This window comes from Neofelis nebulosa, chromosome 14 (genome assembly GCF_028018385.1).
Source record: "Neofelis nebulosa isolate mNeoNeb1 chromosome 14, mNeoNeb1.pri, whole genome shotgun sequence".
NCBI lineage: Eukaryota > Metazoa > Chordata > Mammalia > Carnivora > Felidae > Neofelis > Neofelis nebulosa.
The window spans coordinates 66854413-66990098 of record NC_080795.1 but is presented as its reverse complement, the minus strand read 5'-3'; the positions used below and the strand labels follow the sequence as shown (position 1 = coordinate 66990098).

The 135686-nt window shown below is 43.8% G+C and overlaps 2 protein-coding genes, 3 long non-coding RNA genes and 1 pseudogene across 8 annotated transcripts; 3 read left to right on the top strand and 3 right to left on the bottom strand.

The window, feature by feature from the left end:
- The first annotated feature begins 6804 nt into the window (after positions 1-6804).
- Positions 6805-7721, top strand: LOC131495047 (tetraspanin-3-like; annotated as a pseudogene).
- A 12976-nt stretch (positions 7722-20697) lies between these two features.
- ANXA13 (annexin A13) lies at positions 20698-72098 on the top strand. 3 transcript variants are annotated; one of them, XM_058698999.1, is made up of 12 exons: positions 20698-20798; positions 22179-22301; positions 44329-44404; positions 52490-52584; positions 56340-56510; positions 58828-58861; positions 58967-59046; positions 59649-59717; positions 60371-60472; positions 65150-65225; positions 68563-68675; positions 71512-72098. In XM_058698999.1, exons 1-12 carry the CDS (start codon positions 20784-20786, stop codon positions 71629-71631), a joined length of 1074 nt encoding a protein of 357 aa, XP_058554982.1. In that variant the 5' UTR covers positions 20698-20783; the 3' UTR covers positions 71632-72098. The 3 variants fall into 3 exon arrangements, with proteins under 3 accessions (XP_058554982.1, XP_058554983.1, XP_058554984.1); XM_058699000.1 differs by lacking the exon at positions 22179-22301 and having other exon boundaries at positions 20757-20798; XM_058699001.1 differs by lacking the exon at positions 20698-20798 and having other exon boundaries at positions 22259-22331.
- LOC131494579 (uncharacterized) lies at positions 22295-44392 on the bottom strand. Its single transcript, XR_009253463.1, has 3 exons — positions 44308-44392; positions 24840-24929; positions 22295-23758 (listed from the first exon to the last, which is right to left on the bottom strand). It is a non-coding gene; the product is annotated as an uncharacterized LOC131494579 (long non-coding RNA).
- LOC131494578 (uncharacterized) lies at positions 44651-48167 on the bottom strand. Of its 2 annotated transcripts, XR_009253462.1 has the most exons (4): positions 47638-48167; positions 46290-46470; positions 45676-45820; positions 44651-44779 (listed from the first exon to the last, which is right to left on the bottom strand). It is a non-coding gene; the product is annotated as an uncharacterized LOC131494578 (long non-coding RNA). The 2 variants fall into 2 exon arrangements; XR_009253461.1 differs by lacking the exon at positions 45676-45820 and having other exon boundaries at positions 47638-48159.
- On the bottom strand, positions 53421-73380 carry LOC131494580 (uncharacterized). The gene is made up of 2 exons (XR_009253464.1): positions 72351-73380; positions 53421-54509 (listed from the first exon to the last, which is right to left on the bottom strand). It is a non-coding gene; the product is annotated as an uncharacterized LOC131494580 (long non-coding RNA).
- Positions 73381-93775: 20395 nt separating this feature from the next.
- KLHL38 (kelch like family member 38) lies at positions 93776-102000 on the top strand. The gene is made up of 4 exons (XM_058698998.1): positions 93776-94056; positions 94471-96062; positions 99913-100018; positions 100902-102000. Exons 2-4 carry the CDS (start codon positions 94674-94676, stop codon positions 101189-101191), a joined length of 1785 nt encoding a protein of 594 aa, XP_058554981.1. The 5' UTR covers positions 93776-94056; positions 94471-94673; the 3' UTR covers positions 101192-102000.
- The last annotated feature ends 33686 nt before the right edge of the window (positions 102001-135686 follow it).

Sequence of the window (135686 nt, the reverse complement as noted above, 5' to 3'; positions counted from 1 at the left end):
AACCCCTCTCTTGTGTGCTTCCCCCTACTTTATTTACATTGAAAACTTCTCATCCTGACACTGTGAACAGAGTACTAAAGAATCAAGAGGCAAGGTTGGAGAAGCAGGAAGGGGCAAGAAAAATGTGGGACCATTTTTCTCTACGTTAGGGAGTTTCTAGGATTTTTCCTCTGCAAATGTTGGACAGCAACTGAGAGTTACAAGTCTGTTTTAGAGAGAGGCAGAGTCATAGAGCCTGTGAACGATTTATATTCTATATTTATCTATAATATCGGAAATGACACATTTCTGCCATCTGAAGTCAGTCTGCGTTTAGAACATGTCTGGTGTGGAAATGAACATTCCACACAATTAAAACGCTGAACTATTGTAATAGTTAAAGTGCCCACTAGGGGCTGATCTCACACAACATTTCTATACCTAAAACCTGCAAATTCTTCACTTCCTTTTTTATTGACTTTTACCCAAACCAATCTCTCAGGCCTGAAAGTCCTTTAAGTTTTTCATTTACTGGAGCTTTTCTCCCATATCTGATAGCACCAAATGTTGTCAGTTCTTCCTTGGAAATTGATGCAGTGAGGACTGTGGGGCAGTGGTCCAACTGAGGTTTGCACAATCTCAAGGGCACCCCTGAGCCTCAAGTTTTCTGCTTCTTGGTAGGCCAGGGAGACAAGAAAATCCATCAGCTACAAAGCATGGTTTATCCTTAATTGAAAGTATTTTCATGGTATCCATGATGAGGAGTAAAATTACATTTTGAGTGAATAGGATTTGTGAATTGGTATTAAATTATTTTATTTATTTATTTATTTATTTATTTATCATCTATTTTTGAGAGAAAGTACAAGCGCTTGTAAGCTTGGGGAGGGGGGGGGGCGGTCAGAGGAAGAGGGAGAGAGAGAATCCCAAGCAGGCTCCACGCTGTCAGCGCAGAGCCCAATGCAGGCGCAAACTCACAAACTGTGAGATCATGAGCCGAAATCAAGAGTCTGAGGCTTAACTGACTGAGCCACCCAGATGCCCCTCAACTGTACCTTTTTAAAAAGGTGGCACTTGCTGGAAAAATAAAGAGGTCAAAGGGAGGAAGTCATGAAAGCCTATGAAAGTGAGAAGCCATCTGGAGAGCTCTTCTCATTTTTTGTCCCCTTTACTTCATCAAATAAGTTCATTTACATATGTGGGTAAGATACGGAATGAAAGTTTTTAAATGCCAGATTTTGTGTTTTTTCAATGAAGGGAAGGGAGTAGTCTTAGGAGCATGAGCATGACCTGAGAAGTGTTTAAAATTACCAATGTCCGGGCCTCACACCAGATCAATCCTATCGGAATTCCTCAGTTGGAGCCCAAATGATTCAACGGACAGCAAAGGTTGGTAACCACTTATCAGGGCTTTTCGGGCTTCAGGTAATCAATAAGCAATTTGTTGAATTTATAAAATAAGGAGAAGAACAAAGATGACATATAACACACATTCTAACTCTACAACACAATAATTCCATGACCAGCCAAAATAATTTACTTTGCATATGCAAAAAAATTCTCCCAGTCTGCCCCAGGCTTTTTTGTAAACAAATACACACAAGCATCTGTTCCACATTCATATAGACTAAGGACGTAATTTCTCTCGATAATGTTGGGAGAGCCCTGAGAGAAATAAAGAATTACACACTCTTGGACTAATGGAAATTATCTGAGTTTGTGTTACACCCGGGTCCATCTCAGATAGTTTTAGTTTATTTGGGTGTATTGTCATAGTGGCTTAGAACTTGGCTGAAATGAAGTATTTTTTGTTTCCTTTTACATTAGGTCATCCAAATTTTATACCTTTAGCCACATGTAATCTCTTGACTGTCTAACAATAAAGAAGAGTTTATGCACTAGTGTAAACTGTGATCAGGGATTAAATTCACATATGGTGGAACTGCTTCATGACCCCTATTAGTGAGATTTGAGTGAGAGATAGATACCTTCCTGGGTACATCTCCAACTGATCCCAGAACAATGTAAATCATCTATTTCTTGGCCCAGGTCTTTGTAAACATTTGTTCTCTCACTTTGCAGAAATGTGGAATTCTCTTTTCTTTTAGAATTCGTGAAGATATAGTTAAATGTAGTTAGTGACATGTCTTCTTAGACTTGGTATAGATTTAATGCATAGTGATTTTCTTTTTCTTTCTTTCTTCTTTTTTTTTTTTTAATAGGAAGCCAACTGAACCATGTACCCGGTAAAAGGTAAAAGGTAGGCCCAAGAAAGCAAGCGTCAGGGGAAAAAAATCAATTAAAAGGCCAACATCATCCATTTGCCTTTGAGAAGATAAGGATTACTACAAAGAAGGGGAAAGAGTCAAGGTTCACCATTGGAAATAAAAAGTCGGGTTTTTGAGTGAGCAAGACAGTAGTAGTCTTGGAAGCTAGGCTTGGTTGAGAAAGGTTTTTTAAATTATTTTAGTTCCCACTGGCATATCTTGAGGAAAAACAGAAGGGGAAGATGAACTCTTCAAGGTAGAGTATTTCCGGAATAGTCACCCCACCCCCTCCCCCTCCCACCCCAGGGAGATGACTGGACTTAAACAGAAAGAGGTTGATTTAAGAGCATCTTAATTAGTAGATTTAAGGCCCCACTCCCCACCCCTAACACTACCCAGTGGGGTGAGGATGTGAAGATAATAAAATCCATCTTCAAAAATAAAACAGCTACATTTTTGTTGTCTGTAAAGTCACGTGTGAACATTTTCACCTCCCAAACACCTGCCAGCTTTAATCCGAGCCATGATTTACTTTCTGCACATGGAGGATAAGAAGGAGCAAGACTGAGCTGGAGGGACTGTCCCTCACTATCTGCCTTCCAAGATAGTATCAGTAGCCACATATTAGGATCCCAGGTAGTAAACAACAGCAGGGTTTGTCAAGAGGGGAAGCATGGCAGGTTCCATGGGCCACTGAGAAAGTGGGATGGCTAAGAAGGCCCAAACTGTGACTTACCAAGGGCCTGTATCTAAGGGAACTATGAGAGTCCTTTGAGGGATTAAGTTCCTGTGGCAGACAGGTTGTCTAGGCAGACAACCCTGACCGGGGCTAAAAGAGTATAGAGGGCAAGATTGCTTCATGGATTCGATCAATGAAATTAACATGAAAGACTGCAATTAATTCCCGAGTGTCAAAGAAACACAGAGCAAACAACAACTGGGACTAAAGAAAATCCCAGAGGAAAATCTCTCACTCTGTACATCAGGGAGAAAGATGGGAAGATTCTCCGCCTGGATCTCACCACCCTCCTGATTCTTGCAGCCCAACAACAGAAATAGAGTTAGTAATTGATTTTTGTCCCACTGCCAAATATTGCTTTCCGATTCTGGAGAAATATTAATTTAACAAAAGGATACATTCTTTCAAGAAAAATTTGCCAAGTGCTTTCTATGTGCGAAGAACTATGGTAACTATTTGGGAATAGAGATGAATAAAGCATGATCCTCTCCCTTAAGTGATTTACAGTTTTGTAGGGTTGAGAATCCAGGTTCTTAATTTGATGAAACCAAAGTAGAATACAATGATGACTATAAGACAATAAAGGGTCTAGTGGAAGAAAGTGGCTCTTCTGATTAAGGATTCTGGAGGCAATCACAGAGGAGGTAGTGTTTTTGCCTGAATAGATCCTAAGGGATTGGAGGGGAAGGTGTTTGGGCTGGCAAGAAATGGTATGGAAGATGCCATGGAGGCCAGAACACGCTAAAATAAAAAGGATTGAGTGATGCTCTTGTTAGACCCTGGTGACCAGAAAACCTCACTTGAGGGAAGAGCTGTCTTTCTTTAGCTCTTCAGTGTTTTATGCTATATTAATATATCACGATCGTAATACTGATCTTTGTATTGAAAATACTAGTAAACAAAAAAACCACAAAAACTCAATAAATAAATAAAATACTAATAAACAAATGGACCTAGTTTATAATCTGTCCTATTTTTACAGAGAACCCCCCTCAAAGAATTTCTAACACCCAGTCAAAGAAAGAAATGTGTAAAGAGATTGAGATCACTTGTAGTTTCCTGCCAAGTATAATGCCACTGGATTCTAGAAAAATAAGAAGCTGGGGCGCCTGGGTGGCTCGGTCGGTTAAGCGTCCGACTTCGGCTCGGGTCATGATCTCGCGGTCTGTGAGTTCGAGCCCCGCGTGGGGCTCTGTGCTGACAGCTCGGAGCCTGGAGCCTGTTTCAGATTCTGTGTCTCCCTCTCTCTCTGCTCCTCACCTGTTCATGCTCTGTCTCTCTCTGTCTCAAAAATAAATAAACGTTAAAAAAATTAAAAAAAAAAAGAAAGAAAAAGAAGAAGCTGGCTGTTCATTTTGTAAGTAAAACACACAGGTTTATCACATACGGCATTAAAAGGACGATAACTGGTACAAGCTGGTACTGCATATTTCTGATATGAGAAGGTAGACACACCTGCAAATAACAAATAATGACACGATATGGTGCAACAACACCCAGGAGAACATACCAGAACTGCTTAGTCACCTCATTTCATCCTGTGGGTATTATCTCCTCACTGGGATACTTCAGAATTCTCAAGACCAGAAGTTCTCACCCAGGGGACCATTTGTGCCCCCAGGGAAGATCTGGCAATTTCTGGTTGTCACAACTGGAGATGATGCTACTGACCTTTGGTGGGTAGAGGCCTGGAGTGCTTTCCTAAAATCCATAGGTGAGCCCCTCCCCCATACACACACAGAAAGAATTATCTGGGGGCGCCTGGGTGGCGCAGTCGGTTAAGCGTCCGACTTCAGCCAGGTCACGATCTCGCGGTCCGTGAGTTCGAGCCCCGCGTCAGGCTCTGGGCTGATGGCTCGGAGCCTGGAGCCTGTTTCCGATTCTGTGTCTCCCTCTCTCTCTGCCCCTCCCCCGTTCATGCTCTGTCTCTCTCTGTCCCAAAAATAAATTAAAAACGTTGAAAAAAAAATTTAAGAAAGAATTATCTGGCCCAAAATGTCAATAATGTCAACATTGAGAACTGTCCCCTAGACTACAAACCACTTGGAACAAAAACGAGTACTCTAGGGGCACCTGGGTGGCAACGTTTTTTTGTGTTCCACATAAGATCATCTTGTGTGCTCCACTGGGAGACGTTCCATTCTTCGAGAGCCAACCCCTCTCTAGTAGACTTTTATCATTCATTTGACTGTTGAATGTCTAAACATTACGGATCTTACTTAGAGGCAGAGCCCGCCTCCCATCAGAGGAGCTATAAATGCCAAATATTCTCCTTCTCAGCTGCCTTTGCAGCTAAGGTGTGAGCATGAGCCTTCAGCTTCAACATTCAGACGTGCTCCTGTCTGGGTCTGAATCAGCAGCTGGTGACCAAAAGAAGAAGGCATGGGGTCCATGGGCTCAGTCTCAACAACATGAGCTCTCATGGCTCCAGGTGCATCCAGCCCTGGGAGGTTAAGGTGGCAGAAATGTTCTCACTACTTCAAGTGACCCAGTAGCAAGTGAATGCCCAGAATTGCAGACTTAAATGCTAGAAGAACTTCAAGACGAATGTGGAAGAGAAACGTAAGCCCAGTCAGGGGGTAGTGAGGACCCTGTCAGCCTGAACATCTGCACTTCACCTAACAAAGGCACCTGCTGATCAGATCCATGTGGGGATACAAACCCTGTGCTATCTGGTCTGATTTTTCAAGGGAAACAGGAATTCAGAGTTTTGTGTGAATCTGATGGGCAACCCATTCAAATTAGACAATAACCCATGGTGTGGGCAACACTGATGGGGACATGCCTATCAGTCAGCTTCATTTGTCAGGCCACCGTATGCAAACTCCAGGGTATTCCTAAATGCTCTCACCTCTTACTGTGTCCTCGGTGGAAGATTTAACTGAGAGAGCAGTTAAAGCAGCCTGTCTACTCCTGCAAAATCAGTAATAATACTATTAATTATAAACATTATTAAGTAGCAGTAACAATAATAAATAATCAATATTAGTAAGACTTCAGAACTTCCAGATTTTTTTGCTAGCCTTCCAAGGAGAAACTTTAGTCCCTGAATATAACACAATTCCATGTCTCTGTACTTTTGCTCGCGTTGTTTCATCCTCCTTTATTAACCCCACTTTGCCCAATGATACCCTACTTTTCCTTCTAAACTCTGTTCAAGGGTTACCTCCTTCTGGAGGCCTTCCCTGATTTCCTCTCCCTTTCCTTCCTCCCCTACTCACTCACCTTAGGTTAGGTCCCCCCATAGCACCAAGGGATAGGATAATATTCCAGACCTTTAAAAGACAATGTCTTAGCCCCAATTCTATAGCAAACAGGTGAATACAGTGCATGCTAACACTTTATTGGGAGTACAATCCCAGGGCACTGAGAGTACAAGAGAAACAACATAAGGCAGGAAAGGCCAGAAAGCAAATATAAGGAACTGTGTTCCTTCAACAGGCCCACAGCTTCTCAAGGAAACACAGTGAGTTGCTTAGTCCTGTGTGATGCCTCTCAAGAAGCAATATGAAACGACTGTACCTCAAAACAGTTACTGTGGGGCAGAGCGGTGAAGAATCTGTTAGCTCCTTCCTGTCTTCAGCCTCCCATTGGTCGAAAGCGGAACCAGGAAATAGTGACTCTCCCAAGCCAGGAGTGTTGGAGCTTGCTGGAGCTGGGGCTGGGGCTGGGGCTGGGGCGGGGCGAGTGGGGGGCGGGGCTGGGGCTGGGGCGGGGAGGGTGGGGGCGGGGCGGGGCTGGGGCTGGGCCCGCCCAAGGGCACTGGGGCTGCAGTGAGTGCCATGTATGCTGTCCACTTCCTAGCAGGCTGCAGGCACCATGGGCCAGCACAACATCACCTCCTCCAAGACCATGCTGGTGTTTCTCAACCTCATCTTCTGGGGGGGGGGGGGGGGTGGCGGGGGGGGGCAGCTGGCATTTTATGCTACACGGGAGGCTGTGTCTTTATCACCTCCAAGGACTACAACCGGACCGTTTCTTTGAAGATGTGAACTCTCTCATCCCCGCCGTAGTGATCATAGCTGTAGGAGCCCTGCTCGTCATTATTGGGTTCATTGGCTCGCGGGTCACGATCCGAGAAAGCCATGCGGACTCGCCACGTTTGTCATCAACCTACTCTTGGTTTTGTCACAGAAGTTGTTGTAGTGGTTTGGGGATACGTTTACAGAGCAAAGGTGAAAAATGAGGTTGACTGCAGCCTTCATAAGGCCTACAGTGGAACCAACCCCAGTGACACTAGCCCGGCTGCTGATCACGTACAGAGATAGCTGCACTCTTGTGGAATTCACAACTATTCAGACTGCGACAATCCAGACCGGTTCAAGGAAACCAAAAACCAGAGTGTCCCTCTTAGCTGTGCAGAGAGACCACCAGCAGCTCCAACGGTCTGGCCCACCGCTCCGACCTCTACGCCGAGGGATGTGAGGCTCTAGTTGTGAAGGAGCTACGAGAAATCATGATGCGTATCATCTGGGTCGTGCGGGCATTTGCAGCTATTCAGCTGCTGGGCGTGCTGTGTGCATGCATCAGATTGTGCAGGACGAGTAGAGATCCTGCTTCTGAGCTCCCCATCACCGGCGAAACCTCTGCCTGGTGCAAAGTGCAAGCCTGAGCTTTTAAGTCTTGTTGTTCTGATTTGGAAGGTGAATTGAGCAGGTCTACTGCTGTTGGCCTCCTGAGTTCATTTAGTTAAAGCTCACGCACACAGGTGTTGGACAGATCAGCATGGCTCTACATGTGCCCACCTACACCCCCCCCACCACCTATGACTTTCTTTCCCCCTATTCTAGCTGACTCTCCATGTCCCTAAGTTTTTTTTGTTTTTTTTGTTTTTTTGTTTTTTCAACCTGAATTTTTTTTTATTATGTGAAATTTATTGTCAAATTAGTTTCCATACAACACCCAGTGCTCATCCCAAAAGATGCCTTCTTCAATGCCCATCACCTCCCCTCCCCTCCTTCCCACCCCCCATCAACCCTCAGTTTTTTCTCAGTTTTGAAGAGTCTCTTATGGTTTGGCTCCCTCCCTCTCTAACCTTTTCTTTTTCCTTCCCCTCCCCCACGGTCTTCTGTTAAGTTTCTCAGGATCCACATAAGAGTGAAAACATGTGGTATCCGTCTTTCTCTGTATGGCTTATTTCACTTAGCATCACACTCTCCAGTTCCATCCACGTTGCTACAAAGGACCACATTTCATTCTTTCTCATTGCCACGTAGTACTCCATTGTGTATATAAACCACAATTTCTTTATGCATTCATCAGTTGATGGTCCATGTCCCAAAGTTTTTAAGTATGGTGGTATATGTTCCAATTTCAGAACCATGTGCAGTGTGGGAGAATCAAAGGAGGGCCCGAGCCTGCTTCTGTTACCACCATGCTACCAGAGTATCACTGGGCCCTTTCAGTCTTCACGACGACGGAGAACTCTTGGCCGAAGATTTTTGTGGAGAGGGGGCCCAAGCTGTGGTTGAAGTTAACACTGGATGGTGCCCCTAGTCTGTGTCCTTTTAAAAAAACATATACTGTAGTCCAAAAAGATAGCAACTGGACAAAATGGCTGAAATAGATTTTAGAATCATACAATGTGTATCTTGGTTCATCTTCAAAACCAGACTAATCTTTGAAACTAGAGGTTTTTCATCAAAGCTGGCCTTACAGGAGTATGTAATGTATGTACTACTGTTTTAAGATAATTAGTGAGTGAGTGTGTGTTTTTGTATGATTGAGCCCATTCATAGTAAGTCTAAACTCATTAGGATTAACGTACCCATGTAGACAAGCATGTAGATATTAGCTCAGTTGTGAATAGAAAATTCTAATTTGGGGCACTTGGGTGGCTCAGTCGGTTGAACGTCCGGACAACTTTTGATTTCAGATCAGGTCGTGATCCTAGGTTGCACGATTGAGCCCCATGTCTGTCTCTGTGCTGAGTGTGGAACCTGCTTAAGATTCTCTTTCTCTTTCCTTCTGCCCCTCTCTCCCACTCGTGCTCTCTCTTTCTCTCTCTCTCAAATAAAAAAAAAAAGATTAAAACAAAGAAACATCTAATTCAATAAACTCGGTGTCACCCCTCAAAAAAAACAAAACAAGAATAATGTCCAGATGTACACAGGCCTCACAGCAGGACAGCCTCCACGTAGCACTTTCCACATCGTGTAAAATGATGCTTACGTGTCTCTTCAGCAATTGTGCAGTGACACCAGTAACGTCTTTATCACTTATATCTTTAGCATTTGCACAGTGCTCAGCATATAGTAGGGAGAGAGTTGGGTTTGCTTGGGTTTGGCAGACATTTATAAAACATCTTGTGTTGTCAAGTGGAATGAAGCCTAGGGGTGGGTGATAATACCTCTAATTACCAAAACCATGAGTCAACTCAGTTCTGTGTGCTTTAACAAAACTCTCTGTAAGAGTTCTCCAGAAACCAAAACTTTTATTGAGAGTTCTCCAGAAAAACAGGATCAATAGAAAATATACATATCACTGACCTATACACACATACACACATATTATATTATATTATATTATATTATATTATATTATATTATATTAATTGGTTTACACAGTTATGGAGCCCAACATGTCCCACAAGTTGCCCTCTGCAAGCGAAGACTTAGGAAGCCAGTGGTGTAATTCAGGGCAAATCCAAAGGCCTGAGAACGGGGAGCACCACTGTCCAAGGGTGGAAGATGGACATCCCAGCTCAAGAAAAAAGAGCAGAAATCGGCCCTTCCTTTGCTTTTTCTATGTGGTTGGGAGGGAGGAGGGGGAGCACTCAACTGATGGGATGATGCTGGTACTCACCTCAATGAGGGCAGATCTTTACTCAAGTCTACGGAGTCAAATGCTAATCTCTTCGGGAAACACCCTTCCAGACCCACCCAGAAATAATGTTTTGCTAGCCATCTGGGCTTCCCTTAGCCCAGTCAAGTTAAAACATAAATTTAAGCAGCATACTTTCCAACCCAAAGTACACTGACTTCTGGCCTTCCTCTCCATTCCAGTCCTCTCTGGCCTCGCAGGCACCTAGATTCTCTTCAGCTACCACAGTATAATCTTACCTGGGGTGGTTGCTGTGGACAAAATTCTACCAAATTAAAAAAAAAATCTGCAACATATACAATATCTATAATTAGCCACCTGGGGTTTCACTATTGTTGACCTTGAGTGATGTCCACATGTCTATACAATGCAGCTGAGTTTTCTTTTTTTTTTTTAATTTTTTTTCAACGTTTTTTTAAATTTATTTCTGGGACAGAGAGAGACAGAGCATGAATGGGGGAGGGGCAGAGAGAGAGGGAGACACAGAATCGGAAACAGGCTCCAGGCTCCGAGCCATCGGCCCAGAGCCTGACGCGGGGCTCGGGGGGCTCGGGGCTCGAACTCACGGACCGCGAGATCGTGACCTGGCTGAAGTCGGACGCTCAACCGACTGCGCCACCCAGGCGCCCCCGCAGCTGAGTTTTCTACAAGGTTTTTGTGTATCTTTTCAGCCAAATAAAAATGTTCCTTTTAATAGTCTTTATTGTGGTAAGTAGTTTTAAACACTTGCTTCAGTAGGGCTCCCTCCAACCACCAGAATTCTCCTGATGACACTGAATCAACAACAAATGAATATTATTACATAGAAAAGGATTAGAAAAAATCCGTATGGGATTTTTATATTTGCTAGCAGGGCGCGGGGGTGGGGTGGGGGGGGGGGTGGGGGCGGGTGCGGGGAGTGTCTTTTTCAATTCTTACCACCATTCATTTTGTGCATCTACTTAGCACATAATCACTTTGTCCATGTGTTGGTTTTCTCAGCTAGCTCTTAAACATCTCTGGGTGATTAGCATCTGGCTAGGTATCTTCCCTCACTGCTAATTTAAAAGGTTTCATGTTTTCTAGCCACTTACCATGCACCCCAGAAATGAAACACAAAATTTCAACTTGCTCTTCTCGGGGCGGGGTGGAGTGGGGGGTGGGGTGGCTGATAAATGTGAGTGGAATGAAAAGGGGAATTTTAAAAATGAAATTGTGGAAAATAAAATACATCGTTGTACCTAATTACTAATTAAATTCCCCGTAACACTTGATTCCGTTGTTACTCTGAGAATTCCATCTCTGTAAGTAGTCTTGACTCTAAGGAAAGGTTAGAAAGACTTAGTTATCTATTAAAAAGTGATGTGTAACCTTTATCACTTCACCCTTGGCAACTATGTTTTCTATGGCATATTGGTCAGCAGGTGATTTATTAGCTTCCTGTTCTATTAATTATTTATCCGCTATTGTTATGCATAACTAATACCACAATGTTCTATAGCATTTATTTAAAGATAGATCTGGAATATTCGAGAGATCTGAAATGCAGGCTGAAAACAATTTTTATGGCACCGCAGTAGTCTACCTTTGGCCGTGTGTACATCATCAAATAAAGTTTACAAAGCTCCTGAGGGGAGCCCACACATGTTGTGGTCCTTGAAAGAGCAAAGGGCCTCGGAACAAATAACTTTCAATATGTACCTTCTTTATAAAAAGTTCAGGTCTTGAAGTCAGCCAGGAAAACAGAGCCAAAATGTGGGTGGGTGGGGGGAGCAAAGACATCTTATCTCAGGTATCTTAGTCACTGTGTACCTTATAAAGCACAATTTGATTTCTAACATGGAACAGGCTTTAAGATGGCATGAAAGTAATAGGAGTCTGCTCCTAAATAGGCCACTGCTTGGCCCAGAATCACGAAATGAAAAGTCAGAAATAAAAATATTCTTTTGCACATTAACGCAGGCAATGCTAACAGATTAGCAAATCTTTGGAACAACACCAACAAAAGTTTTTTCATTGATGCTAGTACATTTCGGTAAGAAAGGACTAAATAAATTGTCCTACCTGAAATCTTATAATCAAAGTAGTCTTTGATTATAAGATAGAAGGAACCTTACAAGGTACTGGTCTAACCCCCTTGCTTTACAGTGATAAACACAAAAGGCCATAAAGACAAAAGTTTATTCCAGAGAAGCAACATGGTGCAGAGTGCCTTGAGGGTGAGGTGGCCGGGGACAACTATATGTCCTTCCATGATCTTGTGAGACATTATCTGCTCTACTTGAACCCAGTTAGACCGACTCGGACTGTAATCAAATCTCTTTACACAAGTTAAAATACATTTACTAATCTTTAAAAATTAAATTAATTCAATAAGAATCTATTTATTATTAACTAGTCATTAAAAACTAAAACTGAGGAAAGATGGCTTCCAGTCAGGTGACAGGCATATTCCTGAAAACCCGTAAGGTGAATTTGTACAATTAAAACGTATTTTAGACACTGGTTTGCTTCATATTTCTCTCAGGTGCGTTTAGCATCGTTAACTACTTTCCCTCTTGAAACATTCTTGCCTTTTGAGACATCACAGTCTTCCAACTTTGCTCTGCTCTTAGTCTCTGCTCCTTCTGTCTCTGTTCCTCTGATGAACCTTCTGGCGTCTTCTCACCACCCTCCAAATGTGCCTCCCAAGTCCTGACCTCAGCTTTCTATTCTCTTTCTGCTTCCTTTGCCCACACACATCTCAAGACACCACCATCGCTCTGTGTGGATGGATCAAACAGCTCCATCCCTGACTTCTCAGCCAAATCCAGCGCTCTTCCTCCTCCTGCCCTCGAAACTCTTCTCTCTGCAGGCTGTCTGGTACCTGAGTGCCCACATTGCCTCCTAGAGCAGCTCCATCCTACACAGTTCCATAACTAAAGTGGCAGCACTGAACACCGGCAACTCGCACTTGAAATCTTGGATCTTCTTCCATAGCTTCCCCTTTGCAAGGAATTCAAGGGCAGGCATTCCCATCTAGATTAACTTCCCAGGCTCCTCAGCTTGCCCTTGCCCCTCAACACAGCCTACTCTGGCCACCTCCTGCTCATTCCCTACTCATTCACCACTTCCAATGCCATCCCCTCCATGCCCTTCCCCTCAAGGCCCTTCCAGCCCTGGCCACTCCACATTCCCAGAGTGAGGCCCATGACCCCATGAAAGCCTCCCTCATTCCTTTGGGTTGCCATTTCTTCTTCCCCAACTCCTGTAACCTACTAGTTACAGAATAGCCTGTATTAGTCTGTATTCGTCTATAAGAGTCTATAATATAGTCTGTAGTAGTCATTTCGTACATCAATTACATCCTGGTTTCCTACTATTTTTTTTATATCTTATTCCCTACAGAAAGGTAATGTTAAGTTTTTGGAGGGAAAGCACCTTGTTTTCTACCTTCCTTTCTTCTGCCCCATGGAGCTTAGCACAGCGTTATAATACTCCCAATGTAGCAAATGATACATGTGCTAATGAATGAAAGTGGAGTTCTGAAATTCTGCAGTGTAGGCCAAACGTGGTGGCTCATCTTCACGGAATGACGGACAGTGGAGCCCTGTCTATCAGCCAGCACTGAAGCAAAGCTCACAGGACAAAATCCACAGGAAGGATGGAGCCATTAGAGAGGGGGCATCGCACGGGTGCATGGGCAGCTGTTGAGCATGTCCCTAGCAGTGGCCAACCACAGGCAGGCTGCCCAAGAGGATGCATAAAAAGTTGTACCAGAAGTGACAGCTCCAAGGGAAGGGCACTTTGTTCCTCTTTTGGAGGCTCCGGTGTCGCATCTCAGCCTCTCACTGGGTTCAAAATACTCTGGGCTACTGTTTCCACCTCTCTTCCCATCCTCAGGATCTCTCCCGTTTCCCTTTCATTGTCTCCTCTTGCTTCCCTGATGCTGCTCTGTTGGCCCTCTGCAATGGGCATCTCTTGCTTTGAGCAGTCTACCATACATTCACCCTTCTTTCATTAAGAGCACACAAGTTTTCTCTGGGTGCCCACCCCTTCTTCCACTCTCAGACCACAAGGTTTGGGTGGGGTTGACTCCTCTCTCAGCTCTAGAGGTGACGTGAAATCCAGTCCTCACTACGTCCCCCCCAGCTACGGTGGCCAGCTCAGAGAGAGTATGAGTACTAATTGGCACCAGGGATTCAGATCAGGGTGTGTATTTGAATTTGGAGGAAAGGAAAGTTCTCATTTTCTTTTCACTGGATTTGGAATTGTGAGGAAGAAAATGTGGACCCACCGACGGCCATCTTGCCCTTGAGAAGGAGGATCCCTCTGAGAGGGAAGCAAGCAGAACTGAGAAGTGAAGAGAGACCATAGATCCTGGGGATATATATATATTGAGTAGCTGGATCCTGCTACACCTGAAGCTAACTAACTTTTCCAGTTGTGCGAGCCAATAAATTCCTTGTTTGTTAAGTTATTATGAGCCAAGTTTTGAGTCACTTGTAACCCAAAGAGTCCCAATAGGTCTTCCTAATTGTTCGTAGTATTTTAGGTCTGGAAGTAAATGTAGAGATGAGTTCAATTCTTACATTTATATAACAGTAACCGAAGAACCAGAGAGAGCGTGACTCTAATATGAGCACACTCCTAAGTTGTAACCGAGACCACCCTAGACCCAGGTCTTTGCTCTCCCAGTGCCATGGTGCTTCTGCCACAAAATGCTCTATCAAATCGAGGCATTTTTTCTTCCATGGATGTTTTATTTCCCCTACTAGAACATAAGACCTATGTCCTACATTGTCCACATGTCCTTAGCTTAGCACAGTATCCTGCCTGTGGCAAATGCACAAGTACAGGTTAACCAGTCACTGAGTTAAGAAGACCTTTTTATACCTTGAGATGTTTGTTTTTATGCTTGCCAGACAATGTGTTACTTTTAGGGTCTTTTTTTTTTTTAAGTTTTTTTTTTTAACATTTATTTATTTTTTGAGAGACAGAGAGAGAGCATGAGTAGGGGAGGGACAGAGAGAGAGAGAGGGAGGCACAGAATCCCAAGCAGGCTCCAGGCTCTGAGCTGTCAGCACAGAGCCCCATGTGGGGCTCAAACTCACCAACTGTGAGATCATGACCTGAGCCGAAGTCAGATACTTAACCGATGGAGCCACCCAGGCGCCCTGCAGGGTCTTTAATACTAGAAAAGTAGAAGAGTGTGGAAATACAGCTGTTGTCAGCAGCTGTAATCACTGCCTGCAGATGCCAGTGTTTTTGTCTCAGTCAAGTAGCCGTTCTACACGGACAATGCAAAGACTCGCCAAGCAACAGGCCTGCCTCTGCACTTGAAAATGTATGAACTAATGTGGAGGGAAAAACAACTACAGACAAACACGCCAAAAAGACAACCACTTTTTGCCTTTTTTATGTAGAGGAAAATATCAGTCCAAAAATCAACAATAATGTTTGGGTTCTCTCTAAGTGACCAGACGTCCATAAAATACTGCTAATTATCCCTGTAAAAATGTGCGACTTGACTGCTATCTTTAGAAAAGTAGCATCTATGTGCTTTTGTTATTTTAATGAGCACGGTAAGCCTACGAAATAATCTGAAATACTTACGGTCCTTTGATTACATAATATGAAATTCTCCCAAAGTCTCTCTAAACGGAAATTTTATTAAATACAAATTCTACAGCACAACGTGTTGCGGTAGTCGCAGCAGCTGGTGAGTTTGGGTTTTGTTCTTGTTCTTTTAGAGGTTTTATTAGTTTCCCAAGTCTACTATAACGAAGTACCACAAATCGGGTGGCTTAAGATAACAGAAACTTACTGTCTCACAGTTCTGGAGGTTAGAAGTCCAAAATCAAGGGGCTGGTAGGGCCGTGCTCCCTCTGAAACCTGTAGAGAAGAATACTTCCCTGCCTCTTCCTGGCTCCTGATGGTGGCTGGCCGTCCTTGGCGTCCCTCACCTTACACCCTAAATCCCGCCAACCTCTGCCTCCATCATCACGTGGCCTTCTCCCTGTGTGTCTGTGTCTTCACGTGGTGTGTTCCTCTTCTTTTTTTTTATTTTTTTATTTTTAACATTTATTTATTGAGAGACAGAAAGACACAGAGCATGAGCAGGGGAGGGGTAGAGAGAGGGGAGGGTAGAGAGAGGACACAGAATCTGCAGTAGGCCCCAGGCTCTGAGCTGTCAGCACAGAGCCCAACGCAGGGCTCAAACTCACAAACTGTGAGATCATGCCCTGAGCCGAAGTCGGTCGTTTAACCAAGTGAGCCACCCAGGCGCCCCCATGTGTTCCTCTTCTTATAAGGATGCCAGTTATAATGGGTTCAGGCCCACCCTAAAGGGTTCATCTTAACTTGCTTACATCAGCCAAGACTCTATTTCCAAATAAAGTTATAGGTACTGAGGATTAGGATCTCAACTTGCCTTTTGGGGGATACAATTTAAACCATGACAAATATATAAATGACATTTTTTAAAAAGTGTTTATTTATTTTTGAGATAGAGAAAGAGACAGAGCGTGAGCAGGGGAGGGGCAGAGAGAGAGGGAGCACAGAATTGGAAGCAGGCTCCAGGCTCTGAGCTGTCAGCACAGAGCCCCACACAGGGCTTGAACCCACAAACTGTGAGATCATGACCTGAGCTGAAGTCAGATGCTTAAACGACAGAGCCACCCAGGTGCCCCTATAAATGACCTTTTTTAAAAAAAATGTTCATTTATTTATTTTGAGGGGGGAGGGCAGAGAGAGAGGGAGAGAGAGAAAATCCCAAACAGGCTCCGTCCATGCTGTCAGCATGGAGCCTCACGCGGGGCTCGATCTCATGAACTGTGAGATCACGACCTGAGCTGAAATCACGAGTCAGACACTCAACCAACTGAACCAGCCAGGTGTCCCATAAATGACATTGTTAAGAAGTGTTAGAAGCTTAACCTTGGTGGGTGATACAGAAGGAGAGACTTTCTTTGACAAGACTGATCTATGACTTGCTATGGAGACCCATAAGGTTAGAAGGAGATTAGAACTTTGGCTGACATCACCACTTTGAAAACCACCAAAGTTCGGGGCGCCTGGGTGGCTCAGTGGGTTAAGCGTCCGACTTCGGCTCAAGTCATGATCTCACAGTTCGTGAGTTCAAGCCCTGCGTCGGGCTCTGTGCTGACAGCTCAGAGCCTGGAGCCTGCTTCACATTCTGTGTCTCCCTCTCTCTCTGCCCCTTCCCTGCTCATGCTGTGTCTCTCTCTGTCTCAAAAATAAATAAACATTAAAAAAAAAAAAAAGAAAACCACCAAAGTTCAAGAGATGTAAATGAACAGACCTAGTAGAGGTCTAGTAGAGAAAAATATGAGGCACCTGAAATAATTTGGAATCACTAAATCTGTAAGATGATAGTAAAACAAACAAACAAACAAAAACCCTTCCCTCACTGTTCTGTGCCCTCTCTCCTAAAATGTCTGCTTACTCTTCTTTCCCATCTTTCCCAGGCAGATCCTCTCCTTTCCCGCTGGGCCCCCAACCATGACAACCTCCAAGAAATGACCTGGGGTCACAGGGAATTCCCTTTCCTTCCTCCTGCTGCTCTTGCTGGGAATTATTCCAGCCACCTTCCTGTGGGCCCATCCAGCTGGGGAAGCAGAAAGAAGATTACACTAGAACAGCTCTGTTCCAGTCAGATCCAAACTTGAGCATGGGCAAAGTGAAATTATCAAGAGGTGGCTATAGTGGTGGCATTCTAGAAAAATAAAAGGGTCTGTCAACTTCTCACTTGGCTTCTAAGCTTTCTATCTCACCTCCCTGGGGCCATAAACTATATCTCTACTGTACCAGTTCCTGTGAGCCCTAAACAGAACTTATCTCCACTTCGATCATTGCACACGAAATTGCCCTGTTCCTCCTGAACTTTGAGCTTTGACAGCCTGGGGTAAGGGAGGAAGGGAGGGAGGGAGACTGCACTGATCAAGCACTCTAGGAAGGGTTAGTGACGCAGAGGGTGGTTCCAAACCAGCAGAGAGACATGGAGCAAGACAACTTGTCCCTGAAAAGTCTGGGGCTGGGAGTCCCAATTTGGGCTACAGAGCCCAAATTAGACACTTCAAGGCCAAAATCATAGAGAATGGTCAAAGTCTAACTTGTTAATTCATGTCTTCTTGTCATTCCCCTCCCCCCACATTCACTGCAAATTCCTGGAGGAGGGTTTTGTCTTGTTTGTCTCCTGCACCTGTCCCCCCACCTGGCGCATTGTAGAATCCAGCCTCACTCACCATCTTTCTTTTCCTGCAATTAGCAAAGCTCTTTCTTATTTCTGATCCTCAGCGTAAACTACCAGCATCTGATTTAGAACACTCTCTTTTCAAATGATGGGTTCCTTCTCATCCTTTTGTTCACAGCTTAAATGTTATCTCCTTGAAGAGCCTTACCTCTTTTTAAAGTAAATTACACACACACACACACACACACCACACACACACACACACACACACACACACACACACACACACACACACTATCCTCTATCATAGCATCCTGTTGATTTTCTTCACAGGCTGTACAATATGTTGTAATGGTTTGTTTTTTGAATAGCTCCTCCATTGGACTATATTCTAGGAAGAGAAAATTCAAACCTATCTTGCTCCCTGTTATAGTCCTACCAATTAGCACATCCAAGGCACTCAATAGATAAAGGTGAAAGAACAAAAGTATAAATATATACAATCAGAATTTAATAAACCTACCAGAATTTTTAACACTATATTATATGGGAATTTAGCATAAAAAAATGGAATCTTGAAAAAAATAAATAAAGATGGAATCTTGGGCTAGATGAGGAACGATGAATTATTTAATAACTATCTAGGCTTTATTGAATAACCAAAACTAAATCTGAATCCATTCTTTCCTTATTCTACATCAAGTCAATTACAATGGATCAAAGATGTAAGCCTTTAAAAAAGAAGCCATTAAAAAACTTGAAGAAAATGAACAAGAAGTTTTGATCATCTCAATGTAGAGATGTTTTTCTAAGCAAGTCAATACATCCATAAAAACTAACGCTTTTTGCACTCGCACATATATGCACAAAACACACTCAAACAGAAACAAAAGACGAACAACAAATTGGGGGGAAATAATTGTTACATTTGACAAAGGCCTAGATCTTATTATAAAATGTTGTTATAAATAAATAACGAAAAGACTTATAACTCAAAATAAAAATAAAGGACATAAGCAGACCACAGAAAAATTCATGCAAATGACTTTTAAGGGAAGTGATATATAATATCAAGAATATCAAAAGAATGTAAGTGATCAATGACTAAATTCTGCTCCTGAAAACAGTATTACACTCTATGCTAGCTAACTAGAATTTAAGTAAAAATTTACAGAAAAAAAAATTAAAATGATGCTATATAGAAACAAAAAGAATATCAAAAGAAAGGAATGTACATTAAACACTGAGATAACCATTTTTCATCTTTGAAATTGGAAGAAATGAAAAACTCTAATAATATTTAGTGTGGCCAGTATATAGAAAAATATGGACACTGGCATATTATTTTAGGGGGATATACATTTTGTCTTTAGAAAGTCAGTCTCTGGGGTGCCTGGGTGGCTCAGTCTGTTGAACGTCTGACTTCGGTTCAGGTCATGATCTCACAGCTGGTGAGTTCGAGCCCCACGTTGGGCTCTGTGCTGACAGCTCGGAGCCTGGAGCCTGCTTCGGGTTCTGTGTCTCCCTCTCTCCTCTGCCCCTAACCCATTCGCATTCTGTGTCTGTCTCTCTCAAAAATAAATAACCATTTTTAAAAAATAAAAATAAAAAAGTCAGTCTCACAAAATAATTCAATTAATTAATTTTAAAAAATGAAGTCAGGCTCATGGGTTAGCTGGACTTTGAGAGTAGTTCAATGTTTCAATACCTGTGCAGAGGACAGCTGGGCAAGATCCGTCAGAATTGTAAATGCATTTACTCTTTGTCTAGCAATTACATCTTTAGATTTTATTCTATAGATAAACACGCACACACAGGCAAAGATGTATAAATGAAAATACTCACACAAAAAAACCCAAAATGACCTTGAATAGTGGACTGATGATGTAAGGTTTGGTTCAATATTCATAGTAAACTACTATGTGGTCACTGAAAAAGAAATGTGTCCGTGTCATATTATGTCTTTAGTATATGAAGCATACAAGGCATGGAAAAGAATGCATTGTATAAACCCCTGTGTTGACAGCAAAGCAAAACAAAACCAAACAAAAAAACACAGTCCAGAGAAAGAAAGAAAGAAAGAAAGAAAGAAAGAAAGAAAGAAAGAAAGAAAGAAAGAAAGAAAGAAAGAAAGATAAATAGACAGGCAGACAGGGCTGTGTATGCAAACAATTTCCGGAAGGACTCCCAAGAAGCCACCAGGAGGAGGGCCTGGGAAGTCAGTAGGTTTACTTTTCACAGCAACCTTTTCACACTATTAGAAAAAAAACTACCATCTGCACATATTACTTTTTAATTCAAAAACCAGCTAGATTATAAAGGTGATGTTAACATAACTCAATGTTGCCCTCAAAAAGATGCTGTGTAATAATAATGGTGATCTTAGTAAAGCGGTAAGATTTTTCAGTCTTGTTTGGTTAATGCTATTATTACTACAAGCTATAAAATTTTAAATAAACACCCAAAATAAACAAATTATGACCCTTTCAATAATCCAGAAGTGAGACAGGTTTAGCCCTTTAGTCGAAAAGCAGCTCTCTATTCAACTTAAAAAGCCCATACGTGATGTATTAATAAATATTTTATTTTAAAAAGATGGTCTACAAAGTAGCTTGGGAAGCTTAAGCTCATTTGTAGCTATCACCACTCCCTACCCATCCCCAATAACGTATTCAAATTCAATGCCAAAAGTTACTTATTAAACACAAGAGATATTACGCCCTGGGAAAACTATTATAAACTTGGCCTGAAGGAGACCTGATCTCTTAATGAAATACAGAACAACTATCTTAGAAAAACGAAAATGGGCAATCGTCATGTAAGTATTTATTGCCTTTGGGAATCAAACAAAGTTTTCATTTTAGTTAGCATGTGGAGAAATTTCAACTATGAAATCGTGATTAATAATTTTGCACTATACCATTGTAATTACTCCTCACTGTTGGTTTTCACAACAGCATACCATGCTTTTAAAATGCATTTGGAATATATTTTTTTCTCCATTGGTCAAAAATCTCTCAGGAGAGGCTAAAGAGAAGTATTTAAAACAAGATAGTAAACAGTGCCCCGCAGAGAGCAAATGGTTAATACGTGTTTGTGGAATGTATGATTAAAGCTGTTAGTTGTAGCAAAGTTGCACAAAATCTGGTAGGCTCTGCCCATAAGGGTTTTGTGGGGAAGACAGGTTCATGTTACAAATATCCGTAAACCAAGGTAAAAGTACTCCTATGAGGCCAAGGCCATAGAACTTGGACTGAAAAGTGAAAATATTATTTCTAAGCAGTATTAGTTCTAAGCAGCATCAAATATTCAGATATTTGCAGATATCCAAGGAATGGACTTAACATTTAGGTTTTTATTCTGAAATGTCTACGCTCATGTGAATACTGTGTCTATAAACTATTAATGACTAAAAATTGACTAAAATACTACCATTTGAAACCAACGACACACAAGGCAGGTCTGAGTTAAATTGTGATTTTTTTTTACATTGAAAAGTGTATATCTAAAACTGTTGCAATAAAAATTTTAATAAGGTTTTACTGCACCAACTGTAGCTTCCCCTGGCAAGAAATGACTTATTGTATGTAAACTAGAAGCAAAGACAAAAAAATTCAAAAATGTTCTGTAAACTATCGCTTTGTTTATGAAGGTTTTTTTCCGTTTGCTATAAACTAAATTTGCACTCAATGGTTGCAAGCCTACAAATATCTTCTTTGGGGAGGTGTTATATTTAAAATCTTCTGTAGATAACATTTTCTTGCTAGTCAAGATTACGAGCCTTACATTCAGTATATCTTTCAGAGAAACTGAAGCCTACTTTTTTTTAAGTTTATTTATTTATTTTGAGAGAGGCAAAGACAGCGTGAGTGGGAGAAAGGCAGAGAGAGGGAGACAGAATCCCAAGCAGGCTCTGCACTGTCAGCAGGAGCCCAATGCAGGGCTCGAACTCATGAAACCGTGAGATCGTGACCTAAGCTGAAACTGAGAGTCGGTCGCTTGACCAACTGAGCTACCCAGCTGCCCCTGAAGCCTACTTTTAAGATATTGCTGATAGCCACAGAGGGCCTCAGGAATAAGTGGTCCCTGCCATAGCAGTTCAGGAGGACATTTTCATCTTTTGAATGTCAACCCCACGGGGCCTCTGGCTTGTGTGAGTGGTCTAGCATTTTTATGTATCTCTTTTTTGAATCTTCAGAGCCAGTCTTACTCCCTCTCAGAAGGTAGTCAACATTTGCCCAAAGGGGACATCCAACCCTCGGCAGCCGTGAAGCCTCTCAGCCACGCACCAGGGAATGGAGAGCCAGAGGCCCAACAGCCTGTAAGCACTGATTTTCCCTCCAAATCATAGGTATGACTGGGCTCTCTCGTGGGCCCAGTATTATTCACCAATGACTTGTCACAGTGGATCCTCCACAATCCTCTGGCCTGAAAATGTCATCATCGGGCATTACTTCCAAGCAAAGAAATCTTTCCCCACACAAACAAATGTCTGTTTCAACGTTTGTAGCTAATGTAAAAATGTAATCTAGGAGCTCAGTTTCCATTCCCATCGGTGTCCCCTTAATAGTGCCTTACAATGGAGAGCTTGGTGCTATAGTATGGCCAGTAGGACATTTTAGAAAATACTAATGGAATTTAACATTGCACAAGGAATGAATATGTTCTAAGACTGTGTTTCAAAATAAGTAAATGCAAAACCTTTTTGGACAGAAAACTGTCCTGGTAATGACTTGAATTACTCGTATTAGAAAGTTACTTGAACATGTACAAGCTTCAAACTATAATGCTGGTAGTTTTGAAGCAGTTACATAACCAAAACAAATATATAAAATTAAATACTAGTAAAATACAAGTTGCTAATGTGCAAATAAATGCATGTTATTGATTTAGCATAATAGACCATGTTATTTTGCCGGGATTAAATGACTACACTCAATGTTAAAACGGTCCTGATGGCTATAATGTGGTTTCTTCTGTGTTGCAGCGTGTCTAAAATATGATGTGGTGCATGATTTCTTAGTTCTACTGTTATGTTTCTCTATCCAAAACTGAGAAACTTTTGTTTGTAAGACTCCCTATAAAACAATCGGGGCTTCTCTTGGCTAAAATGTGTGATTTTTGTATTAAACCTCCCTCTGTTCTCTGTTCTTTTATCATTCGCTTGCAACAATTAAAATATGGCTATTCGGCATATACACATTCATAAATAGAAACACAAATGCAGGCGTTGAAATCATGTGCTAGCCTTGGTCATCCTAATGACTCAATATGCTTTATATTTAGTTTTTAAGTTATTACCAGCAGTAAATACATATTTTAAAAGCCTACTAGGAAAGTTACAAAGTCCCAAGGATATGTCCACAGACCAGGATGCACAGACAGATGCTTGACAAACAATACTCCAAAGCCAGTAGGATACTGGCCAGGAAATTACATTTTCCAAGGTGCTGTGATACAGAGGGCTTCCTAGCCAATTCTGAGAATTGAAAATTACCTTTTTTGTTTTGCGCTTTCCCCCAATCCCTTTGCCATCATTAATGATTCTTTTCAACTGAAGATATCGTGTTTGTGACTAACCTATTTGGAGCAGTAATAATCGCGATTACTATCATTTGCTAATCAAGCAATATTCAGAGTTTGCTTAGCCCAGAGGACATGAACTTGTGCTCAGTGAGCTTTGTGCATAGACAGAAAAATAAGATCCACAGGAGAATCTGCTCAGATTTAGCTAGATGACTCTTCTCTTGTGTGGGTTGTTTTCAGAAGAATCGCTATCTGGAGGAAAATAGAAAATTGAAATCAATAGTGAAATCCCTTCACCATTGGAGTGTGGCTGTGGCGTATGGGCAGAGCAATAGGGAGGGAGCCATGGACAAACTCAAGAGGACACACGATTTCTGGAAAATTATTTTCAAGGCACTAGGCACGACTTGCCTTGCTACTCCAAGTGTGGTCTCTGGACTAGGAGTAGCATCTACATGGCCTGGGTGCTTGTTAGAAATGCAGAACCCAAAGCTCCTGAAGACCCACCGAATCAGATCTGCATTTTAGCAAGATTGTCAAGTGATTCTTAGGCACAGTACAGTCTGAGAAGCACTAAACTGGGGAATGAGTGCTCACAGTTGGCCGCACATTGGAATCACCGGGGGAGTTTTAAAAAACACTGAAGCCTGAGTTCTACCCCCAGAGAGTTTGAATTACTTGGTCTGGTGGCTGGTCTGGGCACTGGGATTTGCAAATGCTCCCCAGGTGGTTCCAAATGTGCAGCTGTGTTTGAGAAACGCGGAACTGGAGCATAACACTATTCTTACAAGAACAGAGCAGCATACCGCCAATGAAAGCAGGTGTCATTATAAATGTCCATAAGTGAAAACCGACTGGTAAATGTTAGAACATCTGCTCAGCGATCTGCCACGGTGTTTGTGAGCATGCCACATTTTATGACTTGCTTGTGCCAATATTTAGCCAATGTAAATATTGTCTAAAATGGAAAACAGTTTGGGACTTGGAGCAGATGAACAGGCAAGCTCCGAGGCAGGTGGATTAGGAACACCAAGGAGCCACACACGAGGTGGGAATAGGTCCAGATGCCTGGGAAAAGAAGGTAGGCTCTGGAGGGAAGTAAAAATGTGACTGGGAGTTTGGGATAAAGTAAGTATGGCTTTAACCAAGAGTGTGCATTGAAGTGTGATTCTCAAACCCTAAAGAAACCACGAAAGAAACTAAGACCACATAGTCCTACCTCTCCTATCAGGAAATCATTTATCCCCCCAAATTAGTCCTGAACACCACCGTGGGTATAGAAGGAAACAAAAAGGGCCTCTGATGTCAAAGCAGGGCATGCACTAAAGCATACCTTCTTCCTTTAAAAACAAGCCTCCCACTCAAAGTTGGCTGCATTTGAGACACAATCACACACAATGTTGGCTTTAGGGGTTTCTTGTCTCTGGAAGACAAAAAGTAGTCATTTGAAAGTCATTTAAAATTTTTTTAACGTTTATTTATTTTTGAGACAGAGAGAGAGCATGAATGGGGGAGGGGCAGAGAGAGAGGGAGACACAGAATCTGGGACAGGCTCCAGGCTCCGAGCGGTCAGCACAGAGCCCAACGCGGGGCTTGAACTCACGGTCTGTGAGATCATGACCTGAGCCGAAGTCGGACGCTCAACCGACTGAGCCACCCAGGCGCCCACATTTTAAAGTCATTTAAAGGTGGGGGGAAAGTTTGCCAAGGACAAATATACCAATGGAAGGAAGAACTTGCAAAATGAAAAACTGACACAAGAGCTTTAACGCTGTAGGAGCCTGGGCGGGGCGGTTGGCCACTTGGTGGAGGGGATGGAATCTAGCAGATGCTTGCCCTGCTGTACAGCAGCCAGAACTCAAATTCCCAGTGATGGCGGGCATAACTGGAGGCTTCAAGGGGGCCTTCTGGAAGGATGATGAGGATAACTGACATTTCTCAAGTGCTTGCTAGACTGTGAGCTGCTCTGGGAGCCCGGGCTGTGTGCATGAACTCTGAGCCCTTGACTCTACCAAGTCCCCCATGTACACGTGTCCTTTTGGTCCTTTGGTCCACACAACTCTGTGAGGGAGACAGGATTATTATCCCCTTTGCAATCTGGGGAAAGTGAAGCATGGAGAGATGAGGTAATTTGACCAAGGAGAGGTGAAGCATGGATTTGGATTTAGGTAGAAATTCTTCACATTATACCAACTAGATGCTAACCTACTGCGATTTCTAAATCTGTTGAAGTGGACCATTATCTCCTCTTTACCCCCGATCCTGAGCTTCCTCCTCTTCCCCTAGATCTGATGTTCCTCTTTAGTGTTTCCATGCTACTCTGTGTACAATGTCATCACTCCCCTCCCACAGGATTTTAGAACTAGCTGCTCACACATCTTCCCCAGACTGGACTGATGGCTCACTGGGGCTAGGACAGTGTCTTGTTCATCTCTGTATCCCCATTACTGACACAAACCCTGGCACATAGCAAATGCTCAATAAACGTGTGATCAACTCATCAGTTCATTATGTTTTATGGGAAAGGCTTACTCAAGCCAATGTTTTACTCATTTGGAGTCCAAATCCCTATGACCAGTTACACCCCCCGCCCCGACCAATGTGTGAGTAAGGTTCTCCTGTATCTGTACTTTTTAAAAACTCCACAACTAATTTCTAATGTACCCAAAGTTGAGAACCATGGGTCTTATGTCATGTGTTCCTCTAGTGCAAGGATGTGCCCAAATGTGGCCCCCAGGCCATCACTGGAATAACCTAGGATCTGTTAGGAATGCAAATTATCAGGCCCCACTCCAGATCTATGGAATCAGAACCTCTGGGGCAAAGGCCCAGCAACTGCACCTGAACAAGCCTTCCGGGTGATTCTGATGTACACTCAAGTTTGAAAATCAGTGTTGAGGGGCACCTGGGTGGCTCAATCAGTTAAGCATCTGACTCTTGATTTTGGCTCAGGTCATATCTCACAGCTCATGAGATCGAGCCCCACATTGGGCTCTGTGCTGATAGTGTGGGGCCTGCTTGGGAATCTCTCTCTCTCTCTCTCTCTCTCTCTCTCTCTGCCCCTCCCCTGCTCCTCGCTCCTTCTCAAAATAAATACATAAACTTTGGGGGGGAAAAGAAAGAAATAAAATCAACTTTGAAGCAAAAGTCTCTCACAGGCGTAGGCTGGAGCTGTGCCCCAGCTTTGACTGAACCATTCCCATCACTCAGCCTGCAGAGATGCCCGGATGATGGCTTTTAAAGCCTACTTAGTCCCACACCCTCCTCCAGGGCCTTTGACACCAAAAGCAGTCCAGGGAACTGCCCCATTCTGCCCCTTCCACTGACCCCAGGCTGCAGTCTCTCCCACAACTCATCCTAGCGCTGCATGGAGAAAAGTAAGCTCGAGTCCCTCTGCCAACAGAGGAAGGAAACCACTCTTCATCCTCGCTATCAGTTCAACACATTTTTTTTTAAAGAAACTCCCATGAGCCAGGTGCTGTTTGAGGCACCACTGATAAAAAGAGGAATAAAAGAGCACAGTCCATGCCCTCTGAATGGCTCACAGTCTAGCAAGGGAGGCAAACAAGTAAACAATTACAACGATGTGCAACGAATGCACTAATAGAAACACGTCCAAAACTTAGGGGAGAGAGTGATTCTGTGTGGGAGGAAGGAGTGGGAGAGGCTTCCTAAGGTGCAGAAGGGCAATCTTTACGGTGCCAGAGTACGTGCAGAGAGGTACGAGAAGCCTCTTGCCCTGCAGAGCACTGAATCCGTCAAACATCACCTGCCTGTGCAGCTGCTAGCCCCTCCCCCTGGCCGGGAGCTTCTGCAGGGCCCGCACTGCCACCGCTCATTACGGCTCCATCACTGGGGCTTGACACATAACAGGCACACCACGCATATTTTTGATAGATCACTGATCAGGGAGCAGCGACTCGGATGCACAGGGGTGTCCTAAAGGCCCTTGTTTGCTATGCAAAGTGTATTGGTATCCTAGGGCTAATATGCAAAGGACCACAAACTGGGTGGCTGAAAGCAATGGAAATGTATTCTTTCAACGTTCTGGTGTCTAGGGATTTAAAATCAAGGTGTTAGCAGGGCCACCGTTTCCTCTGAAGACTGTAGGAAAGAATTCTTTCTTGCCTCTTTCAGCCTCTGGTGGCCCCAGGCATTGCAGTCCTTGGCTCAGGGCAGGAGAGTCCCAATCTCATGTTCCCATGTTCCCATGGCCCTCCCCTCTACTTCTCTTCTTCTAAGGACCCCAGTCACTGGATTTAGGACCCATTCTAAATCCAGGATGATCTCACCCATGATTCTTAACTAATTACATCAGCAAAAACTCTATTTCCAAGTAAGGTCACGTTCTGAGGTTCCAAGTAGACACGCATTTGGGGAGCATACTATTCAACCTACTACACCAAGGAAATTGGTTTTTTTTGCTTTAGGCCAGTAGTGTTTTCTAAACGACGTACATCAGATTCCTTTGGAAGGTTTGTTTAAACAGAGAGCTGGGCCCTATCTGCAGAGTGTCTGATTCAGTAGAGCAAGGCCCCAAATTTTACATTTCTCACAAGTTACCTGATGATGCTAATGCTGCTGGTCCAGGGGCTACACTTTGAGAACTAGTATCTTAGGCAATAGAGGAGCCATAACTAATCTCAGACAAGGGAATGACAAGGTCAGAGATGCACTTTGGATGGACCATGCTAGAAGCTAGTAGAGAAAGTTTTGGAGAGATTCCTGACCAAAGGCAAATAAAACACTTAGGAGGCAGTGGCCCTGGAGAAAGATGATGAGCCTGTGTTCCCAACTTAAACAGTGGCAGTGGGATCAGAGAGAAGAGGACTGATGGGAAGGTCAAATAGATGTAACTGGCTAAGTGGACAGGTAGGTGAGGGACAAGGAGGACTACAGAGTGATTCGGGTACCTGGCTTATGTACCCAGATGAATGGGGTGCATCCTGGGGATAGAACAAACTGGAAGTTTGCTCAATGCGAGGATGAATTTGGCTTTGGGATCTGCTGAGTTTGAGATATCCATGGGACACCTGGGTTTAACACCTAGCAGGTAGCTGGATCTGAAACTCAAGAGAGAAGGCTGCACTTGAGGTAATTTGAGGAGTCCAAATTCATAGTTGTTTTGTTTTCAAGTCAGTATGTGAGTACAAGTAGTAGACTACAAGACGAAGAGTGGCTTAAGTAACAAAGACATTTAATTATTAGCCTTCACACGAAGTCTGAGAGGAGAGGATTCCAGTGTTGGTTGAGTGGTTCAGTCACATCATTAAGGACCCATGCCATGTCTACCTTTCCATTCTGCCACCCTTGATGTGTTCGCAGCAGCTCCCCTCATGGGTACAAGATAGTGGTCTGTGTTTAAGTTCATGATCACACGCGATAGGATCACAAGTCAGAGGGAAGGGGACAGAGAAAAAAGTACGTTTCTTCTTACCACTCCCCTAGCACTGAGAATAATCTTTTTGGAAAGCCCCCAAGCAGGCATCACATCCCATCTCATTAGTCAGAGTTGGTCAAAAGCCTGTCCCTAGACCAATCACTGGCCTAGGGGAAGAGGACAGCCATGAATCGTGATTCATCCCTGGGGCTGGAGATATCATCTTGTCAACTAGCACGTTCTTCCTCAATCTCACTCTCTCGCTCTCTCTCCTTCTTTCTACATGTTGGGCTCATTCTCTCCCACTGAAAATGAACCTTTTCTTTTTCCCCAGTGGTGTGGGAGGCAAAAGTTGTTGGTGAGAGGGAGGCATGGCCACAGATAGTTTGGGCACCACAGAGAAGGCCATGGCCTCACGTAGCTCCACGTTAACAACATCAAGGAAAAGAGGGTTTTTCCCCCCCTAAGTTTCTATAACATGTCAGGGAAAAATTCTGATTGACTTGGGTCATGTACCTAATCCTTGAACTGTCACCGTGGCAGAGGTTGGCTTTACCAATCCTTGGGGCTTGGGGATATTGCTTTATCATATTGCTTTCTTATAACTATGATTTTTATTAATATTACTACTGCTGTGTCTGCTGCCGTATTGGATGGACTGAAATAGAAAGGGAATGATGACTCAAAGATAAGATAGAAAGGCAGTCAAATAATTCACCCTTCCTGTAATGGGGGTTTGGATGGTTGTGGTGGAAATGAAAAGGAAGATTAAAATGTTTAAAAGAATTTTAAAGAAGTAATTAATAGGATTGGATCCAATGCATATTTAAACTCTTACCAGGGGAAAGAATAACATTCATTGTTTTGATTCTGTTGGAGACAGAAATTTGCTCAAAGCAAATTTAGCTATTTTACCTTGTTTCCTTTTCAGCAAATCAAAACTTGTCCACATACTGTTGGCTATGCCTTTTACACAGCACCATTCAATGCTGTAATGACCCAGCTCAGCCCCCAGTATTTTCTCTTTCCAATTCCGTCTACCCACTTATCATTGACTCTTGAGGACCCCAGAGTACACTTGCTTCTTTTTTTCCTGCAAGCAATGAATCCCAAGTTTATACTCTCATTGAATTGGCAGAAAAACGGCCTTTGGCAATAGAAGAAGGAAATGGACAGTTCTTTTCTAATGAGAAAAGTGCTTCATTTTTCATAACTCTTGAAGGCATGGTTCCTTTCATGGTTGAGGAATGACCATCATCTTCCCACAATCACCTTATCCTCCAAGTTCACTTTCATTGATGCAATACAGCAGTAATTGGATATCTGGAGGTTTAACACTCTTTAGAGGTCTCTGACTCCCAAAACAATCTGTGGACAACCTCAAAGCAGTCACTTTCCCCCAGGATGCAATCTTGTTTCCATACAGGGCATGTAATTCCACCTCTAGTAGAAACTCTAAGCTGTCCAGCCCACCACAATACTAAAGGGCCCCTAAGAATGAGTCAGCTGAGGCTGCCTGATGAGGCCCCTGCCAGCTGAGGCTGTGAAGCCTACAACTGTGACGCAGACAAAGAACAGAGGATGATGACAGGATGATGACCAACTTTAAGTCAGATTCTTCCTCCTAGTTACCTAGTTACCTTTCAGATTTGTCATCTAGTTTCTTTGAAATAAAATTAAAGGAAGAAAGACATCATGGTCCACTTCTAATCCTTCCTTTTATGTAAGCACAGCAATTCGCTCTTTGTCACTGGGGACCTTGCCTTTGTCAGTACCTATGTGCCATTTGCACCAGAAGCCCAGCCTTCTCAAGACCTTTTAAAGAAACATGTTTATAGCATTGTTGCAGTCATTAGGCCAGGGTGGTAGACACTCATCATGTTAGATCTTGGCACTACTGATATTGGAACCAGAAAATTCTTCTGTGAGGGGATGTTCTGTGCCTTATATGATGGTTTAGAGGAATCACTGATCTCTAGGATTAGAGATCAGTAGCACTCCCTTACTTATGACTACAAAAAATGTCTCTAGATACTGCCAAATGTCCCCAGAGAGACAGAATTGCTTCTGAGACACAGACCTTAGGGAAAGCAAGGCAATAGGGCAGGAGATGACCCCATAATGTCTTTATCTGACTGAACTTCTACCTGCAACCATGTATTCCTGCCCCTCTGGCCTAGATATTCCCTCACACTGATTGCCTTTCTTATCACAGGGTAGAGCCAACCCATCTTCAAGATTGACCCTTGTCCTCCTGATAGTGACAACAGCAGGCGAGGGGCAGCAGTTTCCCCCTAAAAGACTGTTAATCCATAAGTAACTCTGATGGCCAGAGTGAGAAAGGCTTCTCTACAGAAATATCCAGCATTGAGGCCATTGAGCTGAGCAAAGTTTTCCTGCCCAGATGAGCAGTGCTCAATGGAAAGTCACTGACTAAAACAATCATGAGTCCATTTGTTCACCTCTCCTCTGAGTGTAGTCCCTGAAAGGACTGCCCCATATAGTCTCCCTATATCAGAGCTCAGTGCATGGTGGGCCAGTCACATTGTTTGTACTTCTGAATATATTGTCAGTACCTTCAGAAATGATGGTGCCCACCACCTTAGGGCGCTAGATGTTGGAGAGTCTTAAGGTCAGATCTCCTTAAGGTCAGGTCCCCACCTTCTAGTCACCTTTTGATAGGTGACCAACTCAAGGTATCACACCAACTCAATGCATAATGCCAACTCAACTCACACTAACTCAATGTATAACACAGAAAGCATAGCCTGAGAAAGTTTGTCTTTCTGGAAAATGATCTAACAATATCAATCTTCATTAAAAGTGTTCTCAAAATGCCAACATATAGATAATCCCACGTTTAGAAGACAGGTCATTTATTTTAACCTGAAAAGTTTCACTCATTTTTCAAGAATACACAGTCAGCATACATATGTAAATCATATCAAGATCTGATTCAAGTGGATGTTTTTTCTATTTTCAGACTTATTTGCCAAATGATGCAAATATTCCTATCCATTTAGAATGATGGCCAAACACATATTTCATACATGTCACTGTTTTTAAAAATTTTTTTAATGTTTATTTATTTTGAGAGAAAGACAGACAGCATGAACAGAGGAGGGATAGAGAGACACACAAAATCCAAAGCAGGCTCCAAGCGCTGAGCTATCAACACAGCCCTGATGTGGGGCTTGAACCCACAAACTATGAGATTATGACCTGAGTTGAAGTCAGACGCTTAACCGACTGAGCCACCAAGGTGCCCCTTGTATGTGTCACTTTAAAATTGCATCTCTGAAAGGATAGATCAATAGTGTAACAGTTCTATGTGTTCTTATCACCTTTTAAGGTTAGCCTGAACTCTCAGGCTTCCTACACACTGACTGGCTATCCTGTCGACCTCCTTGATTAACAGATCTCTGAAAGGGTCCAAGTGGGCAGACGGTCTAAGAATGGAGGAATCAGCTTTGCTGTGACCATGGAGAATGCTAATAGAACAATAAGTACATGGTGAAATACCAAATACTCTTATACAATTGAAACTGTGTTTAAATAGACCCCACAGAGTACAATGCAATATATATATTTTTTCTAATTAGTGGTCTCCTTTTTGCTCTATAAGCATTTAAGTAGATTTTGTTTTAAAACAACAACAAAAAAGCAAGATTTAAAAGAAAAAGTCAAATGTATTGTTCCAAGGAAACCATGCCTAAGAAACAATCAACTTAATGAAACAATATGCCACTATCACCCAAGATTCATGTTTAAAGATGTGAATGGCCCCTCTGTTGTGTTTCAAATTGCCCATCAATGTCTACTAAACATGCCCGTGGAAATGTTGCCAGAATCTGTTTCTGAATTCATGAATAGTACAACACTTTGCATTCATGCTAATTAGTTTCAAAGTACAAATGAGTAACCAGTGAGAGGTAAAAGAACATTGTCCTGAGAGGGAGGGCTCCAGATTTTTCCATAAGCAAGTAAGTGACCCTGTGCAGATGACTCAACAATTAGGCCTCAGTTTACCTGTAAAATGAGGGGACTGGATACATTCAATGTTTCCCAAACTTCAGATTTAAATATGACTTTCATGAATGTTGCCAAACACATATGCTGTCTATGCTGCTAATAGCTCTATTATCTCTTTTCTTTAAATTCACTCATTTTGTGGCATAAAAAATTAATCTTAAAAAGAAACTTTATGTTAGAATCATAAATGGAAAATCAATTATCAGTTGATATAAATGTGGATAACTAAATGAAGGCAAAAAGACTATATTAAATTCTAACTAAATACTACTGCCAGCTGAAGGCTCAGATTCTGTCATCTGTTTTCTGATTAAAAAAATCTATTTGCATAAAGAAGAGAAGGGGTTGGGAAAATAATTATCTCAGCCTTTGTGTGCCACACAACCTCTGTTACAACTATTCAACTCTGCCACTGAAGTGTGAAAGCAGCCTTTGACTAAATGTATATGAGTAGGTTGGCTATGTTCCAGTAAAACTTTATTTATAAAAACAGATGATGGGCCAGAATTTGACCATAGCCCATAGTTTGCCAATCTCTGGGTTGAAAGAGTGTGAAAGACATACTATCACGAGGCAAAGAATGACTCAATATGATGAACGGAGAGAGAATTTTAAAAAGAATTCCTTTTTCAGTTGAAAGTCCAACAGGCTTTAATACATTCAGTGTTCCATGTCACCCATTTTGAAAACCCTGGGTTGAATTTCTACCCTCAGAATCTATGATAAACCTCTTCCCTTTATCTTTTGCTCCTTTAATAAAGGCTAGGATTTCTTATTTGTGTAAAGCCTCAGCACATTTTTAAGTTGTCTTTCTGATTCATTAGGATGTCAATGGGAAAGTTTCTAATTTCTGTCAGACCAGTGGGTCTTAACCCTGGTTTCACGTTGGAATTATCTAGTAAGTTTTGCAAATACTTACATCAGAGATTCTGATTTAATAGGATCAGGTTGGGACTCAGTCATTTGTCTATTTTAAAAAATCTCAGGGCGCCTGGGTAGTTCAGTCTGTTGAGTGTCTGACTCTTGATTTCAGCTCAGGTTATGATCCTAGGGTCATGGAATTGAACCCCACATCAGGTTCCACACTGAACATGGAACCTGCTTAAGATTCTCTCTCTCTCTCTCTCTCTCTCTCTCTCTCTCTCTCTCTCTCTCTGTCCCCTCCCCTGCTTTCTCTCTCTCTCTCAAATAATTAAAAAAAAAAAAACTATCTCAAATGATTCTGATGTGTATCCAGGGTTGAAAATCTATCCATCTGTGTTCAGGGCATCTTCCTCAGAGTCCACTATTTCCTCCATAGGTCTTAAGTCTAAAAGCATCAAATTCTATTTAGCTCAAACTATTCCAGACCTAAAAGCCTTAGGCATTCACTTTCATTTGTGTTTCTTGTTAAGCCTCCAGGTGAGGTCCAGTTGAGCTCTCCCAGGTGTCCTGGTTAAGTTTACTGTTCCTTTTATCATTCTCTCTGCTTTATTACCCTAGGAGGCTTGACATCATTATCAGTTCAAGATGTCTAACTAGATAACTCCACTCTCCCTCTCTTCTGTCCCCACTCTTGCCACTGACCCCTGACATTGATACAAACTAGAGTGAGGCCAGGATGCAAAGGAAAAGAGATGTGGCATATTCTGTAACATACAAAGGAAGAAGATTCTTCCGCCTCTAGAAGGGAAGAGAAATACCCTATAGCTGCAGAGAATTCAAATGAGCTTCCATCAATATGTAAACATTTACCAAGTGCCTATAATGTGTCAGGCATTATGATAGGTGCTGGATATGACAAGGAATATGACATGGTTCTTGGTTCCAAGAGGTTTACAATCTAGGGAGGGAGATAAATTAGTGAATAAATATAATAATGTATCTTAAGAAGATCTGATAGAAGTCTCTAGAATGGAGTATAAGCACAAAAAAGAAACTGGTGTGCCAGAAAATGTTTCACAACCAGCTCTTGGGGCAGGGGAGGACAAAAACCCAATTTGTGCCATGAGCCAATTTCCATAGTATGAATATGAAATCACAGCTGATTTCAAGTTACCAACATGACCTCACTGAACACAGAGTTGGGAAGAGATGCACACAATTGTCTCTTGAAAGCTTGCAAAGTCAGCTCCAGCTTGGGTGACCAACCATCCTGATTAGCCTGGAACCATCACAGTCTTAGCACTGAAAATCTCACATCCTAGGAAACCCTGAGTCTTGGGCAATCAGTTGGCCACCTTAGGCCCAACTGGCAGAAAGTCCTCAATCTTTCCCAAGAGGGTCATAAGTGGTTTCAGAGAGGAGATATAGCTTCAGCAAATTCCCTTAAGTAGATACATTCTCCACTGTTGCCAGTGGACTCAACAGTGGGCAACCAGGTGTTTAAGAAATGGAGGAGCATGAGGCCCGTCAACCCCCAAACCCCTTGGCCCTCTGAGGACTCGGGAAGTTACAGTGAGGAGCCTGCTTGCAGTACCCCTCCTCTTCTTCCCCCACTGAACATTCATGGACCCTTCCTCATAAGGTAAATCTGCAGTCAGTTTGCCTAGATTCCTGCAGGTAGGGAGAAATGAAATTTTACCTATGAAAACATGTGACAGTTTATCAGGCTGGAAAGCAGTCACCCCTAAGAATAAACATGCTGGAAACCTTGATCATCCTGCTGGCCTCATGCTTTTCTGTCTTCAGACTGCCTCTGCTAAATTTCAACCCCTTGGCACACCACAGTCCCTTAGCTATGATCTCTCTACTACTCAAAGGGCAAGATGTTTTAGTAAACAGGGAACAGGAAGGTTTGAGGTAAGATGGGGAAGGAGGAGGAAAAGGAGGAGGTGTCCTGACAGCCTGCTAGAGAAGGGCAGAAAAGCCAATTTCTCCCCTGCCAGCTCTGGATCATCATAATGAAATCTCCCTGCCCAGAACCCTCACAATATCTTTTCATATGGCTTTGTTGAGATATAATTGACATACAACATCACATAAATATAAGGTAAACAGTGTGTTGATGTGAGACACATATATTGCAAAATGATTACCACTATAACCTTAGCTAACGCCTGCATTATGCATAACTACCATTTCTTTTTGTGGTAAGAACATTTAAGATCTACTCTCTTAGTAATTTTCAAGTATATAGTACAGTATTATTACTATAATCACTATGCTGTACATTAGGCTCCCAGAATGTATTCATTTTACAACTGGAAATTTGTACACTTTGATCAACATCTCCCCTCTCCCCCACCCCCATTCTAGCCTCTGTTTCTGTAAGTTGGCTTGATATTCATTTTGTGTGTAAGTGTGTGTGTGTGTGTGTGTGTGTGTGTGTGTGTGTGCACCACGTCTTCTTTATCCATTCATCTGTTGATGGACACTTAGGTTATTTCCCTGTATTGGCTATTGTGAATAATGCTGTAATGAATCACATTGTCTTATTTCATCTTCCTAAGATTTTGCTACATAGGTATTAGTCTTAGTTTACAGATGAAAAGCAGAACACATGATTCCATTTGACTCAAAAAGATACTGAGAGCAGAATTTGACAACAGTGCCTTTCCTACACATATGCTCTGCTCACAGGGAGAGGCTATCCATTTTGCCTTGCAAATAGTGGTAGCTGGCCTTCATTTTCCACTTCACTTCCTACTGTCTCATCAAGAACATTTCTTGATCTCACAGCTATGCAAGGGGTCCTTGGCTTCCCTGATCAGTGGACAAATCACAGGTCTTAGCTGGTGTATCTATAAAATACTAGCATTCTGAGGGTTGGACTGAGATTTTCTACCATTAAATTTAAAAATAATAATTTTGAAAGAGACAAAAAAATCAGTTAATGAGAAGCCAATGGTGGAATTTCTGGATCCAGATTGTGTAGGTTTGAATTCCATCAGTTAGTAACTGTGTGATTCAGATAACTTATTAACCTTTCTGTTTCTTGGTTTTCTCAACTGCAAAATAGGAGGTAATAATGCTTACCTCATAGGGTTTTTGTGAGGATTAAGTTGTTTGGGCCAGTGCCTGGCACATAGTAAGTGCTTTGTATTTTGCTGTCATTCTCATTTTTAAGTGTTAATCCCTTAAATTCCTCTTCAACGCTTGGCCCAGCTTACTACTTATCTGTTAAGTACAAAATGGTTTCTGATTTAGGACAAAATTATGTAATCAGTTATTTTAAAGGTGCCACACAAAGCAACATGTCAGGGGCTCATTCAACACTCCATAGGAATCAGGTCAAGATGGAAGGAAGTAATAAAAATAACACTGAACACTCACCATGTGCCCAGCTTCCTGCCAAGTATGTTTGATGCATATCCTTGTAACAACCCCCAAGACCTTGTTATCTTTCAGATGGAAAAGAGACGCTTAGAAAGGGTAAGGAGAGAAAAATAGCATCATGCCAGGTTCAAGGGTAGACATCTTTGGGGGGATGGATACCAATGTGACCATGAAGAAGTCTCTTTCCCGAACTGGACCTCAGTTTCCCTAACTCTCTAACGACTAAAATCTATGCAGGTTTAGCCCAAATCACCACCACTGGCTCAAGGTACCATTAACTAGCAGGGGCAACGGTCACTGCTTATGTTGGGCAGAATTCAGGCATGTCAGAGGCTCTCCCCGGCACAACCCTTGCCTGCCTCCACCTTGCTCCTGTTTAAAATGCCCAGGCCACCACCTGGTTCTAATCCTGGCTCTCATTTTTAATCTCCTCAGCCTCCTCCTGGTTTCATGTTGGCTCCAAAAGCAACACCATTGAGATCAGTGTAACAATGAGCCCTCTGCTCTCCAGCGCTTCCTGAGAGTCCTCCTGTCTCAGAGCCTGGATACCAAGCAACCACTTTCAAATATTTACCGAGCAAATTGCAGCAAGCCAGGGCTTCTGGGGAACTGCACTGGAAAGAGCAAACAAAATGCCACTCCCGTTACATTTTGATAATACTTCAGGGCTTACAAATGACCCCTACATCCTTATGTCACTGAGCACCTCCTACGTGCCACCAACCAAGTGCTCACTGTAACCTGGCACTACATCCCCAACACGACTGCATCCAAACCTCACGCTGCCCATGCACAGGTGCACCTCGACTTTAAACCTGAGACAACAAAGGCTCAGAGAGATGGGTCAGCTTGCCTGGGGTGGGGGTCGTACAACCAGTAAGGAGCAAAGCATAACTGAATGCTGTAGGTCCCACTCCCAAGTCCACATTACATCATTGTGTATTGTTTAGATCAATCATGTCCGTTCTGCAGTAGTTCAGTGGCAGGTCACCCCTCCTTATTTGTGTACGTATATATGTATGTACGTATATATGTGTGTATGTACATACGTATGTATTATGCTTGCCTAACTCATATTTCATGAACGAGCACAAATGTCAACTTCTCCCTAAAAATTCCCCTTCTTCCTTTCAGCGATTTGTACCCAACATGCATGCCCCATTATAAACGGAATTGTCATTGATCTGCTTGCATGTTTACTTCCCTGGGGACAAGACCTGCACTTCATTGATCAAGTCCCCCTCACCAGGGCAGTGCTGGCTCCACAGCAGACCCTCACTACTTGTCTGTTGAAGGAAGGGGAGGGAGGAAAAAAAGAGGCGGAAAGAAGAAGGAAGTGGGCAGAGAAGAGGAACCATTCAGAGGAGATTCTAATTTGCCTGTGGCATATTGCTTTTTAATTAATTCCCTTGTCTCTCGTGAGAAGTATATTCTTATTTCCCAGTCTTGATGCTCTTCAAATACATCAGGTCACCAGGACTGATGAGTGGGAGTGGCCTTAAATAGGAGTGCGCTTAAGGCTGGGTCCTGGAACATCATGGTTACCACATAATACATAGCAACAGTCTGCCAATCATATCCCTCAGCTAAATTTTCACAAACTCCATCCCCAGAGTTTGCTGCAAGCTGGAGGAAGATTTTCTTAAAATGTTCCCTTTGATCCCAAGAGTTAAGCTTTCCTTGACCTGGACCAGGAGAGAAGCCTTTGGTTGGCTGTCTGTGTCACCACTCTGGCCCTTGTGGCTGGTGGGGCAGGGTAGGGGATGTGGTATCTGAATTGGTACAACAGCCAACCTCCCTCCTAGGCACTCGATGTGCTGAAGTTGGCCTGTCTCTGAGTCATTTCACAGAGTGGGTGTTTTCGGCATTCATTCTGCCTCCAGGCTCATAGCATCTCAGTTCATTTTGTATAACTCCTCCTTCCAGAAAAATGGATCATTCATTTCCTTGTTTAAGATGCAGAAACATGGATGGGGTGCCTGGGTGGCTCAGTCGGTTAAGCGGCCGACTTCGGCTCAGGTCATGATCTCGCGGTCTGTGAGTTCAAGCCCCGTGTCAGGCTCTGTGCTGACAGCTCAGAGCCTGGAGCCTGTTTCGGATTCTGTGTCTCCCTCTCTCTGACCCTCCCCCGTTCATGCTTTGTCTCTCTCTGTCTCAAAAATAAATAAACGTTAAAAAAAAAATTTTTTTTTAAATAAAAAAAAACAGATGCAGGAACATGGAGACACAGAGAAGTGACAGGTAGACATGCTGGAAGGAAGGAAGGAAGCAAAAACAAGACTGAAAGTTCCCAGCTCATTTTTGCACCAGGCAGTGCCTCTTGTAGAGTTCATGGTATTCACTCCCATTGTGAGCCTGACTGGTACATTGGCAAGTGACCCACCCGGGCTGTATCTCAGTGAGATCCTCACACTCCATGAGGTGCCAATTATCACACTAATCAAATGAGGCAGTTAACAAAATGTGGTGTTGGGTGTCATCCCAGGTCACCTGACTCCGTGCAGCCTGAATTGTGAACGACTTCACTGCCTGGTGTGAAATATGTGTCTGGAGCTTTAGATCCAAACTGCAGGTGATCAATGAAAAACCAGTCCTTAGAGTGCCATTTACAAGGTAGAAACCCTGTGAGCAGGAGACGGTTTCAAATATTCTAGAAGGTTCTTTGCTGATCTGCCTTCCATTATTAATCCTTTACATTTTTTTAAGCACATGCTCTCTGCTACGCTTCATTTAGATGTTTGGTATGAATGACTTCATTTAAATTCTCGTAAGAGACCTATGAGTGGACACTTTTGTTGGCCACATTTTGCCATGACAAAACCACAGCACAGAGGGGCTCCCAAACTTGCCGAAGGTCACATGAGTAATAGCAATTATTTCTGGGATTCAAATACAGTTTGGAGCACTGGAGATAGATCTACATCTTACAATTTCAAGTTTGGAAGACATCTCTCAGATATAGATAGATAGATAGATAGATAGATAGATAGATAGATAGATAGACGTAAATCTTTCAAACTTGTCAAGTGGAAATATGCAGAATTGAAAACCTAACCTCACTGTAAGGCAAAAAAAACAAGAGATGGCCCAAAGAAGCAGAGGGAAAAATTAGCAGTTCTGTGGCTCCTTATCTATCTGGCCTTTGAAATGTTATCTCGCACAAGCCTCAAATCTTACAAGGCAGACATTGCCCCCATTTCACAGGTGAAGAAATGATCACTTAGAGGTTATTGGCCCAAGTTCACATGGCTGCTAAGGGATAGAACCACATTCAAACTTGGATTCATGTGGGCTCAAAGCCCAGACTTCTATAATCATTTTTATTAACATCTGACATCTTGTCTTTTTAATGTGTCCCTTGAGTGTCAGTGTAAATGCTGTTAAACAACAAATCAAAAGAAAACAAAAAAGGAATGTTGTTCTGCCTCTATTTTGCCTAAAGTTGAAAGCAAGTGGAACATTGTGTATTTGCTCAAATCATCACAGTCCTATCTGTCCTCATACTGGAGTCCCCTGTACCCCCATTTTGTGCCTGACTCGTATTCCTGCAGACCTGCTTTATGTGGAAGTTCTGCTCCATGGCCTCAGGTTTCAAAAATGAAATCTGATGGGCAAATGGGCCTGAGGTCCCAAAGTCAGCTGCCTGGATCACTAACAATGAACAATGAACGGTGGAATGTCCGCTCCGTATACATTCCAGAGAAGATGGTTACCCAGCTCATTAGAACAAGCCAAGGACACCTCTTGCATCAACACTGGGTGGCACTGATGAATAATATGTCCTTTGTGGAGGCAGTCCCAGCCACGCAGAGGGGGAAATTCCTAACAGCCTATTTTCTCGCCTCCCTCCCTGCCTTTAAATAAGTCCCATCATGTGATCTCTTTATTCTGACATCAAATAGCCTGCTGTTATGAGGAACAAGACTCTTTGGATTAGGAAAGATAACCAACATGGCTAAGAATGGTCCTTAGAAGGAACCTGGGAACTCCTAACTTCCACCTGCCTTGATGGCAGATTGAAGTGTGTCGGATGTAGACTTGTACACTAATTTTTTAAAGATGACATAAACGTATTGCCTTATAGTTCTATAGGTTGGAAGTCCAACAGGGTCTCACTAGCTCAATGCTGCATGTTCAGTTAAGCAAAAAAGAAAAAGTTGTCTCCACGTCATCTTTGCTCCTAACGTGTAGTTCAACATTCTTCCACTGCCCTCCCCACCCCCACCCCCCCAATATCACTGTTATTTGAGGACTAAATGACACTTCATCTTTTGGCCTTGGATAAACTAGGTATGTTCAGAGGGTCCCCCCCCCTTTATTTTTGGCTCCTTTAACTCTATTTTTGTATCAAGGACCCACCTCACTAAAACAGTAAGGGGACGAAGGACGGAAGTGTCTCTTCATACTTGACAGAACGAGTCTACCCCTGGCTCCCCCGCAGCCATCACCTGGCCAGGGGATCTTAAGCAAGTCTCCACAGGGCTTCTGCAAGTCCTGGCTGCATCTCTGTGCAACTGAGGAAAAAATGTGTCTCTCTGGGGGAGAAGCAGCCCTGCTGGCTTAGCAAATGTAATCCCAGCTGGACTCCAGCCCCCCTGCCCCTCAGCCAGGGCACAACCTCCCTAGCTATTCACAGAGCCCTGTGCCTCTGTTTCAATTTACGTGAGGTGGGGCAAATATAAGTGTCCCACCAGATTCTTTGCCCTGATGAGGCTCAAATGACATCAGAATGGTTTATGAACAGCTTATTAAGAGGAGATGTGTGCTGCTCTGGTTCAATGGCACCTCACTCCCCGAACCTTCCACAAAATCCTTCTAATGAAAAGCAAAGACACCATTCACTCTTCTGAGATTGCCATTTGCCACTCTCCCACACTCAGAGAACTTGATCAACAGGCAGTACGGGCTCCATAGTGTCAGCCTGTGCAGGTGCACAGACCCAGCACTCAGAAAGGCCTCACGCTTGCTTTAACGCTCTGATGTCACCATCTTGAAGTTCTAAATCCATTTGGAACAAGGACCCTACATTTTTATTTTGCATTGAGCCCTGAAAATTCTGTCGATGGTCCTGCCAGCAAGCCTTCAGCGGCACCAGATAGCTTTCTTACACCACACAAGAGATTTGGAAAGAAGAAAATGCTGAACATAAAGGCCCCCATCCTACTTAGAACACGAGGCAGGATGGTGCATGGGACTGAGAGCATGGGCTTTAGGAGGCAAACCATGCTGGGCTTGCCTATATCCCGCAAGTGTTCAGACACCTTCCTTACTTAACCTGCCTGATGTCCTTCTCTGTAAGTTTAGACTCCTCATGGCTACTCTTCTGGGTTAATAATGAAGAAAGGTCTGTAAACGAAGAAATTGTCTGGCATGTGGCAGGTGCTCAAGAGATGTAAGCCCCCTTCCCAGCATGCTTCAGAAAGAGATACTTCAAGATGGGCTGTGCAATGGAGGGATCCCATAAGGCAGAGAGATGACTGGCGGCCCTAGAAGATCCCTTTGGCTCTAAGATTACATGAATCTCTATTAAGAAAGGCCTAGAAGTCAGCCCTCTTCTATTCTGTGGATATTACTCAGAACACTTTTGGTTGCAAGGGCAGAAACCCAACTTACTAACTTCGAGAAAGTCGTAGTTTATTAATGAAAATGGGAAGAGCTAGGAAACAGGCATTGCTGCGTCCGAGGATTTATACAGTGGTATTCACTATCTCTTTCTCTCTCCATATTTCCACTCTTTTTGTCTCTGCCTTGCTTCACTCTGAACTCATGTCCCTTCGTGCAGAGGATAAAATGGCAACCAGCAGGCCTAGACTCACTCTTTCAGCTGAACAAGCCCAGTCAGAAGACATCTCTTTCTCTATCTCAGTATCAACCAAAGAAAAGACTCTGCTACTGCTTGGATTATACTCCTACTCCTGAACCAGTCACAGTTGCCAGAGTGGCAGGGTTTGTGCCCACCCAAGGGCGGGACAAGGAGGCTCAAGCCTCATGACTGACAGCCCCCGTGAAAACACATAAAATGGGGGAAAGGGAAGCCCCCCACCAAAGGAATAGCAATGCCAGACAAATAAGTACAATATGTCTACTGTGCTTTATGTGGTTTATTATGCCTTCCCAATGGGGGCCAAGGAAAACGAAAGGCGGGAGAGGGGAATTGGGTAGGTGGTGTAGACAGTAGCATGATCACTCCTTCATTGAAGGGTGGGAAATAAGTGACACGTGTCATCAAAGATAATCTCTGTGAGGAAAGGGAAAGAATTGCAAAAACACAGGGTAGGTTCAAAGCTAATAGTTGTGTCACTGCAATTAACCTCACATCTTTAAATTTTTAATAGTGATGCATTTATTTTTATGTTGCTTTTGTTTAGGCAACCAATATTGTTTTTCCATTTTAGTGCTAATAGAAAATTTCCTTTTAAAAATAACTTTAAGTAAAACCCAGCTAAGTCAGCTGAAAGAAAAATTGTAAGCAGATAATAATAACATAGACTTAGGTAGCTGTGGACAAATTAGTGCATCTATTATACCAATGACTGAAGTAAAAGGAGAAACCCTAACTTAGTATACGAACAGAACTTTCTCTCCCTGAGGAACAGTAAAAACCAGTAACTCTGCTATTTCTGGTCGGTAGGTGTCTCTGGCAAACTAAATGTTATGTCTCTCGTTGTGTGGATGGCAAAGCTTTAGCCCAGGTCACCAAATGGATGGATCTGTCATAAAATCTTAGAACCCTCAGCTTCTGCCTGGCAACACTTACTCCCTAGACACACTTGTGCCTCATGACAAGAGGGTAGAACCAGCATTCCAGGACATTGGCCCACTGTATTATTCTCTGTTTCAGAGGCAGTCACACAAAGGTAGGCTTGATGTCAAAATGTCTCAACCCAGAGATGGCCAGGCTGATTGTCCTTATGAACAGAGAGGCCCATTCTCAGTGGTCATCCAAGGCCAGCTGGCTCCAAGGAGTACCGGTCGTCTCTCTGGGGCCAGAGTTTCCCAAGCTGATTTCCGCATGTACCTATGTATAAAGTGGCAGCTGGTCCCTCATTTGGATGACTTCTTCATCTTCTAAATAGCTGCCAACATCAGCCAGAGATAATTCAAGAATGCCCATATTGTCCAGTCCACTCACCTTTTCAATTATTTTCTCCAGGCCAAAGCGAGAAGTCATCAAGGTTTTGATGTGGATCAGGATGCCAAAATGCTGAACAAAGCCTGCAAAGGAATGGGTATGGAATCTATTTTGTTTTTAAATTTACTTTTGAAGTTGATTATATTTGATCTCTTGTCCAACTTTCCCATGATCTTAGGAAGATGACCTCCCACTGATCTTGTACATTCCGAACTAACCCAAGTTAATTACCTCTAGGGTTCTCTTTGTAAAAGATACCCAAACTATAATCAGATCCTAATGCTTTTCAAGGTCCAATAGGATAGTTAAAAACTGGATACTATGACATTGACTCTGACCTTAAGGTGAAAGAAACTTCATGAGAAGTGTAGTTATGCAATCCTAATGTCATCCAAGTCTCTCTGGTCCCTCTCATGAGAGGTGGTCGGGAATTAGGTCCGATGAAAGCTGGATTAGGGATCTGGAATGGCATCTAGAAGTAGATCGAGTAAACATAAAACAGTGGCCGAGGTCAAGAATCAAGGGTCAAGGCCAGGGAAACTATTTACATCAATGCCTCAGGTAAGTGCATAGCCAAGAATAGGAGACTGAGAAAGAGATCAGGAATAAGGTAACCCCAGTAACAAGGTAAGATGAAGGGAAGAGCATCTAGGAATAAGACCATGAAGAGAGGCTCTGAGACTCAAGGAGATCACTGATGAAAAATTTCCTAGTCCCAGAAATCTGGGCCTTAGTATATGCACAGGATCGATAACAATCATTATTAATTCCAGAACATTTTCACTGCCCCCAAACGAAACCCTATTTCTATTAGCATCCACTCCCCCACTCCCCCCTCCCTTCAGGCCCAGGCAATCATAATCTACTTTCTGTCTCTATGGATTTGCCTATTCTGGACATTTCATCTAAAGGGAATCATGCAGTGTGTGACCTTTTGTGTCTGGCTTCTTTCACTTGGCATATTGTTTTGCAAAAACAAGTGCTAGATTTTTACTTAGAAGTAAATCAGTGAAGATTTACTTTCCTAGGAATGGGTACTTGTGGTAGAACAAATATGACCGTAAATTCTTTGAGACTCCACAGAAAGAACTAAGTTCTAAGAAGACATATTTCGCTTCAACATAAGGAACTATCTGAATATAGAATAGTCTGTCTTGCCCAAGAAATGTTGGAGAAGTCCCAAGGGAGCTGGGGCTGGAGAAGACCCTGGAGGAGAGTGGTAAAAGGGATTTCTATATAGTAAGTGTTTTGGAATAAATCAGAGGGAGAGGGAGCTGGAAATGAAGGATGACAACTAGCTTGCTTGGTTTGGGGGGGCATCAGAGAAAAGCTCAGCAGAGAGAAGCTGTTTCTTGCTCATATCCTGACCTGGCTCATGTTGTATTTGGACAACAGCTGCCGGGAGCCATGTTTGCCTGGAAGTGGCAGGATGTTTATAGTTCTGAGTTTTACTGAGTGGCTGAGCCAGCCTCACAGGTGCTTCCCTGCTGCCTCTCAAGTGAGGTCCTGACACCTGGATGTGGGTTGGAGACAGGAGCAAAGTGGGTGTGGGAATAACTCAGCTGCAGTTAATGATACATCCCTGTGCTTTCAGCCACTCAGTGCATTCAACATAGAGTACCTACTGAATGCCAAAGCCACCCAGTGTTTTCTTCTCCCTTTTGGATGTGGCTTGAAGGTGGGACCACTGTTGTGCCGATTACTGCTGTAGAGCACCTTCTATGTGCCAAGTGCTAAGCTGGTCACTGCATACATATCACCTCGTGTAACCCTTTCAACAACCCTATAAAGTTGTATTATAACAACTTAACAGAGAGAATGCTGAAGCTCAGAGGTTATTCTCTGAAGAGAATGCCTTAAACCTGACAGCGTATGGACCCAACACCCATTATCCTTTCTGAAATGTAAAAGGATGCTTGTCATTCTCCCTCAAAGAAACACAGAAACAGTCTCTCTGAAGGAAAAGTTGCCATGAAGATTACCTTCGTTCTAGTTCATGACTTCCTAAAATGTAACGTGCTTTTGAGTCGCCAGGATGTTAACACGCAGATTCTGACTGGTAGCTCCGAGTGGTTTGTGAGATCCTACATTTCCAGTAAGCTCCCAGGTGATGCTGATGCCGTAGATCCTGAGACCACGCTTTGGGAGCAAGGTCTAGTCCATCTGAGAGCCACAGAGGTTAACGCTTCTCAAGACACACCGGAGTGGAAGCAGACCTAGAACTGGGATCTGGTAACCCTGAGCCCAGTTCCCTTTCCCCTCACCAGGCATGGGAGTGAACTTCGGACCTGGGTTTGAGCCCCTGCTTTGCTACCTACTGTGCCCCATTTCAACTGCAGAATGGGCTAATAATGCCTCCTTGCAGACAGGTGCTGAGGCAGAAGGCAGCACAGTCTCAGCCCGACTCTGGCCCTCATTACGTGCTAATCTGCTCCTTTTAAAGGATAAGCTCAGATCCAAAATCCCCACAAAGCCAATTAGATCAGTATGGGCAGCAAGGAGCACCCCCACCCCCGGAGTGGCCTTTGCTCTTTATTACTGAGAGTGTACCAGGGTGAATGGTGCTCCCCCCAAAGATATATCCACCCAGAACCTGTGAATGTGACCTTAACTGAGAAAAGGATCGTGGCAGAAGTAATTAAGTTAAGGACTTGAGAAAGGATGAAGCTGGATTACCTGGGTGGGCCCTAAATCCATTGACTAATGTCCGTAAAGGAGACAGGAGAGGGGAACCTGGCTGGCTCAGTCAGTGGAGCACGAGACTCTTGATCTCGGGGTTCTGAGTTCAAGCCCCACACAGGGTACAGAGATTACTTAAATAAATAAATAAAAATTTTAAAAGGAGAGAGAGCAAGAGAGGCAGAAGCAAACACTCAGGAAGAGGCCACGTGACGCAGAAGCAGAGAGTGGAGCAATGTTCCAGATGCCGAGTGAAGGACTGTCCGCAGCCTCCGGATGTTAGAACAGGCAAGGCACAGATTTGACCCCGGAGCCTCTGGTGGGAGTGTGGCCAACATGATTTCACACGTTTGGCCTCCGAATTGTGAGGGAGTATATTGCTGTTTTAAGTCACAGGGTTTGTGGTAATTATTATAGGAGCCTCAGGAAACACAGTAGACAAGTACCCTCCTTGCCACGCAAGATTCTCCCCCACTCGTTGCTTCCCCTGCCTTCCCTGCACTCCCATTTTCAAAGGAGACACTGAGGGACTGGGAAGCCCACAGCCTGCCCCCCCTCCGCAGCTCAGCCAGGCCCCTGGGGCTGGCATGAGGGGCCTGTGGGGAAAGCGGAGACCCCCACCGCCGCCCGCACACCACTCAGATCACTCACGTGGCACATGGGCCCCCGGTGTGAAGCGGAGGGCGTTTCACACCCAGAGGCCTCCATCCTGCTGAAACTCAGCTCTGTCTCCTCCCAGAAAATTGCTGGGAGTGCAAAAGCGAGGAGGCCCTCTGGCACCCCCAAGGCTAATTATCACCCTGGGCCTGACCTCTACTGTATAATTACTCTGCAGTGTCCAATGTACAGTTGGGGCAGAGGTTCCTTCTTGTTTTCTAAAAAGTCTTTCCCAGAACTACTGGGGACTGGCCCCAGTGCCTCAAACCATTGTAAATGTTTACAGGAAACCGTTCAGCAGCACAGACTGCTTATATGACACACATATTGTGAAATGTAAAATGAGGTCATTGTTCAGTAAATCGCTTCTTGGTCGGGTAGTGGGAAAGGCCTCCCAGCATAAACCTGAGACCAGATTCAAAGAGCTTGAGGGAAATCTAGTCATTTCCAGGCTCTCCCCACAACCTCCAGGGTGATGCTAAGCCATCCCAGGACGGCGTTGGTCTCCGGTCTCACTTTCTAATGCATTCCAGGAAGGAAAATCTAAAAAACATTACTTTTAAAATTTTAATTCAATTTTCCTGAATTATCCTGCTATGGGTTGACTCTGGCATCAGAGTAGATTTCCTATTGGTCCAAGCAGCAAGCGCAGCTTACATGAATGCAGAGACAAGGTTCCGTCATGATGCTATGCAAACGTCTCCACTCATTCAATCATTCACATTTATATGCATGAATTTAAATATCCATTCATTCAACAAGTCATCTGATGAATTTTGAGAGGCTTCTATGTGGATACAGCAGTGAGCAAGTCCCTCCTCTGTCCCATGGGACTTGCAGTGTGGCATGGCAGAAATGGGACGGAGAACAGACCATGTGAGGGACATAGAAGGTGGAGTGACTCCTCCGTTCCAGAAAAGTCCAGGGAGTTGAGTCCTGAACGAGGAATGGAGTGAAGGTGAGGATCAAAGATAAAGGTGTTCCAGGTAGAAGGAAGAGCCAGAGGTGAGAAAGAAAAGTGTTGCCTGTTCTAGGAGCTGCACGTGCTTTATGGAGAACCCAAAAGAGCATGAGTGGGAGGGACATGACTTTGAGAGGCAAGTAGGAGCTACTCTAAAAGGCCTCATACGCCCCACTGAAGAGTTGAGACTCTATTCTGGGTTTGTAGGGCCCTTTATTACAAGCTTTGATACAGGTGAGCTGCCCATAAGCAAGCACATTCTAGGGACAGTGCATGCCGGCTGGAAAGGTGTGTATAATGCAGGAACCCCATTTGGATATCAGTAGTTCTGCTGAGCAATGTGACAGAGGTGAGGGTGGGGAGAAAAGGGTGGATCTGAGAGATATCAAGGAAGTAGAATAGTGAGGTCTTGGTGGTAACTAATTGGAGTGGGGTGAGGGGAAAGAGCGAGCCAGGGATGAGCCCCAGATTCTGGCTGGCACAATATAGCGAATGGGCCACCTGGGAAGCAGGAAGGCTCCTTTTAGGGATGACACCTGTAAGAATCCAGACCTGAGATGCAGAGGCCCTGGACCTGGGCAGGAGCAGCCCTCACAGAAAGAAAGGGACCGATTCAAGAGATTTTTACCAGAAAAAGAAACCCCTTCTGAGGTGAGATTTCTGGCACTCAAAAGTTAAAAAAAAAATGTCACAGAGGAAGTAATTGGATACCCCTTGTAAAGCTGAAACAGCAGGAAAAAATTAAGAGGAACAACATAAATAACAGAGCTGGAAATGAACCAGAACGAGGCAGGCAATTAATCACTGCTGTTCTTATAGGTGAGCTCATCCTAGAATTTTCTATTTCTCCATTTGGAATCAAACAGCTAGGTCCTCCCAGAATTATAAAGGTGGAACTAATCCCTGAAACTAAGTGAATAGTCTGAGGACACAAAGTTCATGGCTGTGCCAGGACAAGCACGCAGCTCTCTTATCCCTGTCTCCCCAAATACTGCCGTGAGGACTGATACCAGGGTCGAGGCAGGGGTAGAACACCTCAAGCCTTCACCAGCAAAGAAATAAGGGGAGTCTCTTTGTTCCCATCCCTCTGTCTGTGGCTATGTCCCCCTTCCACAGTTTCCCCACACCCATGACCCAGATTTTTCTTCCTCCCAACTCTTCTATGAAATGCATCTACCATCTCTTGTTTCTTGGGGATTCTGAGCTCTCAGCTGGGTAGGAGCGATCACGCAAGTTCAACTAAGTCAGTTCCAATCAAAAATGACCAAGCACATGCTAGTTAGTCACAGGGAGCGGCCATTAGGAGTAGGGCTGGGAAAAGGCCAATGCGGGATTCTCCAGACTCTGGCTGTGAAGACCTTCTTGAAGTCTTGAGACACTGCTGAGGATAATGGGTACATTAGTTTCCTAGGGCTGCCATAATGAAGTACCACATACCAGGTGGCTAAAAACAGCAGAAATTTATTGTCTCCCAGTTCCGAAAGCCAGAGTCTCAAGTCAAGAAGTCAGTAGGCTACACTCCCCCCTGAAGGCACTAGGAAGGACCTGTTCCAGGCTTCTACCCTGCTTCTGGTGGCCTCAGGAGTTCCTTGGTTTATGGATGCATCTCTCCAGTTCTCCGTCCTCACATGGCCCTCTCCCTGTGCCTTTGTTGCCAAAGGTCTACATTCTGTAGCAGGCTTTCAAACCCCAATCATTCAGCTACCACCTTCCATGATTTTTGTCAACCTGAGCACTACTGAGTTAATCTACTCATTCAACCCCTGTCCTTTACAAAATATCAGCAAAATCATGGGTTTAATGACTCAGTGATATCTATATATAGTTGACCTTTGAACAAAACAGGTTTGACCCTTGAACAACACAGGTCCACTTATATGCAGAATTTTACAGTACAGTACTGTAAATGTATTTTCCTTATGATTTTCTCAGTAACATTTGCTTTTCTCTAGTTGACTATAATAATATATGATACACAAAACATACAAAGATGTGTTAATTGACTTTATGTTATCACTAAGGCTTCTGGTTAATAGTAGACTATTACTTGAGTACTAAAGTTCTGGGGGACTCAAAAGTTATACATGAATATTGTACTTCGAGGAGACTTGGCACCCCAATCCTTGTATTATTCAAGGGTCAATGGTATATACAGTCAATGCCATATAGTCCATAAGGGTAGAAGAATTACTTGAATCCAGGCTGAAGAATCTAATTCAGGGCTTGCTGGCTAAATAGACTTTCTCATTCCCACACCTGCAATCCCTGGATCAGCTTTCCAATCCTGTCTCCATGTTCTTAAAAAGGATATTCTCCCCTTATTTCTTATTCATTATAGTTTTTGATACTGATCAAATTGCCTACAATGAGCATGTGGTACTTTTGGAACATCAGAGGAAAAAACTTTTTAGAAAGAGTGTAATCTGAAAATGTAAGAGTCAGGGAGCACCTGGGTGGCTCAGTTGGTTGAGTGTCTGACTTCGGCTCAGGTCATGATCTTGTGGTTCATGGGTTTGAGTCTTACATGGGGCTCTGTGCTGATGGCGTGGAGTCTGCTTCAGATTCTCTCTCTCTCTCTCTCTCTCTCTCTCTCTCTCTCTCTCTCCCTCCCTCCCCACCCCTGTTCATGCTCTCTCAAAAATAAATAAATATAAAAAAAAAATTTAATGTAACAGGAGCTTAAAGAGACAATTACCCATCATGGTCCCAATTTGGACTTCTCTCTTGACATTGACAAGTTTAAGGGTGGGCTTCATATTGTAGCAATGTGGGCCTATATTTTATTCTCTTCTACTGAGTTTTAAGTACCTGGAGGCCAAGGAACAGACCATACTTTTTTTTTTTCAGATTTTTCAGTTTTATTGAGGTGTAAATTCACATCCCAAACAATTCACCCATTTAAAATGTACAATTCAATGGTTTTTTTTTTTTTGTTTTTGTTTTTTTAATTTTTTTTTTCAACGTTTTTTATTTGTTTTTGGGACAGAGAGAGACAGAGCATGAACGGGGGAGGGGCAGAGAGAGAGGGAGACACAGAATCCGAAACAGGCTCCACGCTCCGAGCCATCAGCCCAGAGCCTGACGCGGGGCTCGAACTCACGGGCCGCGAGATCGTGACCTGGCTGAAGTCGGATGCTTAACCGACTGCACCACCCAGGTGCCCCAATTCAATGGTTTTTAATATACTCACAGATATGTGAAATCATCATTGCAGTCAACTTTGAACATTTTCATCACCTCAAAAAAGAAACCTCCTACTCTTTAGCTGTCACCTCCCTACCCAGCCCATCCCCAGACACTAATCTCCTTTTTATCTTTATAGATTTCCCTATTCTTGACTTTCATATGAATGGAATAATATATATATGTGTTCTTCTGTGACTGGATTCTTTCACTTAGCATAATATTTCAAGGTTCATTCAAACTGTAGCATGTATCAGGACTTCATTCATTTTTCTGGCCAAGTAATATTCCATTGTATGGATATACCACATTTGTTTATCTGTTTGTTCACTGATGGACATTCAGGTTGTTAGAAACCTTTCAGCTATTATGAATGATGAAGCAACAAACATTTGTGTGCAAGTTTTGTGTGGCCATTTGTTTTCATTTCTCTTGAATACTGGGAGTGAAATTAAGGCCATACTCGTTTCTCTTTCCACTGCAATGTCTAGCACTGTGCTTCATGCCATGTGAGGCCTCCATGGATATTTGTCAAGTGAGTGAAAAGAACACACTTCTCCACGAGATATTAAAGCTAAGGGATGCATCTAGGCTCCACTGAAGCCTCTAACCAATGCCCCAGCTTCCTTGGAATTGAGTAAAATCAACCTCCATCTTCTTTCTTGTTCACTCTTGGCCTTGTCTCTTTCTCCTGCACTTTAGGAACCGATGAAGCAGCCATCATTGAAATCTTATCAAGCAGGACATCGGATGAGAGGCAACAAATAAAGCAAAAGTACAAGGCAACGTATGGCAAGGTGATTCCAAGCGTCCCTGAAAACGGGCACACAGCCTTGGCCTTGGAGGTCTCTGCTTTCTCTACCTTCCCAAGGCAGCAGAGAATATCTTTAAAGCTTTAATCAGTTAGCTCAAGAGCAAACAAAAGTAAACTACTCTTTACAATTTTAATTGATTTCAGAAAAACTGAAATTGCCTTGTTAACTTCATAGCCTATATAATCAATATTCTTTAACTCCTTTTGAAAACTGACTTCCTTTTCCTAGTAATCCCTCTGTCATTTTCCCATTGATAATTCTACATACTAACTTACAGATAGGCCAATAACTTGAAAATCAGTTTTCACAGGTGGGTCTTTATACAAGAATTCTTCATTTATCCATCTGTCTTCAAGAATGATATGTTCTTCATAAGTGATTGTTATAGAACACTGAAAAAAACCTCCATTTCGTCAAGCATGACCACTTTTTTCTTTCTTTATGTGTCTTTTCTTTCATTTGTTTTGTTGTTGTTGATGTTATGTATCGATTTTTTTAAGTATGCAGTAGGCTTTCTATTTTCTTTATTAATATAAGATGAACACAATTTAACCTTTTCTTTTTTTTAGGTTTTTTTTTTTTTTGAGACACAGAGAGAGGGAGAGAGAGCAGGGGCGGGGGCAGAAAGAGAGGGAGAGAGAGATCCCAAGCAGGCTCCGCACTGTCAGCACAGAGCCTGATGGGAGGCTTGAACTCATGAACCATGAGATCATGACCTGAGCTGAAATCAAGAGTCGGATGCTTAACCGACTGAGCCACCCAGGTGCCCCTACAATTTAACCACTTTTTACTGTCATTAGAATTATCAGCGTGCAAAATGAATATTAATTATCATGCTATATTCTAATACATGTTTATAAAACCTTTACAGTTTCAATCCCTCCATGTATAAATAGATATAGAGATGGGTTTTCTTACTTATTTGACATTGGGCAGACAATAATCTCTTTAGGCCTTGGTGTCCTCACATACAGAATGAAATGTAATTCTCAGGTTGCTGAGAGAATCGAACAGGCTAATGGCAGCACATATCAGTAAAGGGAAGCTATCCTAGGTACGATTGTTTCCATTTTATAGAGAAGAAACCTGGAGCTCCTCTGTTTCCATGACTCAAGCAAAATCACACACTTAGTAAGAAAAAGAACTGACACTCCCATCCCAGTCTTCTGACTCCAGGGCCAATGTCCACTCCTGAAGAACTCATTGCCACGAGAGGAGCTATTTATTTCTACACTAAATGGCCCACATGGCTGCACTTTTATAGTTTTTCTGCTTCTCTCTTCAGAATCAGGCTTGTCAGTGTCATTCCTTGATGACATTGATGAAAGTCTGTGAATCTTCAGCTCAGCTGCATGGAATTGAATTGAATGACGTTGAACTTTTATGCTTGTCGGCACGCCTAACTGTAGCAGCCTCTCAAGTGCTATGTGTACCCCCACCCTACTGACATGGAAAGTCAGATACAGGCTTCTTAAACTTGAGTGGAAAGCAGAGTAAATGAGTTCGAGGTGAGGACTTAGGCGCTCTGCTAAAGATAAAGTAGGCATGCTCTAGCACCAAACTTTGCAATACCAACACGTGCCAATCTTTGCTTACTTTCCAGTTCGTGGCTGTTTCAGACAGTTGAGACTGCCAAGGAGGGGGTCTAGAATCACATCTGAAGCTCAAAGATGTTAGAAACAGGCAAATCAAAGTCCCCATGGCAACCGAGTTCCAAAGAGAACTCTCATCCCAAGGTGACACCGCTAGTGAGCCAGAAAACCGGGATTAGAGCTGAGATATCCTGAGCCGGCTTCTGTGTCCAAACAGAATGTAAACACACAAGGATCTGTTTTCATGCTTGTGGCTTGTAAGAGTAGGCAGCTGGGGTTTCTCTTCTCTGAAGTTCTACGCAATGCCCATCTGACCTGAAAAAAAAAACATTTCCAGTCTTTGGATGGATCCACACTGTAGAGTACTGACCAAAGGCCTGCCTTTAGAGGATGCAGCGTTAGATGGAGCAGCTGCCTGAAGACAGAGGCAGTGATACCACGGCCCCCACATAAGACTGCAAACCTCACTCATTAGGCAAAATCTTCCGGGTTTTTTTCCCAGGCTCAGAGCTCAGAGGTTCATAAAAGAAACAGTTGATTAGCCTTCTCTTAGAAAGTTCCTTTCAGGGTGGAATAATAGTAATACCCACTTACTGAACATTTAAAGTGTTCCAGGCTTGGGCTTTGTCTCAGTTAATTCTCCCAACAACCCTGAGTTGAGTCTATTGGGGTGCCTGGGCTCAGTCGGTTGAGCGTTGGACTTCCCCTCAGGTCATGATCTCATGGTTTGTCAGTTGAAGCCCAGAGTTGGGCTCTGTGCTGACAGCTCAGAGCCTGGAGCCTGCTTTGGATTCTGTGTCTCTGTCCCTCTCTGCCCCTCTCCTGCTCGTGCTCTGTCTTTCTCTCTCTCTCTCTCAAAAAATAAACATTAAAAAAAAAGAGGTGAGTCTCATCAGACCCCCATTTTTCAGAGAAGGAAACTGACAATTGGTTAAAGTACATTTCCAAGGTCACACGGCTGCTGTGATCATGTCATTAGCCATCATGCCACATTGCTGAGTGGCCACACCTACTCTGTGATGTAATTTGAGTTCCTAAGCTGCTAACTGCTCCGTGAGTCCCCAGTCTGACCCACATCTGGACACGAGGTTCCCTCTTCAAGGTCCTTCACTAAAGTTGGGACATTGGTGACACTAGTTAGACTGAACACCAATTTTTGTCCCTTTTGTCACTAACCCATCATGTCAGAGATACACAGGTAGGAGCAGGCAGTTCACCTATAAGACTGCACCTCCCAAAAAACATCCTTGAAGATGGACACTTGCTAAAAACAGACGCCAGTGGGCATTTCATATACTTCATTTCTTCCTTAATGTATTTTCATTTCTTCTCCCTACCTGAGTGCTTTCCCACGTGTGTCCCTGTCCAGATTTAACAAGTTAACCAAAGTGACTACACATCTGGTTTGCCCAGGGTGGCCCTCGTTTATTCGTGTTATGCCACTGTAATTACTGCTAGTTTATTATTTCCCCCATTCACTCTCAAAACCACCTCAGGGGGGGCCTGGGTGGCTCAGTCAGTTGAGCGTCTCACTCTTGATTTTGGCTCAGGTCATGATCCCAGGGTGTGGGATCAAGCCCTATGTTGGGCTCCATGCTGAGCATGAAGCCTGCTTGAGATTCTCCTTCTGCCCCTCTCCTCCACTCACTCTCTCTCTAAAACAAAACAAGAACCATTTAAATTTGGATGACAAATGATCTGATCCCCCAGAGACAACAAACTCATGTTTCAGGCCTTTCTAGTCACGCAAGTGTTTGGGGGGGAGTCCTTCATTTTTTTGAGGGCAGTAAATAGAAATGATGCCAATACCTCTCCCCTCTCCTGCCAGGGCTATTCTGGAGTTCAGCGAGAAGGCTCTCTGAACCCTAAACTATCCAGCAAATGCTGTTTGTTATTGTGATTCATCTTTGGGGTCTCCAGCCCTGAGCAAGGGATCTTCTCTGCCTCTCTGCCAGTCCCAGAGGAAGTCACAGTGACGACTGTCCTCCAGAGCAGGTCACTCATGTCACTAGAGCTCTGCCCAGCTCACTCCCCTTCCCCATGTGTCCTTGGCAATCTTCATGTTGACCCTAAGGCCATGCAGCGGGAAGCCTGTCCTCTGCTTTGGGCCATTCCCCAGTCAGGGCTCCCGCTATCTTCCTCCAGGACCTGGAGGAGGTGTTCAAGAGCGAACTGAGTGGAAGCTTTGAGAAGACAGCCTTGGCCCTCCTGGACCGCCCCAGCGAGTACGATGCCCGCCAGCTGCAAAAGGCCATGAAGGGTCTGGGCACAGATGAGGCAGTGATCATCGAGGTCCTGTGCACAAGAACCAATAAGGTGAGTGCCAGCCAGCCAAGCCCTCAGCCCCAGCCCCTGAAGGAACATCCAGATGCCCATCAGAGAGGGTTGCAGCAGGCAGAAGGAAAACTACACCTCACATTCCATTCGTGAGGTGAGCAAGTGTCTGGACAGAAACATGTCTGTTTGGCACGTGCAGGAGAGATCTTCCAATCTTCCAGCTGTCAGTCTTCGTGTTTCCACCTCTGGCTTGACAGAATAGATCCTTCCAGAATAGCTGTGTCAACGCAGATTTTGTATTTCTGAAAGGAATGCATAGTTTTATATGCAGGAGGCAAGATTCTGCTTTCCTCCACCCAGCCTGACTTTGCAGGTCTTCGGCACAAATAATGCAATAAATGGGCTAAGCGTGTTTGTGCAGCTGCCTTGTCCATGGCTGTCATCTAGCATAGAGTACAAAAAGGACCATAAAGAGGCAGGGAAGCAGTTGGTGCAGAGGGGATCCCCGTGAACACCTCTCGTGGCTGCCAGCACCTTCCTGGAGGTTTCCATCTACTTCTATCAGCAGACCTCTCCCCCTGTCCCTGGGCACATGCTGCCATTTCAGGAGCTGAAAAGAGCCTTTGTTAAGGCTTTAGTCAAAGCTCATTCATCTTTGGTTCCAGAAGCCACGAGGGCCAAGGAATTCACCACGAGTAGAGAGGGTCCACAAATCATTATTTGGAGACCCCCACTCTCTGCTGCAACCACTCATCATGTAGAATGGGGGAAGTCCAGCAAGGAAAAAGCCAGAAAGTCCCCAACATCCTTGAGGCCTCCAGGTAGGAAACAGAAGCAGTGTTTGGAGCCAACAGCAAGGAAGAACTTCAACAGATCTCTGATGCTAGAACAATACTTTAAAAGCCTTGCATGTAGATGACCTTGGGTTGGTTCCTTCTGCTCAGTCTGTGGGGTCCAGCACATTTCTCCAAACCCCTGAACCCCTTTCCTCAGCATCCCTGGACTTCTTTTCTTTCCACAAGATAATAAAAACCCTCCATTTCAAGGAGTTTTTGTTCAGGAAGGGTCAGCGAAGGAGGATGGTATCAGTCCGGTCCTGCAGTTATACGGTGTTCCCAGTCGAGGTCCCCCACCTTCCAGAAGCTCCACAGTCCCAGCCAGGAGGCGTCCAATATTAGGGTAATCGGCAGGCTGCCTTGGCAAGAAGGTTCTGATCATTATTTTTCTAATCTCACTTGACCACATGTGGTTCCCCCTCAGCCTAGTTTCTTTCAAGCCCTGCTCTCAAACAACAAACAAGCTCTTTTTCTCCCCCACAATCAAATCGATCTGACAATAAAAAGAACAGTAGGGAGAGAGCAGGCCTTGGGTTCAGGCACATCCTGGAAGTGGGTTAGAAGGAGAACAGAAAGAGTTTCATGGACACAAGTGGTCAGCCCCCACCAATTCCCACATCCTCCGGCCCCCCAGGCTCCCCCCGTCCCATTGTCCCTACTGCCTTTTCCCTGGCCTGCTGCTAACTCTTAAACAGTTTGCCAGTGAACATCTGGGGAACGCCTGCTCCTAGACACTGCTGGCCTAAATGTAAACTGAGGCAGCTCCTGACGGGGCCACTTAGCCTGAGTCATTGAAACACAAAGCACATCTTCCCAGTACACACCCCAGAGAGAAACTTGCAGCCCTGCACGCAGCACATTGTTTACTGCATGAAGCCTTGTGTCAAGTAGGGAAAAAATTGGAAGCAACCTGAATGTACATCCATCCGAGGCTCGCTAAATAAACCATGGCTTGCTGTAGGCCAGGACGTTTTGTATCCACCTAAAAAATACTAGGTGACTATGGATAAGCATAGCTGGATCCCCAAGACACATTACTGAGTGAAAAAATAAGTCCAAGAACAACACATACAGTATTCCACTTTGGAAACACATACACAAAATAATTCTATATGTTTTCAGTAGCACACCTATCTGTATACAAATGCAAGGAGAAATGCTTGGGAAGATACCCACTGTGTGACACCAGCCACCTGAGTAGAGATGGGAGCGTGAGACAGAGTGAGGAGGCAGCAAAGTAAGACATTAGCTTAGCTGTGGTAGTTTTGCTTTTAACTAAGGAGAATGTATGCGTGTGTTTGGTGTGTGGTTTGAGATGTTTGCACCCGGGGGCTTCTTCACACCTCCAGGGACCCGCCCCAGGCCTAGGCCCTGAGCCATAGGATGGCTCTCTTTGGAGGAAGTCACGGAGGCATGATGTGTCTGGAGACAGGTTCTGGCCACTTCCCTGTGTATCTCTGTGTCTCCTACTGTTCAACCCCACCTTGGAGTATTGATTTTTGTTTTATTACCCTTCCTAGGAGATCATGGCCATTAAAGAAGCCTACCAAAGGTGTAAGTGACCTTTTGTTCTGACTTTGGATAAAGAATGTTCCTTTCAAAATACCTCCGGGAAATGAAATCATCTGCTTTCTCTCCTCCCTTTTCCTTCTTCGAAAGTGTTTGACAGGAGCCTTGAATCAGATGTCAAAGCTGATACAAGTGGAACCCTAAAGAAAATTCTGGTGTCCCTGCTACAGGTAAGATCAGGCCCACCAAGGGGAATATCTCCTTTGATCAACACAACTAGTTACAGACCTTAATTGCACCTGTAAAATCTCCTTTTTATATTAACATAACCTAACATCGTGGGAGTGACAGCTTATATTCACAGGCCGCACTCAAGGGAAGGGGGTCATATAAGGGTTGGACCACTCAGGATTCCGCTGGCCACACAGGGCTCAGGTTAGAATTCAGAACCTTCCATGACCAAGTTTCAGGGTTCTTCAGCACTGGGAACCCCCGAGAGGTGAAATAAGATATTTTGAAAGGATCACTATTAGCTTTCCAATGGAGTCACTCCAGGGAACATCACGAGGTTGCTTTCAGCCTGCTTAGAGGTCAGTGGGGTTTGTGAGCCACCCTGGTTTCTACGAGAAAAACTCAAGTGTTGTTTCAGAAGCTACCCTGTTTATCAGTTGTGCCTAAAGATGGCAGCAAAGAGCAACACTGCCACTTTGCCAGGTTCCATCTCCTCCAGACCACCCTTCTGAAATCACCCCCAGCTTTCCAGGACTTTCTCTTTTTGTTTTCTGTGGTCAAGTGGGAACTCAAGTTAATAACAACGTGTCAATTTTTCTAGGCTAATCGTGATGAAGGAGATGAGGTGGACAGAGATCTAGCTGGTCGGGATGCCAAGGATCTGTATGATGTAAGTGTGCAGATGCACCAGTCCCCGCCAATTCTTTGTCCTTTTTAAAGTTTCTTAGCACTATTTTCAACAAATATTCCTCTGTTTCATGCAAATGGGAGTTTCTTGAGAAATAAGCATGATCTTTAAAGTATTTTCAATATATACAGTCTTTGTGAACCTGTAAGAATTGTTCCTATTCTTGGGGCGCCTTGGTGGCTCAGTTGGTTAAGTGTCCGACTTGGGCTCAGGTCATGATCTCATGGTTTGTGGGTTCGAGCCCCACGTCGGGCTCTGTGCTGACAGCTCAGAGCCTGGAGCCTGCTCTGGGTTCTGTCTCCCTCTCTCTCTCTGCCCCTCCCTGGCTCACAGTCTGTCTCTCTCTCTCCCTCTCTCTCTCTCAAAAATAAAGAAAAATTAAAGAAAAGAAAAAGAATTGTTCCTATTCTTGCATTTCAGAGTTTACTGCTTCAGGTCCATTTTGGAACAATGAAGGTATAAATATTATAAATAGATGTGTGAAGTAAACTCTCAGGTATAGTGCTTAGTTGATCAATTTGACTTCTATTCAGTGCATATTTTATAACTGCCTGTAAGCAAGGCCTGGTCATAGAACAGTATATTCAGTCTTTTACGCAAAAGGCTTTTCCAAAATGTTTGCATTTGTCCTGCAGGCAGGGGAGGACCGCTGGGGCACTGATGAGCTTGCCTTCAATGAAGTCTTGGCCAAGAGGAGCCACAAGCAATTACAGGCCACCTTTCAAGCCTACCAGATTGTAAGTAAACAAGCACCAGGGCAATGGAGTTCACACCAAAACTACTATTTCCAAAAGAAGTCCAGATCAGGGATAAGGAACTGTGGGGGTGTTTTACAACAGCAGCTCTTAATCAGAGATGATTTTGCTTCTTCCCCACCTCAAGGAATAATTGGTAATGTCTGGAAACATTTGGGTTGTCACCTTGGGTGTTGGGGAGGCAACGCTAAGAGCATCTAGTAGGTCAAGGCTATTATACATCCTACAATGCACAGGACAGCCCCGCAACAAAGGCTTATCCAGCCCCAAATGTAGTGCCAAGGTTGGGAACCCCTGCTTAACAGCAGAGGCTAGGAAAACAGAGGAGTGTCAAGCTGAAGAGCAAAGCCCTAGAGTCAACATCCAGGTTCAAATCCATGTCCTATCACTGGCAGACTCTCTGTCCTCATTTGTAAAATGGGACAATAATCTTCATCGTCACACCCTCTTGGGCTTCTTTCAAGAGTTAAATAATATAGAGGAGCCCCAATGGCTCAGTCGGTTAAGCGTCTGACTTCAGCTCAGGTCATGATTTCACTGTTCATGATGAGTTCGGGGCCCCGCGTCGGGCTCTGTGCTGACAGCTCGGAGACTGGAGCCTGCTTAGGATTCTGTGTCTCCCTCTCTCTCCGCCCCTCCCCTACTCATGCTCTGTCTCTCTCTGTCTTTCTCTCAAAAATAAACATTAAAAAAAAAGTTAAATAATAAATGTTAAAGGCTCAGAATAGTACCTGGCATGTGGTAAGCACACAAATGTTCTCTCTTACTATTATTCCAGTTCACAGTTGGGTTAACAGAGTGCCTACCACTCCCAAGACAGATGAGATATACCTCAGAGATACTCCTGAAAAGATGTGTATAAATTGCTGTTTACAATTATTTTTTATCTGATGATAATCTTAAGCCAACAAGATGAGTTAGTTACTTCAAAGCATTTAGTGGTGAGTCCTTCCTTGAAAATCAGTCTTTCATTGCAAGAAGCCTTTTGTGGAGTATCAGATTTTTTTGGTCTCCTATTTTATATTTGTAGAGTGCTTTTAACTATTCAAAGCACTTCTGTGCCCTGTATCTCATTCCAATTTCACAGCAATCCTGTAACGGTAATGTCGGCTAAGCAGCCATTGTTACCTACAACTGCTGGACAAGGAAAGTCTGTTATGAGTAAGGCGCCATCTGTAACTTATCAGGACCACACAGCAAGCCGGTAGCAGAAAGTGGATGAGAACAGCAAGATTCCCCAGCCCGAGCTTCTACCTCGGCGGGAGCTGGCCACTCCTCACTCGAAATAGCATTTCCTATGTGTTGCCAGCAGATGAAAAGACAATAAAGCTTGGGAATTTTATCATTACTGTATATAAGCCTGGAGGGCCTTTTGCTTTCAAATCATGCCCAGAGTCATGATCAAAGCCAGCTGACCCTGCGTTCCTCTGGCCTCTGCTCCTGGAACGGGGTAGACTCTGAGCTGGAAGACTTCTCCATGACCTACACCCTCTTCCCACGTGGCTGGAGCCATGGATGGAGTTTCTGGGGATGGCTGCCATTGGTGATCACTGTGGAAACACACATACATGTTAGCGCGCATGTGTGTGTGTGTGTGCGTGTGTGTGTGTGTGTGTGTGTGTGTGTGTGTGTGTGTATACACGAACTGCTAACGACCTACAAGGATATTCTCCAGGCCAATTGTTCTCAAAATTAATCCCCAAATAGCAGCATCAGTATCACTTGCGAACATGTTAAAAATGAGAATTCTCTTATTTAAAGAGAGAGAGAGAGAGAGAGAGAAAGAGAGAGAGAGAGACCTGGGTGGTTCAGTTGGTTAAGAGTCCAACTCTTGATTTCGGCTCAGGTCATGATGTCACGGTTGGTAGGTTCGACCCCCGCATTAGGCTCCATGCTAACAGTGCAGAGTCTGTTTGGGATTCTCTCTTTCAGCCTCTCACTCTGCCCCTCCCCTGCTGTCTCTCCCTCAAAATAAATAAACTTAAAAAAAAAAGAGAGAGGGAATTCTCAGCCCCACCCCTGGACCTACTGAATCAGATGGAGTCCTATAGTGTATGTTTCAACAAGTCTTTCCGGTGATTCTGGTGCCTGTTAAAATTGCAAAGGTCTGCTCTAGACCCCTAGCTCTATGAGCCAGAGCAAGTCATTAAGGATTCCGGACCTCAGTTTCCCCAACTGTAAAACAGGGATAACGATGGTACTTACTTCATAGGGTTAGTAAAGATTAATGAATTAATAGAAATAAAGTGCTAAAAATAAAGTGCTGGCATGCCATAGGTGTTCAGTAAACACCAGCAACTGTTAGTTGTCTCCTTATGTGAACCAATAAAGCCCAAATGGACAATAAAATAATTTTTTGATTTAGCGATTCTTTACATGAAACTAGCTCTAAAATACTACCTGTTCCTCTATTCCCAAAACTTCCCCAGAACATCATCTGTTTTGATTCTTATCACTGATTTTTGTGAGTTCACCCTGATCTCATGACCCTAGTTCATAAGTTTTCACAAGGGTCTCTGGCTAAAAGCAATAAACCGCTAGCATGAGATCATGGGAGTCTATTACGTTGCATAGCTTGCCCTGGCATAGAGATGAATTTTTATTTTTGGCATGAAAACTTTAGGGTTTTGCCCTCTAAGCTTGAGTCTTAACTACTGACGCTCCCAGAAATCCTCACCAAGAAACTGCGTTTGCGGCCCTGCTACACCAGGCAGGAATATCACCGTCCCGAAGGTGACCAAACATGAAAGGCTTGTGCAGCTATAAAGCTGAAGGAAGTTCCCTACGCAGGGCTTAGTATGAATTGTAGATACACATACCCACAGCGCGGGCACACTGCGTCCCCACCGCATCAGTCACCACTTCTCTCCTGTCCTCTCCTGTCCTGAGCTTGTTCCAGAGCCTCCAGTCCTGTACCTTCTGTGGCCAAACCCAGAGGGCATAGGATTCTGCTATGAGAATGCTGTCACTATGGGTGAATAGGTTTTGAAAGAAAGAAATGTCTCCCCTATTCTTCTAGTAATCTCCCTACGGTCAACGCTACCTGGTAACGAGAGGCCTTTGAGGCTTGTGTGGAATCTACCCCAGTGATGTTTTTTGTACTAAGATCAGAAAACCTGATCTGTCTAAAGAGCCCCCTAAGAATTAAGTGTTCCGGGAACTGAAGTGAAAAGCCTGCCATTGGCAAAGGAGATTCACTTGGGCCAGTCGATTGTTTTCCATTTGTGTTCTCTGGAGCCCCTGGAGGTGCCTTGGTAGCTACCAGGAGGGGAATGTGGGCAGGAGGTTGATAGAGAAGAGGGGGCAATGTGAACAGTGCCCCCTGGAGTTGTGTGGCAAAAAGACTGAGAAAGCAGAAACCTGGCAATGCTGTCCCAGCACTAACAATAGAAACAGAAAGCGGTTTAAAGTGAGGATTATTTTTTTAGTAAACGCAGACCCGTGTGAACAAGATGTCCTCTTGAAATGCAATCTCAGCCTACAGAACAAGAACGCTGTTCATGGGAAAGTGGTACCAGTCCCTTCTGAAACACCAGCTCCCACATCAAACCCAAGAGAGGCCAGGAGCAACTAAGGAAGGGACAGAAATGAAAGCCCCCAGCCAATCCCCACCGTCTATGTCCCTTACCCACACCAGACCTCTAGGTGTCAAACCACGACAAGGAGACTGAGAAACCTCATTACATCTCGACCTCTCTCCCCCCCACATCAATTGTGCTTGCATCACAAAGGATATTTTGTTTACTAGTGTTTTCAGAATAAACTACGTACACTCTGACTGGTGTGTCCTCAAAGGCCCCAACTATTTATGGAACTACCGTTGTGTCATAGCCTCAAAAAATAACTTCTAAGAAAGAAGTTTCTGTATTCTTAATGCTTAACTGCACTTCCCCAAACCCAACAAAGAGTTCTCCTTTCTTTTATTTGCCTGCCCTGAGTTTGGCCCAGGTGGTACTTGCATTAAGCATTGTCACAATACACTCTGAACTTCAGCTTCTGTAAATATTTGGAAAGAAACCCAGCGTGTAATGCTGTGCAGAGTGATATGTGAGCCGGTGGTGAATATAGGATCATTTAGAATCACCCCCAGAGTGAAGGAAAGTGACGTTTTGACATGGTCAGCCCCCTGGCTTCCAGCCCACGCAGCCCCATTCTATCAAAAACGTTGGACCAAGTCCTTACCGTGAACTTCACAGCCTGTACTACTTATGTCACCCAAACTGTGGGTGGCTGAGTCCCCAGTCCCAGGACATGGGAGATGAGAAAAGTGTGGGTAAGATGATTAATAACCACAACCTCCTAGAGAATTGGAAATGAAAAGAATTGTAAGAACATATTGGAAACTAAACTATTACAGAGATGTAAAGAATTATTTTACAATATATATTCATTGTTCTTCCACTCCCAATTTTACAGGTGAGGAAACTGAGGCCAAGGGAATTGTCCTGATCCAAGGAAGGGATCAAATCCATTAGGGGTCAAAAGTCATCAGCCATAAGAGCCCCCACTCAAATGTAAGGCATGGAGCAGGATAGGTTCCTTAAAGTCACGTGACCAAATCTGGAAGAGTTTAGTGCTTTTTGTAGAGAAGTGACCCCAGGAGTGCCAAAGCCCAGAGCAAGACCTGTGATAATGGCTGGCCTTTGATTGTCCTTCCAGCTCATCAACAAAGACATCGAAGAGGCCATTGAAGCAGAAACGTCGGGAGACGTGCAGAAGGCCTACTTAACTCTTGGTAAAGTAAACCTAGCAGAGTCCCTGACTTAGGGTGGGCTCCCTGGAATCAGGCTTGGAGTCGGAGGTTTGCATGTGGGAAGACTTTAGGGAATAGTTCGGGAACAACACACCTCAGCAGCATTGGGTAAGGGAGAGAGTAAGCATGACGCAGCTGTAACGGGGGGCGGGGGCTTTGCTGGTCCCCCATGGAGCCCTGGAGCCAGGAGGCAAGGGGGCAAGGTGTTTAAACCACACACCAAGCAACCGGTGGATGCTGGCCGCAACCCCGGAGCATTTGCCATGGTGGGTAAGGCAGGGCCTTGGAGGGCCATTTCTGGGGGGGAGGGACTCAGCTGTGAGCAGCCAGTAGGCCGCAGATGGAATGAGTGCTTTGGTCCCAAAGAGGGCCTCTGGGCGATGCATCATGGCATCCACTACAGTCTCATTAAGATCGTGGGTCAACGAGAAGAGCATCTGTCAACAGGCTACAGCATTGTCTAGTCTCAGGGAGCCATATGTGGTTCAGCCAGGTTTCCAACCTATGAACAAGTTTTTGCATATGCCTGATGGCTCGAGGGTGTTCTTTTCCACTTGATTCCCTTCAACATTTAGAATGAATGAGGTCTCTTGAGAAAGAGTGGGGAGGGAGACCAGATCTTTATTGTGCCAAGCAAGCACACCAGCACCTTCTCTCCAGGTGTTGCCCATAGGCAGGAAAGAGCAGAGAGACGGGCATGGGGCTGTGTCTGGCAGGCTCCTTTCTTCCTTTCTGCAAGCCCCGGAATGAAGCCATTGTCCATTGTCCATACTCTCCTTTGGTGAGGAGTCGAGGGCACCATCTCAAATAGCACAAGAAACGGAAAGACGGATCCCCGGAAGAGGAAGAATTGAAAAAGTAGTCCTGGAAGTTAAAAAATGTGCTCTACCTGCCAAACTTTTTGTTTTGCTTTTTGTGGGGGCTTTAAAAAATTTTTTTAAACAATGTTAGCAATTGATTTTTTTTAGTCCGTCCTCATTTTGCATTCAAATTAGCAGGGCCTCTACTAATTTGACCTCTACCATGATATACAGAGGCCTAAACATCCCTAGTGTCACTCCTGACCCCAACTGGACATACATGGACGACTGTCCTTGGGGCTTAAAAGATGAGTCTCTTAAGTAAATGGAGGGATCCCCTAACAGCCTGACTCAAAGGCTCCAAATTCTTCCTTTCTGTGCTGGCAGTGCAAAGAATCAGGAAAATACCAGAGTTCAGTCAGAAGATTATACCAATGATGATAATCCACTATCAATATTATTAACAGTAACAAAACCATTCAATTGTTTAACATTTAGTTAGCATCTACTGGGGCTGGGGGTTGCGCTTGGTGAAGGGATCAGAGGTAAATAGGTCCAGTTCTTGCTCTTAGGAAGTTTCAAGTCCATGGTGGAAACAAACAAATCAGCAGATTAGGTTACAGTAAAGATAAAAACAAAAACAACCGGAGTGAGGAGGGTACAGAGGAAGGAAGGGCCACATCCCTGGAGACGGGGAACATAAAATGCAGGACTTAGGTATGCTCCGGTGGTAGGAAACTTCAAAGTGATTAGAAACGACCTTAAGTATAAACCACACAAGCTGTAGAGCATGACTTTACAGTTGTATTTTCGAGACACTTCCCACCCCCACTCATACCTGACTCATAAAGATGCCGGTTTATGGTTAAATTTGAGACCAAATGAGTCCTACCACTGGCATGCTCTGAGGCAGCACTTTTCCAGTGGGCTCCAGGGCCCACCTGCACCAGAATCACCTATAGAGAGGTGTGTGAAAATACAGATTCCTGGGCCCCATCTCAGGCTCCCTATTAGAATCTCCAAGAATGGAGCCCAGAAGCCACACTTTTACAAGCTCCCCAAGGGATTGTCTTCTCCTCATGATGGCTGGCTATCCTGCCTTCCAGATACCACAGGGTATATGCCCACATTTTCCCTGGCTAGCCCTATCCAGACTCTTGAGGGATTCTTTTGGCAGCTAACAACAGACGTTATTCACCAGGCATAGATTGCATACAATAGAAAAGCTGAGAATTCTCTTCCCAGAACATCAGGAAGAAGGAATGTCAGGGGAGAAGACACCTATGAAGGGTTGGAACACACGGACATTAGGCATTTCAGCATCAATGTGTCCTGCCTGGGAGGGGGTCTTAAGTGAGTCTCAAGTATGCCACTCCCCAAATTGACAGGCTCCCCCCACCAACCACCACCAATCCAGCAGCTTTTTGGATTGTTCTCAGGATAAAGAGGTCAGACACCTGGGGCTGGGCTTTTCTGTTCTCCTGAAACTCTGGTGGCTTCCACATGGCCTATAAAAGAGACAGACCCCCAACCTAGACGCTACTTCCCTAATCCTGTTCCCTTCTAATTCTCGGAAGCATCAATCATATAGGCAATTACATAGAAAACAAGAGTTCCCATCCCAGGACATATCAAGGATGCACATCCCACACTTACGCTCAATGTATTACTTGCTATCAATCACTAACATCAAAAATGTTAAGTGTTCTACGTAAATGCCAACACCTAAAGAGTAAATGGTTCGTTTCCCCAAAGTGTTTGTCCTGATGGGCCCCCCAAGCATGGGAGGAGGGGAGAGGAACAATGATTTCTCCCCAGGAGTAGAGAGGCACTGTGCTTCACTAATCTGTGGATTAGATCAAAGCTGGCAGGCAAGGGGAGGACCAGAAAAGAGCAGCTAGCAAGAACACAGGAAGGTGGTCTGTAGACAGCATCAAACATTTCATGAGGCCGCATCCCAGATGGAGAGCTCAGACTGTGGGGCACTTGGAAAAGATTCCAAGATGAAACTCACCGAGCAAACCCAGTGAGGAAAAACAAAGGGCGGGAAAGATGTTTAGCACATCCTGGCGGCAGTCCAGCTGAGTGAGTCTTCGAGATTCTGAAGTTTTATTACAGCAGAGTCCCCAGCCAATCTGTATTTCCCCTCTGAACCCAACGCCAGCATCAGAGATTTCATTCAGATAAGAAAAGTTACTCCTGCTGGTAAGAACCATGAACTTGGCAGGGAAAGCCTAAGGGTGGCCGCAGCGTTCCTCCTCCCCTGAAGGGTCTTCAGGGACCAGCAGAGGGGTTTTGACTCAGTTCTTGGTTGAAGAGCCCAGGTGCCCTGACCCGGGGGAATCTTCCAGATCCCACTAGAGTGTGAAGTCTGCTCCTTTCAAACACCTGTCTCACAACTGAGTCAGCTCCGAGGACAGCCAGGTGATACGGGGGCCAGCTCTGTTCCTTCGGAGGGTCTCCATGTTCTTCAACAACATGTAAAAGCCTCACCTTCTCTTGTCCCTCGTCCTGCCCAGTGAGGTGTGCCCGGGACCAGGAGGGCTATTTTGCTGACCGTCTGTACAAGTCCATGAAGGGTGCAGGCACCGATGAGGAGACACTAATTCACATCATCGTGACCAGGGCTGAGGTAAGACACACTCCACTCCCAGCATGTGGGCCACCACTTCTCTTTTGGCCACCGCTGATGTCATCAACAAAGTTTTTCTCAAGGGTTTATTTACAGAAAAAGTGAAACAGAGACAGCCCTCATCTTCCCAGACTTTGTGGAAGACCTTGTGCCATGCTTCAATCTGTTTCTTTTTATAAAAACACAATAATGATAGTTGCTTCTATTTTTTCCATGTGTGGCTCCAGAGAGCTCGGGGCCTGTGCAGGGGGACCTGGGGGAGTGCAGCCCACGCTCGGCTCCACTGTAAGGAAGACGGACCAGAGACACTGAAAGGATGGGGACGGACGAGGTCACCCAGCAGCAGAGACAATGAGCAAATGACTGCCTCACTCCCCAGCCAGGCCTTTAATTAAACACACCACAGAAGCACAGCTTTGCACAAAAGACACATCAGTACAAGACAGTATTTCTCAACCTTTTAAAAAAATTTTTTTAATGTTTATTTACTTTTGAGAGAGAGAGACAAAGCACGAGCAGGGGATGGGGCAGAGAGAGAGAGAGAGAGAGAGAGAGAGACAGATCCTGAAACAGGCCTCAGGTTCTGAGCTGTCAGCACAGAGCCCGATGCGGGGCTCAAACTCACGAATCGCCACATCACGACCTGAGCGGAAGTCTGACGCTTAACCGACTGAGCCACCCAGGCGTCCCTCAACCTTTTTTAAAATTATTAGTAGTAATCGTCCCACTAAGGAGCCTTTGGGGGCCCAGTTTTTTCCTAATTGCCACTCCCCCAAAACATGAACACCACAGAGGGACTTTGTATCTGTTTATGTTCCGTTTACACATATTCTGTCATATTCTGTATGTATATATTGTGTTCTGTAAATACATCTATAGATTCTGTTCTGTATGTATGTGCGCGCGCGCGCGTGTGTGTGTGTGTGTGCACGCGCGAGCTTTGACATAAAAAGATTAAGGTTCTTTTCACCCTCTAAGAATGCATTTTTGCCCTGTTGGGAGCAATATCGCCCACCTTTGGGAAAGCATGACTGTAAGAAAGAGGGAGATGAGCACCCACGGCCTGTGAGCAGCTGTTGAGATTCAGCACTGATGCTCTGGCACACGGGTCACAGAGGGAAGGAGGGACAAGTGAAGGGGAAACGGCATCTCGACCACAGTGGGAGAAGCCTTGGAGAATGAAGTGTAACTGAGCACTTGAAAAACCACAGACATCTTCCCTCAAAAAAAAAATTGTTAAATGAAGGGGGACATATCCCAACCCAAATCCTGGCCCATGGCTTTGACAAATAATACTTAACATCTGACACCATTTTTAAATATAACTTAGCAACAAGACCGTTCTTTCGTTTTTATTTCTATTCCAGGAATTTCTCCTCCCCCTCCACTGTTCATAGTTTTCTTGTGGCTTACTGTCTGTTTCTCTTGCTCTCCCTTCCTTCCCTTCCCCATCTCTCTGCCACTATCCTGAGTTCTCCCCTCCACTGTCTCTCCAGATCTCCACGGTCTCTGTCTGTCTCTTAGCAAACCATCCCCATCCCCCCATGCTCCTGCCAAAGTCTCAAGAGATTCTGAGGCTCATAGAAGCATGTGCAACATGGAGCAGGGTGGGGATTCTGAAAGACCCCAGAGGGTTGGAACATTCTGGAGGGCCCACCAGAGCTCTGTCCCATCTTAGTATTGGCCACATGTCCTGGGATAGTTTAGGAGACTAAGCATCTCCTTGGAATGCTTCAGGCCCAGCCAGATATATTGGCTATACCTAATCTCCCCCAAAGCCTCATAATACTAGAACAGAACCCCGGTGTGCCCCATCCCACCCCCGCACTGACCCACACCATCCTGCCCCCTCCCCCAGCCAAGTAGCGGACAAGTCGGGGGACGGGGAGGGGGCACAGGCAACATCCTGCCGAGTCTCCCTCCTGCTCAGCATCCGCTTGGCACAATCCTTCATTCCCCTGCCTTCTGCTCTCATCTTCTTTCTTAGTTCATGCCTCCAACTGGGGCAGGAGGAAAAAGAACCAGAAGGCTGAATGATGGGTTGTGGATCTGTCTGGAATGCACGATAGAGTCTAAAGTTTTAAAAATTATAAAAAGAACACAACTCCTGGTTAAAGAGAGCTCTCTGCTTCCTTTACGAGACACACTGTGTTCTCTCTGTACTTACATCTTTTCTGTTGCCAGTATTGTCTCCCTCACTAGGTTCTAAGAATATCTGGAGTGGAACAATCTTTTTATTTGTTTTTCTTCTGAGTCCTCTGCCCATTTCCAGCACCCAGGTTTTTCAAGCTTTCAATGAATTAGGTCGAAAATAAGTCCTACAAATTGGTATTGATTTGAATTTTATTGATTGGCATTAATGGTCTTGCTGATCAGGGTACAAGAAGGAAACAAAAGCTTCATTTCAAATCTCTGTGTTGATAATTTTCTTAACCCTATACCAAGAGTCAGCAAATTGTGACCTGCAGGTGGGCCTGTTTTTATATAGGCTTGCTACCTAAGAATGATTCGTTTTTAAATGACTGTAAAAAACTCAAGGGAAAAATATTTTGTAATACATAAAAATCATATGAAACTCAAGTTTTTGTGTCCATAAATAAATTTATACTGGGATATATATATATATATTCGCCTCTGTAACCGGAGCTGGACTCGGCTTTCCTTTTCCCATCCATAAAATAATAGTAATAATAGTGATAGCCCCTACCTCCAAGGGTTGTGTTGAGGCATACATGAGCAAATGAGTGTAATGTATTCAGAACAGTGCCCACCTGCATTCATAGTGAACACCCTATAGATGTTCTTGTCCTCACTGCTGTCGTCATTTCTCCTACAGGTGGACCTTCAGGGGATAAAGGCAAAGTTCCAAGAGAAGTATCAGAAGTCTCTGTCTGACATGGTTTGCTCAGACACGTCTGGGGACTTCCAGAAACTGCTGGTGGCCCTCTTGCACTGAAGCAAGCCAGAGCAGTGGAAGGACAGAGAGGAGCCACCTTTGTCAAGAGCCCATTTCAAACCAGATTTGCAAATGTGACTCCAGCACAAAAAGTACTGAAGAGTTCTGGCTTATTTTCTTGCCAGCTTGAATACTGTAGCCAGGCCAAGCTGTTTAGGTGAAGGGCAGCAGCCTCAAGACACTTGTGCAGGTCACCCTGAGTGCTGGCTTAGCAAGTATCTGAGCTGCCTTTCAGCTTTCCTTTAGCGTGGCAACCTGAATGCTTTCTGAGCACAAATGAAATTCGCAGTTGATGAAAACACTATACTTGTAATAAAACATTCAGAAGAATATGTATCAAATAGAGGCGGGTAAAGACTGAATGGTTAAGGTACAGGGAAAACAAAATTAACCAATTCATCAGTGTTCCTTCTTTGCGTTCAATCTCAAATGCTCAATGTTAATTAAAGTGGATTATGCCCCCATCAGCTGCTTTTCCAAAGACTGGGTTGATTCGTTTTGGCTCTTGTCCTGGAAGTATATGACTTGTGAAATTCAAACATATGTGAGAAATGCATATAACAACTTTAATTAATAACCACCAAAGATAACAATCAAGGCTAGCAGTAAGGAAACAATTGAGGTGCCCATGTGGAATGTAACTAGGGGTAAGATTCACGGCTACCTTGTATAAATGGTTCTTCTTATTTCTCTAGACATTTGACCCACTTGAGCCTTACCTCTGATCTTCAAATACAATTAGGCTGGGCATGGTGCCAACAGGATCAAGGTCAATGGTCTGACTCTCAAACGGATTGGTTCCACACCAATAGAATCTCTGTTCAAGATGTTTGTCTCACAGCCATGAGTTACTAGACGTAGAGGGGTCTGTCAAGAGAACATGGACACTTTGATCCAATAATTACAGTTATCATTCATTGGGCGATTATTTGTGTCTGGCACTGCTCAGTAGCACACTTTCATGTCTAATCCTCTCAACAGCCCTATAAGGTTACTATTACTCCCATGTATCAGTTGAAGAAACTGGAGAGTTCATTCCCAGGCCAGTAATGTAGACCGATGCCTCTGTATTCAACAGAATGTTGCAAGTAAGTTAATATAGGCAGGTAAAACTCTCTTCCCATTAGCAAAAAGACGGTACACACAGGTCTGCCTGAAGGAATTGGGGAATAATTCACAGAGATGTATTAATGCTGGATGTTGAAGAATGTGGAAGAATGTTCTCCAGAGAAACAAAATAAGAAGGGTAAAAGCAGAGGCTCAGAAGCATGAGGGAGCAGGATATGTTCAGGAAGTGGTGAAATCCATTCTCCTGGGCATAGATGCGGTGAAAGGAGGGAGAGGGTTGGGGAGGCAGGCCATGAAGCTGCTGAAAAGTTTGTTTGGATCACATTAGCAATGGTTTTGCCTGCCAAGCGTGGGCCCGGTCCTTTGGGCAATGGTGGGGGCGGGGGTCACTGGAGATGTTTAAGGAGTGAGAAACATGATCAGTTTGGGGCTTTAGCCATTGACTTGGTGGTGCAATCAACATACAGCAAATAGCCCAAACTCTCAGTATAAAAGTATATATCATGGTGTGCCTTTCTAGTGGCTATAAAATGGTGACTGACACATTAAGAAGTTATGATAACATCTGTGTCCTCCACATGCTGCTTTATCAGTCTAGCAGTCATTGTTGTCATTATGAGCTTTAATACATAAAAAGGTTTTCTAGAGCCAAGCTCAGTGATAGAACATACTCATGTTTACTTATTTGTTGCCAAAGCTGCTTTTAAAAACAGAAACAAGACAACCAGTTCTTGGGTTCTGAACTCACGGTAAGGATAGAAAAACAAACCAACAGAGTGAAAGGAGATCTATTAAAAACAGCCACTGTTGGAGATTGTTGAAGGCCATCACTCACACACAGAGGAGAGGAAGATATTTCACAGGCGAGGAAACAGGCTGAGCAAGGCTGAGGGGAAATGTCATTTACTTGCTTAAGTTCTCACACAGGAAATGCCGGAATTCAAACCTGCGTTCTTCTGACTCTAATGCCTGAGCCCTTTGCCACACTAGCTCAGGTCCACAAGTGCTCTCTCCAAAATTTTGCTGAGCAAGGCACTGGGTACCTCCTTCTGTAGCTGCTGAAAGCTGTTCACTGTTCACAGCAGAAGACCATTTCTGTGTGCTTGGCTGGGGGCTGCCTCAGGAGAAGTCTGAGCTGGTCTGTCCCAGGAATGCCCCACCCCATGGCAGACCAGGAATTTCCTGCTTCTCCTCTCCACACACCCTTGCCCTGCGCAAGTCCCACCTCACCGTTACCTAAGACCCCTGTTCCCAGAGCTGTCAAAAGGCAGGGCTTGCCTGTGGAGGGGGTTCCGGGGAGAAAGAAAGGACCAAGTTAGAAGAGAGAGAGGGTGAGAGCAACATTACCTTGTCACCCTCCCACTGAGTGACACTGTCCCCCACCCCTCACCCTTCTCCTGAGCCACAGCTCCTCCCCAGATATTTGGATAGATGGGGAGGAGTCTGAACACCACCTGTGGAGCTGCATCAGAAGGGAGCAGGTCCCATGGGTTCATGTGGTAACCTGCCAAACTTTTCCCCATGAAATTCTGTTCCAGTCCCCATTGGGCTCCATAACACTGCTCACCCAGCCTGAGTCACCCGGACATGGTAACATAGACCTTGGGGGCGCTTGCTTGAGTGAACCACTGCAGAAGCTGATGTTCCTTTGAGGAGCAAAGGAAGTCCCTGACCAACCAACATGGGAGATCCAGCCTCCCAGTTCCTCTCAGGATCTCTGGGAGTCCCAAGTGGTTCTCGTCCTGTAGGCCCACCCCTAACATTTGTGGGTCCCAGCCCATCTCCCTGCTTTTCCCTTTTCTGGGGGAGTGGGAGCTGATTTATAGCATTTGCTTATTTCTGTGGCCACCACGGTCAATTTCAAGCTACTGACATGATGTCACTGAACAGAGTCAGGAGACGAGCGGTAGCACACCAGTATGTACGATGTCCACCATACAGATACGATAGATGTCAACAACTGCAACAGCATAGATGATAGTAAAATAGAGCAAATAATTAGGAAGTAATAAATTTTGGGTTTTCACTACATTTGTATCAATATAATTTAATTGTAAGTTTGTATACTTTAATTTTTAATAATCACTAGGCTTAATAACTAACTCATAAAACTCCTGAAAAGTTAATAATTAAACCTCATGAACCAATAGGAGCCAAGTCCAGCACTCCACTTGGGATGGGTCTTAACCCCTTTCTTCCAGAGGACTCCCAAGACAATCTGAACCCTGATTCCAGGTACTCACATAAGAGGTGGTTATCCTGAACACTCTTCCCTGCAATGGATTATTACCTACCATACATTCAGGGTCATAATGAATAGTTGTTTATGTTGTCTACTGCACAAGGCTGACTGGCTGAGGAGACATTTGGGACCTGAAATCCAGTCCTAATTTCCCCATCAGATTTTGCCTGCAGGGCTGAAACTAGAGAGGTAGCTAGCTGCTGCCTAGAGAGGGTACTTCCTGCTAATTTGCACAGAGCTACCATATGGAGTGGTCCTGGAACGGTAAGTAACCCCTTTTACCTAAGAGGGGACATTCAAGAGATCTTCCCTAGACAGAATGCCTTGTTAGCAGCTTCTAATTCTAAACACTTTAAGTTCTGCCCCTCTTGGTACCTTATACAGCCATATAATCAATCCTCGCAAATCTATTCTTTTTCTTAAATATTTTTTAAACATTTTTTTATGTTTATTTTTGAGAGAGAGGGAGACAGAGTGTGAGCAGGCGAGGGGCAGAGAGAGAGGGAGACACAGAATCAAAGCAGGCTCCAGGCTCTGCGCTGTCAGCACAGAGCCCGACGCGGGGCTCGAACCCACGAACTGTGAGATCACGACCTGAGCTGGACACCCAACCGACTGAGTCACCCAGGTGCCCCGTCGCAAATCTATTCTTAGGAGAACACTTGAAAGCAAAGATTAAGAGGAAAAAGGAGATGGGAATAATGCTCCAGAAGATGAAACAGAGGTTTTATCACATTCAAGGAGATAGATGTTGAAGAAGCACAAGGAAGCAGAAGAGGGCTACCCAGGCTGCCTTCAGGAAGATGTCAGCGTCATCAGAATTAGATGTGACAGCCCTGGAAGATTCTGCCATCCTCACGTGGAGGGCAATGTGTCCTTGACCTAGGAATGCAGTCTGTCTCCTCCAGCAGCAAGAGACAATGCACAAGTCTCCACTAAGCTGCAAACAAACTATTTCTCAGACATATCATAGCCAATAAAAATGCCTCAGATAAGCCCCGAGAGACTAGATAAGCCAAGAAACAAGGGTGCTGGAAAACCAGAAGTGGTATTCGACTCTTCATGCCGAGAAGCAAGAGCTACCACATTGAATTCAGAGAGATGTGAAGGCTGCCTGTTAGTGTCACTGCAATTTATTGCATGACCAGGGCACAGGATGCAGACTAATATGTTGGGAAACACAGGGTCAGGAGAAAGAAAAGAAGTGGCAACAGGGGTTGGGGCAATTTCTCAAAATAAACTTTTTATTTTATTTTTATTTCTGTACATTTTAGACTTACGGAAAAAGGTGTGAGTATACTACAGAGTTCCCATATACCCCACTCCCAGTGTCTCATAGTGCTAACATTAATATGGAACATTTGTCATGACTGATGAACTAACATGGATACATTATAACTGAATAAAGCTTTATTCACATTTCTGTAGTTTTTACCTAATGTCATTTTTCTGTACTAGATTGCCATGAGACTATCACATTACATTTAGTCTTCATGCCCCTTAAGGTCCTCTAGACTGCGACAGTTCCCCAGACTTCCCTTGTTTTTGTTGAGCTTGACAGTTTAGGGGGAGTACTGGACAGGCAGAATGTTCCTCAGTTTCGGTTTGTCTGATTTTTTTTTCTCATGAATAGACTGGGAATTTGGGGAGGAAGATCACAGAGGGAAAGTGCCATTCCTACCACATCATATCAAAGGTACATGCTATCAACATGACTTATCACCGTTGACGTTGACGTTGACGTTGACCATCTGGCTCAGGCAGTTTGTCAGGTATCTCCACTGTGCTCATTAAAAGAAAGTCACTGTGATGGCCCACACTTAAGGGGCAGAAAATTATGCTCCACCTCTTTGAGTGAGAAGTATCTACATAAATTATTTGGGATTCTTCTGTTCAGGAGGTTTGTCTGTTCTCTCCCTTTATTTATTTATTCAATAATTTATTTATATCAGTATAGGCTTAGGAATATTTATTTTGTACTTTGGGTACAAATCCAATACTGTATTATTTATTTTGTTACTCAAAATGTTCCAGCTTTTTCTATTGGGAGTTCTTTCAGTTGGTTCCTGTGTCCCTTTGACATCCCCCCTCACTTTGCTTTTTTAGTACTTCTTGAACTTTTGGCACTGCTAGGTGCTCCACATTCATCTTGCATATTCCCTTTCCCAGCCCTAGAATCTGCCATTTCTCCAAGGAGCTCTGGTTCTGTTTATGGGAGAATGGTTTTAGAAACCAAGATCTGAGCACTAGATGTGCTCATTGCTACTGGGGTGTCATTACTTCTAAGCCCGCTCAGTGGACAGAGCTAGGAAATATAAATGTGCATACACACATATCTATATTTGTACCATATATATAGACATATAACATAGATATAGATTTATTTATTTATTTATTTATTTATTTTTAATTTATTTATTTTTTATTTTTTAATATATGAAATTTACTGTCAAATTGGTTTCCATACAACACCCAGTGCTCATCCCAAAAGGTGCCCTCCTCAATACCCATCACCATAGGTATAGATTTAGACACAGACATAGATCCATCTGTATCTATACTAAATTACATACAAGTTCATACTATGTCAATTTTCATCCAGGACCATATAGTTCACACTAAAAAAGGGGATTTTGACACCTTAAGAACAGCACAAGGAGGCAAGATAGTGGGAGGGAAGCTCCTAGAGAAAGGATCCATGGGGAGAATCAAAGCAAACCATACAGTTCCCCTGCATGTGCCGCTGGCTGTATTTCCATTCTGAATGGCCAAGTTTGGCCCAGGTCTGGGAAGAAAGGGCAGACCATGGCTGAGTGGTCCTCTGACCTCCTCCACTACCAGGCACCCATGGAATTGTCCTTAGGTTTTGAAGAGAATGCTCCGTGACTCTTTTGTGACTAAGTCAGAAATACTGATGTGTTCTGTTCCTAACGTAACAAACTTTCAATGAATCCAAAATGTGTTCAACCAATACTGATACCATGAAGGGGAAATGGAGAGCAAGACAACCACCTTCAGTGTCAAAATCAAGAAATAGCGGGTTCTTATGCCATTCTTTTCCTGTTAATGATTTTTGGTCCCCAATAAGTGTCACTTCAGGATTGCTTAGAACAAGGATGTCTTACGACAAAAAAGGCCTAAGGCATTTTTAGACTCTTAGCTAGAAGACAAAAAGCACTGATTCTGAATCATTCCTCACTGTAATGTGGGCCAGGATAATATGACTCACAAACCAAAATGGACACACAAATTGACTGAACTCTGAACCCAACCCAAGTATTGATTTTTTTGTTGTTGTTGAACTGAAAACAAAATCAAAGCTATTGTTTTTGAAATCCTACTGGACCAGTTGAAACTGGAACCAGTCTTTGCAAAAGGTTGAGCCAGAAGATAAAAGAAAAGCGTAATCACTTCCATAAAAGTATTTCATTCACATGTCTGCACACAAAATATGCACTGTATATGTATTTCTACCAGTAGCAGCTCTTTCAACTGAATCTCATTTAACCTATTTGCCAGATTAACCAACGTGCCCCATGCTCTCTATGGAATTTATTTTGTGGATGTCCTGGAGACTCTGAAGGCTGGTGGCTGGCACAGGATTGAGTAGGAAGTCCTTTGTCTTATGGTAGATCATGCATTTGGCAAGGGTGCCCCGTATTTGTTCCCAAATTTGTTCATATCTATTGTTCTCACTATGGTAATTACATAATTTAATTAGATAGTAAAAAAAAAAAAGGACTTCTTGTTTCTATAAACATTAAATTGAAAGCTTTGGAAAGACTAAATAAAGGTGTGTTGCGATTAAAATAAAAAGAATCAATGACAACTCTGAAGGTCCATCTTGCAAAAAATGCACACATCTTTTCCTCCTTCTGAAACAGTGATTTGTCTATGATGATCACACAGGCTTTTTTTTAGGTCAAAGACCTCTAAGTCACTGTCATCACCTCCCACATATCCCAATACCTAACCCTCCACACAGTGATTAATAGGAGAAGGAAAGACCAGGGAGAGGCTTCAGGCAGCTCCACTCATAGGCCATGTCACTTTGGAAAACCACTTTGCTCTCCTGAGACCCAGCTTCTTCATCTTTAAATGGGCATGGTGATAGTTCAGAAGCTCCCACACTTAAGGACCAAAAGCAAAAAAGCCTTCATACATGAGAACAATACCACCTCCAGGACAAACAGGGAAGCTCTCCCTGCTAACAAGAGATGTTTTTAGAGGTCACTTATTCAGTCATTTTGAGCTTATGAAAAACAACAGCATGATAACTACATTTACAAATAAGTGGAGGAGCCATACCTACCTTATAGGATCTTGGTGCACATTAAATGAAATAAAGTATCAGAAGCCCTTAGCACAGACACGGACCCATGCCAAGAGCTCCCTACACTCCTGCTGTTTGGTTGTCTAACCAAGTCACCCCATCTGTGCTGGGGTAGCCAACCCTGAAATGGAATCACGAAGCAGTCTCTTGCACGATGAGGCAAATCCAAGGTGTGGATGCCAAATAGATTCATGCCTCCCACCCTTTCCCACCTGGACTAACATGACAGACACCCCCCACTACCTCCCATCACATCCTCCTCCAGGCTATTTCCCACCCCACAAGTGGCACTGCTTTCCCTAACGATAGCTCTCTCCCACACTGTCCCCAGTGAAGGTTTGGCCACTCAGACCACAAGCCTTTATCAGGGCTGCTTCTCCTCCACTGGGATGTCCAATTAGCATCTAAGACTAAATGCATCCAAAGAAAAATCTTCATTTCCCCCACAAAACCAGTTCCTTTCTTGCATTTCCCTCAGTAACCACCCCCAGCCAGTCAGCTGGTCAAACCACAGTCATCTTTGATTCCTTCTATTCCTCAATCCTCAAGGACCATTTATCAGAAGTTCTGCTAGCTCTCTGTCTCCAAACGTCTTAAAGTTTCCATGACTCACCACCTCTATAGATGTCAATCCAGGTCAAGCCTCCATCCTCTCCAGCCTAGACCCCTACAATATAGCTTCATAACTGGTCTCCTACTTCCCCAGTTGCTTCACCTCTGAGTCCTTCAGGCATACACCTCCCTCCCCACTTACCAGTCACTGACTGTGCTGGGCTTTTTCTGTTCCTCAAACTTGTCACCCTTATTCCAGACTCAAGACTTCTGCACCATAGTTCCCTCTGCCTAGAACTCCCCTTCTCCCAGACCACTCCATGATCCAACATCATCACACATGTCACGCCCTCAAGAGGCTTACACTGGCCAGCCTATCAAGCCCTATCTCCACCACACCCCTCAGAACATGCCCCAAATCTCCCTTTAACTTTATTCTGTATTATCTTCATAGCAATTGTCACCATCTGAAAGTATCTTATCTCTTTACTTATTCATTGTCTACCCCCACTGCCCCCACCATCAGAAGATAAATTCTAGGGCGTCAGGGACTGTCTCTCTGTTGTTCACCATGTAATCCCAGCACCTAGAACAATGCCTGACGCATAGTAGATGCTCAATAAAAGTGGTTGAATTGGTGAACTACCAACACAATTTCCTTCCTTCCTTTCTCCAGTCTATTTTCTCTTTCAGCTGTGGCTCAAGCATCACCCCTTGCCCTGCTTGCCCCTCTCCCCATACAGTTAGCTACTCTCTCCAAGCTCTCCCTTTCACACAGTTCCATCAGAGCACATACTGCATTATTCTTTATTGTTCTCTTTACCCATATCTCCAGCTGAGACCAAGGGCCACATCTTACCTAGTTTTCCAGTCCAACACACATAGTAATTCTCTATACCTCTAACCACCTTGCCTGCCCTGACCACTAAATGTGAAATAGTCTTTCCCTTCTCAGTCATGTTGCCACCTTTATAGCACTTATCATGATCTCAAATCATCTCATCTCTATTGATTTATTTGTTCTGCATTATCTATCGTCTGCCTTCTACCTATAGCCTTAGTGACTAGAACAGTGGTTGACACATAGTAGGTGCTTAGTAAATACTTGTTTACAAATGACTCATTTGACATGTTTATTAAATGAAGTCCCAATTAATGTATTAGCTACCACAAGCACTATAAATCTCAGGGTACCCAAATGTAGGGAGATGCAATGCTATGTTTACAGCAGCTACTCATAGTTTCCAAAACAAGACACATGGATGTGATTCATGAAAATTATATCACACTAGGAAGCAAATGTTGAAGAGGAGAGGGGAAAGAGGGCAACAGAGATTTGGCTAATGAGGAAAATGGGTCTTGAACGGCCCGAGGCATCCACCATCTGAATTACTACTTGGTTGCTTCTTTTGTTTGGCATTTAGAGGTCCAGACAGAAGCAGCAGGTCTCTCTGCAGCTCTAGTAATTCTATTCCAATTAGTCCAATTAGAAACATGTCCAGAGATAATTGCCCAGATGTTTGATTTCATCAGAGGTTGCATTGCATATGGAGCCCAAGAAGATTATCGTAGATACTGGCATACAGAGATGGGGGAAGAGATGACACCCAGCAAAACAGGTCTCAAATGCAAGTTCCAAGAGTAAACGAGTTTCACAAGTCCCTTTCCAAGAGGAAGACCTTCTACAGGCCCTTGACCTGGGCCAGCTGGGGAGCAGGAGCATGAGACTTGCTGGTGACGTCAGCTTGGCATCTCCGTGTGACATGTAAATAATACCAACCACGTTAAGTCACTGTAGGTCCACAGGATTGCTGAGGACATGGGTGATGTGACAACCATAAGGGCAGCGAAAGTGGATGCTGGGAATGAGCCTGCTGATGGGGCCAGCAGAACAGAGGCCAGCTCAGGCCTGCCAACAACCAACCCCAAAATAAGGTTTCATCAGGATGGCATGGAGATCTGCCCAGAACTGGTCCACCCCAGTGCAGGGAAATGTCTGACTAATTCCAAACAGGTCATCACATATAGAAATGCACCCAAGAACTCAGCTGGCTGCACTTTACCATGAGGCAGGGTGCCTCTGAGGAAGAAAAGTTATTGATTCCTACTTTATTTTCACTATGAATAAGATACGCCAGTTAATCATGTCTGAAGTCCATAAGAGATGTGAGCATTGTCTGGCACAGTGGTTCCCACCCTTGGCTGTGCAGTGGAATCTGGCAAGCTTACAGAATCCCGATGCCTGGACTCCACCCCTGAAGATTTGGATTTTATTGGACTTAGGCTGGGGTGCAGCCTGGGAATTGGGCACTTAAAAATTTTCCCAGGGACTCTAATGTGAAGCCAAGTGAGCACCACTGCCTAACACAGGTTGAGGAAGCTCTGAAACCCAGCCTCCATTTTCATCCACGGACACTACCAGACACGCCCATCACCCTCTGGACTCCTTGTAAGCAAAGAGGAAAGAGAAGGACCATTCACTGATTCTTGTCACAAAAGGGTCCTTCCGGGACATACAGAATACTGCTATAGGTTTTATTGAACCTCATCATTTTCTATGAAATTCTAATTCCTAAGGTTAGCACTCTGAGGTCTCCATCTACCTGCTCATATATTCCTCCAACAAATACTTATTGGGCACCTTCTACAGGCCCAATGTTCTTGTTGTCATGACGCTTTCATTCTGTTAAGGGAGACAGAGAATAAACAATGAAACATTACAAATAGAATAACTCCATAAAGCAAAAAGTGTAATAAAACAAATAAAATAGGGTGATGTGACCTAGAGAGACAGGTAAGGAAATGCAGGCTACTTCAGGTGGTCAGAGAAGGGTCTGGAATAATATCCAAGCCGAACCCTGGACGTTGAGCAGCCAGCACAATACTTGAGGGAAAAATATTCCAGCAGAGGGAACAGCAAGTACAAAGGCCCCAGCCCCAGTCTCCGTAGCTCCAATTCAGCTCCACTGCTGTCCTGCTGGGTGTCACCATCTCCCCTCCTTCTGTCCTTTGGATTTGTGCCATCAGAGATGCCATCTTTCCACCCAAACCTATTACTTCTTCAAGAAGCTCCTCCTCCTGGGAGGTTCCTGCACCCATCCCCTCCTCATTCTGGCCAGTCTTCAGCTCACCTCAAATGTCTGTAAATGCCCTTGGTAAACTGAAGTCAGTATAAAAGCACAAGACATTACTGGTGCTATTCATGCCTCCTTAGCATCCAGCCTGAATCTGTACTGAATCATCACACCCTTGATTTTATTGTCTTGTTGTTTCACCTGGGTACAACTGGTCTCTTCCTATGGGATCACTGGCTCTTCGGGGCATCAATCCGGTGTTCTGCAACTATCCTTCATTGCTCCTAGGACAGAGCTAGGCATTCATTCATAGCCCTTAATCAGAATTGTTGATACGAGGAGTTGACTAGGTGGTCAATTAAGTGTTTGTGTGAATGAAAGAATTAATCAGTAAGCCTTGCCTCAAAACCACACAGCCTTAATTCTGTTTTGCACTAGCATTATCTCCAATTTATAGATGAGGAAACCAAGGCACACAGAGATCTAGCTGCTTACCCCAGGTCACACAGCTAGTAAGTGGCAGAGCTGGGATTTAAACCTAGGCCTATCTGGTATCAGGTGCTGTATGACATGTCCTGAAGAATGACGGTCGGCAGTCCCAATCTCAATTTTCAATAAGGAAACTAAAACTCACAAAAGAATTGACAGAGGTGGTCTGGTTCATAAGCTGAGTCTGTGCCAAAGCCAGGGCAGGTATTCACAGCCTTGGATGCCAAGGCCTCTGGGCTCTCTGCTCTGCCCTGCCCCTTTCACAAAGGTCAAATTTCTGGTCAGGATTCAGCCAAAGTATCAGATCATCACTGTGCCCTCTACTGAATTTAGTGCTGCCGGGGAGCTTCTGACAAGAGCTGAAAATGTCTAATGGAATGGCAAATGGGCAGAAAGCCGGAGTATATTCATTCACTTTAAATAATATTTTCTTTCTTTCCTCTTCATCTTTCAACTGCTTGAATAGTGAAGATAGGAAAGGACAGGAGCAAGAAGTTAACACTTATCAAAGCACCCTGAGCAGGTCACATAACCTTACCTGTAGTGTATAATGGAGGGTTGCCAGCTTTAGCAAATAAAAAATACAGGATCCAGGGGCGCCTGGGTGGCTCAGTCGGTTAAGAGTCCGACTTCAACTCAGGTCACGATCTCACGGTTCACAGGTTCGAGCCCTGCATTGGGCTCTGTGCTGACAGCTCAGAACCTGGAGCCTGCTTCAGATTCTGTGTCTCCCTCTCTCTCTGCCCTTCCCCAACTTATTCTCTCTCTCTCCCCCTCTCAAAAATAAAGAAACATTTAAAAATTGTAATAAAAAATACAGGATGCATTAAAAACAGAAACAAAAATAAGCAACAAAAAGATAAATAGAAATATAGGATACATACTTAAATTTGAATTTCATAGAACAAGAAAATATTTTAGCACAAGTATGTCTTGTGAATATTTGGGCCATACCTGTGCTGAAGACTTGGCTTGATGAAACCTGCCTCACAGGATTATCCTGAGGGTTAATAACACACCAAATGAAAAGTGCTCATAGGTCCCTAACTCGAGAGTCGGCAGCACTTGGTTGAAGGGGTAGTGCTAGGTCTGTTCAAAGACTGCTTTTCTCCCTTTATCTAACAGCCAAAAAGAAATAATTCTGCCCCCTTACACAGGTTAGAAAAATGGCCATGGTGGATTACTGACTCAGTTCCATAAGAAAATGGGCCCAGGAAAACCATACCCCCCGCGCAGCATATGGGGCTCTCTGCTCTCTCCTTGTCCCCAAAGAAAGAAAGGAGACAGGCTGGAATCTGGTGGCTAAACCAGTGAAGTCCAGATACGTTTCTCATGAGCTATGACAACAGAAGAGATAACAAGATACTGGTTTTGCAAACAAAAATGACTCCGCTGAACAATAGGAGAAAATGAGATATGGAGATAGTGAAGGGGAAAGTTGAGGGAAATAGGGCCTTTGGAAACCACATGAAGAAAGCTTGTGGGAAAACACCAAGTGGAAAAGGTCTGTTCCTCCTAAGTCAGAACATCTGAGCACCTTGCATGATGCACGGGCAGGAGGACCTTTTCAAAGTTTCTCGAATAACCTCAGGCACAGCCGGGAAGCAAACAAGTTCCCTCTGTCCTTTCAGTGGTTAACCCCAAGTCTGAGTAGCTCTCTGTCAAGAAATCCCCCAACATCTCAGAAACATCATTCCAAGGAAAGCACCACCTTAATACATCACCATATCCCATGTCTGTCACTGTTCTATTTACCTGTCCAAGGTGCCCCTTCTCAGACCCCAACCCGCTTATCTGACAAACTAAGCACAGGACTGGAACATTCTTTCTAGGGATAATTCAAATTTCGATAACACCTTCCAGAACAACCTTTTTTTCTTCTCCCCTTCATTTTCCTTCTAATTGTTGTCTCATGAGAGGGAATATTTTTCAAGCAGAAGAGAAGGCTAGTGTATGGTCTGGTAAAAATGAGATCTTTGTGTGTCTCTCCAAATGCATTCCATGAGCAGGGAATACAGTAGGTGTGTAGTAGGTGTTCAATAGTTTTGTGTTGGAATGAAAGAATCAATTAGCATGCCCTGGTAGCTCTCCTGATATCAGAAAAGGTCATCCTTAGTGCTGTTCTTACACAAGCATTTCTGGAGGAACATCCATAACAATTGGGAATCTCAGTCACGTCACCAGTTACCGTCCCCCACATCCATTGTATGATCTACTTTGGGAGCCACAAGGAGAGAAAGTTCCCCTTCCGGCATTTGTGTTGAAGAGAATTCTGGAGAGGACAATAGGAATAATGTGCACATCTCCCAAGTGGAACGGCAGGTTTCTGATTGCTATTATTACTACCAATATTGTGCAATGTTTTTGGACAACTGACAATGCACTAGGTGTTATAAGGAGTTTAAATAGCCGACTCCCCAACCTCCAACTCATGTCTGAGACTCCATGGCCTGTGCTGGCCTGCCCATTGGAATGGAAAACACAAGATATTCTCTACTTCCTTACTCAAAGCCTTGGGGACATGGGCAAGCTTTCCTAGGAATGGGGGTTGCCAAATCAACCATGTTTGTCTTTGCCTACACTTTTTTTCTATCATTTGATTATTCAGGTGTAGAAGAAAGTAAAGAGGTGACAGGGAAGCCTCTACCTCAGGGGCTCCTGAACCTCTGGTAGGCTCTGAGGACTGAAACCTCAAGAACAATGTATAAAGTTAATAGAAAACAGTATCTCTCCTATAGCCTCTATTTCCCATCAAAAATGATTTACAAGGAATGGTGAACATTTACCACAACTTGGAAGACTAGGATTGCTTACAACCCAGTATTAGAACCAACCTGATATCAGAAGCAGATGCAGTTGACTTGAGAGAAATAGTGATTGATCTATTCACGCTTTATCCTGTGGAAGAGAAGAAACCTAATTCTCTGAAAGTCAGCAAGAAGATATTTCTTCCACATTCCTGCTCCTTGACTCATAGACACTGAGACACACATTGATCTAAAACTCTCTTCTAGTTTTAAAACTAGCTGGTTATCCTCTACTGTTGGGGTGATATTTTTTTTTTACAACAGCCAGAGTACAGTTTTATACACACATGTGCATTTGTTTGTGCACACACACACACACACACACACCACAAAATCTTTCCATATCTGTACACAGATGGCAACTCTCAAACAAGCAACAGGGTAAGAGGTGGAAAATGGTGGGGAGTGTCCTTGCCAGGAGTCCCTTTGGATCCTGAAGGTGGAATGGAGTCAGTATAAATAAAGTTTTAAAAGCTGTGGGGATGACTGGAAGAGCCTACTGCAGATATTTGTTAGAAGTTGAGGGTTACAGTTTCTCATACAGTAGAGATATAAAATCACACCCCAATTCAGCAGTGCCAAACTACATGGATGTCACTAGATTCTTCAGAATGGAGTGAGGGAGTGGGAAGAACAATCAGCCATCCCTCCAACTGGTAGTATAAGAAGGATATTCTGGTAGCACCCAAAGGGATGGATAGTGGTTCCAGGAGCAAGCTACATATAGCCTGTTGGTTGGCCATCACTGAGTCTGGATAAATCTTCTCGTTCAAAGATGAATTAGTAGGTAAAACTCCTTACTTCTAAACACCCAGTAATTGAAACCTATTTGTATTTTCCCATAGTACATGAAAATAATATTAACACTTACTTTTTGAAGTAAAACTTAATCTTTGGGAATATACAATGTAAATAGGATTTAAGAGTAATAGTTCCATTAATTTCCAGGTCTGTTTAATGTATGATTAAGTAAAACAAGGCACAATAGCCATCATTTCCATTGTATTACCACATTGATCATGTGCCTTGATAAAATGGCTGACTAGACAAGATGTTGATTTGCCTATAAAATATGGCCATTGGTTTGTATACTTTGGCCATTACTCAGCCCAGGAAATTTTTCTTCAATTGTTCTTCAAGCGGCATTCTTCAATTCCCCTTTCTAGTCTTCTATTTCTGTAATGTTAATTTCTTTTATTGCAATATAAAATAAAAGAATTATGTCTTTTTAACTAAAAAAATGAATAAATAAAGAAAAGAGGCAAACTATGGAAAAACACTGCAGAACAAAGGAAAACAACACCATTCTGAAGACCCAAGTATATATCCAGAAGAAATGTTTTCAAAAATTTCAGCATCAATAGAAAGAAAAATGACATTCTTCTGTAAAATAGGCAGAAATCCATAAAGATCAAAGTTAACCACAAAGAAAGCTAGAAGAGCCATGAGATTATTTTGGAGCAATAAAAATGCAATAACATATTTCAAATCTGCATTAGGACGAGTAAAGAGAAAAAGTAACCCTGTGAAAAGCACACCAACAGTACAAAGGGTAAATCTGGGATGTGTTCTAGAATGTAAGGGAAAAGAACAAGCAAGTAAATATTTAAAGAGATACAAATTTACATGAGGAAGCCACGTTTAAAAATATATAGGTGTTGTGCATGAAGAAACCAAAATGCAATTGAAGTAATAATCAATGATATAATTAAAGAAAATTTTCCTATGCTGAGTGAAGGCCAAAGTATACAAATCAATGCCTATGATTTATAGGCAAATCAACAGCTATATTTTATATGCTTTAAAAAGGACATATACCTGGGCACATCCTGGAAACATTTTTTAACTAAAAGGATGAAGAAAAGAGTTTAAAAAACAAAAAAAGATATAAATTAGTCAATTATCAAGTTTCTACTCCCTAGCTCTGTAGCCTTCCCAGAATAAAATGGGTGGTTTTCAGAAATTTTTGAAGAAAAAAATATTTGATCCTAAACTATGATATACCTAGCCAAGTTGTTGCTTGTAGATGATAGGAAATGAAAAGAGAATCTTTGATAAGGAAGGATTTGGAAAAATGCACCTCTCTCATATTCTCTCTAAAAAACTATTGCAAGTTAATGAACTCAAGTTGATCAAAATATGAGTCAGAATTAAACATTTAAAAATGGGGAAACTGGCAGTGAAAATGTAAACCAGCCAAACACAGAGCTAAGTCTAAATAATTGTTATAAATAGGATGCAAAAGCAAATAGTAAAGCCATTCATAAAAGATAAGATATAGAATATAAAGTAATTTGGTGATAATAATCAGGGCCTTAAATTCTGGGTCATCTTTACAAAAGCCAGGAAGAAAGAAGTAAATGGGTTTCAGATTCTTTTTCCTACCTAGCAGGGAGTCAACAAGCATTATTTTGTTTTTACTTATGATCACCAGAAAAACATACGTTAAAAAATGTTTTTGGAAAAAATTAAAAGAAAGCCACTAGTAAAAATATAAATAGTCTGAAAAAGTCAAAAGTAAGCAAAAAGTCTCCAGCATCAGTCTCTGTCAACCAATTCCATTATACTTCTCTACCTTTCCTAAAAAGCAGGCAGGGAGTTAAGACTTATCCTTGTCCCCGAGGAGGTACAGGAGAGAGATGGAAACACATTTTGCCTGATATGAGAGCTTTTCAAAGATATATGTTTAATTTCTCCATTTATGGGGTCTTAGAATTCATGGTGGGTGGTGCGTAAGGTGGGAAGGAGGAAGGCTGGGTAAGTCTTTCCTTCAGAACACTTAGAACATTTAAATTACTTATTCATCTGTTTTCTATACTGACTCAAGCTCCACAAAGGCAGGGACTTGTTTGTCTCCCTAGTGTCTTACTAGATAGATTGTTGGATGGATGGATGTTGGATGGATGGATGGATGGATGGATGGATGGATGGATGGATAAATGGGCAGACAGATAGATGAATGGACCTTCAGTTAATTAGACCCTTACCTTGCTCAATTTACATTTCCCTTAGGGATCCTAATTAATCCTACCTCTAAGGGAATAAAGTTCACCCTCCCTCTGCAGGTCACCCACCTTCTTCTATACCACAGCAGCAAATCAAAACCGTGGCTGAGGAGCCTGGAGGGAGTAATGTTCCTGCCTAAATGCCTCTCTCACCATCAGGGGGCACCTGCCCTGGGGAGCAGAGAGGCCAAGGCAGTGTATTATTCTTTGTGACTCACAGTGCTAAAATGGGAGAGTAAGAATGCATCCTTGATCACATTTCTTTCTTCCCAATTTGACTTAGAGCCCAGAAAGCTGATCTGTGGCATAAATGTTGTGTGAGGTCAGACTTTAGTTTGTGGGGAAAAGGCAGGGTAGACAGCTGGGTTATATACCAATAAGCCACCAACAGCCCTGACTTCGTCTCTGCCCTCCCAGGGGGAAAAAGATATTTTCTGGTGGTAGGGCAGGGTGGAGGAAGAGTTGTGGATGCAGTCATTTGCACTGCTGGCCTAGTAAAAGTAGTGTTGCACTTGTAGCTCTCAAAGGGCAGTCGTCATGGCAACCTTGGAATCAGGGAGCAGATCCTCTTCTGGCCATTGTCTGGAGTACAAAGTCCCTGTTCAGCTTTCCACAAGCTGGTTTAAAAAAACACATCCAGCCAGATAGATACAGACACTGATAGACAGGCACTCACATTCACAGAAAAGTTTTTAATCATATAGCAAGAGTCAAGTTCCTTCCTACAGTTTTTAATGATCCAGTTCACCGAAACCTCATTTTGCTCTTCATCTGCAGACTGTGGCAACAGGAAATATTCTGGTGCCAGCAGAGACAGCCTTCCGGTCACCAAGAAGCTGTCACAAAGCCTTTAAATGCACGTTTGTGCATTCTTGCAGCCCAGCTCCTGGGCACTGCCACAGCGAGGGTTTGCTGGTAAAAGTGATGCCTGACCCCAGAGGGTGTTAGGAGGGCTGGGCATGATGGAGCACATTTTGTGGCCTCCTAGACTGTAGTTGTCAGATCTGTGGCTGACTCGAATCAGCCTGCCTTTCCACAGGAATCCGGGCCCAGGGCACCCAGACAGGAGAGAGGCCTCCTGAGGCGAAGTGCCCTGTATTGTCAACGCAAAACTCTATGAGGAAACTGAAGGCTTTATGAATTTACTTAAAAAGGCAAAATAATAAAGAATACCAGCTGGCAGCCTGACTGGCATTGAGGCCAGAGCTTCTGGCTTCAGGCCAGAGATGTACGGAAGCTCAGAGGAGGTCCCTTTGCTGAGGCACAGCCTCTAACAGTTTCTTCTCTGGCCACATCAGGACACAAACAACAGGGTGAACTGGAAAAGGCAGGGTTCAGATGTCACCTGGCCCACACCGTCACAGCCAGGTGAGAAAGTAAGTACAGAGAGGTTAAGTGGCTTGTCCAAAGACACACAGCAGTTCATGCCAGAACCTGGACTGGAACAAATCCAGGATTCCTGAAGGCTGAGTAGATAATGAGGAGCATAGCAAACTGTTCAAGGCAAAGGAAAGAGGTAGAGTGAAAGGAGATCAAATTAGATGTTGAAAACTAGGCACCAAGACCTATAGGAATCTAATGAGATTATTTTCCGAGTAACAATATAATACTAAGCATAATTTACTGTGAACCTACACACTATGCCAGCCACTTTACTGGATGCTTCCCATACATTATTTCTTTGTGACAAGGTTGGTTATCCCCATTTAACAGATGATAAACTAAGGCTGGAAGACCATAAATCACTTGCCCAAGACCATACGGATGCTGAGAAGAAATGTTGATTCTCCTGAGTCTTTCTGCCCCCAAAGCCTGCATCTTGACTCGTTATGGTACTGACTTCCATCAAAAGGAGGGGCAAGGAGCTGAATGTCCTCATTTATTTTAGGTTTCCATATGTTCAGACCCTAAACTAAGATGTGTTCCAGAGAAAGTCAAGACACAAAGTTAAGACAAAAAGTAAAGAACTCTCAGAGACAAATAGATTCATGAATTGAAAGTGGGTTGGTTGGGGTTACATGCGGGTGGTAGATATGCTTTTTGGATTGCACTTGGGTTATTTGTGTGTGTTTGCTATGAGGTTAATACCAAGACTCAACCTGACTTTTCCAGACGTTTAATGCAGAGCCAGAATTCTCTTAGTAGGCCAGGCCAATGGAATGGGCCTATTTTTTTCTAAACCTTAGGATCCAAAGGATTTATTAAAGTTGGTCAGACCTTGATACGGCACACCAGGGCTCATTTGAACTCTTGACAGGGCTGGATTCCAGAAATTCTAATTAATTAGGGAACATAGAGGAAGCTCCAAGATGCTTGCCATGGATGGCGCCGTATTTGTTCACTCCCAGAAATCCCTACCTATTGCCCTCACAACAAACCCTTGGCTTGATCACTAGCTGGAAGAGAAATCATGCAGGTATTTCAGAGCAATAAAAAGTTATTTTTCCCTTGTGCTGACTCTGAGGCCAAGGACTAAAGCACTAGCACGGGGTTGGGAAGATCAGTTCCCAACCTTGAGCTTCATAATTCTTGCTCTGTGGTATAAAGCAGTTATTTTACTTTTCTCTTTATCACGTTATTGGATTTTATTGAAATGAGGGACATCCAGATGGCTCCAGAGCGCTGTTTACATTGCAGTCTAATGGACATGTGCCAAGCTGCATGTGGAAGGCCCTGCTACACCTGTATGGTGAGGGGGGAGGGGTATGAAGTCCACCTAACAGTGCTCCCCCTCTTTCCCTAGTCTCCATTCTGCTATGCTCAATTCAAGAACTATACATAAGTTACCCACTATGTGTCAGTCACCGTGCTAGGCACTAGGGATAGAGAGACGACTGAGACAAGGTTCTTGCTGTCCAGACACTGCCACTCTAAGACGGGGGGCACAGGCAGGTAAACGTGACTGCACTGAGGGAATGAGGCATGTAATGTTAGAAGTATGCAATAGGAATGGAAATAACACAGAAGGCTGGGGAATTAATGATGTGAGAGGGTCAAGGAAGACTTTCAGAGAGGCTGATCTACAAATCAAATTTTGAAGGATGACTAGGAGTTCAGAGGTGAAAGTGGAAGAGATGGCAAAGGGGAGAGCAAGCAAAGGCACAGAAGCACAAAACAGAGGGGACTCGGACCTTTTAAGGAATTTGGCTACTCGCCTGTCATATCGCCAGCTTGGCTCAGAAGTGCAGAAATAATCACCAGCTCTGATAGCTATTAAACTGCTCTTCTCTCCAGCTCCCTGCATGTACCCCGATGGGTCTCTGACCCCCTTGGCTCAGGTGTTCTGCTCCTAGTTCTGGCCTCTGGGCGTCTGGCCCTAATGACATGTTATGGTTTTACTTGCCTGACCTTGATCTTCTAGACTCTTTGGGGTAGGATCCACTCTGTGATCTGCAACTAATAAGGAGAGATACCCCTCCTTCCACCATGCTCTGTGGTACCCTAAAGGCCAGGCCCGCCCAGCCTCCCCAACAGAGACCGGGCACATATAAAGATCTGCACTTCGTCTACTAGAGCTAGAATAAAAAATGTACGTGGGAGAGAGACGCAGCAGGAGATGGTTCTCCAGGGAGGCAGCAGACCAATCTGATCCCTGCTAAAGTCTGGGCTTCATCCTGCCAACATGGGGAGCCACTGAAAGGCATGATGCAGGGGACTGGCAGATTCCAGTTTGCCTTCCTCGGGGTTACTCTGCTGGTTATTCAAGGTGATTGTATTAGAGGAAGAGAGACTGGGAGCAAAGGAAAAAGTCAATATGGAGAGGCTGTTGCCACAGTGTGAGCAAGACTGAGTAAACCAGGCTCCCCTGCCACTCACTGCTGGTGCAGTCAAATCAGCATCTCCCTGGGGGCAGAGGCAGGACAGAGCTGGCATCAACCTTGTGGTTCCTTAGCTGTCCATTGTGGCTCTGATTCTTACATTTGGGGGCTGCCTCCTCCTCTCTCTTTTTTCTTCTCCCTCCCTCCCTTTCTCCCCCTTCTCTGCCTCCTTCCTTCTCTTCTTGCTTATTCCTTTTCCTCCCTCCTCCCTTCCCCTCCCTCTCTGGCACACCCTGGAGAGATGTGCCTTGCCTCCTGCGTCCAGCTCAAGACTCCCTGATGGGAGAAAACAGAAAACCAACAAAGTTTTGTGTTTTCCAGAGTCTGGAGACTCCGGGGTGCCCCACAAATATTAAAAACAACTTTTGTCACAGATTCCATCACCTCGGAGCCTGCAGGAGGAAATCACAGCCCTCTCCAACAATCCTGCTAACAGACAATGGGAAATAAGAAACCCACCGACCAGTACTCTTGGGCCCATGTTCCGGCTTCCTTAAGGCCATCCACCACCTTCAGCTTGCCCCAAACTATCTCCAGTGACTCTCCCCAGGTCACAGCAACCTGTTTACAAACATCTAGAATTCCCAGGCACTTTTAGGACAAGGGACTCAGGATGTGTCCAAGTGGGCAGCAAAGTCTTCTCTAAGAGAAGCTGTTCCTCCAGATCTATTTATGACGACGTAAACACTTGCCAAGGAAACAAGGCATGTGGGCATGCGCCGGCCCCACAGTCCCTCGGGTTGCTGCAAAAGGCAACTGAAAAGTCACATGTCATAACAGTGGAAAGTACATATGCAACTATTCTTAGCCCTGGAATGTATACACTGTCTCCATGCCCAGTGCTTCTTTCCCGAAGTTCTAGAAAACTGTGAAAGTACCGTTAGCATAAACAAATCCAGAACTCTCCCAGGACAAATCATCTGCCAGCTGAAGGAAAGGCTTAGGTTTATGGTCTCACTTGGATCCAGAGGTGGAAGCTCTCCGGAGGGACCAGCCGGACCAGGCATCATCAGTGGATGTCACTGCAGCAAATGAAGGTAAATATCTCTAATGTTTAATTCTTCTGTGGGTAGACTGCCAGATGACATCCAGTAAACCCTGCCCAGGGTACTGTTTGGTCTCTGCTTTCTGTTTATCACATGTTTAAAACAAAACCCCAAAGACTGTCTGAAATCATGTTTTAAAAAATAAGTTGCAAAGGCCCATTTTCATCCTTTAGTACTGTCTAGTTACCCGAGGGCCACGCCCCCAGAATGACATCCTTGGGGAAAGACTAACACCCAGAAAGATGCTTAGATGGGTTTACTAAATAACACATATGCTGAGAAGCTCACAGAATTCGGCTGGTCAAATGCATGGACTGTCACTTTGCTTCAGGCTCACATTTAATTAAGCCCCTGACAATCAAGTAACTTCCAACAACATTGGTGGTTCTTTTTCATTTTTCTCAGATTATCTGAAGATGCTATTTGCCTATTACCTTTGAGAGTAATCACAACCAAAAAGAGAGGTGTTGGCTGTGAGGTCTTGGGTGTAGGTGGCCTCTCTTTCCAAACTTCACTAAGCAACATTCTTGGCGTTATCCACAAGCATCTTGGTGAATAGACATAGATGCTATAAGTCTTGGAGCCAACACAGTTAAACACTTCAGCACATGCTTCCCCTTGGGACCTCTTCCCTACCTTGTAGAATGGATGAGGAGTTGCCAGATGAGTTGCTCTTCAAAGACCATGACTTCTCCTCTGACTTACTGAGGCAGCTCAATGGCTTAAGGCAAAACAGGATGCTGACTGATGTGAGCATCTGTACCGGGACCTGGGAGGTCCCCTGCCACCGAAGTGTGCTGGCCTCCAGCAGCCCCTACTTCAGGGCCATGTTCTGCAGCAACTTCCGGGAGAGAAGCGAGGCCAAAGTCCAGCTGAGGGGCATCGACCCCCCAACTCTGGACCAGATCATCTCGTATGTGTACACTGGGGAGGTGCACATCACGGCTGAGAACGTCCTGCCCTTGATGGAGGCAGCCTCCATGCTACAGTATCCCAAGCTTCTGGAGGCCTGCTCCTCCTACCTCCAGAGCCAGCTGACCCCCGGCAACTGCTTGGGTATGATCAGACTCTCTGAAATCTTAAGTTGTGAGAGCCTCAAGAAGAAAGCCAGGGAGGTGGCCCTGACGTGTTTTCCAGAGGTGGCTGCATCGGCAGACCTGAAGGAGCTCTGCGTCTTGGAATTGAGAGACTATCTGGGGGATGACGGGCTCTGTGCGGAGGAGGAAAAGGTGTTTGAGGCCCTCATGGTTTGGGTCAAGCATGACCTCCAGGCCCGGAAACGACACGTGCAGGAGCTGTTCAAGCAAGTCAGGCTTCAGTACATCCACCCGGCCTTCTTCCACCATTTCATCGCCAACAATGCCCTCCTTCAGTCCTTGCCCTCATGCCAGACCATCCTGGAGACAGCCAAGAGGCAGATGTTTGCTTTGCACAGTGCCACCAGTGCCCCAGACCTCCAACCTCCATGGCATGTCCCCCCAAGAACCTCTTACCAAGATTTCCTCGTCCTCTTGGGTGGAAGGAAGGACAGCCAGCAGACCACCAGGGATGTTCTGCTGTACAACAGACAAACCGGCCAGTGGCAGAACCTTGCCAAACTCCCGACCCGGCTGTACAAGGCCTCAGCTGTCACTTTGCACCGCAGCATCTATGTGCTGGGAGGCATGGCTGTCGGCACAGGGAAGAACATGCCCAGCCACAACATCTACATCTACTCCCTGAAGCTCAATCAGTGGAGGCTGGGGCAGCCCATGCTGGTCGCCCGCTACTCGCATAAAAGCACTACCCATAAGAACTTCATCTTTTCCATTGGGGGGATTGGAGAAGGGCAGGAAGTCATGGGCTCCATGGAGAGATACAACAGCATCTTGAACATCTGGGAGAGTATGGCCAGCATGCCAGTGGGGGTTCTCCACCCTGCAGTCGCTGTGAAAGACCAAAGACTCTACCTTTTTGGGGGAGAGGACATCATGCAGAATCCTGTGCGCCTTATCCAGGTAAATGACTGGTCCTTCCCATCATGTAAGTGCATGAGTGTATACCCACACATACACACAAGTGCATGCACACACACACATACTTAAACACATATGCATATATATACGCATACATACACACATGTATATACATGCATGCATGTACACATGTGTATACATGCATGCTGAGTACATGCATGCATACATATAATACATATATACACACTTATCATTTGCAGGGGAAGCGTAAAGGAGGGAGTAAAGGAAGGATGGAAGGGAGGAAGGAAAGAAGAAAGTTTAAATTCAGCAAGATTTCATCCATTTATGAATTCTTGTTGTATAAGATTAACACATACAAAGGAACATCAAATACAATCCCTGTACACAAAGAGTTTATCTTCATTGGAGGAAAAAATTAGTATATCTAAAAGTCCAAGCTAGAACACACTGAATGTCTGATAGTGAAATTCTATAGGAATTTTGCAGATGCTTCTAACAATTCAGCAAGGCCCTGTAAGATTCCCAAGCATTGGTCCACAGTCCATTACCAAATCCCTGGGAACCCAACCTCAAATCAGCGGAATCAAAATCTCTTTGTGTGGGGTCCTGACATTTACACATCAGAGACATCTCCAGGAGATTCTCAGTTGCAGCCACGTTGGGGAACCTTGCCTTAAATGATAAGTAGATGCTAATATCACTAGCAAGCTCTCTTAGAAGTATTATTAACAGAGGCCAAAATGTCAGAACATGAAGTGTTTCATGCAAGTTCTAATCTCTGCAGTTTACCTAATGATATGAAAAACTTGAATAATGAGCCTATCTTTAAAGATAAGGAAATTCCTAGTATTTGTTTTATTCAAGAGCTATATTGAGCCCCAGCCATGGTAAGAGCCCTGGGGATGTGGGCATGAGGAAGAAAGTGCACTTACACTCCAGGAGCTTGCTGGACAATTGCAATTCAGGTGCAAAATGGAGGGGTGCTTTAAGAGCATGGGGAGTGCCTTAAACCAGTCTAGAAGGAATCGGGGATGGTGTGACTTTCGAGGTTGGTCTGCTGACTTGAACAGAGAGGCAAGAGAGAAGGGGAGTAAATGAAGAGGGAGAACCACTGGGTGGATAGAAGGATCTGACATGGATGGAGACGGGAAGCTTCTCTAAGCAGAGGCAGAGTCCTCTGTTGAGGGCAGGGTGGTGAAGCTGGGCAAGGGAGCAGCTGCTCAAAGGCCCTGAAGCAGAAAGGGGCACAGCCCATGGACTGAAGACACTGAAAGCCTGAGAATGTAGCTGCAACACAGAGCAGGAGGAGAAAGGTGGTATGCCAGGCAGGGCTGGGGGGTTAGTCCCCATGTGCTCTCCACCCAGACTGCTGCCCCTGAGCCCCTACTATAGAAATTCTGGAACATTCTTAGGGGATGGGTGTTTGTGCAGATGAGGCTGACCTGGCCAGCTTTCTGGACCTTGTCAAGGAATTGGGGTTGTAGCCTGAGAGGAACAGTGTGGCTGAAGTAATCAAATTTACATTTTTATAAGTTCCCTTTAGATAGCTTGGGGAGACAGGACTGGTCTAAGTGGACAACAGGAGGAGAGCTGGGGACTGTTCTAGAAGTCCAGGCCAGGGTGACTGGTGGCTTGGGCTAAGTTGGTGCCAGTGGAGATGGAGAAAAGTGAAAAGCTCCAATTTAATTTCTGTTTTTTCTTGCCTTCACTTCTCCAGCCCATATTTTCAGCTCCTCCCTGACCATCTAGGCAGATTCTGAGTCTGTTCCAAATCCCACTGATTTATTTGAGCCAGGAGAGACATGTTTTGCTCTCCACCAAGCTCTGGCCACACAATTCAGATGTAACAAAGTGCTTCTATGTAAAGCTAGAGCCCCTCCCTCTTTTAAAAAATATTTTTCAAAATAAAGTCAACAACTATGCTAAGTATTTCACATTGCAAAATTGTTATTGATTTCCTAAGAATAAATACAAGGCTCAGAAAAGCTTTTAAGCTGGCACATCAAAAAATGCATAGTACCATCAAGCAAGACTCTTGCAAAGGCAGAAAAAAATCCACTAACAAATGAGTGATCCTTTTATACTGCCGTAGTGAGAAGGGGGAAAGGGGAAAAGTATTCATGGAAACCTTTATTGTCTACCTAGCATTAACTTTGATACGAAATTTTTATTCATTCAAATAGAGTGTAAAATCAATGCTGGGGGTTGCTTGATGGAATAGGTTGGATTTTCTGGCACAGATTCAGAGTTTTCTTTAATGGATGGTTCTTCTGCGGGCATGCATTCTTTGAGGAACTATACCGCAGTGGGGTTACTGTGCACTTTGTGTGTGTATGTGTACCTTTCTCCCTGGCCTTCTTTCTACCTCTGTTTCTGGAGGGCATTAAGCAAATCCTTTACCATAACATCACTTCCTCCATAGGTCAAAGACCATCTTTTGTTATCCTTGCCCCAGTCTCTCTAGGGGTATTATGAGGATTATGAGCAACTGTTTAATCTATCTTTGAAACCATACCCCAAGCTGACAGAGAACAGAAAGTCAGGAGGCAATTACTCATTCAGTGTTTGCTTTTGCTCCCAGGATCCTACTTTCTAAAGTGTCACCTACGTATTTTCAGATGAAACCATGAGGCTTAACAGCCATCAAGACTGCCTCTGTCTTTAGCACATGGCCTCCTCTATGCTTCACCAACTTCAAGAACTGACAGAGACCTTAAGAGGTCTCCAGTCTCAAAGGCTCCATCAAGAAAGGCAACACTTACATGGCCCCAGGCAGAGCCATGAGTGTGGTGGTTAAGAACATGGACTCCGGGTGGGGTCAACCAGACCAGCTGTTCCACTCACTCTAGCTGTGTGACTTTGGACATGTCACTTAACCCCTCTAAGCCTCAATCTAATCTGAAAAAAATGGAGGCAAGTAATGGTACCTACTTCACAGGATGATTGTGAAGACCAAATTTGGTAAACTAACAAAACATAGAGTCTTTCATATGGTGGCAATTATATTTTATATGGAAAGAATTGCCAGCAAAGAATTATACTTCATATAGAAAGAATTGCCAGCAAAGAATTATACTTCATATAGAAAGAATTGCCATTTTCTTCTGTAGGTAAATGTTTTGCCCCTTCTTTTCTTATATGAGTCCATCCTAAATCTCTTGTGTTAAATTTTGCTAACATTGAATTAATTTATATTTGATATTTGAACTTTATTTAAACTGAGGGGAACATGTTCTGGAAATCATGATTTGTGACTCTATTTCAGAGCATGGCTAAGGAGTCCTGCCCCACCTCTATGCTCTTTTTTTCTTTTCTCATACTTCCTCTCTGATTCTAATGACTTTCAGGCACAAACTGTTCGAAAGCCTTCCTCTCCTAGCCCCAAATGTATTCTTGGCTCTCAGGCCCTCTCTGATACACTGGAACATTTAGAAACCTAAACATGAGCCGGAAATAGAAATGATTGAAAAATCATTGGTTTTATGAATACCCAAGTTGCTTCATTTCCCATTAAAAGAAAAAAAATGTTCCAAGCAAGGTAAGAAAACACATACTACAATGCCTAACTCTTGGTCCATTCTATAGACACATAGCCAAGGATCTCATGGGCTCACATAAAGACCAATTTCTAGTAATATATTCTTTCTGTTATTTAATTATACCTTATTGATAGCAATATATCAGTATTGCTTAGTATATACCAATATATCAATATTGCTTGGTATAATAGGCATTATATCTACCTACATTTCAAAAACTAGGAAAAAGTGAAAAAAATCACTCCTATTTCACTCTCTTAACTACTACTTCTATCTTTTTAAAAATATATATCCCTTTACAATGCAGCACCATGATTATATTTCTCCCTCAGGTTTACCACATTTCCAGAAACACATGGTTCAAAATGGAGACGAGAATGATCAAGAATGTGTGTGCCCCTGCAGTGGTGCTGGGGGAGCGTATTGTCATCGTGGGAGGTGAGTTTGAACAGAGGATCGTGAGGCTGGACACAAACTTGGCATCTCCCGTGGAAAACGGGTCACTAATAGACAGATGTTGTTCTACAAAACAGTGCTGTTAAAAGCACATCCATCCAACTAGGGGAGTGTGGACGACTTGGCAAAGTTTTTTTCTCATCCAGAAGTTTTTCCCTGTCTTTATCTATAAACAGGGGGTGAAATAATACCTATTTCACAGAATTGTTGTGATAATAAAATGTGTTCATATATCTAAAGCACTTAGCACTCTCCCGGGTACATGGCAAATACTAAAATAATGTTTGCTACTGTTCATAATATCAGCCGTTAAGAGATAATTTCTCTGCAATTGCAGTATAGTGTCTTGGTTAAGAGGACTGGTTTTAGGGTCAGACCTGGGTTCAAATCCTGACTCTGCCACTGGCTGTATACTCTCTGGCAATTTATTAATGTTTTTTTTTTTTCTGTGCCTCCATTTGCACATCTGTAAAATGGGGATCTTAAAAGTGGGGACTGGTAGGGACCAGGTAGGGCTGTCGTGGAAATCATTCCTGAATTCCCAAAGGCTCCTTCTCTGGATTGTTAAGGCTCTTGGGGAAGGTGGGGAGTGTGTAAAAGAAATGAAAATGACATTGAGGCTGAGAAAGCCACTGAAATCAGGAGGCTGCTCCTAATATAATGCTGCCTTAACTAATCAGACAGATTGGAGTCCAAACCCCAGCTGTGCCCACACCTTGGGCAGGTTACCAAAGCATACTACACCTTAGTTCAGAGTGCAGCCTTGATACTGGGCAATGGCAGAGATAAGCCATGTTTCCAGACTGCAGCCTTCCATTCCCAAGTGAGCAACACTGAGCTTGCCGATATGCCATTTGGTTTTCAGGTTACACGAGGAGGATTCTTGCTTATGATCCTCAATCCAACAAATTTGTCAAGTGTGCGGACATGAAAGACCGCAGGATGCACCATGGGGCCACGGTGATGGGGAACAAGATCTATGTAACGGGTGGGCGGCGGCTGACCACAGATTGCAACATTGAGGACTTGGCCTCCTTTGACTGCTACGACCCTGAGACAGATACCTGGACATCCCAGGGACAGCTTCCTCACAAACTCTTTGATCACGCCTGCCTCACTCTCCAGTGCATACCCCACACTCCCACCTTCTCATGAAGTCGGCGAGAAACTGTTGGTCTTAGTCAAGATGCTTTCTGTTGCAAGGGACAGAAACCCAATTCCAAGGAGCTTAACCCTAAAAGGATGCAGGGAGTGCCCACAGGACTGAAAGTTCCAGAGCCCGGAGGCCTGAAACCAGACATATTGTTGCCAGAACTCTCTGTCCACACCGCAACTCTCTCTCTCTCTCCCCCTTTCTCTTTCTCCTCACTTTCCCTCCTTCTCTACCTCATCTCTACTAGATTTCATTCTGCAAACAAGTTTCTTGATCCACAAATTATGAAGACAATGGCAACTGATAAACTCAGACTCACATTTTCTAACTTTGCATCTTCAAGACAGAACTTGACCATCATCCATATATTAATCCTGAAAATAATCCTAATTGGACGTTTTTTAATTCCATGGCTTCCTCTTGAGTCAATCACTGTTTCCAGGGCTTGTGCTACTGTGTAATCCCAGATCATGTCCCTACAGGCTGAGGTCATGTTAACTGTTATCACTGACAGTCTATCCACTGCACATGATGAGATAGAGGCAGTTTCCCCAAAGGAAGAACTGCTGGGCTGACCAGAACCACATCTGCCCAGATCATCATGGAAACCCAGAACTAAAGGGCTGAGAGACCCGGAAGAGTCCCTAGAAGCATGTGGTCCAGGGGGCAGTGTGAGACATTGACCGTGACCCTGTTTCTTTGCATTCTATGGATGTAGTACATTGGGATTCCAGGGAAATATGTCAATTCAGTTTCTAGGGTTTGCAAAATTATCTATGCTGCCAGAATAAAGTTTGTTTCTAGTGCCAAAGGATGTTTTCCTCCAGCCTCTGGGGAGCTATAAACCTGCAGAATTAATCAGGATTTTCATTTTGGTAAATGTTATGAGAATTGCTCTTCCGAGGCAAGCCAACAAATTCCTTCACAGATTCCAGCAATTATTGCCCTCTCCGTGCCAGGGCTGGATATCCCCTAGCCCTCTTTACCTCAAAGTTCTTCCCATGCTGGCTCAATCCCAAGCCCAAGAATAAACTGAAGATGGTGACACATTATAATCACCTGGGAAGCTGTTTGAAAATGGGGCTGAGCCGCATTCCGGAGGGACATACAGGGATTCTCAGGTGGAGCCTAGATCACTGAAATGTGTGGTCAGGATTAAGAACCACCATCCTAGGCGCTTGGGTGGCTTAGTCCATGAAGTGACCAACTCTTGGTTTCGGCTCAGGTCATGATCTCACAGTTTGTGGGATCGAGCCCCTTGTCAGGCTCTGTGCTGACAGTGTGGAGCCTGCTTGGGATTCTCTCTCTCTGCCCCTCCCCTGCTCTCTCTCACTTTCTTTCTCTTATAAATAAATAAATAAATAAATAAATAAATAAATAAATAAATAAATAAATAAATAAGCTTTTTAAAAATTAAACAAATAAAAAAAACCAAGAACCGCTGTCCTGCTCAGCTGCAGGTACTGAAACATTCGTGTGCTGACCCGCTTCCCAGCATGTTCTGGCCAGCCCTGTCGCCACCCAATAGCATTGGTAAAGTCTTCTCTCTAGCAATGGAAACATCTGGAATGGGTCTCACTGCCCTGAACCTGGCACCAGAGTGACCCCAAGCTGGAGCCTTCCTCCTACCCTGCTCTTCAGGCTCATGTTCTGGACTTACCCTTTCTTCATAATTTGTATTTTTTGCCCTTCAGTTTCTCCTGCTGGGGTCTGAAGCTCTTCTCTGCTCCCCAGACCACTTGGCTGTGGTCCAGACACCTGGCCCAGATTATCAGCCCCTACTCTTGATCATGATCACTGTCACCTTAGCAGTTGGCTGGCCTCTTACTACAACCTATTCTCTTTGAACCTCTCTGTTCAGGCCCTCAATCCCACCTCTTCCAGCAAAAGGTAACCAGTGATGCCTCCAGTGCCTAAATGGAGGTCCATTTTGATTTCTCATCTGACTTGACCATTCAACACAGATGACTCTCTCTCCATCTAGAAATGTCTTCCTCACTCCGCCTCTGGGACACCATTCACTGTCTCTTCCTACTGCGTGCAGTTCATTCTTCTCTCTTTCTTTCCCAACTAATAAATGGAGGTACACTCCAGTGCTCAGCCCTTACACCTTTTGTGCATCTACCCTCACTCCCAAGGTAAGAGACACCCCCCCTGCCCCAGTGTAGGGCTTATCATTCCAGCTATGTGCTGCTGACTTCCCAGTGTTCTCCAGTTCCAGAGTCTACAGCTTGCTCCATGTTTCCACTTGGATGTTAAATACCTCAATGTAAACATGTTCAAGAACACTTTTTCCTCCCATGATAGGCTTCCCCATCCTGGGAGAGGGAAACACCTGTGTCCCAGTTTCTCAGGCCGGATGCTACTCTTGGCTCTTGTCTGGCACACCCAACTCCATCTGTTTCAGGTGTGACAGAGCCCAGTCGCCTCACCAGCCACAGCTCTTACTATGGTCCAAGCTGCCATCTTCTCTCATCTGAACTCATCACTGGTGTCTCTGCTTCCACCTTTGCCCCCAAATCTCCCTCAACCCATCAGCTTGGAGCATCTTTCACAAATTTATAAGTGAGAATAGATCCTTCCCTTGTTTAAAATTCTGCAAAGCGGGGCGCCTGGGTGGCGCAGTCGGTTAAGCGGCCGACTTCAGCCAGGTCACGATCTCGCGTCTGTGAGTTCGAGCCCCGCGTCGGGCTCTGTGCTGACAGCTCGGATCCTGGAGCCTGTTTCCAATTCTGTGTCTCCCTCTCTCTCTGCCCCTCCCCCGTTCATGCTCTGTGTCTCTCTGTCCCAAAAATAAATAAAAAACATTGAAAAAAAATTAAAAAAAAATAAAATAAAATTCTGCAAAGCTTATACTGGAATTAAAGTAGAAAAGTTGGGGCACCTGGGTGGCTCAGTTGGTTAAGCATCCGACTTTGGCTCAGGTCATGATCTCATGGCTTGTGAGTTCAATCCCCTATGCTATTGGGTGGCATCAGGTCCCGCATCAGGCTCTGTGCTGACAGCTCAGAGCTTGGAGCCTGCTTTGGGTTCTGGGTCTCCCTCTCTCTCTGCTCCTCCCCCACTAGCACTCTGTCTCTCTCTGTCTCTCAACAATAAATAAAAGTTAGAAAAAAATTTTAAGTAGAAAACTTAATTTAAAAAATGTCTTTAATTAAAAAAAAACCAACCTCTCCAAAGCCGTCCCAGCTTTCTCAGACAACTTTCAGACACCTGCAAGATTGCTCTGCGACCCCACACTGCTGCCCCCCTACTCTCACTCCGCACCATGTCCCCCAACTCAGCATCAGCCACACTGGCCTCCAGGCTCACACATCGTTTCCACTGTCTGTGTTCACACTTGCTGTGCTCTCCACCCAAACACGCTTGGCCCAGATACCACACCCACAGGGTCCCCTCCAAACAACAGCCAGGTTAATCTTAAAAACACAAACTGTTCATGTTCCTCTCCTGCTTAAATGACTTTACAGCTTCCCAGAGACCTTTGAACAGAGCCCCCCATCCTTTATCTAGCCTCTAGGGCTTTCTGCTGCCCAGCACCCATCCGTGTCTCTGACCTTGCCTTTTGCTGCTCCCCACGGTGCCCACCACTGCCTCTGCCTTTATTATTCCCCCTCCTCTCTCTTGCCTCTGGGTCTTTGCTCTGGTCTAATACACACCTCTCTCACCTCTTCACCTGACATAATTTCAAGTCATACCTTACCAGCCAGATTAAAAATCACTGCATCAGAGGACTTCCGTGTACCCCACCCTTGCCTGGGTCAGCTCTCTCTCCTATTAAATGTCTCCATTGTCCCTATACACCCTCTTTGAGACCCTTATCCTACTTGTAATTACTTGATCACTATCTTCCCCTCCAGGCTCATATCTGCCCAATCTCTTCTGCATTTCCAGGGCTGGGCTTGGCATTGCCTACATGTATTGTAGGTCCTCAATAAATATAGCATGAATGGATAAAAGAATGAGGCTGCTGAATCTACACTGTCTCTAAAATCCATCTCAGACTCAGAGGTCAGTGTGGATAGGCCCTAGTTCAAGCATCTCAGATCCTCTGCTAAGGAATCACTGTGTCCTTCCTTTATGCTCTTTCTTTCTCCCACCCTGGGGAAGATGTAGCATGGCCTACCTATGTCAGGCCTAGAGGATGAGAGCTTCTCCTAGAGGGTCCTGTTTGTCTGGAATTGGAAGTGAGAGTCTTGCCATCTGTAAACTCCTGCAGCCTCCAAAATTCCTTCTGTCAGAGACTTGCTAATGCCTCAGCTTTCTCTCCCTTCATCTTAATCCAAAATTTAATAAGCTGCTGGCATCTGTGGCTACTTGGAGCTTGTATGAGTCTCACTGGGGCACAGAAGCACTAAGTAAGTTGTCCCCTGGAATGTATAAAGAAAGATGGCACCAGGGGCGAACACATTGGGACACACACGGCAGGCCAGCTTTGTGCGTCCAGTAAGAGGTCTCTGTGGCAGGTGCATTTACATACCTGGGCGTCCACCTGGCCAAACCCCATATCTGATCTGAGTTAGGAAATGCCCTTCTGTCATAAGGGACCCTTTGGAATCTGCTAAGGAAATCACAGTCCAAAAAGAAAGAGGTTTTAGCATGAGGCTTGTGCATCTCACTGGCTAAGGAGAGGGTCACAATCCAGAGCTGAAGTCAAAATATATTTAGCCAGCAGCAGTTAACCTAAAACATTATAAGTAAAAAATGTCAGATAGCCTGACTAATCATTGCAACAGGCAACAAGGGAGGGGGATGGAAATGAAGTGGACGGAACAAGGGCTATGCAAGAAAATGCTAACAAAAATATCAAACACCCTGTCCCAACATAAACCAGTGAGCTGGAGAGGAGCCAGCAGAGAAAACAGTGTTGGCAGGAAGAAAGTGGCTGAATTTGCCTTCGCCACCTATAACAAAACTCTGCGATGTCCCAGAGGACAAGGACTATGACTGCTTTTACTCCCTTTATCCTTCTCAGGATGTCTGACACAACGCTGCCCCCCTCCAACATGCCATGCTTGTCCATGTCTCTGTGCCTCTGCACACATCATTGCCTCTGCCATGACGCCTTCCCCTGCCCTGACTCGTGAACTCTTACTCAGCCTTCACCTCCTCTGTGGAGCCTTCTCCAGCCTTTCTACCCACCTCTGCACTCCCCTTCCCTTTATTCCAGCTCCTTCTACATCATAGCACTGTAGAGACTTGTTAAAGGAACTGGAAGGAAAGCTCTTCATGGGAGCAGACAGAGTCTTGGTCCCTATGAACCTCTAGGTTCAGGCAGTACTTGGCACACAAACAGTGATGACATGCCTGCAGAATGAATGAGCAGGTGCACAAGTGAAAGGGCCCTACACATCACTGGAGTATATGGACTGCTCTGGGTGGAAAGAAGGAGTTAATTATCAGGCAAACTGCCATTCCCTAGTTTTTAGCTGCATTTCACCCCATTCTCTGCTTCCAGCACCACATGGCTTCCTTCTGTGTAAGTCCTCCTCTGTCTCTTATTGGATTTAGGGCGCACTCTAAACTAGTTTGATCTCATCTTGATCCCTTCCTTCATTACATCTTGAAAGACCCTATTTCCAAATAAGGTCATGTTCTGGGTTCCAGGTGGTCATGCATTTGTGGGGAGACACAATGCAGCCTGTTTCAGATACCATCTCCCACAAGAAGGCATCCTTGATGAGCTCTCACCACCACCACCCCCTCACCCCAGGTGGAGCCATGTGGCATGGACTCCTCCTCTCCCCATCTCATCAGGAGCACCTCCTGGGAAGGGACTGTGTCTTTCATCTCTGTATCCCCCACTCCAGCCCCACAGGGCCTGGCACTGCAAAGACACTCAGTGAACATGCATAAGCTAAATCCAACCATTTGACAGGGACTAGCAAACATTGTATGGACTCTGAGACTAATGTGCACAAGACACAGCTTCTGAGCAGCTTCCCAAGAGTACAGGGTGAATGATACCTTCCAAATGCCAATCAAGAAGGAATTGGTTGGTGGGGGGGGGGGTTTCAGGGGAGCTCAGTCAGCTAAGCGTCCAACTCTTGATTTTGGCACAGGTCCTGATCTCCCGATTCATGAGATCAAGCCCCACATCAAGTTCCACACTGACAGCACAGAGCCTGTTTGGGATTCTCCAGCCTTTCTACCCCTTTCTGCTCCTCTTCTGCTCTCCCTCTCAAAATAAATAAATAAACAGTAAAAGAAAAAAGAAGGAATTAGGGTCGGGCATAAGAAGCTATCTGAGAGAACTAATCTGTTAGCACAGTGTCACCCATAATGTCCTATTTTTGATCTTGCCAACATAAGCCTTTGGGGTGATGTCATGAGAGTGAATCCGATGCTAAGGATGCTGGGGAGAAGGAAGTCTGGTTTCTGAAATGTCAGTTTTCACGCAATCTTATAGGAATTCTAGGCTCCTGTTCAAATGCCACGTTATTCTCTTCATGTGGGGAATTTGGTTTTTTGCTTTCCCTAAAGACATCCATGAGTCTCTCTTCCTCCTGATTTCACTTATTTGATTTAATTAGAATTCCAGGGCATGCAATCCAGAATTCCCCAGTAATTCTCCCATAACAAGCCAGCTGTCCAGGAAAATGGTGCTTTGAGGACACAGACAGGGATTCAAAAATGTGAGGTGTTTCTAAGTTAGAAAGATACAGACAGGAAATTCTGTCCTATTCAGAATCAGAGGCTGTCTTTGTAGTTTCCCGAACAGTCCCATCAGCACTGCGCACATTCAGAGACAAGAGGGCCACCTCAGGACAACTGCAAAATCAGAACCTTCCAAAAGGGGTTGGGAGGGAAGTAATGCAGAGACATCTATGCTCAAGATAAGACCAAGGAGAAAAATAGCAGAATTCATTAGCAGAGTCTCTGAGACATTTATCTTTTGTCGAGTTTTTGAGAAAAAAAGAAAAAACAGAATTAATCCCCACTTGGAGTATAGATTGATTTGGCTTACTTATCTGAAGAGTAAACTAAAGCTGTTAATGGATTTGCCCATTTACTAAGCACTGAACCTGCATTACCCAGCTCAGTTAACACAAGAAGCTTCTCTCACCTCCTCAGCACCCTTCCTGACCACCCTAACCTAGCCCCCATCCCACCCACTGCATTGTCCTCTTGCGCTCCTTATTTCTTCCCTTCATACCTTTTAATCATAATTATTTATTATCTTACTTGCTTTCCTGAGTTTATTTAGTTGACATCCCCACCCAAATGGAAGATCCCTGAGAATGGAGAATGGCTGCCCTGTTCACGTCTGTTTCCCTGGTACCTGACACAGAGAAGGCAATCAACAAAGATTTGTTGAATGAATGAATGAATGAATGAATGAATGAATGAATGAATTGAATGAATGGCAATCCAGGCATTTAGGATGAGCGTAAAAGAGAGAAGGTAAGTTTGGGGAATGACACAGGAGAAGGGGAGAAATATGGGGAAGTGGTTGACTGGCATGGGAGGGCACAGTGGTCTTTATCCAGGTGAGTGTTGTAAGAAGATCACTCTGCCGGCAACCAGTGGAAGCATGGAGAAGTCCAGAAAGTTTAGATGGCAGGCTATTCCCATCCCCAGGAAGGATGATGAGGTATGGCCACTAATGTAACAGTTTACAAGTCTTCACATGTCTGTGCCCGTCACAGAGGACAGTGGGCATTTGCCCGTAACCCATCTCCTCCCTGGACATAATGATGAGACACAAAATCCTAAGCGGTCACCCTCTAAATCCTCCCACATGAAAGAAGACCCCAGGCAAATCACTTACCCCACTAGGACATAGTTGCCAAATTATATTTTAGGCATTATGATATTTTCCTCATTCTCAGGGCTTGATGAGGGGGAAGCACCTGAGATGACCTTCTAAATGTCTAAAGCAACAGTAGCCACTATGAACGCTGGGAGTAATAACAGATGTAGAAGTAAAGTGTACAGTGACATTTTGAATGTCAGTGACACTTAAAATTTAAATTTACAATGACATTGTAAATAATAATGGTAGCAGAAAGGATGGGGGGGAGGAGGTGGCAAAACTTCATGGGTGTATTGCATAGGGATGCAATGATCTCTCGCCAGACTATACAACAGGCCCCCTAACCACTCTTCCTGGCTCCAAAGTCTCCTCTTCTAGCTCCCCGTCCCCTGCTAGGGGCAATCCTAGCGGGCTTGGGGAAAATCAATAGATCCATTTATCTTTCTGAAAGATAAACCTGGCCAGATCTCTTCTTTGCTTAAACCCCTTCAATGGTCTCCCACCTCAAAAAATTCAAGCTTCACTTCCATACCTATGAGGTCCTTGTATGTGGAAGAATAAATAGCCTCCACCAGAATAGGTAACAAATAAAATGGTAGTGGAGGACCCACCCAATAGGAACTCAGTTAAGTGCTATTCTCCTTACTGCCCCACAGTCCCAGTTCAACTGGCCAAAAAGAAAACTCTTACTTGCCTATTAACAAAGAATGTTTACCTATTAGCTATAGCTGTAGATACATAGAAAAAGAGACTAAATAGATCTCAGATACCTGGCCACCAGCTCCTCATCCGATGGGGACACCGTGACCTGCTCTTCCATGCCAAAGGCACAGTATACTTATCCCAGAAGGGCTCAGTCCTGATGAATGTGGTCAAGGCCTTAGTTTCTCAAAATGTCTTCAGGGAAATATTTTTTTGCCCTCAAAATTGCCTCCTTTTCATCTAGAATGATGATTCATTTCATTATTCAGTGACTGAAAATTCATGAAATTTTGTGGTTAAAGCAAAAATGTGTCACACACAATTCCATATGTCCGTGCAGTGGGGCTGAGAAAATCTAATGATGAAAACCATCATTTCTTCCCCCAAAGTTTAACAGATCTCTCCACCTCTTTTTTTTTAACTTATAATATTTTTATCTCCTTAATTAAAAACATTGCTTTGAAAAATAATTAGATATAAGACTCCATAAATAAACATAATGGTCGAAGCACTGTACTTTCTTAGATTAGTTTCAAGGTTCAAATTCTCAAATGCAAATGTAACATTTCTGAGTCAGAGAGTTGGAAGGAGGCCTGGGTGACCAGTTGGTCCAATCCAGAGAGACAACATGGAGAAACAGAAACAGCAGTGGGCTTCATGAAAAAACATCTGAGGACCTGGGTTTGAGGTTTGGCTCTCCCTGTAGAGAGATGGATTCCTCAGGCAGGTCACTAAGCTACAATGTCCTTGCCTGTAAAATGAATGAATCTCATCTGCCAAACACTCTTGAGAAAATCACAACTGTTGGGGCATCGGGGTCACTCTGTCAATTAAGCATCTGACTCTTGATTTCAGCTCAGTCATGATCTAACTGTGAGATTGAGCCTCGTGTTGGATTCTACACTGACAGCCCAGAAGGTGCTTGGGATTCTCTCTTCCTCTCCCCCTACTTGATTGATCGCACACTAGCACTGTCTCTCAAAATAAATAAATAAACATTTTTGAAAAAGAAGAAAATCACATTGGGGCACCTGGGTGTCCGACTTCCCCTGAGGTCATGATCTCACAGTTTGTGGGTTCAAGCCCCACGTCGGGCTCTGTGCTGACAGCTCAGAGCATGGAGCCTGCTTTGGATTCTGTGTGTGTGTCTCTCTCTCTGCCCCTCCCCACCTCCCCTCTCATGTGCACACACTCTCTCTCTCAAAAATAAATAAACATTTTAAAAAATTAATAAAAAAAAATCGCAGGGCACCTGGGTGGCTCAGTCGGTTGAGTGTCCAACTTCAGCTCAGGTCATGATCTCACAGCTGATGAGTTCGAGCCCCGCATTGGGCTCTATGCTGACAGCTCAGAGCCTGGAGCCTGCTTCAGATTCTGTGTCTCCCTCTCTCTCTGCCCCTCCCCTGCTCGCACTCTGTCTCTGTCTCTCAAAAATAAACATTTAAAAAATAATAATAAGAAGAAAATCGCAACTGTAAAGGGAAAAGAAGACATTGCTCTATGATGGTCAGCAAAAAATACCCTCCCACATTCTTCACTCCACCCCTCTAGGCTCAACATCCTTTTAGTCTGGGGAAGCAAGAATAAAGGGATGACTAGAGAAAGCCACCAAACACACTCATATAACCAGCTTCCAGGTCAGGAAACAGGACATTACAGCACCCCAAAAGGCCCCTTCACAACTCTACCAGTCAATAGACTCTCCAAAAAGTACTACTATTTGGACTTCTAACACAGATTAATTGTGCCTGTTTAAGAAGTTTATATAAATGGGAATAGACAGTTTGAACTCTTCAGTACAGCTTCTTTTGCTCAACATTAACTTTGTGAAATTCATCCATGTGGTTATGTGTAGTTATAGTTTGTTCATTCTTGTTGCTTATAGTACTCGACCATACAACGATATTACAATTCACGTTTCTGTTTTACTCTTGATGGGCATTTATGTAGTTTCCCACTTGAAGCTATTATAAACTTTCTCGTACATACCTTTTGGTGAACATATGTTTACCTATCTGTTGAGTATGTAACTAGGAATGAAATTGCTGGGTCATGGGGTGTACATATGTTCAGCTTTATAGATATGGCCAGTTTCCAAACTTGTCATGCCAGTCTCTGCTTCCACCAGCAGTGTATGAGAATTCCAGCTGCTACACATCTTTAACAATACTTGATATTGTCTTTCTTTTTCATGTTAGCCATTCTGGTGGGTGGGAGCTGGTATCACATTGCAGAATGATATTTTTAAAGTGCAAATCAGATTATGTCACTCTGCCAATGGTTCCCTTAGCATTCAGAATCAAACCTTCGAGACCCTGGTTACCTTGGCTTTCTTGCTGACTTCATAGTGACACTCTACTCACTATGTTTCAGCCCCACCTCTTTCTTTCTAGTCTTCAAATATGCCAAGGTCATTCTCAACTCAGGATGTTTACCATTGACTGTTTCCTCTGCCTGGAACGTTCTTCCTCCAAATATTCCCATGACTATCTCCTTCTTGTTCATTCATACATTTAACAAATACTATCGAGTGATAATCAGGTTCCTTCTCAAATCTCAGCTCCCTCTAAGAATCCTTCCCTGACCACTGCCTAGTGTAGTCATGGGTACTCCCTCACACCACACCACATTCACTCTCTAGTCTCTTGCTTTATTTTACTTGTAGCACTTATCACAACCTCTACTTTTTCTTTTAAGATTTATGTGTTTTCTGCCTTATCATATTAGGATATAAATTAGCAGCCGAGACAGTATATCTTCAATGCCTAGAATAAAACATACCATAAGTATTTAACAAATACTTGTGGGATGAATGGAGAGTTCACATAAGGGATTCACACATAGATTCCCAAAGATAATTGTAGAATATTAAAGTTAATAGAGCCCCTTCCTTTTCCCCCCTACTTGATTGATAAAAATGAAGCTCAGGAAGATAAAATGACTTGGCCAAGTTCATGGTCAGCAGCAGAAATGGGGTTTGAACCCAAGCTCATGACTTCTAGTTCTAGTACATTATTCTACCTATGAGAACTAGGGAATAAGTCTTAATTGAATGAGTCTCTAATTATTGAATGTTGGACATTAGGAATTGATTCAGCACAGTGAAGTCCTCCTCCAATACCACTCATAGACCTGTTTTGAAGACAACACTTCAAGAAGATATGACAAGGGAATTGTTTCTGGTTCCCCAAAATCACCCCTGGCCTTGCCTCAGAGAAAGAGGACGATGTTGAGAGGGTTAAAATGGACAGGGCTGACTCTCAGTCCATCTTCCATTCTCTACAGAGAGAAAAGAGAACTATCTTGGCAGGAACAATCTCCCTGGACTCCCAGGGCCTGGGATCTACCAGGAAATCATGCCCTACCAGGTGAGGGCCCTGTCTCATGCTTAGTTTGGGTGAGAATCAGGTTGTACCACAATGTGAGCCTCAGGACTAGTTACATAATTGGATGTGTAATCAGTACCTTCCAGATCTTCAGCCAAAAGCACTCCTGATACCACTTCAATCTTGCTGAATCATCTCTAAACCCCATGACTGGATGATTCACTGATCTCCTCTGGGGTCATGACTATCAGGTGTTCACCCAGAAATGAGAACTAAATTCATAAGGGGAGAGATGCTCTTGTTGGAACTCTGGTTTTTCCAATGCTTCAACCTACCACCCCTTGGATTTCCAAAGAGTGATGGAAGCCACCTTGGTCTCTTCCTCATTAATCTAAATAAATGGGTGAAAAATAACCAGAGACCAACTATGTAAGATAGGGAGTTAGTGTTTGGAAAGAAATCAACCTAGATGATAAAAAGCATAGAAATCCACAGTCTCCTACCACATTTCTGAAATCAAAAAAGCTCTGAAAACCAATTCTGCTTCTTTGTTCCTTTTTGTATATTGGCAGTGAATTCATTTGGCAGCAAATCCTGACAGGAAAAACTGACATGAGACTATTTTTAGTCTTTATTTCTCCATTTCAGGTGCATACTCATACATTTTCATGCCAGAATATCACTGTTGGATTATGAGGTGCTGAATCAGACCCCAATGGGTTGTTTCAGAATATAGTATATAATGCATCTCGGGGTGCCTGGGTAGCTCAGTTGGTTGAGTGACTGACTTTGGCTTAGGTCATGACCTTGCAGTTTGTGGGTTCGAGCCCCGTGTGGGGCTCTGTGCTGACAGCTCAGAGCCTGGAGCCTGCTTCAGATTCTGTGTCTCCCTCTCTCTCTACACCACCCCCCCACACACACATGTGTGGGTGTGCTCTCTCTCTGTCTCAGAAATAAACATTAAAAAAATTTTGAAAATAATGCATCTTGTCACTTTAATAAAAGCTGAAACATTCTTAATACCCAAACATATCTTGTTCCTAAGATTTCAGATAATAATGGTAGACCTGTAATTCTTCACTAATCATATTTGTTCTGCACAAAAAGCTAGGGCAGGCAGTACTGTCCCCATTTATCAAATGAATTAACTGAGGCTCGGGGAAGTTAAATGACCTGTTATTTATTGCTGTATAACAAATTGCTCCAAAACTTAGTAGCTTGGAACAACAATAAACGTTTGTTACTTCACAGCCAGGGATTTGAGAGTAGCTCAGTTGAGTGGTTCTGGCTAGAGGTCTCTTGTGAAATTGCCATCAAGATGTCAACCAGTTATCCAGCATGTTTTATCTGAAGGTTTCATCAAGACTGAAGGATCCACTTCCAAGATGGCTCACTCACATGGCTTTTGGCAGGAGGCCTCAGTTCCTTGTCACACGGACCTTTCCAGAGGTCTGCTTAAGTGCCCTCTCAACATGGCAACTCAATTTCCCCAGAGCAAGTAATCCAAAACAGAGCAAGATGGAAGCCACATGTGTTTTATGGCCTGGACTCAGAAACCATATTCTGTCATTTTCACAATATCTTACTGGTTACACAGGTCAGCCTCTCCAATGTGAGAAGGAACTACGGAAGGACATGAATACCAGGAAGCAGTTATCAACGGGGACCATCTTGGAAGGCTGGCAACCACAATTAGATAAAATCATTTGTTTACATTTTACAGATGAAAATCTAAGCAATTGGTCCAAGGTTGCACAGCTGGTCAGATGCAGAATAGGATTTAAATCCAGGTTGACCAACTCCAGAGTCCATACTTTTTAAATTATTACATAATATCACCTCCTTCATTTACTTAACCATCCTCCTAATATGTTGAATTTAAGTAAATTCCTATTTCTTGTTACTATAAACAACACTGAACACTTTCTACATAAATCTGTACCTCCATATCTTGTTCTTTTATTGGCACAAGTGCCTAGAGGCAGAATTGCCAGGTCAAAAGATATTAACTTTTTCAATTCTCTTGACACATAATATAAAAAAATAATTGCCAGAAAGGAAACACCAATTAACAATCTCAGAGAAAGTTTGCATGAACATGTATCTCACTACATCCTTGATACAATTGTTAAATCTCTGTTAATTTTATAGGCTATAAAGACTTATTTCTATTTGCATTTTTTGGAACATTTCTTTTTCTCATATGATTTTTATTATTTGTCTATTTGTATCATTTAGGGTCTTTGGTTGTAAGAAACAGAATTTGACTAATTTTAATTAGACAGGGAAGTGTTGAAAGAATACAGGTGGTTCACAGAATTAAAGGAAAGCTTGGTAAATCTGGCAGGGACCAGAGCATCCCCAGGACCCTAGGCAACAGAAAGAGAAGGATGTCTTGTAGACCACCATTACTAGGATGCATCAATTTCAACATTCTGTTCATCTTTGGGTCAAAGAGCCCTAGCTTGAGTCATATATCTAACTTTGGGTAGGGTAAGGTGAGGTACTTTGATTCAACCAAGACAGCACTTAGTGGAAAGAGATAATTACCCAGAAGTCAATAAGTTGCTATTGGGGTGCCTGGGTGGCTCAGTTGGTTAAGCATCCAACTTCAGCCTAGATCATGATCTCGCCATTCCTGAGGTCAAGCCCTGTGTCAGGCTCTGCGCTGACAGCTCAGAGCCTGACGCCTGCTTCGGATTCTGTGTCTTCCTCTCTCTCTCTGCCCCTCCCTCTCTCTCTTTTTCTCTCTCAAAAATAAATAAACTCTAAAAAAAATAAAAATAAAAAAAATAAGTTGCTATTACCCAAAGAAAGGAGAATTGCAACCTAGACAACCAAAGAACAATAAATGTCTATTACAGGGTTTAATTGGATGGGTCCCATAACCCATTCTCTTAAGTTAAAAGTCTTCTGCTCCTTATGCTGGTTCATGATCTACCCTTATTAATTGTCCAAGTAAAGCAATTTTTTAAAATCCCATTACTTTGTTTTTACCTAAAAGTTCAGCATTACTAGAGACCCCACCATGGACAAGCTGGAGAAGAGTTCTTTTTGGCTGGGAAAAAAAAGTCTGGAAATGTGAAATGTGGAGATAAGACTCCTTCAAAGTTGCCAAGTAAAATAACCAAAATCAAAGGGTCATGAAGAGCCCTAGAATGGTCTGAATGTTTGCCCCCACCCCCACCTGCAAAATTTACATGTTGAAATCCTAATGCCCAATGTGATAATATTAGAAGGTGAGGCATTTGGGAGGTGAGGCATTTGGGAGGTAATTAGGTCCTTAGGGTGGAGCCCTTATGAATGGGATTGTCTTATAAAAGAGACCCCATATCACTGCCTAGCCCAGTTTTCATCTTATGTGGATACAGTAAGAATCTATGACCTGGAAGACAGCCCTAAACCAACTATACTGGCACCCTAATCTCAGACTTCCAGCCTCCAGAAAGTGAAAAATAAATGTTTGTTGCTTATTAGTCACCCAGTTTATGGCATTTTTCTCATGACACCAAATGGAGTAAGACAAGCCCTTTATCAGAGGTTAGCAAACTTTTTCTGTGAAAGGCCAGATAGTAAATATTTTAGGCTTTGAGAGAATACATAGTTTGCCACAACTACTCAACTCTTCTGTTGAAGCACAAAAGTAGTCATAGACAATAAGGAAACAAATGGGCATGGCTGTATTTCAATAAAACTTTACTTACAAAAGCAAGTGGCAAGCAGGATTTGGCCCAGGGTGGGTGGGGGGTATAGTTTGCTGACTTTCCTTTAAATTAAACAACAATAAAGCACATAATGCTTTTGTTTATGGCTGTTTCAACCCTGGCTCCAAAATGATAAATTTTTCCCTATGATTTTAAAGAATTTAGCTTCAGTTGCCAATATTTAGGACAGTGTTCACTTGATTTATCACCTACATTTTAACCATAAATTACTTCAGATGATTTTTGCTTAAAAAAAATATGGGAGCAATAACGAACTATTAGATAGGAACTCAATATCCACATCAAACTCAAACTCAACTCTATGTAGATGGGGAAAGTAAATGTTTTTATTCATTCAAGAACATTCAACATGCATTTACTTAGCACTTACTGTATGCCAGGGACTGAGGCTGGATACATAAAATACACAGGCCCAGGCCTTAAAGAGTTTAAGCCTGATGGAGAAACTTGCAGTCTAAAAAAACAATCCATAGTTGAGTGTTATTCTAATGGATAATAGATGGGTATTACAGAGAACCGGAATCAGGTTTAAATAGCTATAACTGTCTGAAAATGGAACAGGGTGCCTTATGGAAAGGATAGCCAATGCCTAAGGGCAGTTCCTAATTTGAGTAAATGCTCAAGCTAGATAATCTATAAGATTCTATAATCATCAGACATCCCTTAGAATGCCTGTTTTAACGTCCCTTAGAATGCCTGTTTTAATGGGTGCCCTCCTCAGTATGCCAGGTTGAGCCCCCAGTGACTAAATCTGTATCATGTCCCCATCCCTGTGTCCATGATTGATTGGTGCAGGAGCCAACAACTGAGCCAAGCAAGGTATAGTAGAAAAGTCTTCAAAGATGCACGCCCTTGATTTCTTTTTTAAATTTTTTTTTCAACGTTTTTGATTTATTTTTGGGACAGAGAGAGACAGAGCATGAACGGGGGAGGGGCAGAGAGAGAGGGAGACACAGAATCGGAAACAGGCTCCAGGCTCCGAGCCATCGGCCCAGAGCCCGACGCGGGGCTCGAACTCACGGACCGCGAGATCGTGACCTGGCTGAAGTCGGACGCTTAACCGACTGCGCCACCCAGGCGCCCCAGGAGTTGAATCTTATAAAAGCAACCCTTGATGTGCGTTAGATTCACATGGAGAAATTATATAAAATGTAAAGCTCCAGGCTGTCACCTTTCCCCCAAATTTCTGAGTCAGTCAGATTGGGTACAGCCTGGTAATATTTTAAGCAAACATTTTAAGCAAGCATCCAGGTGATTCTGATATCATGGACTAAAACGATGATTTGAATACACAACTTAGAGAGCTAACAGACATATATACTTAGACTTTCCCTCACCCTGTGTCCCCAAACTGGCCTTGACTTGAGCCCCTGTATTTGTAGCCTGAAGTCTGGTTGGACCCCAAGGTTAAGAAAAGCCCACATCAATAAAAAACTCAGTAGAGGAGATGGTACTTGAATCCTCACTAACCCCCAGTTCACTTCTAAATTGAGCTTGAAGACAATCACCTGCCTAATTTTAGAAACCTGAAATATCTAGGCTGCAAGACTAAAGACGTCTTTAAACTACAATGTTAAATGCAATATAGTCCTTGTTATATTTTTTCCTCCAAAAGGCAAATCTCATCAGCCACCTTGGGGATTCTTCTGGATTATATCACAGCCAACACGATTCTCTCAATAAGACAAGCCGGCTGTAACTGCCATTATCTGCAGACAGAATTTCAAAGGGCTGGTCAGTGTGTGTGAAGTCTGGCATGGGGCGACTGCCTTGGGGAAGATTTTCTTTGAGGAGTTCAGAGAGGGAAGCTGATTTATAGGCACTGGACTCCCACAGTCCTGCTTTGGTGAGACATGAATCGGGTCAAGGTCTGTGTGTTCTTTCTTGCTTGAAGGTTTATTTGGGAACAAGGAAAAGAGGGAAAAAAATCTCTGCAAGTTAAGTTGGTGTACTATTCATCTCTTCCCACAGCCGGCCCCAAAAACAAATACTATGGAAGGGGGCATTTGACAGGTCTCAGAGGGAGGAGCCTGGAGCTTTCAACCATGGAGGCAATGCCAGCAAACTCAGGAAGTGGGTGAAATTCACTTTGGCTGCCTTCTCTCAACTTTGTTCTTAGTAAGACCTCTCTCTTCCTTGGCCTTTGTTCTTCATACTGCCCTTCCATTCCTCGCTTGTTCCCCAAACTAAGGTTCCCCACCCACAAGTGGCTTATTCGGGAAATAACTTAAGTTCTAGAAGTGTTTTCTCCTTTCCCTTCTTTCTTTTTTTAACCAACCCATCCCTTCCATCAAAACCTACCCTTCCCATCTCCCATGCCCTAGGGACCCTTCCCACTGCCTCACCACTGCACTAATAGGTGATGATTTTATTATTAGCCTTCAGCAAAGATGCAGTCCCTCGGGGCACCAAGTGATTGAAGCGTTAGGCTCACTGGCAGTGAGTTGAGAGGGTTTAAAGCAATGCATGGCCCCCTCTCGGTGCCAGGCACACATAGAGGCTCAGAGGACTCACAGGTACCACAGTGGAGCCCCTGAGAAAAACTTAGTTACTGGGGAGGGGAGATTTCATTCTTAATGAGGGTGTAATTGAATATGTCTAGATTTTGGAATAAAAATGACCTTTCCGGTAACTTAGAATCTATTTATTTTTCCCTGTGCAAATGAATAAAAGTTGTTTTCTTTTTTAATCCAGAAAATAAAACCACCTCAAAAATTAAATTAAAAAATGGAAGTCTGACACTCATCCCTCCAAGCTGTTACTAGCTGATTCTTGGCAAAGTTTTGGTGGGTGGTTCAAGTTCAAGGCACATCACAGCCCTTGGCCCTCGCCCATCAAGAAGGAGGTACTACATCAGCCCAGCTGACCAAAGTTCTTTTCCCAGCTCACCTACCTTGGAACCAAAGATTCCCATAGTGACTCTGTTCTTGCAGGAAGAAATCTGGACTAGAAATCAGAAAACCTGACTTCTGACCCACATTCTGCTGTTAACTGTGGGGTCTTGACCTTCACAGGAAAATGAGGAGTACAAACCTGGAAAAGTCTCTAATCCTAAAATAAACTAGGAACCCAAGATTAAAGGTCTCTGTTTAAAATACAATACCCTGAAAACAAAATCAACATATTAATCAACAATTACCCACTACCGTTTAGCTCAAATGAGCCTCGTGGCTCAGCTTACCCATTTTCTCATAGGTTCTAGAGGATACTGCAAAAGACCAGTAATTTAAGTAGGGTGATAAGAAGGGAATGATCTAGGAGATGGGGGTTTCTTAAGGAAGGAGAGGAATCTGGTGGGAGGCCCCTGCTGGACCAAAGGAAAGCATAAGACTCCGGACCCCTAGGCTGGAGGCACCACAAGGAAAGAAAGTCAGGAACAAGGCACAAAAAACTAATTTTCCCCATTTCCCGTTATTTCCCTTGGCTGGGCCCAAAGAAAAACTGCAAGACGTTGGTCCTGGTGAGAGCCTTTTAGACCCCCGTAGACGCTTATTAAGTGGTAAATAACTCCAATAATGATGAACTTAAGGAATTCTAGCCCGATCACTACCCTGACACAAGTCAAAATAGCTGTTCTCCTTCCTGTTTGAGAAATGAGACTCAGCTGATGTGGGGGCAGTGGGGAGAGGAAGGAAGAAAATAACAAGCAGTTACCTTTATTAAGCATCCACTCTGCACTAAGCACTGTGCTGGGTTCTCTTGTTAGATATGACCTATTTGCAAGGAAGACATTATTCCTATTCCATATGGGAGACACTGAGACTCAGAGAAGTGTCACTTGCCCAAGGTCATCTAGCCAGTGATGGGCACAGCCAGGATTTAAATCCATAACTCAGTGACAGCAAAACATTCTTTCCACAATGGCCATGGAAAATAAGTTTTAGCAAATGGGTTTTAACTTTCCACTTAAGTGATAAGCAAAGTAATGATAACAATTAACATTTGACGAGGGCCTATTATTTGCCAACCACTGTGCTAAATGCCATCGTTTATCATGACATTTAATCCTTACTGTGACACTGTGAAAGAACTAATATCACCCAATTTCACTTCTAAGGAACCTGAAGTTAAGCAATTGGTTCAGGGACACATGGTGAGATGTCAAAGAAAAGAGTTAAGCCAGACAATCAAACACCAAAGACCATAATCTTTCGGCTACACAGAGCACACTTATTTTAGTCCAATTCCCTATAAATGAAAGCTTGTTATTGCTCAATGTATTAGCAGGGATGAAGATAGAGGGAATTTTAACTACCATCCAGGCTGTTGACAGATCCAGAAATCACTCTTTGACAGCAGCTGGGAGTGACTGAGGGGTGAATGTTTTCAGAGTGGCAGGCCTGCCCTCAAAGCTATTCAGGCCCTAAACAAGACCTTCTCTGTGTCCCTGATGTTCTTCAAACACACACACACACACACACACACACACACACACAAACGCACGCACGTGCGCACCAATTTCAACTGTCCTGGGACAAATAGCTGCCACTGTACCCCATCCTGCAGGAACAGCACCCTGACCTTCTCCCCTCAGGGCCTGGAAAATGTTTCTGGCATCTTTGCAGAGATGGGAAACCGGAGCGAGGAGGAGACAGAGGGGAGAGGTTAGAAGAGGGGGAAAACCCAGTGTCTACGTATGCAAAGTGCAGAGGGAGGCTGAGCTAGTGAAAGAACATATTTCCGCAAACGGAACCAAAACATATTTCACAAACGCTGTTGGCCTTGCAAAGGATTAGCTGCTAAAGGACATGACCGTGGGTACCAATCTCTGTTTACAAGCTTCTCCTCTGCCCTGCCTGGAGACGTGACTTTCCATGTCCTCGATAAAGGGCTCATTAGCTGGTTACCTCAGCTGCAGAAACCCAAGCAATTCCTGGAGTCTCCAGGACAGGACTAAGGAGCAAGACCTGGAGGGCCTCTGGCCGTGGACACATTTTCACCGTCAGCAGGGACACGTGTGTCTTCAAGGGTCTCCCCACCACAAACAACTGCCTGTATACTTCTAAAAAGTCAGTGTTGTGAAAGATAAAAAAAGAGCTGAGGAGCTCTTCCAGATTAGAGAGGATTAAAGAGGCATGACCACTAAATGCAACGCATCATCTTCTGTTGCATTTTGGACTAGGAGGGGAAATCGCCAGTAAGGATATGACTAGGGCAACTGAGAACATTTGAATACGGAGTGTATTCTACTTTTCATCTCTTGGTAGTATTTTTCTTGAACTTTATGTTAAAGGATAACATATATACAGAAAACATGGCAACGCATACATACTGATCATCAATGTACAACTTAATGAAATTTCATCAAGTGAATGATACTTTTGTTAATCAGCATGCTGATTAAGAAATAGAACATCGAGATTTCCCATGAAAACTCCATAATTCTCCCTTCTTGTCACCATTTACTTCCAATTCACTCTTGCCATCCAAGATAACAATCACCCTGAATTTTAGCATTCAATGTTCACATTGAATTTTAGATTCAATTTGCCTGGTTATGCCTGTACGTGTACATGTGCCTGTGTAATTCTTACTTTGATATAATTTTAAACTTACAAAAAGTTGTAAGAAAAGTAGAAAGAACTCCCGTGCACTCTTTATCCAGATTCACTTTTGATTACATTTTGATGTATTATCAGCTTTCTCTCATGCTGTCCCATCTGAACCATTCATGACTTAACTGAGATGTCAGGCCCCTCTACCTGCAAACACTTCATTGTGTACATCCAAAATGTCCAAAAAACAGGACATTCCCTTATGGAATTACTTTCTATTATATAATTACACTACAGTTATCAGAATGAAGAAATTCTACAGTATCTTGTAGATTTTGCTCTATTTTAAAATATGCTAGGTATCAATTATTTGTTCATGGATTAAACACAGATTTACAACTAAATGGCCATAATTAGGACCACTCTTTCTTTGTGGAACTTACTGGCATATTGGAGTGTATTCTAGATAACAGTGTTTTACCCAAAGTTAAATCTGAAGCTAATCATTATATTGTGAGACTGAATATACAAATGGACAGTGGCCAGACTGTATGTAAAAAGAGAACTCCGAGGGGCGCCTGGGTGGCTCAGTCAGTTAAGCATCCGACTTCGGCTCAGGTCATGATCTCGTGGTTCGTGAGTTCAAGCCCCGCGTCGGGCTCTGTGCTGACAGCTCAGAGCCTGGAGCCTGTTTCAGATTCTGTGTCTCCCTCTCTCTCTCTGACCCTCCCCCATTCATGCTCTGTCTCTCTGTGTCTCAAAAATAAACAAACGTTAAAAAATAAAAAAAAATAATAAAAATAGAACTCCGATTGACAACCTGCAGCCACCTGTCTGGGAAACCAGCCTTATCTTCAACAAACAGCCCTAGAAGCCAGATTTGCAGGAAGCCAGATTGCCATCTCCAGTGACAATCCAGAAAACCCAACAATAACTTCTGTAACCATTGGCCCCCAAAGGGTGAGGACTTGATTCATACCTGACAGCTTCCCTGATTTTTGTCCCTGCTTCCAACTTAGGACCAAGCAGGGAAAGTCAAACATGCGCCGCTGACCAACCACACGGATCCTCCACGTCTCGTTAGCCCATCTCCACCTTCCTCATGCCCACAGCCTCCAGTCAGGGCACACCTGAAGCCTTCTGCTGTGTCTCGGATAAAGCTTTCCCATTCCTCTGCCTACCTTTGAGTCTCTGCCAAAATTCAAGAGATGGTGGACAACTCCCTTGCTATAGCCAGAATAAAGAGCCTTTCCTTTTCTCACTTGGTGGGTCTTCCTTTATTTCCACAGTTCTGTGGTTATAATGAGAAAATGTCCTTGTTCATAGGAAACATGTGCTAAAGTGTTTAGGGGCAAAGGTTCAGAAAAATATGTGTGCATCTAGACAGAGAAGGGGAGTGATAAAGTAAATGTGGTTATAAGTTAACAAGCAGTGAATCTGAGCTGAAGGTCGGGGGTGGGGGGTGGTTCTTTAGAGGAGAATCTTGCAACTCTTTTGTACCTTTGAAATTATGTCAAAATAAAACATCTTTTAAAAGTGTCTCTGGGTGATTGCTTACATCCTGACCAAACGGACTACACCTGTTCACTAGGGCCTTGGATGATGGACTTGTGCCTTGTCTGTGTCCCTTGATCCGTCTGCCAGTGCTCTCTCAGCCATACCCTCCCCACCCCACAGCACTTTCCCAACCCTCTGACAGTTAAACATTTGGGTGACTGGTGCATAAGGAATCAGAATGATCTTGAAGTCCCCTCGCCCCTCTCCCCGGGGCCAAGGGGCACAGAAGAAGTGAGGTGTTGCTCTCATCATTAGCCGTCACATGTACCCCAGGCCTCGTGATACAAATGACTCGTGACCTGGGGGTTGCAAGGATGGTTGGAGATGGGCCATCAGTTTCTTAAGACTAAGCTGAGTTCTTGGAGCTGGCTGGACTTAACTATTACATTCCAAAGCTGCAGTATGTGACTATTCTCTAACCTTGACTTCTTACTCTTCTTTCTTCCTTGCAACTCACAGGGGCACCCTCTTATTCGTTAAACCTCTCTTATCCCTTCACACAGTGCTTCTTAACCCTGGCTGTACATTGAAATCATCTGAGGCTTTAAAAAATATTGATGTCAGCTCCTATGTCCCAGAAACCCTTATTCAATTAATCCAGGGTACAGTCTGGGGTTTGGGCTTTTTGTTGTCTTTGTTTTTGCTTTTAAACCCCCTGGAAGATTCTGACATACAGCCAAGATTGAGGACAACTGCCTTCATGCATTGTCAAAGACATTGACAAAGCTCTTCTCTCCCAGCTTTTCCATCTTTCTCATTGCTCTGGGAGGATTTCTGACCATTCCCTCAGACCTCACTGAAGCTGCCACATAGGGAATTTTCTCTAAAGTAGTTAGAATTTACTTGGCCTTTACAAAAGTGATTTATTTGAAAGTCTTGTCCCAATAACAAATTAAGGACAGATGAGATACATGAAAACCTTCTCTGGCCAATAACAATCAAAGGTAATCTTCGTAATTTCCTATAAATAAACTCACCCAGTCTATATTTACAGGGCAAAAGCCCCAACACACATCCCCTTGTGACTGCACAAGCTGCTACAAGACAGAAAACAACAGATTATCCATCCAGATGTAGTTATGAGATACTGAAAATACATGGGGCAAAGAGATGATGAAATTGCACCAGATTTACAGCAACAGGTGGTGGCCTCTCCTTGCAGGCACACACGTGGTCATCTGACCTCGCAGTCACACGAAAGGGAGAACAAGGAGGCCCAGCACCAAGAAGTCTGTTGAAAGATCTGTGGCTTGGATTCAAAGCAGGGAGAGCCCAGGAGATGCTAAGAAGCATGCATTTGCCCACTTCTCAGTCCAGATATTCATTAGAATCTCAAAGGAGACATCTAGAAACTACTTGTCTATCTCCAATCCCCCACTTGGCCCAATTAAATCAGTCTCTTCAGGCAGGGCTCAGGCATTGGTATTTTTAAAAGTTCCCAAGATATTCTAGTGTGCTGCCACTTGACTTCGAACATCACCATCGCTCATAGAATCCTCTTATCTCACCATCCAGGCAGGACACTGAATTCCCTGTGCCCTCTGAACCAGGTGCTAGAGCCACATCACTTCCTCTCCCCCATAGTGCTGCCTTCTCTTCCTGCACCCTTTCTCCCATTACACACACATGTACACACTCACACATAGCCTCACACACATGGGCCCACAGAACAAAACTCCCACAATCCCATGTGAGTTATTACAGTTTCTTGCAAATGAGTTATTTCCTTAATTACCCTGTATCTGAGAGAAAGTAATTCTTCGTACCCTGTGGGGGACCCACAGCATGTAGCAGAGCCTCAGGATCAATTAAATGTGTCAAATGGCTGAAAGTTCAGTTGATCCATTCAGCCAGAACTATCAGGAGGGAGTTGACCTCGCTGAGCCCAAGACTTGGTATTGTGCAGGAGAGACAAACAGCTGCTAAACATTATGTACCATGGGCTGGATTTAAATTCTCACTCCAAAATCTATGAGCTGTGTGACCTTAAACAAGTGACTCAATGTTTTCTCCAAACCTCAGTTCCTATATCAACCAAATGAGAAAATATCAATATCCACCTCCTAGCATTGTTAGGTAACACATGTGAAGCACTTTCCAACTGCATAGTGGCCGACAGACAGTAAACAATAAATGGTCATAGCTAATTTCAATAGCCACATTCTTCTGGGCTCCATAGCACCTGGTTTTTTATAACCATATATGTAATAGGCACAGACTTTTTTTATTCAGATAGTAACTTCTTTCTTTCACACTGTTGTGCCACAGCTAACCCTACACATTTACCTTCTCCTGAGAATGGGTTTGCTGCTCCCAAAGACAAACCCACAGCTTCACTAAGCAACAGACAACAATACAGATAATCTTCTAAAATATACAAAATTTCACCCAATTTTGACTCCTCCCTGGGATAGTCCCTGAAAGTCCCTGGAAACTCTGGATCTCTGTTTTCATTCCTGAGGGTGGTGTTCACCAAACCTCCCCACCTCCTGAGCTCCTCCTTTGGGTGGGCCTGGTGTTCCCTTCCCACATGAAATCCCCTCTTCTCAGTCAGAGAGCATTGGGGTCAGACCATTGGTGTCTATTACTGGCCTCCAGTTGGTGCCCAACTGTCTCAAGTGAGTGACTTATATCTTTGAGGAGCACAGGCTAAGGAAACACTCACCTCTTTGGGCCCTGGCCTCTGGGGACTTTCCCTTACGTGAAAGGGTAATGGGCAGTGAGTCAACAATATTACCAAACATCCAGACTCCAACATGCATGTCACTCATATTTGCCCAGCCAATCTGCCTTGAGAGTGCAACAGGGTTCCAATGACAACAACAGTAACACAAAATTTGGGGGGAAATTTGTGACTCCTTGAAACTGCCACCTCCACCCAGCTCTTTCCCAGACTGCCCTCAAGAACGTGCTCATGTGAGCTAGAGAACATTGTCTTCTGGGCTCTCCTATGGGGTCTGTCTCCTGACAAAATAATGGCCCTGAAACTCCTTCTCCATCCAGATGCAGGCTGGTCTGGCCCTCTGTTCAGGCCACTCTCCTCCTGTTGATTCTCAGATGCATAGCGTCCTCTCACCCACACCACTTCCGTGCCCCACTGAGTTCTGCTTCACAGTCTTTGTGCTCACTGCTTTTCACGGGGTCAGATTCTGACTCTGTCATATAACAATCTCCCTCCCCCTGGTCAAAGAGCCAGGAGAGAGAGAAAGCTCTTGAACCACATACTTCCTGCTGAGCTCAGAAGCCTCCTTCCTTCCAACACCAACCCGTGGCCTTTGAGTCAACTGTTTGGCCACCTCCACCTCCCTCTCTCTCATTCCCAAAGGGCCCCCCAATCCCTCCTATTCACCGACCCATGGAAGACGGGCCTTACTGGCCTCTGGACAAGCCTAGACATGTCTGCAGTCAACAGAAGACATGCTTAACCTTCAAGTTAGGAGCACCAACAGCCACAGTTTTCTGAGAGACACAGGGAAATAATAGATCGTGCAAGATGTAGTCCTTGGTGGGTTTAAAACCTAAAACCTAAAGAAGTACCACAGAATTGTAAGATGACAACATTAGGGGAAACTGAAACTGGGTAAGAGGTACATGGGGATTCTCTGTACTATCTTTGCAACTTTCCTATAAATCTAAAATTATGCAAAATAAAAGGTTTGTTTGAAATAAATAATTGAAGGAAGGAAGAAAAGAAGGGAGAGAAGAAAGTAAGAAGGGAGGGAGGGAGGGAAAGCTGAAAATATTGTGTAAGTTCAGATGAGGAATGGCCATGATGAGGAAATTGAAGTCAGGTATATTGCTTAGCATTTGTACAAAAATATAACATAGTAAGAAACTGTAAAATCTTTAAAAAGTAAAAATTAAAAAAGGAGACAAGCCTCCCTTTCCCCTCACATACACTTGCGCACTGTATCTTCTCAACACACACAAACCTTCCACCATTACCACCCCACCAGCAGAGAAGGAATTTCAGGCCCATGACCCTACCCTCTTGTAATCTAGGGTAAACATTAGTGCTGCTTACTGGATATTTTTGGCTCTCCACCTTCTGGGTTCATGAGGAATGTACTTCCTGGCCCCCTTGTGGGCAGTAGAGTCATTTGACCAGTTCCAGACAAGCAGTTGCAACCGGAAGTGACATATTCCAGGAGACATTACCAGATGACACTCTCCAAAGTTCACTTTCCTTCTGCCTCATTGATTACCTACACCCAAATCGGTGACTTCTCTGGCATCCTGAGTTGGCAGGATGCCAAGCCTCCAAGTGATCCACAGTAGATATACATATAATATGGGTGAGAAATAAACCTTTGTTATTATAAGCCACTAAGATTTGGGGTTGTTTGTTACTACAGCATAACTTAGCCTATCTTGACTGATACACCCTCTTTTCCTGACAGATATTCCAGTCTTTCTCCCAACTGGTCTATTAGTTATCTGGTTATAGCATTCTGCCACCTGCCTTTCATTCTTCCTAGATATACTTTAAATACCTCTGAATAATAATATCTTCACGTCTTTGCTTGGCCATTTTCTTGCCTGAAATGCCTTTCCTCACCACATGTTGAAATTAGGTTCATCCTATAATGCCCTATTCAAAATAACCCTGGAGGCTTCCTTAAGTCCCAGGTGGAAATAAATTGTCCCTGTTGTATTCCATAAGATTTAATTTGATTTATTACTATAGATCTTATCATACTTTAGTAGGGAGAGTCTGCGTCAAGAAGAACTAAAGCTGGTTCACCTCTCTATCCTCCGTAGGACCTACAAGCACCCGGCACACAGTGCCTGGCACTACAAGCACCTGGCACACTCCTGTTATTCTCCCCAGCCTTAAAATGCATTAGCTTTAAATCTGCAAAATTCAAGCTAACATTTATTAATTACTCTTAGTCCTACAAACATTTATATAGTGCCTACTGAGGGGCAAGAACCATACTGGGTGCTGGGATTCAGAGATGTAAATGACATGATTCCTGCCTTCCCAAAGTCTTAGCCTAGTGGAGGAAGAAGACACCGATGCAGGTAATTATAAATATGTACATCTCTATTCAGTACAACTTGCTTCATCAACTTAGGGTTGAACTGTTGAACACATGTACTTTTGTTTTCCCAGTTAGTAACTCAGCCCCCACATGCCAATATTGGCAGAAAATGTGGTATCTCCTTCAGGACATGACTTAGTCTAAAGAGGTTGGGGGGAAGAGGCAGAATCTTGCAGACAGAATCCATCCTTTTCCATATCAAGCAGAGAAGAACTGAAGCCATCCCTCCACTTCCCACTCCTTCCGGTGTTGCTGTGGACCACAGAGCCCACACAGCTGAACAGATGGTGCTTGTCTGCTGTCACAGTACTGCACTCATGGATCCTGCCCACCCCACAGGACTGCCCTCTGAGCAGGTGCCTCTCTATGGTTTCCATACCTCTGCTAAGCCACTATTCTCCAAAGCCTAGGCCCAGGGCTAGCCCAGGTTGCTTGGTCTAGAGAACCTGCCAGCATCAGCTGGAAGACAGTGCTGGTCCCTCTCTCCCACACCAACCCTCAGATCCTGCATGTAGCTGGAGGCCCAGCCTAGATGCCCCCTTGCTTGAGGTAATTTTATTTCAAGAGCCACATTGCCCCTTCCATTTTCTGTTGCAAGCTTTGATCAGAGCAATCCCAGTCTATTCTGTGAGAGCTCCCTAACTTCCAGTCTCAAGACTTCAGAAGTTGAGATATCAGCCCCTTCCCTCCCTGAAGGTCCCACTCATTACTCAAGTAGGTGTCTCACCTCTTCCCCCAGAACTTTGTGCCTTAGTAAAAAGACGGCTTTTGCTAAAGCGTCCTCCTACACTCTGCTCTTTGGACCAAGGGTGTCCACTAGCTTTACATTCACATAAATAAGAGGACAACTCTAATGATTCTTCATGAAACAAAAAAGGGGGGCAGTCATTCCAAATTTAAAAAATAAATCAGTCATGGAGATGTAACATAAAGCATGGCGACTATCGTTAACAATACTGTGCCGCATATTTGAAAGTTGCTAACAGAGTGGAGCTTAGAAGTTCTCATCACAAGGGAAAAAAAAACTGTGTAACTATTATGTAAGGTGATAGATGTTAACTACATTTATTGTGGTGATCATTTCATAATGTATACAAATATCGAATCATTATGCTGTACACCTAAACTAATACAATGTTATATATCAGTTACTATCTGAATTAAAAAAAGTCTGTGCCTATTACATATATGGTTATAAAACACTATAATAGATAAGCACCAGGTGCTATGGAGGCCAGGAAAAAAAATATCTGATCCAGACTGGTTTCATGGAAAAACAAAGAAGGAAGTCAGGGAAGGCTTCCTGTATCATGTATCTGCATTATGATGTCCCAGGTCATGTTCATCCTATATCCTGAGTGTCTGCAGGCAAAGGGGGCTTGTCTGTATGAACTCAAGTCCTCAGGTTAATGGCAGCTCAAGAACAGAGTCTCCAGAGAAGTGAAGCATATATACCAGAGTAGAGGAGGAGATGGGGGGTCACAGTCAGGCCAAGATATGACCAGATAGGATTTTAGGGAGTCAGGCATCTGAGTCCCAGCATCAGCAATCAGAGATATGCACACAAAGGTTTCAAATATGGAACAAACTCTTACTGTCCAGGCCACATTTTAGGAGCTGGGAATGTCATGATGAATAAGACAGACACAGGAGTACAGGCCAAATCATTCAACTTCCTAAAGACTCCAATCCAGGAATGAGCAAGGAGAGAAGTATCCTCTGCCTGACAGTCAGGGAAGGCTCAGTGCAGGGGGACAATGTCGGAGGTCAATCTATAGGGCCTCAGCTGGTCTGAACAAATTTGGGAAAGGGAGACAAATTAGAAAAGAGGCTCCTACTTATGGGTTGACACAGAGTCAACTCTTGGTGAGAGGAACATGGGCCAGATTTCAGGCACCACTCACCCTCTGGACCAGGTGCCTTGGCAGAGTGTGCAAAAAGCAAATGCATTTGGCCTTAAAGGATGAATAGGAGAGCACCTCCAAATAAGGGGAAAGACACTCTAGGCAGAGGAACAACATGGACAAAGGCCAAGGGCTACATTAAGGCTTAAGCCTAGAGAATCTTTTAAACCTCCTGTTGAGGCAGGAAGTGGTCCCAGAATACAGGTGACCTGAGATGCTAAATACAGATAATCTGGGGTTCAGGGTACAGCTGATCTGGGATTAAGAGTACAGGCAACCTGGGGTTCAGGGTGCAGGTGATCTGGGATTCATAGGTGTGAATTTTAAAACAAACACCCCCAATCCGAGAGCAAAGAAAAAATCACTGCTACTGGAGATCAGTTCCAAATCTAAGGAAGGTAAGGAAGCCTCTAAACTAAAATGACAGGGTGGCTCTGTCAGCAGCAGAGAAATTATTTAGTGAGTTTCAAAAATGTGGAAAACACCTGGGACCAATTCAGTCTTTAAAAATAAATAAATAAGGGATTTCTCTTCCTTGTGAACTAGGGTTCAGAGACTGGTTCTCCTGAGATAATTGTCCCTAGCTTTTCATTTCCCTTTGTGAGTTTGGAAAGGAACAAATACATCTGACTTGGCTGGATTTGACCTTCCCCATGGTAGACATATCATTCTCCCCACCCCCACCCCCCACCAACCAAGACTGAATCACTAGGAAGAACATTTCGATCAGACCACCACCATCCACAGACAATTCAAAGGGATAAAACACATGTGAGTATGGACTTTAAAAGCCAATTTTTAAATAAAATAAAATGGGCTATTTGCTTATGCTAAGTTCTCCCAGAATTAGCCTGATGAAAAGGTGGGGGAGGCCACCCTACCATAACAAATGGTGTGAGCTGAAGGAACTAAAACGTATTCCGACTTCAAAATAGCTCTTCCCCAAGTTCAGCAAGTGCTGTGAAAATCATTCCCTTGGAATATGGCACTGCCTCCTGAAGGTCCTATGAGGACCTTAAGAGGACTCATCTACACAGTAGCCATGTTCCCCTTCCCTGAACACAGTAGCTGATTTCCAGGTATCTGCCCCCAGATGGCCAGGGGTGGGGGGCAGGCCCAAGCTAGGAGTCAGGATTGGTCCAAGCATGTCAGGGGGATCTTACTGCCCTTGCCAGTCTTGGTTTAGCCATGGGCACATGCCATAATTCTGACCAATGAGATATAGGGAGAAGTAACTTATGGAAAAAAATATCTTAGCTCCTAGAAAGACACACGGGAAGGAAGAGAAGAGGAAGAGACACTGGATTTCTGATTCTGACTATTGGTGTATATGGATGTGTTTTCTGAAAGTGGTGTCCATCTTGTAACGTGGATGTCAGTTGGATTGAGTGATATGCACTAAGGGTAGCAAAGCCAAAAGACAGGCAAAATCTGGGTCGACAATAATAATATGGAGCCATAGAATTAATCAATCCAGAAATGGCCCCTTTTTTAGGACTTTTGTTATAGGAGTTAATAAGTATCCCTAATTTTTAAAGGCACTTTAAGTAAGGTTCTCTATTGTTTATAGCTGAAAACATCCTGATACAGACATTTTGATGTCTTCCTTACCTTGATACCCATTTACCCCTAAACACACTGCAGTTTGGATTGTGCATGCCCCAAATGCCACTGAATCCATTCCTTCTTCAATCCCCAGTGTCCCCCTAAAAAAGAGATCCACTGGTAAATCTTTAGACCTTAGCTGACTCAACTTCCCTCTCATATTTGACTCGTGCTCATAGCCTCCTCCTAGAAACTCTCCATTCCTTTGATTTTAATGACACTAAAATCTCCTGGTTCTCCTCCTACCTGTCTGACCACTTCTTCTCTGTCTCCTTCTTCCAATCATTTCAAAGAGGTCCTTGGCCAACAGATACATTTTGTTTGACCTGGGTAGTGTTTTTAAAATTTTGTAAATTCATTTCCAACATTAAAAATTGAGAAATTTCACTCAAATATAAGGCTTCTAGCTTCCTGGAATAATTGGAAGACTGGACAATACTAGCCTGGCATTCCCACGTGAGACTTTACAGGTTGGGAACAGGACATTAGTCCAGCAAATAGGCAAAAGAATCATCCAGAGTCCAGGTGAAGGATGTGTTTGTGTCAAAAGCTGCTAATAGGTCAAGATGAAGACTCAGAATAGATTTGGCAATGTGGAGGCAGCTGGTGACCCTGAAGAGAGTGTTTTAAGATTGAAAATACTCTAGGGGCACTTGCGTGGCTCAGTTGGTTAAGCTGCCAATTCTTGATTTCAGCTCAGGTCACGATCTCGTGGTCGTGAGATGGAGCCCTGCATGGTACTCCATGCTTGGGATTCTCTCTCTCTCTCTCTCTCTCTCTCTCTCTCTCTCTCTCTCTCACCATCCCCCACTCATGCTCACTCTCTCTCTCTCAAAATAAATAAATAAACATTTAAAAAAATATAGAAAATACTCTTGAAAGAGTAGTTTCAAGACAGAAAGAATGGGGGAAAGTTAACACTACTAGCTAAGCTGTGGATTCTCATAACACATAATCCAGCAATTTCATTTCTAAGATCTACCACAGAGGAAATGTAGTACACATGTACCACAAAACATATATAAGAATGCTCATAATGGCCCCAAACTGAAAACAACCCAGTGTTCATCAATAGTAGAATAGATAACAGACTGGAGTGTATTGATACAATGGGATAATGGGCAGCAATGAAAATGAATAGACTATCAGAGACAACACGGAAAAACACCATGATCATAATGCTAAACATTTAAAATAAATAAGATACAGGGGTGCCTGAGTGACTCAGTTGGTTAAGTGTCTGACTTCGGCTTAGGTCATGATCTCATGGCTTGTGAGTTTGAGCCCCACATTGGGCTCTGTGCTGATAGCTCAGAGTCTGGAGCCTGCTTGGGATTCTGTGTCTCCCTCTCTCTCTCTGCCCATCCCCTGCTCATGCTCTGTCTCTCTCTCCTTCAAAAATAAATAAACATTAAAAAGATAAAATAAAATAAAAATAAATGAGATAAAAAGAATGCAACTCAACTCATAGAAAGTTTTAAAACAGGAAAAACCAAACTGTATTGTTTAAAGGGTTCATGCCTAAGTGATATAACTCAGAAAGAAAACCAAGGAAGTTATTATATTAAAAAAAAAAAAACAGATAGCTATCAGCCCTAGAAGGGAAGGAGTATATTGCAAATGTATGGGGTGACTCAGAGATGCTGGCAATGTCTTATTTTTTTACCTGGCCTTTGGTTACATAAAGGGTGGCTTTATATTATTATTATTTGAATTGTTTGTGCATGTGTGTGTATGTCGTATATAGATTTTAAGGACTCATGCATGCTATTCTTACCATTTAAAAAAGAAATGAGGAAGAGCAATTAAAAACCTGTCTTAAGCATGGTTATGACTGGCCACATCCTATGCCATCACTGGCTGGGACACAGTCAGAAGTCACTGCCTCATGAGACCTCTGGAACCACTCAGGCTAAACTAGCCCAAGATCATCACTTCTATTCCTCTGTAGTTTTTCTCACTATATTAAAGCATCATGATCATTCACCTTTTACTTGGCAATAGCCTATCTTCCCCATGGAGGAAAAAGGAGAATGGGAAGAGCAGAAGTGGAGCCAGTGGAGGTAGACACCTATTCCCATGATTTTTGTTCAGGGAAGAATAGAAATGTAGCAGGAGACAGATGATGAGTCAAGGGAGAGTTTTTTTTCTTTTTTAAGATGGTATATGTTATGGTGTATATATATGGTGAAGGAAATCATCTGGAAGGGAGAGGGAAATGTGGTGATCTAGCAGGAAGAGAAAATGATTGGAAAGGCTACATTCTGGAGAAGGTGACGGGAGCAGGTGTCAATGCATGACTGCAAGGCTGCACCTGGGCCAAGAAGCAAGGACCATAGGGAGCAAAGGCAGAGCACATGGGGACAATGGCCAGGAGGTCATAGGTTTGGTAACGGAAGGAAGAGGAAGTTCTCTTGCAATTGTTCTATTTTCTCAGAGAGTGAGAAAGGGGGTGTTTGAGATTGGAGGGGGAAGTGGCAAAATAGCCCTCTGGGTGAATGGGATGGAAAGTGACCAGAGAAATACAGTAGAATGGCTATGGATGCCTGAGGACCCTCTTAAAAATTAGGGTCCCCAATTTAAGTTGAGGTTGGTCAACATACTGAGTGCTTTCCTCCAGGCTTGTTCAGCTATTTGATGCAGGTAAAGAACCAGAGGAGAGCTGGAGCTTAATCAGCTGAATTTAACAGGGGGTGAAGGTGCAAGGGGGTGGCCGCCACAGCAGACCAGGGGCTCTGAGCTGCACAAGGAGGGGAGCACAGAGAATAGCAACCTTCACATTCACTGTTATCACCATTTTCAACTACCAATGCAATTATTCTTTTCATTTGTGTTTTAAAGCATAGCAATAGAGTTTGCCTCAATAAGGCATAGTATTTTATCTTCTTTTGAATATATTTTCTAATGTCTATAAAGATATGAAAGTCCTTGGGGAAACTGGACTTTTTGGATCTGTCATGATAGGCTCCTGGTGTTTGACAGAATAACTGATAAGACATAGGAACGCCTGGGAACCACTATCTTATGCGATCCTTATCCATGTAAGGGTCCATTTCAGAGAACCACGTGTGCTGCTGATTAACAATACAGCCATGACAAGAAATCTGGCGTCAAACCCCATCTCCATCACCAACTAACTTTGGCTAGTTTTCTTGGCCTCTTTTAACCTCCGTCTTCTCATCTATAAAATATCTATAACAATAGTATCTACTTCTTGGAATCCTGTAAAGAATCAAGTGAGAAAGTTCATGTAAAATGCATAGCACGGTGCCCAGCACAAAATAAATATTCAGTAAAAGACAGAGTTGCTTAGAATAAGTATTCAATAACTGTTGGCTGATTTGGTTGGTGTTGGTGGTTGCTGAATAATGGGTTAAATGTT

Excerpts from the sequence above, each read along its gene's own strand:
- ANXA13 (XM_058698999.1), top strand. Across the intron at positions 52,585-56,339 it reads ACAAGGCAACGTATGGCAAG|GACCTGGAGGAGGTGTTCAA; the intron begins GTGATTCCAAGC and ends ATCTTCCTCCAG. Across the intron at positions 68,676-71,511 it reads TCATCGTGACCAGGGCTGAG|GTGGACCTTCAGGGGATAAA; the intron begins GTAAGACACACT and ends TTTCTCCTACAG.
- KLHL38 (XM_058698998.1), top strand. The coding sequence starts at position 94,674 with ATGCTTCCCCTTGGGACCTCTTCCCTACCTTGTAGAATGGATGAGGAG. Across the intron at positions 96,063-99,912 it reads ATCCTGTGCGCCTTATCCAG|GTTTACCACATTTCCAGAAA; the intron begins GTAAATGACTGG and ends TTTCTCCCTCAG. Across the intron at positions 100,019-100,901 it reads GCGTATTGTCATCGTGGGAG|GTTACACGAGGAGGATTCTT; the intron begins GTGAGTTTGAAC and ends TTTGGTTTTCAG.